The 144,179-nt window shown below is 32.9% G+C and overlaps 12 protein-coding genes and 1 long non-coding RNA gene across 17 annotated transcripts in view; 7 read left to right on the top strand and 6 right to left on the bottom strand.

The window, feature by feature from the left end:
- The window catches only part of LOC130893032 (neural/ectodermal development factor IMP-L2), a 31,306-nt gene extending 5,728 nt beyond the window's left edge, over positions 1 to 25,578 (top strand). The window contains exons 3-6 of the mRNA XM_057798797.1: positions 18,991 to 19,302; positions 21,905 to 22,124; positions 24,282 to 24,508; positions 25,404 to 25,578. Coding sequence (XP_057654780.1) covers positions 18,991 to 19,302; positions 21,905 to 22,124; positions 24,282 to 24,508; positions 25,404 to 25,415 — 771 coding nt within the window. The 3' untranslated portion in view covers positions 25,416 to 25,578. The remainder of the gene's footprint in view (positions 1 to 18,990; positions 19,303 to 21,904; positions 22,125 to 24,281; positions 24,509 to 25,403) is intronic.
- Positions 25,579 to 27,793: 2,215 nt separating this feature from the next.
- LOC130892545 (alpha-protein kinase 1-like) lies at positions 27,794 to 52,649 on the top strand. 2 transcript variants are annotated; one of them, XM_057798003.1, is made up of 12 exons: positions 27,794 to 27,841; positions 28,641 to 29,444; positions 33,510 to 33,816; positions 33,963 to 34,208; positions 36,516 to 36,650; positions 36,902 to 38,182; positions 39,481 to 39,766; positions 39,827 to 40,125; positions 41,283 to 41,459; positions 44,836 to 45,359; positions 47,180 to 47,423; positions 50,480 to 52,649. In XM_057798003.1, exons 2-12 carry the CDS (start codon positions 29,011 to 29,013, stop codon positions 51,143 to 51,145), a joined length of 4,599 nt encoding a protein of 1,532 aa, XP_057653986.1. In that variant the 5' UTR covers positions 27,794 to 27,841; positions 28,641 to 29,010; the 3' UTR covers positions 51,146 to 52,649. The 2 variants fall into 2 exon arrangements, with proteins under 2 accessions (XP_057653986.1, XP_057653985.1); XM_057798002.1 differs by lacking the exon at positions 27,794 to 27,841 and adding an exon at positions 28,397 to 28,577.
- On the bottom strand, positions 51,465 to 57,304 carry LOC130892547 (uncharacterized). Its single transcript, XR_009059057.1, has 2 exons — positions 56,863 to 57,304; positions 51,465 to 56,794 (listed from the first exon to the last, which is right to left on the bottom strand). It is a non-coding gene; the product is annotated as an uncharacterized LOC130892547 (long non-coding RNA).
- A 523-nt stretch (positions 57,305 to 57,827) lies between these two features.
- On the top strand, positions 57,828 to 59,539 carry LOC130892546 (dolichol-phosphate mannosyltransferase subunit 3). The gene is made up of 3 exons (XM_057798004.1): positions 57,828 to 58,137; positions 58,207 to 58,284; positions 59,393 to 59,539. Exons 1-3 carry the CDS (start codon positions 57,997 to 57,999, stop codon positions 59,462 to 59,464), a joined length of 291 nt encoding a protein of 96 aa, XP_057653987.1. The 5' UTR covers positions 57,828 to 57,996; the 3' UTR covers positions 59,465 to 59,539.
- A 4,666-nt stretch (positions 59,540 to 64,205) lies between these two features.
- On the bottom strand, positions 64,206 to 65,774 carry LOC130893031 (serine/threonine-protein phosphatase 6 regulatory ankyrin repeat subunit C-like). Its single transcript, XM_057798796.1, has one exon. It carries the CDS (start codon positions 65,772 to 65,774, stop codon positions 64,206 to 64,208), a length of 1,569 nt encoding a protein of 522 aa, XP_057654779.1.
- A 6,568-nt stretch (positions 65,775 to 72,342) lies between these two features.
- On the bottom strand, positions 72,343 to 76,383 carry LOC130892402 (protein wntless). Its single transcript, XM_057797819.1, has 2 exons — positions 75,827 to 76,383; positions 72,343 to 74,917 (listed from the first exon to the last, which is right to left on the bottom strand). The coding sequence occupies exons 1-2, from the start codon at positions 76,082 to 76,084 to the stop codon at positions 73,547 to 73,549; spliced, it is 1,629 nt and encodes a 542-aa protein (XP_057653802.1). The 5' UTR covers positions 76,085 to 76,383; the 3' UTR covers positions 72,343 to 73,546.
- A 469-nt stretch (positions 76,384 to 76,852) lies between these two features.
- Positions 76,853 to 77,742, top strand: LOC130892646 (fibrinogen silencer-binding protein-like). 2 transcript variants are annotated; one of them, XM_057798162.1, is made up of 3 exons: positions 76,853 to 77,040; positions 77,103 to 77,366; positions 77,417 to 77,742. In XM_057798162.1, exons 1-3 carry the CDS (start codon positions 76,885 to 76,887, stop codon positions 77,702 to 77,704), a joined length of 708 nt encoding a protein of 235 aa, XP_057654145.1. In that variant the 5' UTR covers positions 76,853 to 76,884; the 3' UTR covers positions 77,705 to 77,742. The 2 variants fall into 2 exon arrangements, with proteins under 2 accessions (XP_057654145.1, XP_057654146.1); XM_057798163.1 differs by having other exon boundaries at positions 76,853 to 76,989; positions 77,417 to 77,740.
- Positions 77,743 to 78,143: 401 nt separating this feature from the next.
- Positions 78,144 to 101,283, bottom strand: LOC130892700 (putative inorganic phosphate cotransporter). 3 transcript variants are annotated; one of them, XM_057798246.1, is made up of 8 exons: positions 101,151 to 101,283; positions 91,592 to 91,734; positions 89,089 to 89,401; positions 88,765 to 88,982; positions 87,216 to 87,365; positions 87,008 to 87,140; positions 81,980 to 82,224; positions 78,144 to 80,193 (listed from the first exon to the last, which is right to left on the bottom strand). In XM_057798246.1, the coding sequence occupies exons 2-8, from the start codon at positions 91,697 to 91,699 to the stop codon at positions 80,059 to 80,061; spliced, it is 1,302 nt and encodes a 433-aa protein (XP_057654229.1). In that variant the 5' UTR covers positions 91,700 to 91,734; positions 101,151 to 101,283; the 3' UTR covers positions 78,144 to 80,058. The 3 variants fall into 3 exon arrangements, with proteins under 3 accessions (XP_057654229.1, XP_057654228.1, XP_057654227.1); XM_057798245.1 differs by lacking the exon at positions 101,151 to 101,283 and adding an exon at positions 100,441 to 100,600; XM_057798244.1 differs by lacking the exon at positions 101,151 to 101,283 and adding an exon at positions 95,483 to 95,737.
- A 3,475-nt stretch (positions 101,284 to 104,758) lies between these two features.
- Positions 104,759 to 113,323, top strand: LOC130893030 (ankyrin-2-like). The gene is made up of 3 exons (XM_057798795.1): positions 104,759 to 105,302; positions 105,402 to 106,157; positions 111,741 to 113,323. Exons 1-3 carry the CDS (start codon positions 104,759 to 104,761, stop codon positions 113,321 to 113,323), a joined length of 2,883 nt encoding a protein of 960 aa, XP_057654778.1.
- A 3,335-nt stretch (positions 113,324 to 116,658) lies between these two features.
- Positions 116,659 to 121,633, bottom strand: LOC130892699 (uncharacterized). The gene is made up of 4 exons (XM_057798243.1): positions 121,446 to 121,633; positions 119,654 to 119,908; positions 117,953 to 118,092; positions 116,659 to 117,885 (listed from the first exon to the last, which is right to left on the bottom strand). Exons 2-4 carry the CDS (start codon positions 119,871 to 119,873, stop codon positions 116,809 to 116,811), a joined length of 1,437 nt encoding a protein of 478 aa, XP_057654226.1. The 5' UTR covers positions 119,874 to 119,908; positions 121,446 to 121,633; the 3' UTR covers positions 116,659 to 116,808.
- Positions 121,634 to 123,480: 1,847 nt separating this feature from the next.
- Positions 123,481 to 124,677, bottom strand: LOC130892698 (alpha-endosulfine). The gene is made up of 2 exons (XM_057798242.1): positions 124,504 to 124,677; positions 123,481 to 124,017 (listed from the first exon to the last, which is right to left on the bottom strand). The coding sequence occupies exon 2, from the start codon at positions 123,997 to 123,999 to the stop codon at positions 123,643 to 123,645; it is 357 nt and encodes a 118-aa protein (XP_057654225.1). The 5' UTR covers positions 124,000 to 124,017; positions 124,504 to 124,677; the 3' UTR covers positions 123,481 to 123,642.
- Positions 124,678 to 124,897: 220 nt separating this feature from the next.
- Positions 124,898 to 128,014, top strand: LOC130892697 (zinc finger protein ZFP2-like). Its single transcript, XM_057798241.1, has 2 exons — positions 124,898 to 125,173; positions 125,945 to 128,014. The coding sequence occupies exons 1-2, from the start codon at positions 124,997 to 124,999 to the stop codon at positions 127,892 to 127,894; spliced, it is 2,127 nt and encodes a 708-aa protein (XP_057654224.1). The 5' UTR covers positions 124,898 to 124,996; the 3' UTR covers positions 127,895 to 128,014.
- Positions 128,015 to 129,638: 1,624 nt separating this feature from the next.
- Positions 129,639 to 143,387, top strand: LOC130892696 (acid-sensing ion channel 5). The gene is made up of 8 exons (XM_057798240.1): positions 129,639 to 129,735; positions 130,566 to 130,697; positions 132,768 to 132,936; positions 137,098 to 137,301; positions 137,805 to 137,953; positions 139,524 to 139,663; positions 141,836 to 142,065; positions 142,947 to 143,387. Exons 1-8 carry the CDS (start codon positions 129,640 to 129,642, stop codon positions 143,258 to 143,260), a joined length of 1,434 nt encoding a protein of 477 aa, XP_057654223.1. The 5' UTR covers position 129,639; the 3' UTR covers positions 143,261 to 143,387.
- Positions 143,388 to 144,179: the final 792 nt, after the last annotated feature.

Here is a 144,179-nt window from a genome sequence, read left to right as displayed (position 1 = left end):
CGCAGGTGAACAGTCATTGTCTCGTTTTAAGCTTAAAATCTATCGAAACCTAGCAATTTTAAAGACGTTCATCGATTTTCTTGAAAATTTGGAAGTTCATCTTACCCTCCTCTTCAAACCTGACATGGTCGCAAAGTATGCTTTTTATTTTTAACGGGTGAAAACCACCCCTTACTCCAATAAATTGAAAATTAATGAATTAAAGCGCTAATGGGCTATAGTTATGTTCAAATATAATAAATGTTGATTGTTTTGTATCATGAGTTTAATATTTTGATATTTTACAGCTCACCTACCCTTAAAAACAACCCCTTATACAAAGATTATTTAAAAAATGTGATAAAAAACATGAAATTTTTTTATTTTGGATCGTAATAGAAGTTAATAATGTAACTACCAAAAACAACCCCTCAGAATGGAAAAAATTGTAAATTACTAAATGGAAGCAAAGGAAACTTAGACATTTGGTGATTTTCCAGCATTATCTCTAGAAAAATGTATTCGGTTTTTTAATAATAATTCTGCTTCCCTTTAAGCTTTTTGCATTCATCCATACATCATTTTGTAGGGAATTTCATAAGCTACACAACCATGAGAGTTGCAACCCTTCTAGGCCCTTTTCTTCAGAGAATTTTGATGTTAAAGGGTAAAAAAGACTCTCCCTTAGTATTGAAATCATTATTTTAAACGCTTATATCTCGTTTAATTTTCAAGCTAAGTGAGTTTCAAACAAGCACAATGTTCAGTAAAATAAAAACTAAATTTGAATTACAAAAATATTCTTTCGTTGATCCAATAGTTTTTGAGATATTTTGAAAAAATAAAATTTTTTTAAAAAATCGAAAAAAAAAGACGTTTTTCAAAATATACGTGTTCCAAACCATTCAAACTTTTGGAACGTGCTGTTAGGGCTTAAACAAAGATAATTTCACATGGGCTACGATTAATTTTAATTTTGCCGCACGTGGTGTTAAATTTACCGACATTTTTTTTTCGAATTCGAGTTACTTAACTTATTTTCATCATAACTCGCTTAATTTTCATGCTAGACGATTTTATAAAAACTCATTTTAAAGGTTTGAAAAAGTACTTAAAAAATGTTTATTACCATTTTTTTTGAAAAATCGATCGTTTTTCCGTTATTTGAGCTCAAACCTCTGCATAAATTTACGAAAAAGAAAAAATTGGCTTTCAGTGACTCATAAATTGCTGAATATTATGTAATTATGTATTTAAACTGACTAATTTCTTTGTTTTTCTATAAACTCCAATTTTGATAAGAATAATTTTTTCCAGAAAATGCGCAATTTTCGAGTTTTTCTTGAAAAAATGTTGGAATTCATGTTATTTTTAAACTACAATCGCGTATAACTCAGAAATTATTGATTTAAATAAAAAACTTCATTTCACATGTTCTTCATAAAATTCAATTCTCTATCGATTCCCTGTTTTTTTGAAATTTTAATTCCACCCCCGAGTAAGGGTGGGATTCACCACTGGGGTAGAAGCATACATTGGTACAATCAGGTTTGTTATTTGCATCATTTTTGAGCTTCTGTCATAGAATAATTTTTTATTTTTCCCGTAGCTTTCTGTCATTTGTTTAAAATAAGGAAAATCAGTGGACGTATTTCCTTCCTTGTCTTTCCTATTCATCATATTATATACCTATTTCCATTTTAATTGTTTTAGTTTCTCATAGAATAATTTTTTATTTTTCCCGTAGCTTTATGTCATTTGTCATTTGTTTAAAATAAGGAAAATAAGTGGACGTATTTCCTTCCTTCTCTTTCCTATTGATCATATTATATACCTATTTCCATTTTAATTGTTTTAGTTTCTCATAGAATAATTTTTTATTTTTTCCGTAGCTTTATGTCATTTGTTTAAAATAAGGAAAATCAGTGGACATATTTCCTTCCTTGTCTTTCCTATTCATCATATTATATACCTATTTCCATTTTAATTGTTTTAGTTTCTCATAGAATAATTTTTTATTTTTCCCGTAGCTTTATGTCATTTGTCATTTGTTTAAAATAAGGAAAATAAGTGGATTTTCATGAATTAATAGTATAACCCTTATTTATCTTTAATAATAAAAGCTCAAGTCTCCAAAATAGAACAAAAAACAACGATGATGCATTGGCGTACGTCTTCATTTAATTAAACAAACTAATTATAACGTCAAATGTATATCAACAAACAGAATATGTATTAATTCAATTCAAGAAATTTTTTGGCTTCCCAATGATCTATACTTCATCAATTTGACCTTCATTAGGTTGTTATACCCAACAAACTTACGGAATTAATGAAAGCCTAATATTCTCGTTGTATGCATCGAGGCAGTTAAAACTGGAATGAACTATCCCGCGTTTCCTTTCAAAATTGGTGTGAAGTAGTACTTTGATTAATTTAAGTAAGATTTTCTGAAACAATTATTTCGAAACCGCAACTGGCCGGATTTCGAATACACGAGGGGCATTCAGAAAGTAAATTTATTACATTAAGCATTGAATGAAGATTATCTTGTTAAACGATTGTAGTTTTTGCAAAGCAATTATAAATGAAACTGACGTGATTAATATATTTATGAATAACATTGTGTAAAGGCCAATTCATAAATTTGACTTTCCGTTTGTCGTTTCCGTTGACGTTGGTTGTCAAGACAATTCATAGTTGGCGACTTTTAAAATAAACGAATTTTATTATTTCCCTGCGGTCGTTCGTAGAAACTTTCGTAGCAATAGAAAAGTCGATCATATCCATTTGCATTTGTCACGTGATTTTGTCTAATACCAATAAAAAAACTCTTCGTTATTTATCGTAATATCGTCCGTAAATACCGGATTACAAACAAAAACATAAAATATCACGAAAAGAAAAAGCAGTACACACGTCTAAAACAACAACGAAATTTTTAGGTTAACGACTGTTAAGTCAAGTTTATAACTAGGGTCAATAGACATCAAACGTCAAACGTCACCCTCGAACAGCAACGACAAACGGGAAGTCAAGTTTATGAATCTTAAAGTCTTAAAGCGTTCAAACAACAGTTTCCTTCAAACGAATTATAAATCTCCATTTGCCGGTTTGGTCGAATAATAATCCGCATTGGATGGAAAAAAGGCATACATAATATCCGCAGTACCGAGTAGGCAACTAGGAATGGACGTCGGCCATATTTCAAGCACGGAATATTTTTAATGGATGATTACGTATGTCTATTTAGTGTGTTTGACGGAATAAATAATTGTATATGACTATTTAAAGGCCAGGGGCGGCTCATACCCAATGGTTAACAATCCGTAGCTTTTACAGGGACAAACTGTACAATCTAAAGCAAAAATGAATTTTTCAATCGATTTTTTTAAAAAAACTATTGATTATTGATTAACATATGGTTTAGGAGATATGGAGACCGTTCGCCATAAAGAGACATTCTGAAGAAAATGATCATAAATTGTAATTATTTATTGGAAATACGAGGTTTCTTCAAATAGTTTAAAGACATTTTTAAGTTTTCTCATTCATTTTGCATTGATTATTTCTACAGATCAAACCTTTGCTTTTTATACCACCTTCTCTTATTATGACTTCTTGAACTAAGTTGAAGAGGGTTGTGGATAATGGATCTCCCTGTCTCAGACCTTTCCATATCTTGAAATTCGTTCTCCAAAATTTCTTTGCTCTCATGTTCACCAGTCTTCTCTATTGAGTTTTCTATCGTCTCATACATTTTGACCAGCGCCCTATGAATGTTTCAACTCCAGAAGCAGTGACCAAAATCAACCAAATTGTGCGCGCAGATCATCGAATGAGCATCCGGATAATTGCCGAGGCTGTAAACGCTAATAAAGAAAAATTTTATACGAGGAATTACTTGAATCCTTGAAAGGTTAGAAAAAGATCTGCTTTGAAAGGGACCCAATTTGAGTCCACGGAAGCGTTAAAGCAAAAAACGACAGAGCTCCTAAAGACCTTCTCCAAAGAAAACTTCCAGCACTGCTTCGATCAATAGAAAAAACGTATGGAAAGCCGTGTGACATTTTATGAAAATACAAGGTAATCATATATTTTATTGTGAATTAGCTTTGTCGTTTCTTAACTCCTCCGGCAGAAAAGAAAACTATGGGGTTTCTCCAGAGTTTGAAATAATAGGAAAACTCTTGAAATCTCTAGTATCTTGTTTTTTCTCATCTTCTTTTGTTTATTTCTATTTACTATAAGGATTACTAAAATCATGGTTAAAAATACTATTTTTGTAAAATGAACTGGAGGAAAACTTTTATCATCTTCTAATTCTAATTCTTATAGGTTCAATCGATGAAGTATTGAGCCCAAGATGTAATCTTCGTTTTGCTTTCCTTCTTCGAAGTGGTTGATCGGTTCTGAACTATCTGGTTATTTCCGATATTCCCTCGAACAATATAGGTAGCTAAAAGTTCGATATACACTCGAATTAAATCGGTCAAAAGTTAGATATTTTCGGTTAATCGTTAATACGAAAAATTAACGTGCTATACATTGAATCCCGAAAATCCCACTGACTGCGCCAATGATGTTATGTCACTCCGAAAAATACTTTTTACAAAAAACGAAAAATCTCAATGGACACGTTTATTCACTAAATTACAAACAAACAATCTTAGTTTTTTAGTTTTTTTTATATAACGTAATTCTTTTTATACACATACATAACAGTCTCGTTATTTAATAACCAGACCTCGTATTGTCAATGTCCCTGCTTTAAAACCTCTTTGGTTTTCTTTTACATTCTCTTTGTATTTGTCTAATCTAATAATAATAGGAGTTCTGCCGTTTATTTTAAGTGTTTTCGCCAGAACTATGTTACATCCAACAGTGCTAAATCGGGTAGTTATTGAGATCGGTACGATAAATATCTTGTTCCAAAATTCAGGTCGCCTCCATATTTTAAAATTTTTGTTGGAAAATTGTTGTTTATTACACTCTTCATATGTTTTCGGCATTTTACTAATTTCTCTTTTATTTGTACCGTTATAGTCCGGTCAAATTAGACCAAAAACTAAGAGTGAAGCTACATAAAGTCCCATGAAATCAGTAAAATTGTTTAAAATACAGTTAAAAATAAAATTTGAATGCTCCCCATCATTTCCGTGAATGGAAAAAAATTTTATTCAAGGTCAAAGGTCAAAAAATGAGTTTTTTGCAATTTTCAGCGAAACGGTCAGTTTTATCATAAAAGTACTTCAGGCAAAAATTGTAGATCATAAAATTATCTACAAAAAATGTATTAATCCTTTTTTTCCTACGAGCCATCGTTTCTGAGATATAGCGATTCAAAAAGTTGTAAAAATTACAATGGTTCAGATTTACTGTCGTATTTAATGGCTATAATGATTGCACGAGAAATACCAAGGCATCGTCGAATTTTAGCAACATCTTTAATTTATATTTTATTTGAAGAAATTATGACAGTAAATCTGAAACATTATAACTTTTACAACTTTTTGAATCGCTATATCTCAGAAACGATGGCTCGTAGGGAAAAAGTATTAGTACGTTTTTTGTAGATAATTTTATGATCTACAGTTTTTGTCTGAAGTACTTTTATGATAAAACTGACCGTTTCGCAGAAAATTACAAAAACCTAATTTTTTTGACCTTTGACCTTGAATAAATTTTTTTCCATTCACGGAAACAATGGGGAACATTTAAATTCTCTGTTCAATTGTATTTTAAAGAATTTTACTGATTTTCAGCTTGATGGGAATTTATGTAACTTCGAATGTCTAAATTGACCGTACTATTATGGCTTGATCTTCCTTCCATTTCCGTTATCGCTTAGTTCTTCTTTACCGATATTTATTTATTCTCCTTAATACTGTGCTTTCATCTCTTTTTATTTCTTGATCATTTTCCATAAAAGTTAAAATTTAGTCGGTGCTCCCCTCATTGTGCCCGGCTCTGTACAATACGATTTCGAATTGAAAAAATCTGTATACTTATTTCGTATCAAATTAAACATAATTTGATTTATTACTTCTCTGTAATGGTATCGGTTGTAAGAGAAAAGATTCCGAGAATTTCGATTTTATATCCACCGGTTATAAATTAGCATTTCATAGAAATTATTTGGGTATTATGTAATTTTGAAATATGAGAACCCGATGTATAATAATTTTACCACATGTTTTTGTGGATTCCCCTTTCATCAATGATGTAATATTCGAAGATACGATCAAGTCACAATCTTAAATTGAAGCTTATCAATTAGTTCGACTCGGTTCCTGTTTTTTTTTTGGATATTGGGAAATTATCCAAATAATTGTCATTTTATTAAAGCTGACTTTTTGCTTTTACTTTTAATAAAATCGGAATATGGTGGCATTCGACACATACCTGGTATTTCTAACCTGAAATTTCTTCTTTTTTATAAAGTTGTGGTAGTTTTGAACAATGGGGTTATTAGACACAATTTTTTTTAAAAAAACTCAGCGAAAACGAAATATTTTCGATCATATACAAATAAAAACTAAACTATGCAGCAAATACTAGGAATTAGGTTATGTATTAGAACCAATAATCTTTTATCTTCTTTTTTTAAAACACTTGAGTCATATAGGCAACTAGCCATCAAGTAAAGAAAAAAAAAAGAATCATAAAGCCGATTCTAATAAAGTTAATGTTTTCTTTTATTAAAAAACGGCAGTAAATTTATTAAAAGTACTTTATTAATGGCGCCTTGTGCGCGTGCGTAGCTGTCAGATAAGTCTTGTGTTTGTAGTAGGAAATTTCTGTTCCTTTATAAACAGACCCTTTAAAAAATACTCTATTTTCAATGGAATTAATTGTAGTCTATGTTTATAAAGCAAAGAGTGTTAAAATAATAAAATGATCGTAATCCATAGACGTATTACTTCTTTTAATAGATAGTTGAATGTTTTTTCAAGTTATACCTACCTGTATGTATACATCGCTCAATAAATCGTGTGATTGACACATAGATGGCGCTGCCATTGTCTAATCCATATGACTTTTACGAAGTACCAGCTTCCAAAAGACTATGTGTCAAATTTCAGGACATTTCGACTAGTCAGAAAAAAGTGACAGCCATTTAAGTGGAGCTACGTTTGTTATTTTCAAAATAATTTCTTGTGTTACCTTATCACTGTTTCTTGATGAAAAAAAACTACCTTACAAGATCTGCAATGGCCTGAAAAGTGTTATCCGGACTCTAATCCATCAAAAAGAACCAACTGTTTTTGATTTTAAATTTAAAAAACTGAGATTACTGAAAAGTGGCAAAATTCTTTGGAATTCCTCAGTAGAATGATATAAAGCAAACTTTCATACCGATAGAGGTTATTAGGTTAAGTTAGGTTATGTTTATTTGACAATTAAAATCCCCAAGTACATAATTTTCAGTCACGAGTTGTCTAATCTTCATGACAACCACGATCGCGATATTGAAATCCCGAGTTGGCGCTTCGATTTAGTATCTTCAATAGAAGCTACAACGAAAGCAAACACAACAATCAATGGAGTCTTTGCAAAATTAATTATTGGTTTTTTTATTGTTTCATATTTGATGAATACTTCGTTTTATAAATTGAGAGAGTTTGATGACTTTTTACTTTTCAAATAATGTCAATATTGTTTGGAAAACTTAGTTTTTTTACCCCTACTTTGTCGTGGGAAACGCTTCTTATGAACTCGCTCCGGTATATGAGTTTTGCGGTCAGAATTCTTTGATACTTTTTACAGTCCTTAAAATAAAAATAGATCAAGTAGACAACAATCTCCAAAAAAAAATCAAGTCGTTTTTTTCAGTTCGGAGCAGGTAAAATCACCAAATTGTAATTTAACAAAGACTATTTACAAGAAAAAATAGGCCATAAATTTTTATTTCACCCTTGAATGATCAATTTTAGTCACTTCCTGTAATATGTAGACCGGGCTTTACTTATATAATACATTTCACTGTTCTTGGAATAATACGTCATCGTCAACACCTGAAATAATTTATCTTATCAGTGGCAAAAGCTCCACAGTTTATTTTATTGAAAATATTATTTGATTTACAAACGCGCGTGTTAACAGACATAAAACGTGGCGCCGATTGTACCTACGAACTGATCAAAGTTTTAGATTTTCCCAGTATTCTTTTGGAATAACGCATTTGTCTATTTATTTTAATTACAATTGAAGAATTATATAACAAAATGGCAACTATTTCTCTATCCACCGAGGTTCCAGCTCGGTTCTGCGCATTGTTAAGCATGCGCAGTATAGATAGAGCGTCTCGAACGAGAGACGCTTTTTCCCATACCAACTGTCAACTGTCAACAATAGAAGTATTGCGCATATATGTGTATGAAACACATTTGTTTATAAATCTCATCTTATATAACATTCACGTCAATATCCAATTCAATTGACTATAGTTTCAGATGTTTGGAATTTTTCTTCATTTATTGTTATTTTTTTTGTCATTATACATGCAATATAGAATTGAATTTTTGAGGTTAGGTGTCATTTATGTGGTTACATGCTATTCATTATTTTAGATCTTACACTTTGGTTTTAATTCTTAGTCTGTTCTTCTTTAAAAATGTCTCGGAAGTAACTGAAACTCCTCTTTAGGTACGAGTCCGTTCAGAAAGACGAGCGATAGAAACTCCAGAACAATCGCAGGCGACGATAAAGCAGAAATGCAGACCACGCGTCGTCGAAATTTCTTGCGTAAAGATTAATCGGTATTTAATGGTACTAGGTTTCAATATTATCCTTCAATTTAATATCGTAATCATCCTTTCATTGTTATTTGCTTAATGAATAAAAAATGTCACTATTGCGATGCTTTCAAATGGAAAGATGAAACTGTTGGAATGTACTGTTGCCAGGGCCGGATTAAGATTTATGAGGCTAAAATAACGACGGGGTCCCCTTAAGGAATTCGGAGAATTAAAAAAATAATATCAATGCGTTAGATTTGTGGTATCAACCCTCAAGAACCACCCCTTTGATAAAAAATAAAAAATTTTTGATGACTGTTGATGTTTAAAACTTTTTCATATCCAATAATTCACATAAAAAATTTCAAAATCTTATTTTTTTTGTAACTCCATCAATTTTGATGCTATTACATCCTACAGAAAACTATTTTGAAGGTAATTTTCAAGGCTACAAGCCTATGTATGTTAGAAGGGCTTGAGATCCTCCACATTTTATTAATAAAGGGTATTCCTAGCACTATAGTGACAGATTAATTTGGTTATAACTCCGTCAAATTTTATGCTACAAAAAAAATAAAAAAAGCAAAATAATCGTCATAAAAAATGCTTTACCTTGATTGTTTATTTGTTTTTGTATCTCTTATAGTTATAGAGAAAAAATGAGCAAAAAATTTTTTTTTAATAATCAAAAACAAAAAGTATTATTTAATGCTCATTTTTTTCAAAATTATGCCTTTCTTATTAGCCAAACTTTCAGATGTCGTAAATTACATCCAAATGAAGTATTTGGTGCAAGGAATAAGTTCAATTTTGATTTTCAATGAAATGGCATTAGTTTTGGTGCAATTTTTTTAGCTTCAGCTCCAGTCGGAACGACATTTATAAGTGGTCATTTGAAAGATATTTTCAAGCTCTTTAAGAAGTATTCGATGACTTTTTGTTGAATTATGTACCATTTTCCCGTTATTTAAGGTTAAATGCTCAATTACGTAAAACAAAAGCTATTCAAGTATCTATAACTTGCTTTAGGTAGAACATTAAGATCTTAAAATATAGCTTAATTTCTTTGTTTTTTTATAAGCTTCAATTTTGTTCATTACACTTTTTTTGATAAAATGCATCATTACAGAATTATACCGTAAAAAACTATTGACATATGCGTCTTCGTACTTTTCAATTGCGAATAACTCAAAAACTATTGATCTGGCGAAAAAACTTTATATGACATTTTTTACTTTAAATTTGCTGATGTTTCGATTTCTGGGGTTATTTTGGGTGAAAAATTTTCCACCTCCGAAAAGAGGTGTCTACCCCCTTGGGGGGTAAATTGTTGCTGCATTAAAGAATTCGTAGGGGAAATGCTTGAATACCTGGCCTATAAGACCTTTTCTGGGATAATCGGGGCGCTCCATATATAAAACTCACTCTGTACAAAAGGGTTTAAGAAATCTCAATTAATATTCAAAAACGTTGTGTCACAATTTTCACATAATGAAATATTCATATAAAGAAATCATACGATATTGTATATAATTAATTCGAAGAAATCAAGTTTTATAATATTCGAATTTCACATTAAAGGATTTAACGATTCAAACGAAACATTGCATCTAATAAATCTCAAACAGTTAATGGAAAATCCTCTGGAAACGACCCTGAAATAAAGGTCAAAATCGAAATGAATCACAATGAGAATTATGAATGTAAATCTAAGGAGCTTTCGGAATGATGTGATTGGTTGAAATAGGAGGTATGTCTGAAAGATTAGTATAAATACGTGGTTTAGTCAATGGGATCTCACCTAAGATAAAAACTGTTTGTGAGTGCGTAGCTAAGTATTTTACACGGGTAGTGGTACGGAATTTTAATACTATAGTATTTATTAACTGATGCAATACTGTTTTATTTAGTGTAATCGCATTAGAATTTTTTTATTTATTAAACGTAAGTATTTATTAATTTCTTATAAAAATTTTTGTAATTAATTTTTTTCTCGACCTGACGTCTCGATTATATGATTTTTTTTTCAAATTTTTATTTACACGTCATTGACACTTAAAGTGTTGACCAGCATTTATTATAAAAAGTTATCGTTGGTTGAATACGTCAACACGATTTTAGCGAAAACTTTAAGTCGTCATTGATTGCGTCAGAAAATTAAACGTGTTTCAATATCAATTAATTTTTGTTTCATACACTGATAAAATATCTTTGTAAACACAGGGTATATTATATAAAGGGTGTCTCTTATAAGTAATTTCAGTTTTTATTTTATGTGAAAATTCCTACGCCTCAATTTAATCACGTAGTTTCTTGTAACAACTAGTATATAATATTATGAAGAGTAGATACAATCATTTACTTCCTTTTGATGATATTTGTTTATTTATTGACGACGCAGTACGTTTTACATAATAAATAGTATGAAGTGTGATAAATATAAAATTCGTGTATTGTTAAGACATTATTGGAAACAAAAGTTTAAAGCAGCCGTAGCAGCGATAGTTCACGATCTTGCGTGATATATTGAGGTTAGAAATAGTAGAAAAACCGGAAACGAACGGAGATTACAGCGTTGGTTTAATCGTTGAAATACTGGAGATTTGACGCTTGAAAATCGATCACGATCTTGCGTGAGATATTGAGGTTAGAAATAGTAGAAAAACTGGAAACGAACGGAGGTTACAGCGTTGGTTTAATCGTTGTAATACTGGAGATTTGACGCTTGAAAATCGTTCACGATCTTGCGTGAGATATTGAGGTTAGAAACAGTAGAAAAACCGGAAACGAGCGGGTGCTACAGCGTTGGTTTAATCGTTGAAATACTAGAGATTTGACGCTTGAAAATCGATCACGATCTTGCGTGAGATATTGAGGTTAGAAATAGTAGAAAAACTGGAAACGAACGGAGGTTACAGCGTTGGTTTAATCGTTGTAATACTGGAGATTTGACGCTTGAAAATCGTTCACGATCTTGCGTGAGATATTGAGGTTAGAAACAGTAGAAAAACCAGAAACGAGCGGAGGTTACAGCGTTGGTTTAATCGTTGAAATACTGGAGATTTGACGCTTGAAAATCGTTCACGATCTTGCGTGAGATATTGAGGTTAGAAATAGTAGAAAAACTGGAAACGAACGGAGGTTACAGCGTTGGTTTAATCGTTGTAATACTGGAGATTTGACGCTTGAAAATCGATCACGATCTTGCGTGAGATATTGAGGTTAGAAATAGTAGAAAAACCAGAAACGAGCGGAGGTTACAGCGTTGGTTTAATCGTTGAAATACTAGAGATTTGACGCTTGAAGATCGTTCACGATCTTGCGTGAGATATTGAGGTTAGAAATAGTAGAAAAACCGAAAACGAGCGGAGGTTACAGCGTTGGTTTAATCGTTGATATACTGGAGATTTGACGCTTGAAAATCGATCACGATTTTGCGTGAGATATTGAGGTTAGAAATAGTAGAAAAACTGGAAACGAACGGAGGTTACAGCGTTGGTTTAATCGTTGTAATACTGGAGATTTGACGCTTGAAAATCGATCACGATTTTGCGTGAGATATTGAGGTTAGAAATAGTAGAAAAACTGGAAACGAACGAAGGTTACAGCGTTGGTTTAATCGTTGTAATACTGGAGATTTGACGCTTGAAAATCGATCACGATCTTGCGTGAGATATTGAGGTTAGAAATAGTAGAAAAACTGGAAACGAACGGAGGTTACAGTGTTGGTTTAATCGTTGTAATACGGGAGATTTGACGCTTGAAAATCGATCACGATCTTGCGTGAGATATTGAGGTTAGAAATAGTAGAAAAACTGGAAACGAACGGAGGTTACAGCGTTGGTTTAATCGTTGTAATACTGGAGATTTGACGCTTGAAAATCGATCACGATCTTGCGTGAGATATTGAGGTTAGAAATAGTAGACAAACTGGAAACGAACGGAGGTTACAGCGTTGGTTTAATCGTTGTAATACTGGAGATTTGACGCTTGAAAATCGTTCACGATCTTGCGTAAGATATTGAGGTTAGAAATAGTAGAAAAACCGGAAACGAGCGGAGGTTACAGCGTTGGTTTAATCGTTGAAATACTGGAGATTTGACGCTTGAAAATCATTCACGATCTTGGGTGAGATATTGAGGTTAGAAATAGTAGAAAAACCGGAAACGAGCGGAGGTTACAGCGTTGGTTTAATCGTTGTAATACTGGAGATTTGACGCTTGAAAATCGTTTACGATCTTGCGTGAGATATTGAGGTTAGAAATAGTAAAAAACCGGAAACGAGCGGGTGCTACAGCGTTGGTTTAATCGTTGAAATACTGGAGATTTGACGCTTGAAAATCGTTCACGATCTTGCGTGAGATATTGAGGTTAGAAATAGTAGAAAAACTGGAAACGAACGGAGGTTACAGCGTTGGTTTAATCGTTGTAATACTGGAGATTTGACGCTTGAAAATCGATCACGATCTTGCGTGAGATATTGAGGTTAGAAATAGTAGAAAAACCGGAAACGAGCGAAGGCTACAGCGTTGGTTTAATCGTTGTAATACTGGAGATTTGACGCTTGAAAATCGTTCACGATCTTGCGTGAGATATTGAGGTTAGAAACAGTAGAAAAACCGGAAACGAGCGGACGCTACAGCGTTGGTTTAATCGTTGAAATACTGGAGATTTGACGCTTGAAAATCGTTCACGATCTTGCGTGAGATATTGAGGTTAGAAATAGTAGAAAAACCGGAAACGAGCGGACGCTACAGCGTTGGTTTAATCGTTGTAATACTGGAGATTTGACGCTTGAAAATCGTTCACGATCTTGGGTGAGATATTGAGGTTAGAAATAGTAGAAAAACCGGAAACGAGCGGAGGTTACAGCGTTGGTTTAATCGTTGTAATACTGGAGATTTGACGCTTGAAGATCGTTCACGATCTTGCGTGAGATATTGAGGTTAGAAATAGTAGAAAAACCGAAAACGAGCGGAGGTTACAGCGTTGGTTTAATCGTTGTAATACTGGAGATTTGACGCTTGAAAATCGATCACGATCTTGCGTGAGATATTGAGGTTAGAAATAGTAGAAAAACTGGAAACGAACGGAGGTTACAGCGTTGGTTTAATCGTTGTAATACGGGAGATTTGACGCTTGAAAATCGATCACGATCTTGCGTGAGATATTGAGGTTAGAAATAGTAGAAAAACTGGAAACGAGCGGAGGTTACAGCGTTGGTTTAATTGTTTTAATACTGGAGATTTGACACTTGAAAACCGGTCATGATCTTGCGTGAGATATTGGATCGTATCTTAAAGAAAAAGTTTATGCTACAGAGGGAAATTTACCTCAAGAATTGGAAGACAGAGCTGACTTCCAACCAATTCTATTTTGTATTATTGTCCTTTTTAAAAATTGTCATCTTGTAAAAGTGTTGATGTCGCAGTGGAATTAGTTAGTAGTTTGCTTGGAGTTGGGGGAATCCACGATGAAAGTCAGCGGTGAAACAAATCGCTTGTAATCAATGATTTAAAATTTAAAAAACTGAGATTACAAAAAAGTGGCAAAATTCTTTGGAGTTCCCCAGTAGAATGATGTAAAGCAAAGTTCCATACCGATAGAGGTTGTTAGGTTATATTTATTTGACAATTAAAATCCCCAGGTACATAATTTTCAGTCATGAGTTGTCTAATCTTCATGACAACCACGATCACGAGTTGGCACATCGTAAGTTGTGTTAGGGAATCCACGATAAAATGTGGCGAGCTTCAAACAGAACATGAAAAGAACATTACTTCTGATGCTGTAAAAAGTTATGGTGAATGTCCGAACTCTCCAAAAATAATGGAAATTTAGTTAAGTAATTTGCCTTGAAGATTTTTATGGAAGAATTTCCACAGATAAAAACTTTTGAGGCCACGATACAGTCAATTTCCGGAAGTCCTGAAAGGAACAGAAGTCTTCAGTCCATCAACTCTCCACTGTAAACCAGAACAAACCGTTTCGAGTGTTTGATATAGTCTGATATTCAAATGGATTTTCAAAACTCCTCAAAAAATATAATTTTTTCATGTATTACTGAAGGTCCTTGAATATTTTACATAAAAAAAAATCAAATTACCATGATTTTGTATATGCTAATCTAGCTTTGTTTATTATAACAAGAGTCACAAAACAAGTTTTAGCTTGTCTGATGTTAAAACGTGTCAATTGCCGAAGATATGGTATATATTATCCATTATATAAATTCATTTCAGATGTTGATAAACTGTTTATTAGAAGCATGTTTTATAAATTTAAAAATAAGATACCCAAAAAGAACAAGAACTGAAAACACGTTTTTATTTTTAATTTTTTTATTATTCATTATGTTGTTTAAGAATAATGTTGTATAAGAAATGGTTTTTTCCATTTTTAATTTGTTTAGATAGAAAAAAATTAAATTTATTCTGTTTTTAAATTACCTATATACATTACGTGTTTTTCTTTCATTTTTGGTTATTAAAATTTTTGTCTATTTATAAAAACCTGAGCCAAAACTTCCCATATAATAATATTATATATTTTGATTAAATAATGCCGACAAAAATCGACTTTTGAATGCTCTTTCTGAAAATTTACGAGGGTTGTCACTTAAGTTTTCAAATTAACAAATAAAAACGATTATTAATAATTAGAAATGGCTTTATTGTTTTTCAAATAATTCTCCACTAAGATCAATAAACTTTTGCATGTGTTTGAACCAAATTTCGAGGCATTTTTTCTATTCCGATTGAGCTATCACCAAAACATGTGATTTAAACGCAGACCCTTATAAATTCTTTTTTTACGAAGATACCCTTAAAGATATGAAAATTGTTTCTATTCGGTTGCTTTAAGTAAAGTCAGACGTATTTGAATCTATGTTGAAAAATTCTTAATTTTATACAGGTTTTGTATAAAAAGTTCAAAGTTTAACTTCATAAATATCAAATTTCTTCATTTTTTCAAATAGAGCCACCCGGTTTTTTCCATTTTAATGCATTTAGAGGTAAAAAATTAGGCAAATTCATGTATACTTTCCTATAACTAACCCGTACCGTTATTCAGTTATTAAATGTTTTCTGTAAATTTTTAGAGATGAAGGTGTTTTATTTTTATAATAATTTATAACCTCAAATATCTCGGAAACGACTAAAAGTTTAGGTATAGGAAAGTATACATGAATTTGTATTATTTTTGACCTCTGAATGCATTAAAATAGAAAAAACTATTTAAAAAAATGAAGAAATTTGATATTTATAAAGTTAAACTTTGAAAACTTTTTATACACACCCTGTATAAAATTAAGAATTTTTCAACATAGATTCAAATACGTCTGACTTTACTTAAAGCAACCGAATAGAAACTATTTTCATATCTTTAAGGGTATCTTCGTAAAAAAATAATTTATAAGGGTCTACAACAGTCAAATTTTTTACAAAAAAATTAATTACACTAAGAGTATGCATTTTTCGAAAAAAGTTTTTAAACAAAAGTATACTAAAATTTTACGTAGTTTTCAAATATGTATTAATATATAGGGTGTTCTATTCAAAATAACAAAGTTACAGTCGATTCCATGATTTTACTATAAGAATTTTCCCATATACAGATAGTTTTAACTCGTCGTGGGACAGTCTGTATATCATTACGCAATCCATAAAGATACTTCCAATATGTTTTTTTTTTGATAGTTAAACATTTATTTCAAAATTTCTTTTACATTGTTAAGAGAAAAACATAAAATTTTTAAACTTGGCTACTTCTCATAATGATACGAAAAAAAAAATTGGTACGTGATTGGGGTCGCGTTCATTTCTGTCCCTTAAGCAAAAAGATCAGGTATCAGTTTATGCCTCTCAACTTCTCAGAAAGAAATACGTGAGTTTACAAACGTTCGCTATGTCACATGATTAAAATTCTTTACAAATTATCAAGGTTTTAAATTGTTGTATTTTAGATCAACCCATTCACTACGGATATTATTAATAAGTTTCTTTCTAAAAAGATTGTGACGTTTAAAAAATACTTAGAATATTAAAATTCAATTACAATTTTCTCTTTAGTTTGCTTCGTTATTTTTTGCTTGGGTGGGAATCTACAACAACAAAAAACAATGTTGATTCGAATTCTGAGGTACTCCTCAAATATTTTTTGTTTCTTATATTCAATATTTATATAACAAACGTGATAAATAACGTTTTAATTTAATTCAACTCCTAAAAACTACTAAAAATGAATTGTTGCTTCTAATATAATGAAATGTTTCTACAATTTTTTACCCCCTATAAATATTAAACCTTTTAAACTTCATACTTTATAGATAATTAAAAATATTTATTTTACAACATTAAATTAAGTATAAAATTAACATGATTTTTAAAGTATACATCAATAATTTAACTTTCTAATTCGTCTATTCGGTTTTTTAATAATAACTCGGCTTCTCTTTAAGCTTTTTGTATTCATCCATATATCATTTTGTAGGGAATTTCATAAGCTACAAAACCATATGAGTTACAACCCTTCTAGGCCCTTTTCTTCAGAGAATTTTCATGTTAAAGGGTAAAAAAGACTCTACTTTGGCATTGAAATCAATACTTTAAACGCTTATATCTCGTTTAATTTTCAAGCTACGTGAGTTTAAAAAAAAGCAAAATGTTCAGTAAAATAAAAGCTAAATTTTAGTTACAAAAAATTCTTTCGTTGATCCAATAGTTTTTGAGATATTTTGAAAAAATAACGTTTTTTTTTAAAAAGTCGAAAAAAAAATTTCACATTAAACAACTTTTTCAAAATATACCTGTTCGAAACCATTCAAACTTTTGGAACGTGTTGTTAGGGCTTAAAAAAGATAATTTTACATGGGCTACGATTAATTTTAATTTTGCCGCATATGGTGTTAAATTTACCGACATTTTTTTTTCAAATTCGAGTTACTCAACTTATTTTCATCATAACTCGCTTAATTTTCATGCTAGACGATTTTATAAAAGCTGATTTGAAAGGTCTGAAAAAGTACTTTAAAAAAGTATATCACAATTTTTTATGAAAAATCGATCGTTTTCCCGTTATTTGAGCTCAAACCTCTGCATAAATTTACAAAAAAGAAAAAATTGGCTTTCAGTAACTCATAAATTGCTGAATATTATGTAAAAAATTCAATTTAAACTGACTAATTTCTTTGTTTTTCTATAAACTACAATTTTAATAAGAATAATTTTTTCCAGAAAATGCGTAATTTTCGAGTTTTTCGTGAAAAAATGTTGAAAAACGTGTTTTTTAAAATTTTTAATCGCGAATAACTCAGAAATTATTGAGTTCAATAAAAAACTTCATTCGACATTTTCTTCATAAAATTCAATTCTCTATCAATTCCTGGTATTATTTCGAAATTTTAAATTTCCACCCCCGAGTAAGGGTGGTTTTCACCCCTGGGTAGAAGCATACATTGGCACCAAATCAGGTTTGTTATTTGCATCATTTTCGAGGTGATTTGCTTGGTTCACTGTACTAAGTTTTGAATACATAAATTCGTAATTTTATTCAGCTAGTATAACCCCAGCTCTGAAGAGGTGCTATTCCTATATCAGAACCTACTCCAACAAAGCCACCTTCTTACAAAAATCCTCCTTATCATACCAAACTTTAACCTCTCTCTCAGCAAATATACTTAAAATGAAGATTGGTCCTGATAAATACCCCGCCCATCTTGCCAAGCTGGGTATTATACAATCAATCAATTTCCGAATTCACCGCTACCAAATCGTTCAACAATGTGAAATAAGTATCAGAAATTCTTAAAAACGGGCTCTGTTGCCGACGCGTCGCGGTCTGGACAACGAATATATGGAAAGAGTGGCGCTGGCGTCCACGTTTTCCTCCACGCACTTCCCGAGGATGATTTCGATCCTCACTTCTCATTGGAGAAGAATTAAAACTTCCTGGGCTGCGTTTTTGGCTAGATATCCATGCGGGAGGTCTCGTGGTTCCGTACTTTTTTGAGGGCAACGTGACAGGCCAAACTGGAAAGATTTACGTGGGCAAATGAACACTCGCTAATATCCGTCATTTCATGCAGGATGGAGTTTCGCGGTACTTAATGTTCATTTTGGAGAATGGATTCGTTGAGTGAACTGACACCATGAGATTTCTTCCTGTGGGACCTTCTCGAGGAGCGCGTTTTTGTAAAAAAATTAGAAACTCTTCGCGGACAATTTTCGTAATTTCTTTTGATGAATTAATTTTGATTGTTTTGTTGCAGATGTTACTATCAGTATTATTTATTGCTTTCACTTTCAACCACTTCGAATGTAGAAGGATAGTCGACGATATTAGTAACGATGTAGGTAGTAGCGCAGAGGAAAACCTCAGTTTTTCAACGGGGGAATGGGTGAAGATCAATAATCCTCCGGTTGTTGTTATGAATAAAAAAGTCGGATCTCATATGGAACTTCATTGCGAAGCAATGGGCTCGCCGCCTCCCACCATCGAATGGTACAAATCGAATAGAAAAATCACCGAAAATGAGGCATTCGAAACAAATATAGTAGCTAGGAATCCAGCTTTGGCACAGGTAAGGAACCTTTATATATTATACGAGAGAATCATTGTTTTAAATGAAATTCAAAGTACTACAATTTATTTCAATGTTAAATCGATCACCGGGAATATCCAAACGTTATTTGTTGCGATATTTAAAAGACAAGAAGACTTGTTAATAAATAATGACTGCTGGTCCAATTTTCAAGTCTTTTTCTTCGCAGCCCTTTATGCAATATTCCAATATACCCCTATAGTTTGTAACTTCAGAAATTTCATGTCCTCATGCTGAAAACAACGACAATAACCTTGAATTTACAGAACTAATAATCATATGGACATGGGTCTATTTTTATCGTGTATGTCTATTCAATACTCAAAGTCGTTCCCCACCTGGCATATATTGAATGATGGATTCGTTGTTGTTGGAACGGAACAGGGAAAGCACAAAGACTTGTAGGAAGACCAGAAGGCAGAGTCAGGTTTTTTTTTAGCAAATTAGGGCGTGAAGAAATGGTCTAAAATGCGGAAAAAGACAGAAATGTAGTGAATATACCCTTATGCAATTAGCACGGATACCGAGTTGCTCTTGTCAACTAACGCGGATACATTTTACGAATGAGAGTCACTATGGACTAAGTCAAAGACCGTTTCATCTGCAGGCAAGGTGATGGCGGCGTTTTTAGGGATACGCGTGGCATAATTTCATTGAAAAGAAAAAAACTATCAACGTCGAGTATTATGCGAACTTATTGCAACGTTTGAGCGAATAAATCAAGCAAAAACTACCGAATTGAGCTAAGAACAAAATTTTGTTTCATCAAGACAATGCACCAGGTCACACATCCGTTATTGCAATGGCCAAAATTAGTGAATCAAAGTTGGAATTGCACCCCATGCACCCTATTCACCAGATTTAGACACCTCGGATTATTTTCTGTTCCCAGACTTGAAAAAATGACTTGGTGATCAAAGATTTACATTTTTCATATCCTATACATCTTCTATATTCTTCTATCAATATCCATTTTCAAGAAAATCTTCATAACGAATCATACGATTATCAAAACAGAATCTAACCGTCCAAAATGGCTACAAATTTTAATGAAAATCCCTCAAACTCATGCGTAAATGTATTCCCACTTATATTTGGTAAGTGACATCTTCATATTGATGTCAGAAACTTTGTCGACAAACCTCGACCAAAATTAAAGAATCAAATTTGTATTGCCGTCTCATGCACCCTATTCGCCAGATTTAGACACCTCGGATTATTTTCTATTCCCAGATTTGAAAAAATGGGTCGGTGGCTTATTATAAAAAGGGTATCGAACTTATTGAACATCGCTGGGATGGGAAGTATGGAGCTAAAATGAGATTATGATTCAAAAATTTTTGGGATTTCTTTGTTGGGCCGTCTACTTCTGGCACCATTCTCGTATTGAACAATGACAACTCAATATTGGTTAAAACAGAATAGCACACCTTTTTGTACCGAAACAATTTGCCTCAGGTCGATCAAGTCAAAATTTTTGGACACTTCTAAACAGTGCAGGAAATATTTTTTTGTCAGTTCCTCCAAGACGAACGTCGCTTTTTTTTCGCAGATCCAACAGACTCAAATTTTGTTCCTTGTAACACAGATTTGACTTTATGAAAGATTCAATCGCAATAAAAGTGTCAATACCGATATTTTGCAACCTTCTTCTTGTTCAAATGTGAGAATTATAGGCACACATTTTTCGCATGTTAAAATTTCTATTACCCGAACGTGAATCATCTTCAACATCTTCTTGGCAATCTTGGACACGTTTAAACCACTCAAAAACACGTGAACGCAACAAATATTCTGTATGAAATTTAAGAACAATCTGTTTAGGTTAGGTTAGGTTAGGTTAGGTTTATTTTCGCTTCGATCATTTTTACTACAAAACAAATAAAAAGGAAGGCTACGGCTACACTGCTTTGTGTACAGACACAAATTTTACTAAAAATCACTCAACGCATGCGTAAATATATAACCACTTATATTTGGTAAGTGCTGAAATCTTCATGTTGACGTCAGAAATTTTGTAAACAAACGTCGTCTAACAAACATCGCCCAAAATTAATGAATTAAAGTTCGAATTGTTACCTCATGCACCCTATTCGGTAGATTTAGCCCCCTCGGATTATTTTCTGTTCCCAGACTTGAAAAAATGGGTCGGTAATCAAAGATCAAAGAATTTGTTTAGGTTAGGCTAGGTTTATTTTTACGTCGATCATTTTTACTACAAAACAGCCACTATACAAACTTTCTATACGGCTACACTGCTTTGTCTACAGACACAGTCGATATCGCGTACGATTGAATAGGTATCAAACTAAAGAACTGACAGTCGTTAACCTTTGGCGCATGCGTACTTTTTCTGTAGCAGCGCTTAATACCCACACCGTATACTAGAAGTCTTAGATATAATGAGAGACGACTAGTTGTGGATCAGGGGCCCCTCTAATTAGTTTAATTTATTAACTTTGTGAGTTATTAAATATACGGTTGAATATTTTGTGACAAAACTATTGGGGCACGTGTTAGAATTGAATGATAGTCCGATTTTATGTTTGATTATGTTCTTTCACGATATTTTCCATTTCAGGTAACGTCTCGATTAGTCATAAATTACTTACTACCTCGTCATCAGGATATTTATCGATGTGTAGCAGAGTCTGGTTCGAAGGTAGACACGGCGGCGACTAAACTGATAGTTACAGATGGTAGAGAAATGAATTTTACGCAATTATTAAATGCAAAAATTCTCGGAGCGCATCATTTACCTCGCGTAACTTTTTGGGCCAGTACATATATGGACGTTATCGGTAAGTTTTCGGAATTTTAATTTCGAATAATTATCTATATTAGGTATTCCAAAAAATCTCCAGAAAGGATACCAACAGTGAAATACGGAGGCCAAACGTGGATTCTTAACAAAGCAGACGAAGAGAATTGAAAGAAAAATACTCAGGAGATAAAAAAGAGGGAGATTTATGGCTGAGAACTTATTACGTGGTACTGGAAAGAAGAAGTACCATTATTAACTATTTCCCATAAGGGATGTTATATCTCTTATCGAAAACATTGATTTACGATCAAAAATTTTTTATTACTTTGGATCATTTTAGCAGTATTATTTGTTCTTCTCAGCTCTGCGAGTCAGTAGAATTGTTGTACTCTCAAATGTTTGTATTGGAATCCAAATTAATGGCAGGAAATCCATTCCTGTGGAAATAGTTTTTAAAGAAGTTTGAACATTGTTGCACAGTCTTATAATTGTGTTCTAAATGTATTTAAGCATAAATACCCCTTTTTGTTAATTCTTTCAACATTTTGGCGATTATTTGGTCAATACCTAGTGATTTTGTCGATTTTTTTCATTATGTACCTCTTTGGGAGTCATTGCTTTCTTGGAAAGTCTTACACTGATTGGATTTGATACGTTTGGTTTCACTTTTTTATCTAAATCGTGACTTATCGGTTAGATAACTGTATTAGTGATCTACAGATAAATTTACTTTCTCTTCAACGCTTCTAGCTCATGGTTCAAGTCGATTATAGTTGGTAGCAACGCAGAATGGTCAATTCTGATTGGTATACCAGCATGTTTTTGTTAGACGTGCTAAAAAAATTAAGGAAACCAATCGCAGAAGACGAATCATTCTCCATCACGACAATGCCAACTCACACACATCAGTTCAAACAAAAACGTTTTTAAACGGTCCAAAAATCGAATTGATGGGTCATTCGGCGTACAGTCTTTCATGGAAAGTCTTACACTGATTGGATTTGATACGTTTGGTTTCACTTTTTTATCTAAATCGTGACTTATCGGTTAGAAAACTGTATTAGTGATCTACAGATAAATTTACTTTCTCTTCAACGCTTCTAGCCCATGGTTCGAGTCGATTATAGTTGGTAGCAACGCAGAATGGTCAATTCTGATTGGTATACCAGCATGTTTTTGTTAGACGTGCTAAAAAAATTAAGGAAACCAATCGCAGAAGACGAATCATTCTCCATCACGACAATGCCAACTCACACACATCAGTTCAAACAAAAACGTTTTTAAACGGTCCAAAAATCGAATTGATGGGTCATTCGGCGTACAGTCTTTGATTGGCATCTTTAATCTCACGTTTTGAAGGTACCTCAATCGAAATGGAATTGGATCTTAATGGAGACTATCCAGTTATGAACATTTGTTTTTATGTGTCCTCAAAATTTAACTAGCAACCCTCGGAGCAGATTCAGCTGCTAGCTGAAGTTGTTAGTTAAATAGTTCTGTTGTGCTTTCGATTTCTTCTAGTTTCTTAAGCCGTATCTTCAAGTGTACTGCTTAGTTAATTTCGTTAAAGTATATTTCCCAGTCTTTTTTAAAGTTTTTCAATCTTCTTGGTGGAATTTTAATTATGACTGAAGTTCCAACAGAAAGTAAACTATGAGTTAGTGTTGGGAGAGTTAAAAGAAAAAGGTTTTTGAACAGTTTTTGTTGAAACTCTTTTACTTTGTTATAAACTAATACTGAATCTTGAGAGAGAGAGATAAACTTTATTGTTTTATAGAGGTCTTTCAAGCAGTTAACTGTTACAGTTAACTGCATTTGTCATTTTTAATTCTGAATGTAGATGATTCAATAATTTTTTGGCATTTAAAGGCAAAACAAGCAGAGGATAATTTGTTTCAATATGTAGAACAAGAAATTTGATCGAATTTGAGGATCGTATTAAGTCATTGATGAGTTTTAGAGGTTGTAAAGCTCCTTTATAAAATAAAACTGTTTTCTCAGTGTTTAAACAGAGACCATTTGTGGTACAGGTACATATTTCGTTAAAAACAGAAACCTTGGCGTCATTAATGCATTCATTAGATGGGAAACCTTTAAAAATTTTATGTTTTTCTTTTTTTTTGTCGATATTCAACATCTATCTTTAGGTACAGGGTGAATTTGATTGGCTCGCAATATTTTATTTTATTTGCAGGTAATGATGTCATTTTGCCTTGTAAATACGTCGGAAATCCAAAACCCAGCGTTATTTGGGTAAATCCTAACAGCAAAATGATCGAAAACAACGAGAAATACTCAGTTTCTCGAGAAGGAGAACTTCGAATAAGATCTATAGAATGGTCTGATATGGGCGCTTACGTGTGTGCGTTAGAAAATTCAGTTGGTGAAGACTCGATAGAAACATTTTTATATCCAATGCAGGTAAATTTACTACTAAAAGTTATAAAAAAATTAATGAAAATTCCTCTGTATAGAATCATAAATAATAAAAAATTTTTGTAAACATTGACATTATAAATAAAAAAAACTAAGTGCGATCATTATTATTACAGAATTATCTAATATTGCAGTCATTGGGGCGTTATTACACTGAATTTTTTTACTGTGAACCGTTTTACACGAAATTTTAAGCTCATCTTCAACCTCTAACTCTAACTAAATTTTTTTTTCAAAATAATATATATATAGATAGAAGGCTAAATTTTGAGAAAAAAATGTTCTATAAAGTTTTTCAAAAAACCCAATACTTTTCAAGTTATTTGCAAATTGAAAATTCGGAATTTTTTTTCATCGGTTTTTTTGCGAACATTTCCAAAAATATGCATTTTATCGAAAATTCTCTGATAAACAAATTGTAGCTGGTAAAAAACTGTACACATCGGTTTTTTATACAGTCTTCTAAGTGCAATATTAAGCGAGATATTAAAGATAAAGCCGCTTTTTATTTTGTCTGAAATTTAATCAATGTATTCATTGACATCTAGCGGCGAGCTGATGAAATAAGCTTTAAAATGAGCACTGTTAAAAAGACTTCGGCACGTAAAATAAATGAGCTGTAATGTAAATAAAACGAACATCTAATGGTTTTTTCTTTTAAATCAATGGGTTTCTTAAGTGCCATTTCCACCAAAATTAATATTCCGTCTAGAATTAACATTAATATAAAGAATTTGATGGATTCTAGCAGTTTTAGGACAAATATTTTTCATAAAAATCACGATTTTAAGAAATAAAAATCCATTTAAAGTATAAAGTATGATATTAATTCGTGTAATTAGTATTGTTTCTGGTTATTTAAAGATTTTTTTTGTTACAGGGTTCCAAATAATCCACAAACGAGATCGACAATTCTAGTCAAATTTTCTTAAGGACTTCAAAATCGTATTGACTATATTTTTTTAAATTAATTTAAGTATTGATAGATTAATAACTTATATACTTATTTATATAGATGTAAAAAATTCCAATAAAGAGATTTTAAGAAATAGAAATCTTATTTTTTTTTTATTTTTTTCGATACTCCGAAGTTCAAGCTTTGTTTTTCGCATTCTCAAGAATGCACAGAATATATAAAGTGTTCCGAACGAAAGAGAAAATGAATATTGTCGGCACCGTAACGTGGGTACGTTTTTTCCCATACCAACTGTCCATATAGGAGTATTACAAATATGTTAAATTTAATATGGAGTGTTAATAAGTTTGGATAGACTAACATGAACGTTACTAACATAATAAGTAATATACTCGATTATAAAGAAGAATAAAATAATTTTCTTAAATTTACGGTATTCGTTTTTGAAAATGACAGTAATGACAGTCGCAGAGCTCGCATTGCTGCGAGTCAAAGATATACAACGGAACGCTCATTGTGGGGTGGGTGGAGTTAAATATTCCTTATGAAACCTGACATAAGTGAAACTCACTTTTTCTTACGTCAGCTCATTGACTAAATACATATGCTATTTTCCGTAAAGATTTAATACCTGCGATTCAAATGCTTGCTTAATGTGTAAAACGCGAGTTCAAGCTTTTAAAATCAGAAACGCGGCCGCAGTAAAAACAAGCGTCAACGACGGCGCGACTTGAGAGTCATATTTAATACATCTAACCAAGCAGTGTCCATTATATAATAAGTTTTTAATGTGATTTGAACACTTAAATATATATTTCCAAGCATATTTCTTACGTAAGAACGGAATCGATACTATTGGACCAATGAACGTTGTATGTCAATATCGCAATTTTAAAAATGACACTTATGGATTGTGATTGACGCCATTGGTACCGCCACCAAAGCCATTAAATTCATTGGTTTCCGGAAATGGGCCAAATTCTAAACATTTTTTGACTCATATTCAGCAGTATTGTTTTCAAATGACGTCATTTGAATAACAAAAAATACAATCGCAACTTACACCTCAACTAGAAGTCCTAGTTCCATCTACAGGAGAATCAACTAAAATACCAGAGATGTTAACAGTAATTTTGAATATCCCACTATGATTTTCAGATGCTAGATGGCGCCATCGTACTAAAATTTATGAAAATTATTTATAAATTATATTGAAAATACTGAAATCCCTGTTGTGATTGGTATATTTTTCATTTTGATTTTCAAAAATACTCTTAATTATATTTAATTTTGTTTCCCGATTTATTGTACTTTCATAATTATGAACAAGTACGCAAATAATAAAATGATAAACAAAAACATTAAAAATCAGTATGAGCGAAATTTAAATATTAAATAATAACCTAAACCTTTATCTCCCCGCTATTTTATCTAAAGAGATATTTATATTTCATAATTTTTTGTAGACACCTTGTATTATGACATTTGTAGTTTTCTGTGAATGTAGACAATAAAAAACAAATCAATATCGATTACCTTCCATATATATTGCAGCGCCATTAATATTTATACCACCTCAAATGTCACTTTGTATATAGGGTTTGGCATATTATGTAATCAATATTGATATGAATAAAAACGATCTGTAATTTCGGCTAATTTAATTTTACCAATGATAACTTTTTATATATCTTTAACAAATATTGTGAAACGTCGAATTTCAAACATACATTGCAAAAGATAACGACTCCTGACCCAGTTCTACTCACAATCTACTACTGCACATTTAATGCGCTAGCGCTGTTTTTCTCTTTCCTTGTCGTTTATCAAATAGTTGTCAGGCGATTCCCCTACATTTTCCCCCACCATCAAATTTATATGCGCTACCAGGTGATGGCGATCCTTTTAGACTATATCAAATACGCCCACTTTTCAATTCAGATAATATAAATTTTTCAAACCTTAATTTTACCAAAAATCACTATATATAGAATACAAAAATATAATTTCCAATGAATTACTTAGCGATTTACTATTCTTGCTTCCTTTATAGAATACAAATAAAGAGTTATAACACATGTTTTTATGTAAACAGATATTTAATATGATAATATGTGAATCGAAAAACGAAGAAACTACTTTTATTAAATATACGTAATGTCAATTTTTAAAGATTGTTTACGACAAATCAAGTTAATACCTCACAGAAGGAATAAAATCAGTATAACCCTAGTTTAAAATACAACAAGGTTCAAAATGGTTAATCGGCTAATCTAACCTCAAAGTAAATGTTATTTTTTTATGTATCAAATGACGCTTCCTGTCGACCAATAGAATTGTCCGCTGCCCTGCTCCTACTAAAATGAACCCCGTTTTTACCCATCAAGTGAAATTGTTAAAAGGTATGTAGAAATTTTATTCATTTTAAGTTGAAAACCGTGTGGGTTGGATACTTGATGTTTATTGTTAGAAACCAGCTGAAAATGACATATTATTTAAATAATCCTTTTAGTTTTTTTTATAAATAACACTCATATTTGGAATAACTCAAATTTTTACTTTGTTTCTTTGTAACCTTACTTTATTATTGATTTCTAAAAAATCTTTATTGTCTGGCATTTAAATATAATAAATGAAATTTTAAAATAATTACCTTATAACGTGAAAACAATATTTATCTCTTATTATTAATAGGTAGTGTCTATTTTTTAATGTCCTTTATCATTATTACCTTTTATGAAACTTTACTTGATATTTGTAATCATCACATCTATTGTCGTATAAGTTTAATTAATTAATTGCATTTCGATACATCTAACGAATTAGGAAAGATAACAATACCATGCAATTATAATACAAATGAATGAAAATAAAAGTAAATTTTATTAAAAAATATAAGATCTGGAGCCTCGGACTGGTCCATTTTAGATGATCGAGAGGGATGTATTGGGAAAGAAAAGAAGCAGAAAAGGTGCATCAATAAAGATGGCGGGTACATTGATAATTTATTTGTGATCGCAAAATTGGCAAATCAATTAATTTATTAATTAAATTGTTCTACTATGGACATAAAATATTATATATTTAACGATAATGAAGTGGTGCTTAAATTTATAATTGAAAGAAACCAGCTTGCGGGTAAAGTTTGACTTTTTCGAAGAGGTTATGTTTGCATTATAAATTTTATTTCGTTTGTTTTAGATTTAGAATGAAAAAACATCGAAATCTACTAAAGAAAACAAAGTGATTTTTAAGGATGCCGTACACCGCGTAATAATTTATAGTGCAGCAGTTGAAAATTTTTAATTTGAATGTTTAAAAACCACACAATGTCTTTCAGACTCAAAGTGAAATAATGCTGTGGTTAATGCTATATTTTTTCTATGTGTACAACGATAAAATGGCATTATTTGAGTTCGGATAAGTCCTAGTTATTCGGAAAATTGAACGAACAATGAAAAAGTTTGATTTAGTATTAGGACAACATTCCAAAGTGGACTTAATAATATGAAACAAAAATGTACTTAAATACTAGTGCGCTTTAATCCGGTACATTAAGTGTCGTGAAAAAATGTCTCAGACTCCTCACAAACCTCTACAAAAAATGTGTAAATCTCCAAAAATTTCCACCTATCAAACCATCAAGCAAGAAAAGATTGAGTACGAAAATTTAAGTACCAATTGCACCGTTGTGGGATCTAATAATTTGAATCTCGTAAAGAAACCTCAAATAGTTACAAGTGTATCTCCTGCTTATTCTAATCCTAGTCCTGTTTATCCACCATCTCCCTATTCCTCTCCAGCTAGTCTTAAATCTCCGTCTCCTTCATTAAAACCACCAACACCACAACCGAATTTTCCAGTCATGCAAATTATACAAAACAACATACTAGCAAGACCTATACAAACATCACAACCTCAGAATATCATCAAATTGAAGCCACATCTGAATATTTTGCCCAAACCATCAGCTAGTCCGCAGCCGTCTCCCAAACCAAGCCTGAGGTATGTATATTTTTCTAATAACATTTTATTATTATTCCAATACTATTTACACTATATATTAGTTTAGATTTACGACTGCCTCACTATTATAAATAGTTTATTTAAATTGATGGACTTATTTACTAATAATTTTGCTAATATTAAAACTTATTTACTAAAATCTATGCAGTAATATAGATTACTTCTAATTGCCTACAAAAAATACTAAATACTGCACACCAGTGTGAAATGTACAACTTCTGCTGATCTATGTGCTATTAAGTGCCATACACATAAAAACTGGTATTTCATACTTGCGTTTGACAAAATGATAAACCTCTCACATTCTATTATTGTTTAGTTTACTCCTTAAACGTTTTCCTAGTTTCTCTGTATTCTACTTTGCTGTATGTGGGAATATTCTATTTGTTTGTGGAACTTGTGGCATTTTCTGTTGACTTCAAGGGGCTTCCTTTGGTTTCACATGTTTTTTTAGATACCTTGTGTATGTGTATTTATGTATATTGGAATACTAAGTACACCTCAACCCAAAAAATATATTGTACCCTCCTCTCTTGCTGCGATACTGGGTAATCTACTCCTCTTAGGAAGTACAGAATGTGGGATGGCTGTAGCTGTCAGAGATCTTCATCTTTTATTTCAAGTGCTCCCAGGTGTATTTCTCTAGAGTTCTATAGTGTCTTTAATGTCGAGAGATTGTGGATAGAGGTTTCATCCTCTGTACAACTGCACGCTCCATTTTTTTGCTAGCTAGCATCTTCAGATATACATTTAGGCTACAGCCCCCTGACAGCAGATATACTCTGGTTATAATTTCCCAGAAGAGACTTTGCCTGTCTCAGCCCTTTAAGGTTATCCCAATAATTGGTTTTGCTCCTATCTACCTTCTTTTCCATTGCTTTTTCTATTGTTCGGTAGCTGATTATTTGTCTGCTCCTACTTTAGTGAATCTGTAAGCTATTCACTATGGTGTATTCAATAATCCATTGTAGGACAACTTTATTTTTCTTTCCTAGATCATTTAACTTGTCCAGGTATTCCCAAACTAGTTTCTATTTAACGATATTGGATATATCCCATTTTTCAATTGCCTGGAAAAATCCTTGGTATGTTGCCCAGGCTTTAAGAGTGTTTGGTTCTAGGCCTATACACTCCTATCAATTGCCTGAGTCTGAGCCATCCTTGTATCATTTGATAACATTTCTGTTCATTTCTTGTATGGTGTTTTCGTCCCACTTGCTTCCACAGCTTAGTATTAAGGTGAATTTTGTCTCAAAGCTGAACTTTCTAAGTGATGTTTCCCCCCCACACTTTCCATGAAGAGGTAGGAGATTTAGAGTCACTTCTGGTGCAGCTGTTGGCATGACCTCATGGCCCTAGTTGTACATACGCAAGCCAATCATTGCACCTTTGAGAGATTTTTCCTCGTGGTGTTCAGGTTGGTCTCACAATTGCCATGTACATCCACAGTTGGATCTCTGGGTTCCAACCCCAAATCTTCAGTGCGAAGTTTCTGTACACCATCAGGGCTTTAGTGGTTATCTTTTTTCCATTTTAGTTCCAAAAAAGTTTACTATCTATTGTGAGTCCCAGATGATTCCTATCTGTTTTCCACTCAATGATTTGCCCGTCTAGCTTGATGGGCTGATATTGAGATTATTCTTCCTAGTAAAGGTAAAAAGGTAGGTCTTATTCGGTTAATATTTAGTCCCACTACCATCTTGTGCAGTCGATTCCTCTTTGCACTATGTCACAGAGTGTATTCTAAAAGGGTAGATGACTATGTCGTCTGCATGTCCTTGACAAGATATCTGTTGGCATTGGGTTTCCATAAATCTAGTGAGTTTATATATCTCAGATTATAATTTTTTTTTCTGTAAACATTGTGTACAAAAGTTATTTCTAAAAAGAAATTAGTTCGATTAAGTTTTTCTATAAATACTACCATCAAAATATTGCAAAATTTTTAATCATTGCTCTCTTAAAACAAGTATTTTTGATATGTCTCCTACACATGCATTACCAATTTTGTTATTTAGAAATTTTTTCTCTCTCTCATCTTGCTACACTTGTATGAAATATCTTGTTTGTCATATGAATTACATGCTATAATATCTCATTCAAATAAAGGCACTTGCATAAAACACAGTACACATGTTAGAATGCCACGGTTGTCTTCAAGATGATGCTTGTCTATTACTTGGAACATTTTCTGTATTGTATATTTAGGTATGTTAGTTTTAAGTTTACCGTCAAATCAAGTTCTTCTTCAACTAATGGCGGTCAAAAAGCCTATTATGTATGACAATAGTTCCTCTTGTTCTGTCTGTAGTTTAGTTTCTTTTTTCAGTGCATTCTCCTCACGTTTATCTTGTGTTGAGTTTATGATTTTTACAATGGTTGATTAATTAGTTTTGCAGTATCTTATGACGGGTTTCTCATTTCATATCCATACATGTCATTTAGGGAATTCCTATGTATAGGTAAGTATGAATATTACAACAATGATGATCTAAAACAAATAACCATAAAAAATTATTTATTCCAATGACAAAATTAATAATAAATTCCTCAGTAGTAATTTATACCAATCATTAAGCTGACTTCACTTTTGAACAAAATTCACCAATAACTCGTGATCCAGAACAAAACAAAAAAAGTACAAAATTTTAATTTTCATAATTTAATTTTTTTCAGTATCCTGATTCATATTTAAGAAGGAATAACGTATATAATGAGACACCCTTTATAATCAGTAACAGAGATAGGCCCGTAAGATTTAAACTCGTTAGGTGTATTGCCTGGTAACATAATAATTTAGGATAACAAGTACATTTTGTTGAGTAATGCACATTTTATGAATGTATAGTGAAGTAAGTGGTCCATTAATACCAAAAGATTGTTTAATTTTTACTTGTTAATTTCAACAAAGTTACTATATTTGTTAAATAAATTATTAAAAACAAACTGTTCTGTATTGAATAAGGGTAGTTTATTGGATATTATGATCTTATTTAGTATCTTTTTGCTGGATACATATGATTTTCCTAATTTTATTGGGTCTATCTGAGTCTTTACAATATGTTGGTTATATCGGAATTTCTATACTGCGACCCAAAGAATTTATCGTGTCCTCCTTTCTTGCTGCAATACTGGAGAACCCAGTGTTTACAGCTGATCCATCAATTCCACTCCTCTTAAAAAGAATTATTTGCTGCCTTGCAGGAGTTATTTACCATTTATTGCTTTTTTTCCATTAGCACTATACTATTTTTTCATGTCCATTTTTAACACTTTTTGGGCTGCTATTTAGAATAATTCTCTAGCAAACCATTACCGGATATTTTTTGAAGCCAAGAATTTCCTTTCAGTCATGGTTTTCTATAACTATAAATTTTGCCGGAAAATAGTAGCTGCAGCAAGCAGTATCGATTCTAATTTTTTGTTATTTGACCCAAATATTCCAATTCTATTTTTTTTATGTTATTATTGATTTTACATTTTATTGCTCATTCTTTTAGTATTTCAGATTTGGTGAACCTGTTCACCCTTCTATAACACCATATTTTGGTTACTTCATTTATGATTAAGTTGAAATCCATGATTTGACTCCATAACCGAAAACACATAATAGCTCAGTAAAAGTATTTTTAAATCCTTACAGGGATATTTTAGATAACGACAATATTTTTTTATGATTTTTTGTTTCAGTCATTCTTAGATGTCCCATCCATGACAATTTATCTCCAATAGTATCTGGTTTCTATTAATTACTTATCTGCTCTCCATAAATCAGTATTCTATTTTGTTGATTGCCAAACTTTCATAACTGACTATAGGTATAATTATTCTCCAAGTCTGCACTTTGGCGTTACGGGAAATTACTCTATAAGTTAATAAACTGTTTAACGGGTATTGTACATAGATCACATGCCATAAACACGGATGATTAATTTTCTTGTGAAGACCGCGCTCTAATATGTAAGTCTCTGCACCTCTCTAATTTCCTAAAAGTATCGGGGATTTAGTATAATTATGATAAAAATGTTCTTTATTTTTTTTTAGTCCCCAAATAGTCCTACCTACGAATCATCAGCAAACTGCTACAATTGTACCAACTGCCCAACCATTGCTACTTAATCAAATGCCTATGCTAACCACCCCGTCAGTTCAGTTTATTCTTAGACCACAAACGGCTACAAAACTACAACCCCAGATGCAGACAGCTACTGCAACTCCACAAGGACTCATCTTACAACCAGGTGGACAGCAGCTATTACAGATACAACCACCTAGATCGCAGCCAATGGTTAGAGTACTGACTAACGGAATGCAGTTAACCCCATCCTCTACTACTACTTATGTCACACAAGTAAGTAGATTTTTTTTTTATTTTCTTTTATATTTTTTCCATTTATCTTTTTGTTTAGTGGTACATTTCCAATCTCATTAATATGATATGAATTGAATTAAGTGAAAGTGTGAAAAATTATTTAATTAAAATATATTATTTTAAAGGTTGGTACCCAGCAACCTAATACTGCTAGTCACCTCACACAACAGACCCTAGTAAATAACACACAAGCGCAACATGTGGTTCAACACCAACAATTGAAGAAAAAACCCAAGAACAAAGTTAAAAAAAAGCTTGATCTGGCAAATATAATGAAATTGTCTGGTATCGGTGATGAAGACGATATACAATTTGAAAGTGACACATCGCAAAGCGAAAGTGAACATAATTCTGTCCCTACAACTCCCCAGGTATGCTTTTTATATAAAATTTAAACTTATTACAATAAAAGTTATTAGAAATCTTATAATTTAGTTTACAAATTTTCAAGTTTATCTATTTAAAATGCTCAGTGTTTACAGCTGATTTATTAATCGCACTCCTTTGAGAATATTTATGATGTGGGATGGTTCTAGCAGTGAAATATCTTCATCTTCTATTTCATACGTTACATTCTTTGCTAACTTTAGTGACTTCAGGTTACTACTCAGGGGTAAAGGCTTCAATAAGACTCCTATTAGTATTTGTAGATTGTTCGTACATAGATTTTGGTTATAGTTTCCCAGCTACTTTCCTTTTCTCTATTTATCCGTAGCTGATTCCAAAAATGGTTCAGGTCCTATGAAGGGTTTATTCGCCCCTATTTTAGCACTTTGTGTCTGTATGTACGTATATATTACAGCACTTCAGCCCTTGAAAACTAAAAAAATTACAAAATATGTCTTTCAAACTCTCCATCCGTTTCTGTCCTCTTTTCTTTCTCTCCGCTCAGTTATTTGCGCTTTCTCAAATCTGATGTTACCCCTCCTATCCATTTCTTTTTCGGCTTGCCTCTAATTCCTTCTCCTTCCATTTGTGCTCTCTTGGTAGTTTTGTTTGGATTAATTCTGTACACATTACTACTTGTGTTATATTAGAATCGTTATGTATTTCTTTCAGCTTGGCATTTGTTCTTCTCCATCACTCATTGTTCATTTTCATACCCCCAAGTACTTTTCGTACCCACACTTCTGTTTTTTCAGTACCTTTCTGGGTTAGTACCCAGGACTTACCTATACATTACAGTCGGCTTAATCATTGTTTTAAACAATCTTATCTTTGTTATTTTTGCTTTTGCTATATTATTTGAGGACCCCATTATTGTACTACCCTTTGCTATCTGATTTTCTGGCTCTTTTGTATTATCATCCCTATTCTTAGATAGTCGACTCAACTTTTTCAAAATGATATTTCTCGTCTTCAGTCCTGAAAGATCTGTTTTCCCCCTGATTCTTCTTTTACCGTTGAATTTTCATGAGTTTAGTTTTTCGCTATTCACCCTGAGACTATTCCTTTTCCAATCTACTAGAGACTTTTTCCAATTTCCCCTGGGATCTGGCTAGTAACACAATATCATCTGCATATACCAAAATTGCATGCTTCTGTTGATAGATTAAACCTTGTATCTGTATTTGCGCTTTCCTTATGATTACATTAAATGTGAGGTTAAAAAATAAAGTGGATAAGGGGCCCCTCTGCTTTAACTGTCCTTTTCCTTGAAAACTCTAAAGCCTCATACAACTTTGTCCTTTCTATTGGATCGTAAGCTTGTTTATAATCTATGAACAGTAGATGTAGTTCCAGATTTTAATCTTGATAACTTCTTGGTTATGAATTGTTCCCAGTTTGTTTCTTATAACTCTGTAGGTCACATCCAGTAGTGCTCATAACAATTCTTGTCACTTTCTTATAGATATGCCATAATACAGCGCTGTTCCAATTATCTGGTAACCACTCTTCTTGCCCAATTTGTCTTGTCAGTTTACAGATCCTTTTATACAGCTCTCGTCCGTCTATTTTTAATATCTCCGCTGTGATACCATTTTCTCTTCCACTTTTATTATTTTTGTCTGTATCTGAAGGTTGTTCTTCTTTCCTTTCCATCTTGCTCTGCTGCTTGTTCTATGATATCAAAGTTTTCTCTGTTGTCTTTCAGTAGATTATCAGCCCACCTTTTTAATCGCAAGTATTGGGCACCCCATTATCTCTACAGTGCTTTACCGCTCTCTGGTAAAGATTTTTTTATTCACATACTTTTCTTCTATTGCTTCCAGTTTCTCCTCCGTGTATTTTCTTTTTTTGACATTCTCCTTTTGCCTGTTTTCTTGCTTCATCTTCTTCATCAAACAGATCCTTTCCTATGCTTCTTTTCGCCTGTCCTAGACATTCTTACGTGTTTTCTATCAGTGACGATGCTATTTGTTTCCATTCCTGATTAATTTCTGGTTTTTGGACACTTCCTGATTCAATTTAGTTATAGCCAGAACATGATCCGAGTCTGTCTATATTATATTTCATTTACCTCTAATCCAGTCTGTCCACTAACCCATTAGAGCTCAGAGCTCTGTCTGCTTGGCTATCAGATAAGATGTTAATCTCCCGTTTAATAAAATATCTTTACAAATAAAACTGGATACATTTTTCTATTGGATAAATATCTGCTTGACAAATACTTGGTGGAATTCAAGTTTTTTTAACGCTGTATTGTGATTAATATAGATATTCTTCTTGTTTTATAGCCCCAACATACAGTTCACAGTACAGTTCAGGCTCAAACGAATTTTGTTCATACCGATACTAAAAAGAATATACAGAACATACAAATTTCTGCCATGGCACAACCTACAATTAATGCAACAACACCAGTTGTTCAGGTAAGTTACCATTTTTCAAAATTACTCTATATCATACAATTTTACGTCTAGTATTTTTTTATTGTTTCACAATTCATGTGAATGTCACTTATGATTGTAAATTATCCTCGAAAAAAAATTTTTTATTAAAAAAAAAGTATGAATATTGGATTTATAGTTGATTCCATTATTACAAAAGATTGTTCATTTTGATAATTTTGTAATAAACAAGACAAATATTTAATAATTTATTGAAATATTTTTTTTTGTAGGTCTTAAATCAAAATTTTCAGAGTGGCATGATCTCTAATAGTAGTTCACAGGCAGCTACAGCGCAAGCAAGTATTCCATTTAACTCATTCATAACTCCAAATTTTACTATAAACAACGGCCTAATGCTTCAAAGAAGTGGTGGTTTCAAATTAACAATGGGAGATGATGGAAGATTGATACTTCAACATGATCCTACTATCAATACTGACCTACAGTCTCAAATTATCTTACAAAGTTTGTTGGGTGGATTAGTGTTACAACCATCGATGGATCAACAAACTGTACAGCAAACTGTCCAAACAATTCAACAACAATCAGTACAAACTATACAACAACAAACTGTGCAAAGTCAAACAATACAAACTGTTCAACAGCAAACTGTCCAACCGCAAACTGTACAGCACACAATACAATCGTTGCAACCTCAAATACAACAACAGACTGTCCAACAGACAATTCAACATCAAACAGTGAATGCTTTGCAACAGCCTATGCAAATAGTACAACCACAACCTATACAAAGCATCCATTCTCAAGCTCAACCTCTTCATTCAATATCCCAATCACAAGTACACAGCTTACAGTCACAAATACAAGGCCAATTACAGAGTTTGTTGCAACAACAGAATCACACAGTACAACATTCAAATGTACCAACACAAAATGTACATTCTCAAACCGTTCAGAGCGTACAAAATGTTCAGAGTATGCAACAAAATTTACAAAATCTTCAACAGAACGTTCAAAGTGTGCAACAAAATATTCAAAGCGTACAACAAAACGTACGCAGCGTTCAACAAAACGTTCAGAGCTTACAGCAGAATATTCAAAGCATACCTCAACAAACTCTCCAACAGCCAGCACAAAATTTCCATACGAATCACTCGCATCCCCAGAATCAACCAGTGTTGAAGGTACAACCTTTCCAAAAGTCCCAACCGCCAGTACAAACAGTTCAACCGATACAACATCACATCAGCAATCAACAACAAAGTCAACAGCAGCAACAACAACACCAACAACAAAATTTGAGAGAAAATCAACAGAATCAAAATAATAATGCGCCACAACCAGCTTCATATGTTGTAAATTTAACTCCTGATCAATTGGAGCAATTGAAGAGGAATGGTCAGCTAACTGTTAACGGACAAACTATTTTTATGCAACGTCCTAATAAAGATCAACTTGATAAAAAAATATCACCAAAATCGAAAACTACCAAGAAGGTGAACAAAATTCAAAGCATCAAAAATATTTTGCATGAAACTGAAAACGAACCGGTAAGTCCACATATATATCTTATGGTGTCTTGTAACAAATACTATCAATAGTTATGAAGACTAATCATTTCAACAACACAAGTTTTTTATTCTATTCTTTGCTAATCTAAAATATGATCTTTGCTTTGTTTCACTTGTTTCTTTCCAGACATTTCTCCAGCTATCGTCTTGTTCTTTATTTTCTTATAAATCCTTACCACTCTTTCACATTATTTGTCATTATCCTAGGTTCATTCTACTTGGTTTCCTTTCCACTCAATGTTTCAATGTGGCTTGCCTCTTGTTTTGCTTTGGTCTTCCCTTTCCTTCATCAGTATTTGTTTTCTCAACAAAGACAAATAATCTTATAAATCTCTTTTTCCTCATTAGTTATTCCTCCATCTTTTGTTGTTATCTTTGCTATTTTCCTTTTCACACAATTTTCCTCTTGTCGTCTTGCCCTATGCTTTGCTATTTTCTTCTATTTCCTTTATAATTAATTATTATTCCAAACAGATTCATAATAATCCAATTTATTCCTGTTTTTCCTCTTTTTCATTATTTTTATCTGTGCTACTTTCCACTCTTTTTCTTTTCACTTATCTTTTCTACTCTCATCTTACCCCATGTTTATCTTTGGACATCCATTTCCTTTAACACTCTCCTATTCTTTGTTTTCGTCTTTGCTACTTTGATCTTTTCTCTACTCTTTGTTTCTTTTAATTTTGTTTTCTTTCCAATTAATAATCCTTCTATCGTCCTGTTTCTTGTTCCATAGTTTGGTTTAAGCTTCTTTTTTGTTTATTCTGTATAATTTTTTCCTTTATTGTTTTCCTTTGTTTTGGATTTCCTTTAAAAATTGTCCCAAACATCCTATATTCTATTTTGGAAGTATTTCCAAAATATATATATATCCAAATACTTTTCTCAGATTCTTCTACGTTTTTTCCCTTTATTTAAGATTGTTCTATATATTGTTGCAAATGACTTTCATCTTGGTCTTGGGGGTTATTTTTTTTGTTATTAAAGGCATTCACCATCAACCAGCTTGAAGAAACATCCACTACTTGACATAGGCCTCCATCAAATATTTCTAACCTTCATTCATGTTAATAATCCATGCACTTATTCACAATTATATTTTATTTAGATTAACTGTGAAAGTCTTTCTCACAAAATTTCGAAATATTTGAAGTAAGTTATTAACGTAACTCTTTGAATTTTGTATTATAGTCCTTAGCCGTAAACCGTAACTGTAATAATTTATATCGACTCATTTATAATTTAGAGTTATCGATTCTTTTTTGTGTTGATATTAGGTAAAAGCAAGCAATAATTCGGATCCAATCAAGGAAAATGTGAATAAATCTGTAGATAGTGCCTTAAACGCACCACCACCTAAACAAACTCTACCTCAAAACCACGTTCAGCCTCAACCGCTGCAACAAACTAAGCCAGTTCAACCCCACGCTTTGGTCCAACCTTCCATACAGGTACAACCTAAGACAATTCCTGATAGATCGAAATCTCTTGCTACGCCCGCTGTATCACAGATTCCTAAACAACAGAAAGTGGCACCTACCATTATATCACAAGATTCGAATGGTAAGTTTGTTGAATTTCTAAAAAAATTTTTAAAAATTTTGTATATACGACTTTTTTAAGGCGTCGATGCAAATCCTGACGTAGATAAAATTCTAGTCCAAATTCTTGAAGAATCCAATATGAGTAACGTTCCCAATAGCACAAGTGCTACAGCTCCGACGTCTCAGCCTCATCAGAGGATAACAACAATTCAACTAACACCGCAGAAACAACAGCAACTGAAAAATATCCAACATCAGATACAATCGTTGTCTGCAAGGTTAACACCAGGAGATGTGGAACTACAGAATACCTTGAAAATGTTATTCACTGAACAACAGAAAATTTTGGCATCTGGAAAATTGTTACCTATGGATAAGGTCAGTTTGAAAATGGTTATTCCACTATTAAATATAAAAACATCTACCCATTGGGATTTTTTTTACTAAGACATAAGCAACAGTGTTTAATCTACTCTAACTGTATACATTTCAGTTTAAGTTTGTCTGAGATACAAGAATTTCTCGGTTTATAGGCTTCATAAACTCATTATTTGGTTCCTTTTGTCACAGTAAGAAAGAATATAAACAAAGATAGAGACTCCTTGATTTATTTTGATGATGAAAATTTTCATGTGCGATATGTTTCCATTCAATTTTCCTCTTATTATTTTGCCTTTTGTTTTGCTTTGGTCTTCCCTATCCTTTAACAATCGAAACTAATATCAATCTTATCGATCCCTATTTCCTCACGATTTATTTCCAGTCTTCTATTTGTTGTTATCTTTGCTACTTTCCTCTTTTTTTCTATTCTTCGTTTCTTTTAATTTTATTTCCTTTCCAATCAATCATCCTACTCTCGTTTTACCCAATGTTTGGCCTTGGTCATCCATTTTCCTCAACAGTATTTATTATTCCAATAAAGACTAATAATAATCTTATTGTTTTCTATTTCTTCACGAGTTATTTGTACTCTCCCATTCTTTACTGTTATCTTTGCTAAATTCCCCTTTTTTCTATTCTATTTAATTCCACTTTATTTCCTTTCCAATCAATAAGCCTATCGTCTTGCCTCTTGTTTTGCTTTGATCATCCATTTCCTTCATAAGTATTTATTATGGTTATTTTCATCATAGTAAGAAAAAATATAACAGAGATAGAGACTCATTGATTTATTTGGTGATGAAGAAGTAGTAGAAGCAATTAAAACATTAGTGAAAAAGGAAAAAGTAAACGTAACAGAATTATTAATTAATCTTCATCTATTACCCTAATTTTCGATGCGATATAGTGTATATCATCACAGTTTCCGATACTCTATTCTCTCTTTCTTGTTTGAGGGATTGATGTTTTGTGACATCAAATGAACCATAATTTTCGAATGATGACCAGGCGGATACCTTCCGGAAAGTTCTACTGGCTCTTTAAGAATATTTATGACTAATGTTTCATTCAGACTAATTTATGAAAAACAATTTTTAAGCACAACGTTATTGGTATTCTTGATTAGAGATAGTGATTTTTTATGTTTTATTTAGGTACATTATCACAATAATCAATTGACCATCATGAACCCGTCCGCATTGAATCCATCGCCACCTACTCCAGTCAAAAGTGAATCAATTGAAGCTCTCAATTTTGGACCTGCTTTAAATAATAGTCAAAATACATCGAGGAATACAACCGTCGAAACACCAACAACTACACGATATCAAGTAAGTTCAGTTGATACTAGATTTCCAAAAATATTAACTTTTATGTATGTCTATATAGGTGCTTCACGCAGGCCTTTTGGCCCATAGTTTGGAAATGATTCCCTTCCACTCTTTTCTAACTAAATTAGAAGCTTTGACACAACTTTTTCCTTTGATAAATCTGATAAGTTTCCTTCTTTCCCTTTAAGTGTTTTTATCTTGCTTTTATTGGTATTCATAGTTGTGTAATAAGAAATTATCAATAGCGCAGTTTAAATTAATTTTATTTTGTTTAAGATGGATGATATAATACATGACATAGTGCTAGCTACACGTACTATTTATCTATTTTAAAAAAGTATTTGATAGTATAAACAGAAGAAATCTAATAAAATGGATGTAAGACTGAAAGACACGGAATTGTCAACAAAACGTATTAAACATAACAATGGAAATATCAAAATGGAAAATACTGGTCATAGAAGTTTTGGCAGAGAAGATAGAATTGGAAACGGGGGAGAGGCAGGAAGATGTACCATATAGCTCTCTAAAGAACAATAAAAGAGGCTGCAATCAAAAGGACCCTTGCACAAACACCTGTGCTGTTAGTACTGAACACACATTTGGTTATCAAAACGCATCAGACAGTGTAATTGTGAGTGTTGGTGTAGTGGTAGTGTAAACAGTGTATTCAGTATGAATATCACCAACGGTTTCAGAAATTCCAAATTAGTTGTGTTGTTAGTGACATGAACAGATGACATAGCATTAATGGCAAGAAATGAAAAGTTCTAGAAGAAACGATAGGATGAGAAGAGAACCGAAAAAAGATTGAAAATAAGCGAACAAAAGACCAAATACATTAAAGGCACAAAAAGTAAAATAAAAATAGAAGAGTGCAGTTTAAAAAAATAGAGAGCTTCATGTAGCTATGCACCATAGTAAATGAAATGACAGATCAAAAGAGATGAATCAGAGTGTACTGAAAATATAATAGATTTATTACATACGCCGCAGAAACTATACGTCCCATGAAGAAAGAAATTCACCAAACTGGTGATTAGTCACGACTGACTGGTTAAAAAACAAAATCACAAAAAACAATTTTTTAATCATGGAGAAAGCAGCCATGGGTGAATTTTTAGTGATTTCTGGTTCATAAAATGAAAATTTTCGAAATTTTTAAAACTTATTTGTATATTAAGATCATAATAATACATAATTTAAATTTTATTATGAAATTTCTTTTCTGAGGAATTTCATAAAAATTAATCTTACTTTTCCCTATGGATTTGTTGCCAACTTTTTTTCAATTAATTATTTATTTAAATTAATGGAATAATGGAAACGTCCATTGAACCCCAATAAAAAGGTTGAAAATTTATTCTATTGATATCCCTATTTTCTTATCGATAGCCGCCACCTGTCACTTTTGCAAAAATTGAAAAGGGGGCATGATGAAATAAGTCAAAAATCCATAAACTTCAGAACCTCTCACGTTCGTCTTTCCCGGGCTGTAAACCGATCCCAGCATTTTAATTGAAGTAAATAAGTGTGCATAACCCAGTAACTGGTTCTAAGGATGCCCAAATGGTCTAGATTTGGTTTTGAAATTGATCGAAAATAAAAAATTGTCAACACCTAACCAATTTTTTTAGGTTCTTAATCTCTCACTTTCATTTTTGACCGGATGAAGATCACCAGCAACCAAGCTGCTCCACCTTGGTTCTAGAATTTGTTACAAAATCTCTATTTTCAGCAGGGGAGCTCTCACTATCTGCTGTTCGCCGACTCAAAACGATAACCGGGATACAAACGCTGTTCATAGCAGATGTAATTCAATATATAGCTCAACAGGATGCAATCGCTCTACTGCTTTCCTTAATTTATTTTTTGTTCTTGGTTGCTGCATGGCAGTTCTCTATTTCTATTCTTTGTAAATATTCTCTTCATGCTTTTATCAATTTTTTTCGTGGACGCCCTCTTTTCCTTTTCGTTCCTTCTCCCCTTAATAAAGATCTTTTCGCCTAACTATTCCGTCCATTCTGGCGAACGGAGTATTTTTGCTCTGATCACCTTTCCCATCTCATCTGGATCATAAACTGGTTTGATCTCAGCGCTCATTCTTTACCTCCACTAGTTTTGCTCCTATAGTCGTCCGAAAATCCATCCTAGTACCATTCGCTCCCATATGTTTATTTTGTTTTCTTCTTTTTTGTTCATGGTCAAACATTTGCTGCCAGACAGCACCGTTGATTGTATAACTGTCTTGTAAATATGCAACTTGGCAGCTTTTGAGATTTGTTTTGATTTTAATAGTCCTCCTAGGGCTCCAAACTTTTCGTCCTCTGTCCCCAATCTTTTGTCAACTTCTCTGGTTCCATCTTCTTCGTTTGTCACTGTTACTTCCAGGTGTTTTGCTTTGTATTTTAATTGGTTAAAGTTATTCAATTCCCTTCCCACATCCATATATTTGGTCTTTCGTTCATTTATGTGTAGTCCATATTCTTTTGCTTTATTTTCAAAGAGAAGAAACATTTTCTCTAGCTTCTTACTTATAAGCTGTTGTAAATCATCCCCTAAGTTCGGATACCACTACTTCTCAGGATAATCTCTAATAAAACGTTGAAGATCACTGTTGTTAGTGGGCCTCCTTGCTTTGAACCTCCTTTTTTTCCAATATATTTCCTTTTCAGATTATATTTATCGCTTACCTAAACTAAGCCCAACAAAACCATGTTTTTGGGAGGAAATTTCGTTCTTCATCAACTAGCAACTTTTCAAGAAGCCATTTTGGTCTAATAAGATCTAAAATGTAACAAATAACTTGACAAACCAAACAGAAACTTACGGCACAAGTATTTGTTTTCTCCACTTCGCCCATTTTTAAATGGGTATCAGTCATTTTGAAAATTTGTTAGATTGCTCAATTAGATCAAAAAAATTTAATCTAAAGAAAGGCAAAATGTAGTGGTACGAAAATAATCTAATCACCTATAGAATAAAAATAAATAACCTGACCTTACCTAACCCAATTTACTCTTTGGAGGGATTTGGTTTTTTTTATAGGAAAAATCAAATCTTGATTTGTGTTTAACATTATCTAAAATTACTTTAATAATGTCGATGACCTAAACTGTTGTTTATCAGATCAAATGATGTGATAACATTGTTCTTATCAATTTTTGATATTATATTTATAAACATTTTATTAAATTGAATAATGACAGTTTTTTTTATTAAATAAATACTAATTAGATAATAAAATGAATTTTTACAAATGGAATCATTATTACGAAGAAATTTTCAATTACCTCAATTTTTTTGTGAGTAACTTATATCAATGCTTCCTTAAACATATACTTACTTAGATTTAAAACGATATTTTATTTTTCAGCCAATTACTACACCAGCACATTCGGCAGCAAGAATATCCGTTTCAGTTCCATGTAGTGAAACGACAGCTACTCAAACGATTCATCATCTACCGTCTCCGTTACCTCAAAATATCCATCAAACAACATCTCATTTTACTCATATATCTCATTCAGTATCCTCACATCAAATCCCTGCCATATCGTTATCTTCTCTACATTCGATTTCGTCACATCCCCCTATTTCGAGTCATCCTAATATAACAACCCATCAACAGCAACATCAACCGCAGCATGGAACTATTAGCAATTCAAATGATACGGTTACTCAGAATCATCTACCTACGTCTCATTGTTCATCTGGGATACATCAAAGTACCACCCATAATGTCGTTTCAAGTCATCAAGTATCCGGTAATGCGCCAAATCATCTACATTACAATCATATTGTCAACCAGAGGTTCAATTGTCCACAACCAATACAACAAATTTCTATGCAGCAACAGCAGATTCAAAGGCAACAGTTGATGCATAAAAAAGCCAATATGTAAGTACTATTTAATAAATAATGTTTCTTCTTCGTTAGAACTAGGTCCTGTCTTTACTTAGGAATAGTTTTCGTACCATTTTATAGTTTTAATTTGAGAGAAAATTTTCCCCAAAACAAGCTATAGAAGGGTTCAAAACACTACATTAGAAATGAAAAACGCCATCGAATGGTACCCAATGGTACAGAAGAAAGACTGTAAATAGAAATCTAATTACCCCACAACTAAACACTGTAAAAACTTAGGGAATGAATTATCACAGGCAGTCTAAAATCCAAGTGACCATTAGAGCTCTAAGTCCCAATGTCATAAGATCCAAGGTGGTTTGGGAATACCTGGACATATTAAAAGAGTTAGCGGAAAGAAACAACCCTCCAATGGGTTCCGGGATACACTGGAGTGAAAAAAAATGAAATACCAGATAGACTTGTATGAAGTAGGAGGGAATAAATCCTTTCTAGGACCTGATCTCTTTTCTGGAATCGGTTGCAGGACAATAGAGAGTACAGTAAAAAGTAGATAGATAGAAAATAAACTAGGTACTACAGCAAGTGCAGTACTAGCTCTTCACACTTATTACCGAAGTCTACAAGGTATTTTAAGTTTCAATTTTTTTCTCTAAATCTCTACAAATATATATAATCATGAACTCGGTTCTCTCCTGGTTCATAATCAGATCCATTCCCTTTCCTTTCACCTCACTATAGCTCAACGCGAGCATAAGAGATTTAGTGAAATTAGTCTTTCTTTGGTTGATGGTTTTGATCAATTTATGATAAACTACTCTAATAAGATTATCTGTTCCTGTCCAATAACCAAGCAGTTATTGGAGCTCTAAGCTCCAATATCATAGAATCCAAATTAGTTTGGGAATGATTGGACAAGTTAGACAAGATAAATAGTTACCCTACGAAATAGCTGACAGACTCGCTAAAGAGCAGTCAAACCCTTCATAGGACATGGACCCTTCAGAGGCATCAACCATAGAACAATAGAAAAAGAACTTAGATAGGATACTGGGACTGGTACAGTTAAAAACTCTTCTGTTTAAACTATAACCAGAGAAGATCTGCTGAATGTATCAGCCTGAGTAAGAACAACCTATGAATACTAACAGTAGTCCTGTCGGGACACTGTAGTCTCAATTGATATCTCAAGACGCTAGATTTAACAGATAATGAAGATTTTCCAAATGTGAGACACTACTTCCAGAGTACTACACCTTGGAGCGTATGACATAGGAAACGAAGACCTCTGGCTACAGCTATCCCACATTCTTAAATTTATAAGTGGAGTGGGATTAATAGATCAGCTGTTACAACTGGGATCCCTAGTATCACAGCAGAGAAGAGGACACAATATATAGTCGTTGTTCTGACAGAAGTCACTAAGTCCACTTTTGCAGTAGAGTGGCTGTAGATGTAGTGCTGTAGATGTAAATATAACTACATGTGAGTTTTGTCAGTCTGTAGATCGGCTAATTTTAAATCGAGAATGTATGAATGTATGAAATTACTGAAAATTAGACTCATTGACTTTTGCCAGAACAACGACATTATCCTTTAGGTCGCAGTGTACACTGTACCCTAATATCTGTTTGGATTTTTTCACCACCATCATGCTAGTATGGCTATATTTTCCATGTCATTTCTAAATTAGCTATGTCAATAGCTTGTTCAAAGTCAAAAGTTGGTTGTTGTTCCCTGAAAAATTACATTGTTTCTATTTTTTATGATTTATTTCAATTTATCAATGATGATGATATCCTTTGTGCTTCGATATATTTATCTTGAAAACATTAATTCTATTTTGATTCTAGTATTGAAACTCAGTTGACTATGGACCAAAACGGAGCTACCAAACCAGACATTCACACACCATTCAAAGATAAAAAAGACGCTTGTATAAGATTGATACGATACCACTGCTTGGATCAACCAGTCTTATCGGAAAAGGACCTTGATAAGGCAGATGAAATTTTTGAATTAACTGCCCAACATTTAATTAGTAAATTTTCTAGAATGGAAGACAAGTACAAATATTTATTAATGAAAGAAAGTATGGTAGGTATTTCGCGAATCTTGGTATTTCATTTAAATTTTTAATGCTTGGATCAGTTTGTGTATTTTACCAATCAAAAACGGTTGTTAATTTGAACTTTAAAAACAGAAAAAAATTAATAGGAGCTTATCGAGGGAATATGAAGATTGTTTCTTTTCAGCTTGTGATAACATTTTGAGATACATTTTTAAATCCACTGAAGTGATCACTTTGAAGGCTTAATCTGGAAACTATTTGGAAATAACTAATAAAGAAGCTACACGACTTTGATGGCCTTCTTTCAGGACACCAAGTAGTGTAGATTCTTTGGGGAGGAGTATCACATAGTTCTAGTGAATACTGATCACACGATTCATTACTACCACTATATAATTCCACTGTCTGATGCGCGTTTCATCTTCAGAGAACTAAGATAAACTAGTTGTTAATGTAGTGGTAGTACTGAATATTATGTTTATTATAAATATAACCAACGGTCCTGCAATTCCAATTTAATTTTAGGAAGCCAAAACAAGAAACGAGGATATAACTTCTTTTGTGTCGGCACATATGTTAGAGTTCATTAATTATATAGGGTATTTCTAAGGGTGGTGATTGTTCGTATAAAATTAATATATATAACTAAATTTCCTTACCGCACCCTTTCAAAAATATTACCCTTAAAAGGTTTTTATTTTTTTTTCCTTAAATTTCAGTAAAGCTAGAAACTTGAAATTCTGTTATTTTCGTGCCCATCGCACTTAATATCATTAATTCATGCAGGAGGGTGCTCCAGTACACTTCAGTCGGACTGCTTGGAAACATTTAGATGCAACATATCCAAGTCATTGGATTTGGGCCAATTTTGGGGCCATCCTCTATCTCCAGAGTTAAATCCTTGTGATTTTTGATTATGGGGTTACCTTAAATTCTTAGTTTACACGTCAATCATAGTTGATATCAACAATTTGAAGAATTGTGTTCAAATAGAGTGTGACACCATAAGAAATACACCTCAAATCTTTGTACGTGTATGGAAATGTATGGAAACACACAGTATATCTTTCTCGCCGTCTTCGTTCAAACTATTCATTCATTTGGTTTTAGTAATGAGATTTAATACTTTAGTAGTTATTGTAAAATTTTAAATATTTCAGTAAAATTTTTAAAAAAATATTTCCTAAGACACTATTTAGGGAAAAAGATCTCGTATGTGTCTTTACCCAAATTAGCCCTCACAAACATCTAAGAATGCAATTATAAAATAATACCCTACCAGATGAGGACAATTTATGGGCAATAATTTTAAATGGGACGTTAAAAAATATTGTAAAATATCAAGACTTTATATATCTTATATATTTGTTTTATTTTGATATTCCAATATAAACATATCTCATTTTTCTTTCTAGGTTGGCCCAACTGAAAGTTATTATTCAGTGTCAAATTATTAGTACACACGAAGACAGTTTTGTATTTTTAAGCACTGCTGCACCAAAGTCCATGTTTTTAGCATAAAACATCACCATCATTAAAGAATGAAAATGGCATGATGTTATCGTTGTTGTAACAAATTATTTAGAAAAATAGTTAATTGGTGATACTTTTAACATTATTTCAACGAATACATTGAAGATTGTTTGGGAAGTCGTTTTACCTTTCAATCTGCTTTGCACCTTTACTTTGAAAGACATTGTGTCCGTTAACTCTGGATCTAAAATACTTCTCCCAAAGGAGACCATTTTTCTGGAGGTTCTTTGTTCCACTTCCATTGCTCTTTCGAGGTATCTAAACCTACTTAAATGGAAAAAACATTCGGAGTGGATCTTTTGCTGTTAGAATCTGCAGTGACTTGTCAAAAGACCGACTACCAGATGTTTTTTTTTGGTGGTTCGAGAAATTCATTGAGACTGTTAAAATGATATGATTGTGAATCTTAATCTGTAAGACTTTAGCCATCTATTTAGTTCGTTGTTGATGTGGAATCTCTTAAGACTATAGTAAGGCTCTGGTCCCCGAATATGGGATCGTTGCCCCTCTTTTAACAACGCTATCTGCTTCCTCATTCCCTGTTAACCACCTTAAGGTTACATCGTTTCTGTTATCTAGAGCTTTTAGAGCTTGTTTACACTCTCATGCTAGATTAGACCTGCTTTCAACGGCTTTCGGGGCTCTCAAAGCCGTTTGGCTATAGGAGAGAATGTAAATGTTTCTGTTCTCACACCCCTAAGCAAATATGCTTATTGCTAAAAATTCTGCCTGAAAATAGTAAATGCTTTACCTAATGTCAATCATACTATGCATTTGGTTCGTTGGTTTGTTATGGCTTTCTATATTTACTGATTCTAGAATCCTCAGGTGACTTGCCAAATTCCATGACTTTGATTTTTCTCTAGATTAGCCTGATAAATCCCTCTTTTTACTATAAAGTTAAGAGAAGGCTCCTTTAGCAGTGTCTCTAAGGTTGTAATTGGGCATGTCAATATAGCACCTGTGATATCCGAACAGGTTCAGTTTTTTCTGAGATACTAAGGGGCTTGATGACTATTTGGTATACCCATATTATGCTTAAATTCCCTTGTCTTCTCGCAGTTGATTAAGAGTTGCTCTTTATTTTATTATGCTTCATACCCGCCCCTTACTACTACTAGCAGATCATAATTTTGTCCACTACCAAGAACCACACTTAAGGTTATAGTACTTAGGGACTCCTTGTAGTAATAGTGGAGATGTCTTCTTTTACTTCTGTCGTTAGTGTAACATTTGAAAATAGAAATTTTTGTCAAGAGCGCTCTATGTCAATGAAGGCTACTAGAGCAATATATTTGCTGTCATTAATCTTTTCTATGTCTTCAACTAAGTGATGTAGTTGATTTGCCTTTTTGATAAGCAAACTGTTTTGTTTAAAGTGGCGTTCACACCAAAAGAGCTTTTTCCACGATTGATGACATTCAGATTGGTATCAAATTAATTACAAATAAATAGATTATTGAAATATTTGGTTTTTAATTGGAGAAACGTAAAATTTGATTCATTTCCAAACTGTTTCGAATATGTTTTAATGATTGTTATTTTACAGCGCCAAGTTCAAACATCTGAGATGATGATGTTGGATCGTATGTTTTTAACCGACGAGCAACAATCCCTAATGAAGCTACGACAGGATTACGAGAATGAACTACTCAACATTCCTTCTAATTCTGAACAAGAAATGCCTCAATCATTACCGCCGCCACCACCTCAACCGCCGCCTCCTCCTTCTCAATCAACAACACACACATCACTATCTACTTCAACGCAAAATGCTGCAGTTTCGTCATCGGAACCGTCGTCTGAAGACTACGATGAATGGGCGTGCATTCAACGCGAATTGGGGTGTTTACCGCAACATATTGAGACTAAATTATCCCAGCACAACCATCCGAAACGTTCTGCTAGCACCGATTCCAGGTTGGAAACGTTGAAGCGATTTCGCGTCGATAAGCATCATAAAAAAAGTACAGACGTTAATTTGTGCGGTGTAAATAGTATCGGTAATAGTGCGCCAAGTACGATATATCACCAGCAATCGAAAGCATCCAGTGGTTCGTCTACATACGATAGTGCTCAGAATTGTAGTTTCTCATCGCATGAAGACAACGAACCAGAAAATAATAGTATCGACGAACAAGTACAATCCGCCATCGATTCTATATTAAACTTGCAGCAAACTCCTTCACTAGATTTGGATAGTATTTTATCATGACGTCAGTTTTAAGTATGAATGGAGTATTGTGTACGATTTTTTTCTTCTTTTGTTGGGAGTTTTGGTATTATAGTTCATTATAAGCCGGACTTAGTGAACGTGCTCTTATGTGCGTCGATGAGCCTATTTTTTTGTGATATTTTGGGAAGCAATATTTATTTATGTTGCGACTTTGATCAAGTACGATTAATTATACGTAAAGCTGATAGTGTGAATATTAAATACCAAATGAATTTTAATGATTTTTCTTTTATTCACGTTTTAGTAGACCATTGAATTTGTCCAAAAAGGTATGGATATTAAAGAAAACAGTTGCAACTTAGAATTTGTTAACCAAAAAAGTCTTTTTAAGGTTTTGTTTATTTATTTCTCTTAATATACTATACAATAAATAATTGGTTTTAAAAAATATTTCCAATGTACAATTAACGCAACCCAAAAAAATCAATCCTGATGTTCGATGTTACGTGTGTGTCATTCCGTATCAATTTAACATGGGGTTTGTATCTTGTCATCACATATTATCTTGAAATTTGGCAAAGGTGTTCTCTTGGTACAGCCTTGGTCAAATTTTTAAAATTTTCAAAATTTATTTAATGAACAGCTGCTAGTGTTATAAATATTAAATTGGGAGGATAATGATCTCAAAAAAAATCTAAGTCATATAGTCATTTAATGAATACAACTGTAATTGCCATATTTTTGTAAAAATTCCAAAGAAAAAGTTACTACCTAGTAAGATAGGTATAGGTTCAGTATTTAATGCTTGAAAAAACTTCATTCATTTGGCATACATCACTTTTGAGTAGCATATGAGCTCTATGAGTAGGAGTTTGGAAATTTGATCGGGTTCAACCCCTAAACCAAAAAAAATACAGCCCCCAAAAAACCACCTTCTGGAATCATGATGAGTAGAAACTCGCCCTTATTTTCAATGTCATCTATTTTCTTTCTCTTCTCTTCGGTAACCTCCAGTTAATAAATATTTGTCATCTGGATCATTAAATAAAAACTTTTTTATATCCTTTCTTAAGAACATATTAGATTTTTTTAAGGTTTGTACCCGACTGATTTTCGTTTCAGAAATGTCATTAATTTGGCATCTTTACATAAATCTACATTATCATATATAATTTAAGTTGCTTTTAGTTTAAAATAGTTTAGAGGACTGAATCTTTTAGACTTTTCTTCAAAATAATATTATTCTGGTTCCTCTATTTCATAAAAGTGTTATATTCCTTTAGATAGATTTCTTTGGATTTGTCTGGAAAAAAATTTAATGCTGCAACATTTGCGTTTTCTATAATTTCTTCAGTATTTCAAACTCGGAATCTTCACTTTCCATCTTTACATTAATAATAATAATTCAAGGTGTTCCGGGACTTGATACAAAAAAATCGGGAGTGAGTAGATGACGTGTGTGAGCTGTGACTTAAAAAAAATTCTCATACGAGTCTTCGTCAGATTGTTTTAGTCCTAGCCATTGTTCAGGTCAGGGAGAAAATCGTTAACCAACAAATCTTGAGTCTGCTAAGTGACCATAAACATAAATCAACCGGAGATTTCCTAGCGTGTGTCACCAAAGCTATAGAGAAATATGAAGAATCGCACTTGACATATCGAACGCTTTTGAAGGGGTTTGACATGCTAACCTTCTAAACAAATCATTTATCGACTGGCTTAGTAGTGTTCTCGTGGATCGAACCATGTAAGTTTCTATTGATTTAAACACCTCAGAAAGATTTGAGCTGGTGCTCCCCAAGGAATGCATCTTGTCATCTACTCTCTTTCTCAACGATCTACTTGGCAAAACTGCAAACCAGATAAATAGCTTCACCGCCGATAGTACAATAGTGTCGTCGACGTCGTCGTCACCCAACTCTGCAGGCAGGAACAGATCGCCACCATCAATACCGATCTTGGAAACATTCTGGGGTAGAATGGGAGCAATCTGACTGAGCTGAAAGCAGAAAAGACCCAGGTGGTTGTTTTTACTAAGAAGACTGGTACTTTGGCTCAGATTTGGTCCTGTTTGAACATAAAATAGTACCATCATTACAAATTCGCTTGCTGGGTGTTGAGGTTGGGAGTAATATGTCCTGGCATAGTTACATAGCTGAATTAGCTAAAGCAGCTTTACAAAAACTTGAAGCTCAAAAAGCTATATACTCCGCAACAGCTTCTAATCCTTTACAAGCCCCAAATTCATTTATATTTGGAGACCATGAGGATGTCGATTCAATACAGAAGAGAGCAATTCGATTTATAGGCGATCCAGAGTTTTCCGGAAACTTGATAGCTTAGAGCATAGAAGAAAGGTCGATGACCTTACCCTGTTTTACTGATATTACTGTCCAACATAATCCCAACTAGAATAGTATCTGCAATTTATCTGGATTTCTTTCTTTGGAGAAGTGCAAGTCTTCGGAATTGGCTACCAAGGCACCTTTTTATATAAAAAAAAAATTCACAGGATTCCCCTTCATCGAAACATCCATTACTGTGAAACTGCAGACTTGTGCGTTTAGGCTCCGGTGTCTAATGATGGAAACATGTTTCATCTATGTCTAATATGTTTCTTTGATATCTTTATGGCTTCAGCTATTTCAATCAACTTTTCTTTGCATCCTTCTACTTCGATGCTAATTTCGCCTTGTTTTAAATTCAAATATTGATTTTCCTAGAACAAAGTCCAAATAATGTTATAAAGTCAAGTATTGTTATTCAATAGTAGTTTTTGCCAAAATTTAATGCTTAATTAATTTTTTCAAACTAACAAAAATTGCTTCACTTAAAATGCTATAACCATAGACATAGTAATTCTAGACTGCTGTAATATATAATTGCTATATTGAAGAGTTGTGCCAATTTTAAAAAGAAACAGCCACTGGTCAAAGGTAGAGCTATCTTTGTTCCACTGTGCGGTGATTGGTGATATATAACAGTGGAAAGAGTACTGTACAAGAAAATAAAAGGAACACTTGACAGAGGTAGCTTTATAGTTTCGTCTTCTAATATGTGAACACAAATTTTATTGAAAGCGCAGTCTAGTTTTACTTTGTCTATGGCTATAACTCACAAACTAATAGTACAACTGTCCCTATAACATTATCTAGTCCAAAGTACTAATTTTCTATTTTAACTCCCTGGTGTAATATTTCATCCAGGAAATAGTTTGTTTGGTTTATTTGTCAGGTATTGATATCATAATTTGTCAAACGCTTTAGCTATATCATAAGTTTATTGTCTTTCAATTGATCTATTTCAATTATTGAATGAATGTTATTTGTGGTGGAATGTTCTAGCTGAATTATGTTTTTTTGTACACTTATATTGTTTATTCTTCATATTTGCAAATCCTTCGTTCCCTTAACTATCTTTTTCTTAGTGTAGATATTATTATCTCTGAATTCTCGTACATGATTGGAATATATCTTAATATCAAGCTTCATTATAGCTAATGTCTTTTATATCCCACAACTAATAAGTCAGAGCCCGAAAATTAGGTTCTAAATAGTCTGCAAAATCTGTACATTATTTGTTTGAGCTTCCTCTCTCTTGTTTTTTTTTTCCTGTATAGTCCAGTAACTTTATATATAACAGCATGTGTTAAATCCGGTGGTTCTGATTTATTGCGGACTTGATTATGATGTTTGCTTAATGGATCATCTTTAAACTACATAAAAAATCGAAAAAATTTCAAGTTTTGGTCATTAAAACCCTAGCTTATGAAATCCGGAAGTTGTTATTTTTTTTAATTAGGAAAACTGTTCTCTAAATCTTTTTTTTTTCAATTCCAATCACTTTGTTGTTTTTGCAAGATTTTTCGACAACTATTTTTGAAGTTTTTATCAAATTTCGCTACAACCCTCTACTTTTAAACCTCAAATAAGAGGATTTCGATCATTTATATGACAATAATTTTATGACTCAAGGCCTAAAGTATTGGGATTAAATTTGTGTTGCGTTAATTGTATCTACTTCCCCCCTATGCACTCCCTTGAGTGTTGGAGGAATACACTAGATATAATTTATGAAGAACGATGTAATTAATATTTGTGAATAGTATACTACAAAAGTGTAAATAGTTTTAACAATGCGATAAAACTTTGTAATATAAAGCTGATTAGCTTATTATAGTAGAATGAACCGAAAAAACAATTTGTGTATATATCTGTATGTATATTTATATTAAATTGACATCTAAGAAGAAAGTAAACCTAAAACAAATTTATTTCAATATCATAAATCTATTTTTTCCTTTTGCGATCTTCATAGAATTTTCTATAGTAACAGGCAGTGCTTAAATCCACCTCTATAATTCAAAATTAACAAAATTTCCATCTCTACACTTATAACAACAATAAACGTGATTCGGGTTAGTTTCCAAATAATCAGATCATGATCGGGTTAATCCAATCACAGTTTTGGAAAATGAACAAGTTTTTCCATCTTTACCGTTACAGATTGAACAGATTTTTGATCTACACTTTCAAATGAACAGATTTCTCCATCTCTAAATTTAAAGAATGAACAAGTTTTTTAATCCTCATACTTATCAATGAACAGGTTTCTTTACAACTGTACAATTAAAAAATGAACAGGTTTTTCTATTTCTTCATATATTAATGAACAGGTTTTTCACTTTACTGTTACAGACTGGAAAGTTTTTTTGTTCTTTTCAAATTTCTAAACGAGCAGGTTTTTCCATCTCTACACTTGAAGAGTGAACAATATTTTCTACTTAGAAATGAACAAGTTTGTTCATCTCTACACTTATAAACGAATAGGTTTCTTTCAAATTCTACTATTGAAGAACAGATTTGCCCATCTCTATTTTATAAAATAAACAAGTTTCCCATCTCTACATGTATGAACAGGTTCCTTCCCGACTCTACAATTAAAAATGAATAAGTTTTCCCATCCCTACATTTACAAAATGAACAAGTTTTCCATCTGTTTTCAATACAATGAACTGGTTGAGATTTTTCAATCTCTACCATTATCAATTGAAAAAAGGAGGGGATTTTCCCATCTCTACACTTAGTATGAACTGGGGCTAAAATCAACCCAGGTCCGACTTAAGGAAATCAAAATCAATTTTTTGAATGTAATATTTTCGAACAATTTTTGGTACGTACGCGTTTAATGCTATTAAGTAATGTTCAATGAACGGTGGATTTAAAGCAATTAAGTGATAATCTACAGTTGCTTTATTTAGAAAAAAAAAAATAATTTCATTTCTTTTCTGCAGTTTAGCAACTGTCCATATATGACCCATTGGTTCTCAGCTTTTCGAAAAAATTTTGTAAATATAATGAAATTTATACCATACTAGTTGTGGCTGTTAGGTAAGAGACTAGCTCTGCTAGAGAAAAAGTACGCATGCGCCAAACGTCAACGACTGTCAGTTGATTAGTCTGAAACCTACACTTTCGAATGCGGTGTCTACAGTGGTTGCCATAAAATGATCGACGAAATAGAGTAACGAATTGTGATGCAGTTTCACTGTAACGTTTTTTAAGTGGTTTAAGCGTTTTCAAGAAAATTTTGAGGACGATTCACGTTCGGGTCGCACTTTCACGGAAGAAAAAGTCGGTAATCTTGTTCGAACTGACCGTCAGCTATGTATACGTGCGATTGCTGAATCTATAAGAATTTGCAAAGAATGTGTCAAGCAAATTTTAACATTCGAAAAATGTGTGCTAAACTAGTACCTAATTCCGCACTGTCAACAAAGGTTTCTAACCAAGTACAATATCCCAGGTTAGACCACCCTCATTACTCGCCCGGATTGTGCACCATGCCACTTCTACCTCTTTCCTAAGGTCAAATCTCCATTAAAACGAACAAGACTTGATTCTATTGAAGCTATAAAAGAAAAAGCGGCGCTAAGGAAATTACATAAAAGGATTTTCTACACTTATTAATTAAATATACAAAATATCAAAATTAACATATTTTATATAACCAGGCTGGTAATCAATAGCCACATCTCCTATTTCTAACTTGTGATCCACAGTCTTGTGCACATAGCTCACCTCCAGGATCATGTCTAATTCACAATGTATGTACCCTATCCCTTAAAACTAGTCACCCCCTCTAATCACTACACCACTAAACCCCTCAAGAGCTAACTCGTTAAAAATTTTTTTAGCGGTTGTCATAATTATTAGGATTCAATTAGTTTAATCTATGCTCTTTATTTATCTATGTTGACATGTTGAGTAGTTTGTTTTTTAAGATTTTTACAGTTAGCAACCCTGTTGCATGTAACCCATCCATTGACTTATTGAACCCTCCATAAGTGGATCTAAACTCACTTATCATATTAATATAAATAGCTAGACGAATGGGTCGGCCTCTCTTCGTTTTACGTTTCGTGTAGTAGCCCCTATCAGTCAGTTCATATTTAAAATGCTTCCAGCTGTCTTCAATGGTTTGGGTTTCAGTACCTGCCTGCGGGTTCACAAATCATTCTGTTCCTCAGGTGTTGTGATTCACAAACTTTTGCACATAGATCATGTCCAATCCATGTACCCCCATCCCTCAAAACTAATCTAATCACTACACCACTGAACCCCGTCATGATTATGAGGATTCAATAAATTAGTGTAATCTATGCCCTTTGTTTATCTATGTTGACACACAATGAGTAGTTTGTATTTTTAAATTTTTACAGTTAGCAGCCCTGTTGTATCTATCTATCCATTGACTTATTAAACCCTCAATAAGTCGATTTAACCTCACTTATATTAATTTGAATAGATATTTTCGGATTTTTTTCTTAATACTTACTTATAATAGATATTGATTTTAATTTTCATTTGTAAGATTAAGAATAAAAGACAATGACTAAACTTATGGAATGGCTTTGTGGATTATTTATGTTCATCGGTGTTTGGTTTTATTTACTTACATCTAAAAATCAAACATCTCAAGAATATCAATTAATATTATTTTCACCAGTTATATTGGCAGGTATTTTTGGGGTAAGAATCGTTTTGCTTGTTAAGCTATGAAAATATTGAAATATTTTTATGATTTTAATATGTTTATAGGTTTACACAGCTTTTGTGATTTTATATAGAGTTTATACCTTCAATAATTGCGAGGAAGCAGCACATGAATTGCAAAAAGTAAGTTACTATTTTTAAATTTTAATTTATTTGTCTTTAGTTGACCTCTGAAATTCGATATCTTACTTCAAAATTAGAGACAATGTATAGACTTAAATGTTTAGTATACTGCACATGGTTTTATATTTCAATTTTTATTAAATTACCTTAATTTCTGTAAACAATTCAAAACTCGTCTTCTCCATGTGAACAATAATTATTTTTTATAATTTTGTAGAGCTTCACAAATAGTTTCCGATAATACTAATACGCTTTATAAAGCATTTGAACCAATGTTTTAAAAAACTTTTTCCATTTCAATTGATGTAGCTCCAAAATATGAATTTTGAACGTAAAAAAGACTTGTTCTGGTTAAGAAAATCATCGTCTAGTTTATTCTTGAAATGCGGGATCAAAAAAAAGTCAATGGGTGCCAAATCAGGGCTGTATAATGGATAGACATCAACTTCACCTTCAGGATCGATGACAATTAAATTTGTGAGCAGCATTGTCATGTTTAGAATGGTACACCAATTAAAGAGGGTCTTCTTTAGACTAATAGTTAAGTTATGTGGGATCCAACGCTAGTTTATATCAGGTATACCAACACCCAAAGATGTCTTAACCAAGCACAGCATCTTTATTTTCACCCCCAGCAGTGAATACGACATGTTCGGCTTTGAAAATAGTTGACCAAACAGTTTATTCTTGAAGTACGGGAAGAAAAATAAACCAATGGGTGCCAAATCAGGGCTGTATAATGGATGACTTCACCTATAGGCTCGATAAAAACTCATTTTGATGTTTTATTTTCAGCAAAAAACATGGGGCAATGAACATCGGCCTCGTTTGAATTCATTTCAACAGTTTTTAACAGAACCGTTTGGTTTTTTACATCGCTATATATATAATGTATTAACAGGATAATTTCATTGTTAACGAGAAATTGCACTTTTCAATTAACTGCAAACAGTAATCGTAGTAAAATGAGTAATTATTGTTGTTGAGGTTATGTTCGACATTGTATAGTTTATATCACAGTGTTATAGAGGTCAAAAATATGAATTGCAACCCTTCTATTGATAAAAGGAATATTTTCTTGGTGAATGTATTTGGTGATTCATTACAGGAAATACAGGAGGCCAACATTGAATTAAGTAAACTTGGATTCAAGTCTCAAGAAAATCTTGATAAAAAATAATTATTTATGTAAATCTTTATACATAATTTGTTTTTATATAAATGCATGTTATAATAAATTTAAAATTTTATTGCAGTTCCATTATTCCTTCTAATTCATCACTAACTATATATTATCACTAACAAGTGTTTTTTTCGCGAATTTGAATATTGCCTCACAATCACATTCGTATTTACACACGAATTGCAAACAATATTTTTTTTACTAACCAAAATAAATAATTTTAATGGTAATTTTTCTTATAAAATTCATGTTTATTGATATTTTAAACATTTCAATAAAGATTAAAACAAAATAACAGACGAATTTGTGTGATCAAATTGGCCTTCGGCATGTATAAATGCAACCTAAAAATAATTGTTGCTATATAAGTAGGAAAATAAAAATTGGCATTAGCGCGACTTAAACCTGGGACCTCCCGCAAGTGAGTTTCGTACTCTAGCCATTACACCACGGAGACCTTAATAATACGTTTTTTTAACAGTACAACTGTTTCTTTACGCACCCAAAAGTTCGTACTTTACGCACGGTAGTGGAAATTAATATTTCCTCATTTCGTATCAATTCTATTCGTTTATATTTGAAAAACATAACATTTCATGAAATTGTTAGAAGAGAATTTTCGTAATTGTTTTGTAGTTTCAAAATATTTCAGTTAATAATTATAATTGGAAAAGTTTTCATAAAATCTGCAAATGTTTCAACTACTCATTATTAGGTATTGAATGATTGAGGTAAACAGTACCAGGTGGGCAACTAAGAATGGCCGTCGACCTTATCTCAATTATTTTTCTGATTGAGCATCTCAGAGTCTTAGCTTTATAATGAGTGGTCCATGTTATTTTTTTGGTGAAGAAAAAATATCAAACGGAAAGGAATCTCAAACAATTAACAGTAAAGAAAATACAAGTTTAAATTACTCAAAATTATAATTTATTTAAAATTAAACTATCAATATTCAGTGTTCCCTCCTCTGGCCCCATTCTTTAGTGATGGCCGTTTTGTTATCCAATTTCGTGGCTAGTGCAGGATTTCTAGCCCGAACTTTTCCCTCAAGTTCATTCCAAACATGTTTGATTGGATTAAAGACCTGGCCAATCCTTAGCGAGAATTTCGACATCCTCTAAATACCTTGTATCTGTTTGCCGTTAATCTCCCGCTTCCCTGCCATTTTCAACCAACTTGGTTTTGGCTTCCATTGAAATGCCCACCCAAACTATCTAGGAACCTCCAATAGCAAAGTTTTCTTTTATGAGGTTTTTGCTTCTATTGAAATGCCCACCCAAACTATCTAGGAACCTCCAAAAGCCACGTTTTCTTTTATGAAGTTTTTGCTTCTATTGAAATGTCCACCCAAACTATCTAGGAACCTCCAAAAGTCACGTTTTCTTTTATGTAGTTTTTGCTTCCATTGAAATGCCCACCCAAACTATCTAGGAACCTCCAGAAGCCACGTTTTCTTTTATGAGGTTTTTGCTTCTATTGAAATGCCCACCCAAACTATCTAGGAACCTCCAAAAGCTACGTTTTCTTTTATAAAGTTTTTGCTTCTATTGAAATGTCCACCCAAACTATCTAGGAACCTCCAGAAGCCACGTTTTCTTTTATGAGGTTTTTGCTTCTATTGAAATGCCCACCCAAACTATCTAGGAACCTCCAGAAGCCACGTTTTCTTTTATGAGGTTTTTGCTTCTATTGAAATGCCCACCCAAACTATCTAGGAACCTCCAAAAGCCACGTTTTCTTTTATAAAGTTTTTGCTTCTATTGAAATGTCCACCCAAACTATCTAGGAACCTCCAAAAGCTACGTTTTCTTTTATAAAGTTTTTGCTTCTATTGAAATGTCCACCCAAACTATCTAGGAACCTCCAGAAGCCACGTTTTCTTTTATGAGGTTTTTGCTTCTATTGAAATGCCCACCCAAACTATCTAGGAACCTCCAGAAGCCACGTTTTCTTTTATGAGGTTTTTGCTTCTATTGAAATGCCCACCCAAACTATCTAGGAACCTCCAAAAGCCACGTTTTCTTTTATGAGGTTTTTGCTTCTATTGAAATGCCCACCCAAACTATCTAGGAACCTCCAGAAGCCACGTTTTCTTTTATGAGGTTTTTGCTTCTATTGAAATGCCCACCCAAACTATCTAGGAACCTCCAAAAGCCACGTTTTCTTTTATAAAGTTTTTGCTTCTATTGAAATGTCCACCCAAACTATCTAGGAACCTCCAAAAGCCACGTTTTCTTTTATGAAGTTTTTGCTTCTATTGAAATGTCCACCCAAACTATCTAGGAACCTCCAATTGCCAAGTTTTCTTTTATGAGGTTTTTGCTTCTATTGAAATGTCCACCCAAACTATCTAGGAACCTCCAAAAGCCACGTTTTCTTTTATGCAATACTACGTGAATCTTTCTCCAGGTCTTCTATTGCCAATTCAATTGACTTCTTCTCTGGCAAAGATTTCTTTTCTTTTTTTAGTCAGTCAGTCAAAAACTAATAGCATCAGAAGTGAAATTTTGATTATTTAATAAATAAAGTGACCATCAAAAATCTACATTATTTATTAGTATATAAAGTAAACAAAACAAAAATGTAAAAACATACGTTCAATCAGTCATCTAATTTTTTTATATACATAAGTCGTGTGACTAACTAGCCAAATAAACACATTTTTTGCCAAAAATCGATTTTATTTTCCTTCAAAACCAATACAATCATTTCAACGCTTCTCTAACTTCTCGTTACCGTGCTTGTAGAAATATTTCTGCTTCATTTGAGCTGAATTTCTTACCGGCGAGCATTTTTTTGAGATCAGTTAGTCACTAGCGGCCAGATCTGGATTATACGGTGGATGAGAAGGTAATTCGTTCAATTTAACCATCGTTGCCATCGACTTGTGAATCGGTGTATTGTCTTGTTGAAATAGTGGTTTCTTCTTCTACATATAAGGCAGTTTTTCCTTGATTTTTGCATTGAAACGATCCAATAACTCTATGTAGTATTGGCAATTGATTTGGAGGTAGTCGATGAAGAATATTCCATGCACAACCTAAACTACTGAAGCCATAACCTTTCCAGGTGATTGTTGTGTATTTGGACGCTTTGGACGTGGTTCACCGGCTGTAGTCCACTCAGATGATGATCGTAGTTGATAATCTAGTGACCTTTAGGGGTTGTTATTAATATCTACCAAAAGCGGAGTCAAAAAGGGGTGTAGGTGAAACTATTAAAGTTCGTTTTCAAGTATTTTTCGAATTACATATGTTTACAAGGTTTGTTAAATAATTCGAATGCCTGTGGTAGACTAGTATTAAGATTGAATACATACAAATTGCTTCTCAGATGCCCGATCCATATTCTCCACGAGGGAACGCGAATGCGAGAGTGTGGACCTCCGTGTCAGTTTTTCGGGCATAAAGTGATGTTTTATCCATTGTCACATATCGACGCAAAAAATCAACAACACATTGTTGGTTTTGATCGACTGTGAGTAAACGCAGCATCTACTTTGTTAAAAGCTTTCTCATGGTCAATAATTGTAAACACACTGCCTTCTGAGATATATTTATTGTATCAGCTATCTGCCGCAATTTCAATATACGATTAGATATAACCAATTTGAGGAGTTTTTTGGAGTAACCAACTCAATTGGACGACCAGGACGTTCACCATCATCGTTTATATTCAGTAAACTAATAACATAACTAGCTTTTACACGCGGTTTCGCTCGCATCGAATCCATTAAATAAGTATCAGAAATCATTATAATAGAAAAGAACGAACTCTGTAGCTATATTAGAACCTAAGATATAGATCTTTGAATGTAGAAAAATTACCAAAAACCTACAAAAATCTATAACTCCACAATGAATGTACGCTCCTAGCTTCCCTCTAACTCAATCGATTTAAGTGTTCAAAAACTCAAAAGAAAGAGGATGTATCAGCGAGTGTTCTTAAACCAAAACGAACTCTGTAGCTATATTAGAACCTGAGATATAGATCTTTGAATGTAGAAAAATTGTCAAAAACCTACAAAAATCTATAACTCCACATTGAAAGTCCGCGCCTAGCTCCTCTCTAACTCAACCGATTCAAGTGTTCAAAAACTCAAAAGAAAGAGGATGTTTCAACGAGTGTTCATAAACCAAAACGAAGTCTCTATCTTGAATAGAACCTGAGATATTGAGGATAGAACGTGTGTATGTGAAAAACTCCCATAAGTAATGTACAGGGGGTAATCGCATTTGAGTATAATTTGAGAATGGTGAAAATTAGATGAAATCCGATGGTTGATGGCTGATCTGTGCATCAATACCTTTCATTGAAAAAAAAAATTAAGCAAATCAGTTGGGTAGAACGCCTGAACGGACTCGGAATGGAAATCATCAATTTTTTTAATATATAAGATAGTTCTTTTCGATGGAGAAGACTCCGGATAACATTTTTGAAGCTATTGTACAGTATTTTTTCATCAAGTAGCAATGATAAAACTAACACACGTATTTGTTTTGAAAATAACAAAAGTAGCGTCACTTAAATGGCTGTCCTTTTTTTCTGACAAATCAAAATGTCATGACATTTGACACAAAGTTATTTCAAAGTTGGTACTTCGTGAACGTTTTATGGACTTGACAATGACAGCGATATCTATGTATCAGTCATACGACTTATTGAGCGATGTATACAAACATACTAAAATATCTAAATTTAATACTTTAACGTCAAATTTTGTGTTATTGAAAAACTATTTTTGAACGAGACACCTAGTATTCGAATTCACAAAAGAAATTAAGTCTTTTATACTAAGATAATCACAGATTTTCATTATAATTTCTGGAGGTAAAACTATAAGTGTTTTATCGGCTGACATAGAAGAGACTCGATCTAATAATTTTTGTCTGAGCTTACCCCTAGATACTCCATTTTTGATCAACCTCTTAATATTCTCACAATTTGAAGGTATTTCAATATAAGCTTCAATATCTCGACATAAATTTGATATTTCTCTATTACATAAATATTTAGCGAGTTTTGTATCATCGAATAAAGCATTCAAAAGTTTATATTGGGAAATCGATGTAGCGCCCAAATAATTTTTATCCATTTCTTCCAAATCTCGTTTGCATCGATACCCAAACTGAATCAGTTCCTTCGAAAAAGGAAATTTTTTCGGAACGGAAAGCGGTACATAACGATTCCGTAAAGTATGAAATCTAATAACAATCTCCGCAGCCGCTTTACACTTTTTCATATTGGAAGTAGAAGCGTAGTAAGAAAAATCTTTTGCTAATAAATCCAAAAGACGACAATCCCCATTGGATTTCACATCAAATTTCGCCAGATTTTGTATTAGAATATTTATAGTACAAGGATTAGCAGAGCGCGCGGCAAAATCCAAAACGCTATAATTCTTATTTGTAGTAGTAGCATTCACGTCAGCTCCATGATCGATCAAATAGAGCGCTAATTTAGGATGATTATTTCGAACTGCAGCATGCAGAAGACTATACCCATGTTCAGTTTGGAAATTAACATCCGCCCCTTTGCTTATAAAATAATCTAGTATTTCAATATTTCCTGAATCAGCCGCTAGATGTAATGGGCTGTAATGTCTGCATTTTCCAGTTAATTTACATTCAGCGCCAGCTTCATATAGAAGTTTTAACATTTCTAAGACGCCCAAACGAGCGGCTAAATGAAGAGGCGTCCAACCAGAAAAATTTCTTCTGTTTAATCGAGCACCATTAGAAATTAACAGTTTCGTGATTGTTTTAAAACCGAAACCAACCGAAAAATATAGATGGGTATTACCGTATCTATCTATTTTATTAACATCAGCATTGTGTTTAATAAGGAATTCAACGGCGTTTATTTGTCTATTGATAATGGCGCAAAAAAGAGGAGTGGATTCGCATCTATCTTTAAGATTAACATCTACTTTATGTTTTTCTAGAAATTCCAAGAATTCAATCCGACCATATCGAGCTGCTAAATGGATAGAATGACTTCCGAAAACTGTTTTTTGGTTTATATCAACACCATAACTCACGAATAGCTTGAAAATGTCTAATGCTCCGATACACACGGCGTGATGGATGGGAAAAAACTCTTTATCCGGATTTTCAGGACTGGCTCCTTGGTCTAAAAGTAATTTAACCATTTTTATATTGTTCATTATAACTGCCCAAGATAATAGAGAATAGTCCTTGCAGTTTTTTCGGTTGACGTTGAAGGATTTGAGTAAATTTAAAACTAGTTTTTCGTCATCCTTCTCTATTGCTTTATAAAGTAGAAAACATTTACACGCCTTCATTTCTTCTAATAAGGATTCCTGAAAATAAAAAAAATATATAGTGTATAATGGAGGTTATTATACACGAGTTGAAGTTTGCTGTCACGAGTGAATGAATGATCGAATCAATAACTCATTATGCGCGAGTAGAATACTATACTTTATCCACGACTATTCGATATTTTTGTTCAAGTTTTTGTGTTGGAAATTTTTTTAGCATTATTAGAAACACTATTATTTTATTCTAACAAATATTCTATACAATATATTATTGTTCATTTAGAAATAGTACATAGTTATTGAATCGGACGCCCCCAAATATCTAGACAAAGTCTAGAGCTGTAAAATATCTGAGAGTAGCTCTGAATACAAAGCTGCTCTGGCACGAACATGTGGACAGTAAAATAAAAAAGGCCACATGCGCTCTCTGGGCATGCATAAGTGCCTTTGGCTGTACAAGTCTTTCACCTACGACCCTCCACTGGATTTATATCTCTTTTCACATATGGGGCAATCGTTTGGTGGTCCTGCATGGAGAAAGCGAGCACCAAATCGCGACTGGACAGAGTCCAACGCCTTGCATGCATCAGTATCACAGAATCCATGCGTACGGCCCCAACTAGGGCTCTTGAGGTCATCATTTCGATGGGCAGCGACCATTGATAATAAGGGCTTGGAGGCACACATCACTGACCGTGAGCAGTGGAATGGTGACTCCAAGCCCGATGTATTGAACCTGGTACACAGACGGTTCTAGGAGGAATGGCTTGACCGGTACAGGTTTCTGCGGGGGACACCCAAAAATAATTTCGCTTGGGAAACACGCAACCGTCTTCCAAGCCGATGTATTCGCTGTGATTGGTGAAATCTGGTGAATGAGATATTCTTTAATGTTCCAAGAAATGTTTGTTATTTTTTGTCATAATTAAATATTCATGTAGGATCCTTATAACACTTGTTTTAGAAATGCCTCTAGGTTCCGCAATCTCTTTTGTTTTAAGGCTCTGTTCATTTAGAACTATTTCTTTCACTAATTTAATATTTTCTGGAGTAGTCACCGCCACATAACCGCCCCCACGTGGCTAATCTTCTAATGATCCTCGTCCTCAGAAAAACAACTTCGGCCAAGTTTTTTTTTAAATGATCGACACAAGTCATCGTTAACTGCCACAATTGAGACATTTATTTTTCAAAGCAACTTGACTGGTCCATCTACTATAATAAAATGAATCGAGGCAAGACTTGTCACTGGCATTCACAGAATTGCATTCAATTTCTTTCAAGATCAAAATATTGCTTGACGCTTGACATTGTATTTTGTTTGGTCAGTGGTCAGTACATCACTGAGATTAATTATATCTGCTGCTGCCTTGCTTTTGAAGTCTGATGGTCAGAAAAGGACACCCAGGCATTAGTTGGCCAGATCCTAACTAGATAAAACAATGGGAAACATGAGTTTAGCTATAGAATTAGACAAGGAAACATAAAACATGAGATAACTGAGATTTCCTTGGCGAGAGACATAATATCAGCAGATCAGAAGCTAATTTATCCCTAGAATAGAAACTTGCGCGCAATAAAAATTGCACCATAACGATAATGTTGCAAGTGCGAGATTTCGCATGAAACTATCAGCTAGACTTCATCTGAGCACGCTTTTGATGAAACATACCCAATGTATGGGTTTGTTCTGTGCTCTTTACTAAAGGGAAAACCCCAAAATTGCATTTTCGGTGAAATTGATCAAAAAGTGGTATTCACAGATCTTACGATACGGCTACGTAATCTTTATCTTTAATGTACAGGTTATTTGTTGTGTCAAAAACTCTTTCTATTGTTCTGGTTATAAAAGACCAATAAAAGTCCGAAAACTCCGTATTCGCTCAGATAGATTTATTAAAATTTTGAAAAAATTTCTGAGGAATACTTAAATTGTCAAAACTTTAATTATCAAATAACTAAGACAATAACAGAAGCTTTTGGAATAAAACCAGACTAGCGCCAGAAAGAGATAGAAAGAATTAAGAGATTAAAGAAACAATATAAAAGTAAACACGGATGATATATTAGAGGCAGCCGTAGAAAGAAAAACAAAGGAAATACGAAGAATAAGATGTAAAAGAACAAGATAACAAGATAGCAGACATATTTGACACATGAAAGAAGATATTTTTCGAAGAAAAACTCAACAAGATACAGAAAGGAAAAGGACAAGAGAGGAAATCGCGAAGAGGAAATGGATGAAGCGATAGGACCAATAAAAAAATTAAAAACGTGTGAAGGATACAACATAGAAGATAAAATATTTAGGACAAACATGAAAGGGATGGATATTAAAGATATTCAATACAAAACGGAATACAAATAAAACCAGAGACTAAAAAAGAAATCAATTAATAGCACTACATAGAGATGATCTAATATGCGAAAACTACAAAGCAACATGTTCATCGTCAGTTGGTTTAAAACGTACGAGAACCATCGAGACAAAGATAAGGAAATGGAAGAGGAGCAAGAAAAAGAAAACGAAGCTTGACATAAAGAAAAATAGAACAGGGGGAAGAATTAAATATGACATTTATTGATTTGAAAGCTGCATTAGACCCAAAAGATACACAAATGGTATGCGAAAGTTCAAATAGACGGATATATTTAGTCTTCTTCTATTTAGGTATACTTGTCATGGATAGGATAATAAAAACAATAAAAAAAAGATTGTACTAAATTAAAAAAAAAGAGGACATGGGGAAGATTTAATAATGAAAGAACAACGAATAGATTGAGTGACTACTTTTGAATATCTGGGATTCACAGAAAACGGGAAGATAGATATAGACATAGTAAACAGAGGAAGAGAAGAAAAATAACACAATTTTCGGGAGAAAAAAAGAAATAGGAGAAAACGTAAAAATAAAAGTATACAACTCAATAATTGTAGATTAATGAATGATGAAAAGTGAAACTTGGGTAATGGACAAAAAGATACAAAGTAGAATATTAGTAACGAAGATGCAGCAACTATTGAAAATTGCAGAGAAAACGAGGGTGGATAGAATACGATTAAGGTATTTGTATAAAAGCTCAAATAGGAACCAATAGGAAACGAAATAGTTAAAAGAGAGGAACACCACAAAGTCTAATAAGAAAGAATAAGAAGGAAATGATGACCCACGAAAACGTGGCTGCAACAAACAAGGGAAAGGAATACAGTAGATGAAGGAAGTAGCAAACGATCTGGATAAGTGGAAAAAACGGATGAAAGGATAATGAAAACTTGAATTCCAATAATTTGACGCTCGAAAGGGCAAAAAAATATGGAGAAGAAATAATTAGTATTTTTTCAAGCTGGATTAATGCTTAAAAAATAAAAATCGTACTATTACACATTTTCAAATAAACCATTCCTCATGTTATGATTATTGGTGTTTAATTAATTGTAAAATATTAGTGGAAATATATTAAGAAAAAACTTACCTCTCGAAAAATTCAACACAAAACTAAATCTCACCAACTATAGTCACTTCAAACACTGTTTTCAGTTAAATAGTTACTTGACGAATTTAATCACGAAATGTGAGCATGAAACTCGATCAACTTTCAAATTTTGAATACTATAATTCCTCATTTCCAAACAAGTTTTATACATTTTTCTGCTACCTGACAATAGTAAATAGATTTTAAGTTAAGATGAATTGATACCCAATTTCTAGGTATTACAAACTATTTGCAATAATGTTGTTTATCGATTTATAGCAAAGAAAAGTAAACAATAATATTTAATTGAATAGTTTCTGATAAGTATTTGAAAGTATCATTTGTTTACTAATTATTTACCTTACTAATTTCAAAATACTATATATTAATCTAGTGAGTTATATTATTAAGATTAATTAATTTATAAACAAAAAACTAATCGTGAATTCAATAAATGTTCAAGTTTCAATTTTATTTTCCACTAAGAAAATATTTTAACTATAAGGATACATGGAAATCCTATGGTGCGATATCTGGAGAGTATTGTGGGTGAAGCAGAACCTCTCAGTTGCCGACCTTCCACAAATGTAACAATTGACAACATGTAGCATCCGACGTCATCGCATACCACATGTATTTCCATCGATTAATGCTATCTTGCCACAAAACATTTCCGGTTACAACCTATTGCTGCCGGTCCACAACAAAGCGGAAAAAGAGTAACTAATCATATGATTTCAAACGTATATTATTGACCCTTAACGTAGTCAGGGAATGGTCAATCGCCAGTTGCGATTTTGCAAGAATAACAGGAAAAAGTGAAGCCACAAACAATAAAGAACTTTCTCACACATCTAGATCATAAACCACTCACAAAAGCAACTTGTCGAAGTGGACAGTCCCCAAAGAACAAGATGGTGTTATTTAGACTGTTTATCTTTTTTATTAGGTGCCCATCTACCGCGAGTGGAAACATCTACTGATATCTAACTGATTCGTACCATAACTAAGCTGCCAAAGAAACCCCTTTCTTTCCCTGGGTCAACAATATACGGCCCCTCGGCTCAAAACCCAAGAGGAAACTCCGTTATCCGCCCCTTCGACTGCAAGCAACATTTCGCTGCTAAAGAAACCCTTCTTATCCCCTGAGTCAACAATATACGGCCCCTCGGCTCAAAACCTAAGAGGAAACTCCGTTATCCGCCCCTTCGGCTGCAAGCAACAGCGTACGATGACCTCCGTGAAATCTACTTTAACTTCCTTGATAATTCTCCCATATCGGATAAAACTCTACCTCCCACACCCCACCCTTCACACTTTTGTGATATTGTCGACGATAGGGAATAACGCAGCTGTACCCGACCGCCCCTTTTAACAAATACGCAACCACCAAAATTTCAACCCTGCAGAGGAGCAACTCCTATATCATGACCTACTCCAACAAACAAATGGTATAAGGCCGACTAACGGCCTCACAGTCGCTGGATTTCGATTAAAGAATGGTTAACTCGATCCAATTGTTCAAAATAGAGATCTAAATCAACAGTTTATCTAGATTTTGGGTCCACCAAACTTACAGAAATGTCTTTTTGGGACATAAACCCGGATTTATCTGGATTTTCATATAGGACCCATTTTTCGTCTTCAGTGATTGAACGATCAAAAAACGGTTCCGTAAGGTGCCGTCGAAGTAATATATTGGTTGGTCGGAAAAAATTTGGGGGACTCGATCACCAGCACTACTCAATTTCCCAAACTGCTGTAAATAATATTCGTTGGCCCACCAAGATTGGTTAAGAGTCACTAAGAGTTTCTCAATCGTTTGGCTTTGATTTTCTTCCACTTCTGCCTTTACCGTGTCGTTGTCCTGGAGTCAGAAAGATCAAAATTACTGCACCTGATCATAGAGAACCATCTTTCGTATGAATATTAGTGCTTACGTATGGATGGAAGGTTTCCGCCGTTTTTACTTTAGTTTAATGGTATCAAAAAAGTGCTTTTCCATTTGGAAACTGTGCTTGAGCACACTTCAGCTATCGCCATGTCTAAAAATCAATAGCTACTCTTTGAATCATAGAACCATACTTTGGTACTGTCTAAATCTTGTTCACAATAATTTTCTTTTTTTTTTTCCTGCCATAAAACTTCGATCTTGGGAGGATTAAAAAAGTCATAGCATCGCTAATACATCACATGGCTCCAAAAATGTCTTCTCTTTCGAAAAGAACCAATGGTTTACTGAATTTAAACGTGATTGTACAGATGGTAAACGTCCTGGTCGTCCAATTGAGTTGGTTACTCCAAGAAACTCCTCAAATTGGTTATATCCAATCGTAAATTGAAATTACGTGAAATAGCTGAGACCGTAAAGAAATCAGAAGGCAGTGTGTTTACAATTATTGACCATAAGAAAGCTTTTTACAAAGTGGGGCTCGCGTTTACTCACGGTCGATCAAAAACAACAACGTGTTGATGATTCAAAGCAGAGTTTGGCCACGTTTACACTCGATAAATCAGATTTTTTGCGTTGATATGTGACAATGGATACATCACTTCACTTAGGGATCAAAACGATCATCATCTGAGTGGACTGCAGTCGGTGAAACACGTCTGAAGTGTCAGAGGGCAGAACAGTCAGCTGGGAAGGTTATGGATTCAGTAGTTTGGGATGTGCATGGATTTTGTTCATCGACTATCTTTAAAAGGCAATTAACAGAGAATAGGTCTCATATGTCGAAGAAAAAAACCACTGTTTCACCAAGACAATACACCTATTCACAAGTCGATGGCAAAGATGGTTAAATTGAACGAATTACATTTTGAATCGCCTTCTCATCCACCGTATAGTCCAGATCTGGCCACCAGTGACTACTGACTATTCGCTGATCTCAAAAATTCAGCTCAAATGAAGAAGGAATTTATGAAACTGAAATCTATTTTGAGGCGAAAGACAAAAAGAAGTTAGAGAAGCGTTGGAATTATTGTATTGCTCTTGAAGGAGAATAAAATCTATTTTTGGCAAAAAATGTATCGACGTCGTTGAAAAGTAGAAGTAATTTAAATAAAATTATTCGTTTTTTAGCATATTTTGAAGTTTAAAGGAAAAATAGAAAAATTACACATTATGACATTACATTTAATTAAATAATTGCGGTTAGAAAAGTTAAATTACACATAAATAATAAAAAAATATAATATACTTGAGTAAACTATTTTCATTCGCTGCGATATGTGTTAAGAGGGAGACTCCTGTGCAGTTTTATAAAGTTCGAGTCTCATCAACATATTTATCCTAAATGGATCTCGGCGAACAAAGTTAAGTACCAAATAATATAAATACTGGCAAGGTTTTAATATTAATTTAATATAAATAGTTGTCCAATTCACTTCAAATAAAAGCTACATAATTTAAATAATAATGAATGCCTCGTCAATCTGAGTGTGCGTAGTCAGTTCACTTTCAATATTAACCAAAATCATTTTTATTGCAAAAAAAAATTTTAAAATATTTAAAAATTGAAGAAGTATGTAGAACCATCCACCAACCCGGAATTTAAAATCAAAGAAGAAATCTATTGGACAAATATCTAGGATGAACGTTGGGTCAAAGTTTCACTTTGGATATCTGATAGACAACAATGCAACCTGCTCAATATCCATCAAGAAGCGAATAAAAGTTGGTGCCAACTAATACTAAAGAACAAACTTCTTCTTCGTCCAATGACCCTTGGTGGTGAAATATGGACGCTGATAGAGTAGGACAAACAAAGATTAAGAAGATTCGAAAGAAAAGTCATCAGGAAAATATTTGGAGGCGGGAAAGTGCGAGATGAATAGAGAAATAGATACGACTCTGAGGATAAGTAACATCCTACAAAACATTTAACTGGGACTCTGTGAAGACTCTAAACAAGAATAGTGATGCATTCTGGTGCTTTCAAATAACAGTAACAGACTTGGAAACCTGATAGACAACAATGCAACCACTTAAACAGCTCAACTGGTCTTATAGGCCTATATTTTTTTCTCCACTTAGTAAGGATCCTTTCACCCAACTATCCGCGTCCATTCAGGCTATTTGGAGTCTCAAATATTATGTAGGAGAGAGGTCCACAGATCCATTGAGTTATAAGAGATCCTCGGTTTGGAAGTCAACAAAAAAGCTGCTTGGAAGAATTTTTTGGTAAAAAATAAAAAAAGTGAAAATGATAAAGATGTTATGGACAATTTAATAAAAAACTTTCATCGCGTGGAAGTGAATATGTGAAGATTCATTTCCTATACTCACATAACAAATATAATTGAAGTAATTAGATGAATTACTCGATATTAGATTTTGTTGCGAAACTGGTTAGCGCTGATATTTCGTTAGAACTACATTCGACTGGTAAACGATTAAATTCGATTTCTTCACCATCGATAGACATCGGATCTGCAGGCCATTGTTTATGGCTTGGTGCATATAAAATCAACATGGCGCATATGTATATGTTCCACATACCGTATACCCCGGTATGTAATACCGAAGATAATTCCAAATCTATAGTTTCGTCCCATTTGCTTTGCCCTTCGTCGACTTGGGATAATATGAAGGATATAATGGTGATAGCGGCGCAAATTAAAGTCGCCAACATTAAGAAATTGAACCGGTAGATGATGCCTTCGTAATGTAACCGTCTCGCCTGTGACATACTCGGAAGAACGGTCTTTTTTATACTTATATTTTTGAAAACCTTCCACACCATGTAGCAAAGGAAGAAAAAGTAAAGCCCCGCGGATATTCCGGCTAAAATGATGAAACCCAAAGCCAGATTCGTACCGATAGGCGTCACCCATATGGAATAAAACGGATTAATCAATTGGGTACCCCTTTCGCATAAATCAAATATCAACAAACAAGTACAACCGACGATAATCGTACTCAAATGTTTCCAATATCTTTTTATCGAATTCTTTTCCAAGTTTTCCTGAATCAGCATGTGTTCTCCAGCAAAAATCAACCAAAAAGATAATAGAGCGGCATAAAAAACACCCTGACGTATATCGCTCAATAACAACATATACGGCATGTCAAAATATAAACTGAAAAATTCGATTGGGAGATTTAGAAACGCCAATGTACCACCTAAAGTAATGAGCATGTACTCTAACAAAACAGGGGTGCGATTCAATTTATGTACCCTCTGCCAGAACCACATCATGATTGCCAAGAGAATGGGGAAGAAGAATGTCTTCAAACTTACCCAAATTTTAGTAAAACCGCCGTTCATGTAAATAGTGTGAAGGTATATGTCTTCAACTTTACCCAAACCGACATTCTTTTTAGTCGTATAATTATAAGGTAATCGTAAATTAAGTAAATAATAATCGTGATATAAAGATCCTAATTCGAATAGAGGTACCATTGTACAATTATAAGGATAACCGTGTTTTTCTCTGATGGAATCGTCGTCGAAAGTACAATTCATGTATCTCTTTTCTTCGGCGTGCGAATAATATTTCCATGGAGTTTGTCCGCCATTGGGTGTTTTGTCACTATATGCCAAACGGGAATCCAAAGTTAATTCTATTAGAGGGTTCAAAATTCTTCGTTCATTTTGATAAACCACGTCGATTTGTAATATCCCGACTAAGTTCTGTTGCCAACGGGAATAATCCAATTTCTGTAAAGGCATCTCCATAACAAACACCTACAAAAAGAAATATATATATATATATATATATATATATATATATATATATATATATATATATATATATATATATATATATATATATACAGAGTGAGTTTTATGTATGGAACGCCTCATTGTTGTCAGATCTTTCTTTTTTTTCAGAAATATAATAAACTTTGTCATTTCAAATGGATCACCCTATATATTTTGTGTTTTCAAAAACACTGATTAGTTTTTATTTACCTAATTACTATAATTTCGGAGTTATAACTACATTTACAGTATTTCCACCAAAGTTATAATAAACATTATACATTTAGATAGCTACGATTGAATAAACTTGTTTAATTTGAATATTCTTTAATAAAAATGGCCGAAAATTTGAATGGAATGGAAAAATGAAAGTTTACCGGGGCGAGAACTACGAGAAAGGAACCTAAGCAACTCGTAAGTCTCGCCAAATCCTTCCTAACAGCGTTCCTAGCGTCTGCAGCTACTTGTGAACTTTATTTTATGGACAACCTTCGTATTTAATTTAATTGGGTATTTATTAGTTTTGTAATATAAAACTGTATACTCAAATATTTAACTTTCCTTGTCTTCATATTTACGAAAATTTCTATTAAAACTGATAGTGATTTGGCATTTAAAATTAAACAAATAGCTCAAATCAAAAGTTTAGTTGAGAAATGTGAGAAATTCTTTAAAATTTTCACAATTAGAAACTGTGTTACTAATTATGGGTAATCTGCCAAAAGATTCTTCACAACTTCAAAAAATTATAACTAACGAAATAGTCATCCACCCACTACTGATCAGTTATTATATATGAATGTGTATGTTATTAAGCATCTGATGAATTATTGTTATAATAAAATGGATTTCTGTATATTAACTTGATAATTTTATGAAGTAGGTACTTACCAATCCATTTGCGTCTAGATTAGATGTTGCTTTTTTATCAGACAATTCAACTTTTAAACAAGGTATTGTAATCCACCGGTCTATATCAGTTGATCCAGGATTCGGATCGGCACACACTGTTGAAAGGATTGTTTGAGTTTTAGCTGGACTTGGAGCTATTAATCCCAATAAGAAGCATGCCAATTGGCATATCAGGAAAACTGTGATCAAAACACTCAATTTTCTACCACTTAAATTCTCTATAATCGTGCCCGGCATTTCGTCTAGGTTTTTCTTCTTTGACTTGCCTTCTACAATGTCGATGTCTATTGTCGGTATATTGTAAACAAACAAGTTACATTCCTATGTTCAACTTGTGTTCGCGACTACACCGAACAGAAATAGTGTACAAAGTATGGTTTTTTTATAGTGGATTTACACCAAATTATACCATATTACCACATTATGTTATATTTTTTACATTTATGACGTATCTTGTGATTGAGCTCACATTAATGGTATATTGTAGATAATGATAAAATGTATTCATTAATACAAAGACAGCAGCCGATATCAAAGTGAGTAAGCCTTAGGCTGATGTCCCATGCAACAATTTTTTGGTGGTTCGATGATCCAACGACGATTCTATTGGTTGAAAATTTTAGCGCGAATTTTCATCCGAATATTTTAAACAATCTATCAGATGACTTTTTACAATATTGTATAGTTTTGGATCCAATTTTTAACATATCTTTGATATTTTTGTTTAGTTTGGGATTTATCAGAGTAGGGAATCTAGCGGTTAAAATTGACATGTTAAAATAAATATGGATTATCGACAGCTGCAGTTGCGTTAAAACTGTATACGTTATGGAAATAATGGATTATTTTCGTATATCTTGTTATCTTTACAAAAATATTAACAGAAAAGAGCTAGAGTGAAAAGGCTACGAATGAAAAATACAAGGGAAATGTAAAATATTTTCAGATGCAGGGGATACCACAGCCTTATATTTTGACGTATGTCAATGTCAATTGTCATTTCTATGTCACAGTTTATAAACAATATAAATATAAACATGGAAATGGAGACTTCATTGAAAAATGAATCAAATGATACAATTTTAGTTACTGAAGAAGACGGAATTCAGTATTCAGATTTTGAAAATGTAGAATACGAAGAAGTAGGTGATGTTTATACTAAAGAGAACTATGAACATTCATCATTCACCTTGGTTAGAATATCTAAACCCATAACCATTCAATATAATATAAAAGTATCTATTGTTCATTTCAGATGAAAAACTATCATCGCAAGAGGACAAGGAATTTTTCACAAAATGAATGTAATTTAATATGTGCCATTTTGGAAGAGTACTATGAAATAATTGAAAATAAACGAAATGATCATAAAACAAATTTTTTAAAAAACAAAGCTTGGACTGAAATTACCCAAAAGTTTAATGACAATACAAAAGACGAGTATAGAACTGCTCTACAGTTGAGAACATTTTATGAAAACTTGAAGAAAAAGAGAAAAAAAATGTATAAAGAAGCAGAGGTTAGTAAATTGTTATTGCTTTGATTATGTATCTACACTTGACTTTTCAGAGTGGTGAAAATATAGACGTTTCAGGAAATCAAACTGAAAAAATAATACAATCTGATATATTGACTAATCAAGCAAAGATACTGTTAAGAGACAACCAACATGTTTTTCAAGAAAGTTACAAAAAAACTAGTTTCATAGAAGAATATCACAAGAAAAGGATTCAATTAGTAGAAACAGAAATTCAAAAAGTCAAAGACGCATCTGAACAGCAACGTAGACTGTTCCTCTTACAAGAGGAAAAATTAATGTTAGAAATTCAAGAAATTAAACAAAGGTTACAAAAATGACCGGTATAACTTGTATAAAATAAATAATATAAAAGATATTCTGAATTTTTAACTATTAGCTTCGAGAGAGGGGGTTAATGTTTCAGGCTAGGTTCATATACCATTCCTACTCATTGTAGGATCTGGTGTTAAGGATCTCTACCTAGGGTATGAGGAGAGTTAAGCTTAGGATTAAAGACTATACCCTAAAATATATTTGAAATCTGTTGGTAATTAATAGAATGCCAAATAGTTTTTAATATATAAAAAGTTCTCTTAATTAAGGTACGAAATCTACTGATTGATTCTGATTTAATAGTTTCCAGCTCGTTTGACAATTAAAAGTAAAGTCTCTGCCAAACGCGAATATAAAAAAACTGATTTATAACGTATTGTTGGTTGTATATCTCATGGATAAATAAGCAAATTTTATAGTTTTAAATATAAATTTAACACTCAGTAACAATAATCAAACATTTATTACATAATTGTGTGAAAGTATATAAACACATAAAAACTATAAAGTTATAAATTAACTGAACAAAATTGAAGTAATAAAAATAATAGATTTTTATAGTTTTAAATTTGAATTTTCGAGTGAAATGGAAATAAAAAACTTGTTCTGGGTTAGAATCCGCAATCAGTTGTAGGTATATTTCTTTCAAAATCAATTACAGAAGACAGTTATGCGAGGAACGATAAATATTTCATAAATATGCACATATACCAAATTAACAAATGAAAAATAATGTTTACTCCCCATATAAAATTCGGTAAACATGTAACGAACCGTCAGTCCACGTGGACTCCACTGTTTACCAATGAAAACGTGGAAACGTAAACGCATTTATATTGGCGGGAGCTGTCGGAAGGCGTATGTACACTATTTCTTTGAAATATACCTGCTAGATAGTCTGCGATAAGCAGTGGCGTCCCATAATCTGCAATTGATATTGAAAGAACTATAATCTACTTGATCCCGGATTATAGTTTTCGTCCAAATATGAAGTGAAAATCATTTTTTTGACTGCGTAAGGTAACCCAAATATGCAAACTGCATACATCACATATTTTGCCGTTTCAAGACAAAAACAATTTTGTAGCAATTAATTTTATTGCAGTTTCTAAGAAACTTACCTCAAACGGTCCGAAGAAAATGTCTGATATTAAGTCATTTTTGCCTGAAGTGAGTTCGGCGTCAGTATAGATTAAGCAATACAAAGAACTACGTATACAGGGTGTTTCAAAAAAGTCTCCAACTTAAATAGAAAACTGAAAAATATTTCGGGTTTACTTAGTAAAAATTTTTCGTATCGTCATCTGTATTCCAGATAAGGGGCGTCGAAGCAAAAATATCAAATAACCAGCATCAGTTTTTACTTTATAATTTTCCAATCAAAATATTCCGAAAACGGTAAACAGTATCGAGTTGTCTTAAGAGTATGTTTTTGCTGTAAAATTAAATGTTACTAGAAATTTTACTTAATAAATCTAATATTGAAAAAGTTATGTTGGTACGAACCGTGTAAATAGCGCCCTCTATGAGAGTGAGACAAAAACAATACAATGTTGCCAGTAGTTGCGGCAAAATTTTTTTTTAAATACCCTGTGAATATAGGAAAAGTGTACAGTTCTGCGTACGTTAAAATGGTAAATATAATTTATTTATATTTAATACAAAGGGTGGGTTGGTGCGAGATGTTATTTTTTTGAGAATTACAAAAATAAATAAACAATGTACAGGGTGTTTCAGCTTCGATTCGATTCAATTTTAAACTAGAAGATATCGACCGATTTCGAATCGTTTGGACATTCTGGGTGTTTTCGTTTAAATTTTGAAATTATTTCATAGGAATTTATATATTTTTGAATCGTTAAATCTCAGAAACGGTGGCTCGTAGAAAAAAAAGTATTAATATGTTTTTTGTAGACAATTTAATAATCTACAATTTTTGTTTGAGGTATTTTTATGTTAAAACTCACCGTTTTGCTGAAAATTGCGAAAAACTCATTTTTTTTAACATTTGACATTGAATAAAATTTCTTCCATACAAGGGAAAAATATGGAACTTTCAAATTTTAGTTTTAATCATATTTTAAACAAACAATTATGAAGCAGCTTTTCAAAATGTCACAAGCAAACCGGAAGGTATAATTTTTCAAAAATGTAATTGGACAAAATTGTGGATTTCAATTTTTTAGTCAACTAACATTTTAGAGGGAGGTCATTTTTGTGCATATTTCAAGGTTTCCATTTGCATATTTGGGTTTCTTTTCTTATGAGCAAAAGGGTATGGTCCTAGGTATGTACAAAAAAATACAAAAATGAACTTCTCGACCATTCCTGACCGATTTCTTTGAATTTTTTTTACCACTCAGTCTGTTCTGCTTGACGCAAGTTCATTCCAATCCTGTATATCTCCAGACGCGAATATTATGAAGAATAAATCGGTGAATAAATTCACGCAAGCGGAAATTAAGAAGATTGTTCTCCATTGCGTTTGGTTAGTCTGGAAAAATCGGATTAGTTTCCAAAAATGATAATATTTAATAACAATTATTCATTTAAGGCATAAATGTAAAACGTAATACTTTATTAAACGTACAGGTGTTTTAAGACACGAGCGAGGAAAAACATTATTAAAAACAATACAAATTCGTCCACTGATATAGACCGTGAAGCCTGTTCTAATATGTTATCGTTATAGTTAAAGGGCCTGCTCACATTTTTGACACTATTTCTTTATGGAGACAATTTCTAGCATGAAGGAAGAGATTTCTACTATAAAAAATTATATTTCTGCTAATATACTTGAGAATATTTCGATCTCGAAGGAAGATATTTTTTCTTTGAAAGTTGACATTGATGCTAACTTTGAAAATAAAATATAATATCTAAAATGGACGAGAAAATTGGGGAATTGAGAAAAAATGACAGGTCTAAGAATACAAGATACTCCAGCAGAAGAAAAAGAGATCGAACATATCACAAATACAACACTGAAGACAATGGCAGTTTAGCTTGACCAAGTTTCTAACTCTTGACTGTAAGGTGTCGTGGAACAGTTTGTAATTGGTCCGTTAAGGAGAAAACAGTGCACTGAACTATTACAATACGAGAAAATGCTTTAGAAGTACTTTAGACTATACTTCTTGAAGAACCTGATGACTAAAAGTAGCTATACGAGAGAGTATCCAAAAATAACCGGAATTATTTTTTGAATGCTATATATTTACAAAACAACCTTATTCCCTTCAAAATACTTTCCATTACAAGTAATACATTTGTCCAAGCGGTGCTTCCACTGTTCGAACTCATCTTTAGAGATGGCTGCAAGCTTCAGTCTCGTTCTTTTCTTGATGTCTTCAATTTTTTCAAATCGCCGTCCTTTCATGCCCCTTTTCATGCGTGGAAACAAGAAAAAGTCGCACGGAGCCAGGTCAGGCGAGTAAGGTGCGTGGGGCATTGGAACCATGTTATTTTTAACCAAAAACTGGCTAACAGTTACGGTTGACTGTGCAGGTGCGTTGTCATGGTGGAAGAACCAGTCACCTGTTTGCTGAACCGAGCTCCAAGATATTCCACTGATTTGAGACAGTTGATCAATTGTCTGTCGACGGTCTGTGCGCACAAGCTCTCGAATTCTTTCAACCTTTTCATCGATTTGGGCAGTTGATGGATGTCCAGAGCGAGGTTTGTCATCAATCGACATGTCGCCAGTTTTAAATCGAGAAAACCACTCATACACGTCAGTTTTCCTCATAGCATCATCTTTATAAGCAGTTTTCAACATTAAAACAGTTTCAGCAGCGTTTTTACCGAGTAGTAAATAAAATTTCACATCGGCACGTTGTTCACTTAAATTTACCATTATAAAAAAAAACGAAGCAGCATTGAAACAGCACTAGCAAAAACGGTCACTAGTGACGAACAGAACGTGGCAGGTCAACAATCCGCTCGGCACTGAACTGGCGACGAGTTGCCCTAGCGGCAGAAATCATTACTACAAAAGCTCTACTCATGGCATTGTTATTCCGGTTACTTTTGGGTACCCCCTCGTATGATCACGAACATCTAAAACACTTTTACCAATCTCGGATGAAGAACCGACGCAGAGATATGATCAAATCCTTTAAGAGTATGAAGTAGACATTGCCTGGCTTGTCCAATTTGTTCAATAAAAAATACAAGTTTAACATTTCTCCGATATCTTCCTCGAAAAGAAAGAAAAAAGCAAAAGAATAATCTAAGTATACCATCTTAAGATGTAACATTAAGGGTATGAAACAACTTACTTGTTCAGTAACGATGAATTGTACAATAAGTGGAGACATTATTGCAAATACACTCGTCCAGCTATTGGTAATCCCCATTAAAATGCCCGAATGATTTGGAGACAGATCCACGTGATTAACTTGAAATCCACAAAATCCTCCGGCAGTAACACCACCATTAAAAATTAATATAGCCAGCGACCATTTTGCGTGCCCTTTCGGAATGAAACCCAGTAAACTTAAACAAATAGCCGGTAATAGAGTACCTGAAAAATGATCGTGTTCTATGCTTATCATATTTTTAAATAATAGCTTCAGAATATTTCATTATTAGTTTTTTAATATAAGTGTTCTCTAACAAAGGTCATATTATAAAGGTAGTTACTTTATTTAAATATAAATTTTTTTGGATAAATAAATTAATGAGATGTTCTCTTGAAATATTTTATTTCTGGTTCTGAATGTATAAGACTGATTACAAAAATAAAATAAAATACATAAAATTATCATAAATGAATCTCGCTTCACACATAAATTTAGGAATAAATAATAATATTTAGTAGGTTACTAAGACATGACAAATTGGTAAATCCTCCTTGCTCGCTTTGCGCATGCTCTGGAACGTAACGTCGTCTGTGTCAAATGTCAAATTTCTTTCTCAGCCATCAAACAATTAATGCGTTAATAGGTATTTACGTGTAAATATATTTTGTATTGTGAATCCTTAAAGTAAGTAAAATGTGTAATATTTACATATACGTATCATATTATTTAACTAAAATTTCATTTTCATAACCTCAAAGTAGATTATGGAGAGTAATAATAGAGAAGAACTGAAATCTGAATTATTTATTATGGAAAGTAAGAATGAAGAGGAATTGAAGACTGGATTATTTAATTGTCCTGAGTTAAATTTTATACGTACTATGTATTACTGATTCCTATGTACATACAATTACAAATTTAATATATAATTAATAAATACACATTTTCCAAATCTATTTTTTTTGGTTAATGTTGAGTTATGTGCATATATTAAGTATTCGAATATTTTTTTATGTAAATTTTCATTTAATGGCTATACTACTTGTATATGATAGTCTGTAATAATAGTTACGTTAAGGAAAAGTTTTTTTGTTGTAACAATTTATACAATCTGAAATAAAAAAAAGTAATATACTCAAATCTCTTTATTTAATACTTTACATTATTATCCCAAAACTAACAAATGAATATAAATCCAATTTATTGTAAGGGAATGTTGTCAATGTGTTAGTAATATCAAAAGAGAACAATTTGAATTAATTTTAGAAAAAAATATTGAATAGAACAAAAGTCCATCCAAATTTTCTGAACAAATGTCAATTTTTGGTATCAATATTTTATGAAATTTCTTGTAATCGAAGGATGTTATTGTTAATTAATATCAAAATCAAACTAAATAATATGCAAAAAAAAGGTTAGAACAAAGCGCAATTTGAACTTTTTTCGAGTACATTTCAATGTCATAAAAATGTTTTACAGTCTGAATGAAATTAATCCATAAATAATAATAATATTGTACCAATCAACAAATACTATTTCAAAAGTACCCGCCAAGACGCAGCGAATGCGCAAAGCGAACAAGGAGGAACATACCCGTTTGACATTTATCCACTCGTAAACATCCTGCCCGGCCCGAAGGATGTGAATTATATTGCAAACACGATATCTTGTAATTAAATCTTTGTTTTTATTGCATAAAACACGAGGATTTAGGCGGTCTTCATTAAATCGAGAAAGATTTCGCATCCCAAATCATTTTTAAATAATAATCGTTTTTCAATTAATTCATTTTTATACAATATTTTATGTAAAATTCTTCGGGAAGTTCGATTAAATCAACAGAAACCATCAGAATAAAAGAAAATCAAATTTATAGGAATTTTAGATGATCGAGGTGGTTTGATATTAAGTTTATTAGTTCAGATTTTATTTTACTACTCTTGTTATATTAAATTCCGATGAGAAAACTGGAGGCTACACAAAATCGATTACTTAAAATTGATATTTTTTATTTACTACTTCAAACAACGTTGATGATTGAAGAATATATCGATGCAATCGATTGAATCATTGAAAACTGGAGGATTGATTATATAGAATTTAATACTGGACGCTTTGATACCTTAAAAATTGATGACTGAAAAAATATAGATCTTTTAATCGATTCTAATTAAAGTCTGATTTAAGTTATCAAAAACCCGAAATTCTAAAAAATCTATACTTTTTGATTTACTACCTCAAATGTAGTGGTTGAAATATATATCGATTCAAATCGAAAACTGAGAATATCGATAAGAAACGAAACTATTTCAATTCACTCCACTAGTTTTTATTTTCATTATTAAAATCCAACAAATGGAGTTTATTTTAGGTTATGCCAATAAATCAACGTCAAATTATTTCTATTAAAAACTGGAAAAATACGTACGGCTTTTATAGAATAATAAAAAATCGATAACCTTGACATATTCGGAGGAAAAATCTAGTAGTATGGATTTTCGTTCCCCAAAAATCGATTTATTATAAAAAATATCGATGAACACAATGTATATTTGACAACCCATTTTCGTATCGTCCCTTTTGAAAAATTTGAAGGATACGTTAATGATAAAGTGAGAACTGATCTGGCAAGTTGGTATATACGGGAAAATATTAAATAAACTCTTTACGTTCACGGCATCGTCATCGAGCACAGAAACACGTTTTCTAATCAAGTAGGTAGAGGTAATTATCGATAATAATCGAAAAGATGATCGATAATAATGGAAAAGATGATCGATAATAATCGAAAAGATGATCGATAATAATCGAAAAGATGATCGATAAAAACTCCGTTCTGAGGATCCCCTTGGTTGGTACATAAATATATAAAATTGAAAAAAATTGGATATTTTTTCAAAAAGTATCTCACTAGGAATAAAATGAGAACACTTTTTTTCATTATTATTTTAAGGTTTTAACAATCTCCTTCCAAGTCTCTTCAAAATACACGGTAACGTTTTCGTCTGATGAAAAATCCCTCTCCTGTAACTAAATGTTTAAGGCTAAGAAACTAGAAATAGAAATTTTCCGATCCATCCAACCATCTTTGCCTTTTGCGAAGCAAATTCTTCCTATTCAATAGACTGTCTTTCTCGTTTCAGTAGTGTTTTGGTGGATGGCTCTATCTACAGTTATGTATCTCACTTATTTTGCTTAAACTGCGTCAATAAGGTTTGTTAAAGGTTCCTTCGAATCTAACACATTGACCAAACACGGCATCCAGTTTGCAGATAGCTTACGCATAATCCTTCAGTTCGCATTTACCAAATGCGCTCTTTTGATAGCCTCTTCCATCTCTCTAACCTTAATCTGACCATCGTATAAAACCATTTGGTGAAATTTTTTGAAGATATCACTAGTTGGCGCAGATTTTGGCTGTTTCCAACGCTCATCTTGTTAACCTTTAGCGAATGTAATAGTCTATTCATATTTTCTTGTCGTAAAGAAAATGTAGACTGTTACTCGGTTAGAATCACAAAAATCTATATTCGATTTCTTCATTCTATCCTTCCTATTTGGTTATCTTTTAAAAAAATATAAATTCAATTTTTTTATATGTCGAATCTCTTTTTTCTTCAAATCTATTCTACCTACTCGTTCCTTTTCTAGTAATTTCCATCTGTTCCCGTCGCAGAGATGATAAAGAACATGGGAGAAAAATCGACCTAGTCGCTGTTAGGAATTTTCAATAGAGTATGGATAGAGGAAAATATTGGAAATTGGTGTACACAAACGAAAACAGGAAGGACTGTAGATATGTGAAAAGTTTTCGATAAAGTCCTACGAACGATAAAGAACCTGCAAACAAGAAATGAGAAATAAGATAATGAGCAGAAACATGAAATCAGAGAAAGAGTGCTAGAAGGGATATTAGATATCGACAAGCAAAATGTAGAAAATAAAAACCAAATATTGACAGAAAAAGGAATGGAAATGAACAACGAGAAAACCAAAGCTATGGTCGTGGTAAATATACACAAATGTACAAGACAGAATTGGAATCAGGGCTGAGGGTGACTTATAGAACAAGTTAGAAGCTTTCAATACCTAATGATCATGCTAGAAGAAGGATTTAGAGTTGAAAAAAGAAACCAAAATGAAATTGTTCATTGTACATAGCAATTTAGAGGTTATTACAGCAGCAGAGATAAAATACTTTAGTAAAGCGAAATGATTAATAAGGAATGATAGACTTAGAAAGTTGCATATAAGAGAAGATCTAAAGGTTGATCCCATACAAGAAGTCATAGAAAGTAAACCACTAGGATGGTTGTGCCATCTGCAAAGATGGATAGCACAGTGCCCGTTAAGAAAATTTGGTAAAGTGAAATGCCATGTGAAAGGAAAAAGGATGACGAGGAATAATTAAGTAACGTTATGGACTGAAGTGGAAAATTTGTCGCAGTATAGAAAAGACTGGACAATTTTTATAAGGAATCAGTTAAATAGTAAAACTAATACCCACATAAGGTGAAAAGGGACTAGATTATATATATTTCAATGATATTAATAAACATTTCTTTGAATACAATTCCAAAAGTGCAGAAATTGATAGCTCACCCTTTAGTATTTGGATGAATCATCCTGTATTAGATCTTGCAAGGGTTGCAATGATTTATTATATGAACAACAATGATTTTCTCTCCTTTCTTGGTAGATTGATTTGATTTGACGTTTTGGAAAATGATCTTGTTCTAAGCTGGAATTTCTGGATTCCCGCCAAGGAGTTTTTTCCCGCTGGAATTTAATTTTTCCGGGAGAAGGTTTATTGGTGGGAAAATTTATGACAAAACAGGTAAGTCAAGATATTAGATTTCAGTTTACCTTCAGTCCCTAAAGACGATAACTTTGTTATCGAAACGCGCGTTACACAGTGTAATTATGAGTGTGGGTGTAGTGGTAGTGTAAACAGTGTGTTCAGTACGCCTTTTTGTAACAAAACAATGAAATTCAACTACATACCTATACTATTGAATATTTTCCTGGCGTGTCCTCTTCTAACAATATTCTTGTTAATCAGCCAGTCGCAAGTTGGACTAAAAATGACTGAACACAGACCCATTGCAACGTAAGGTGCAGCTGATAATAAACTGTTCTAAAACAGAAGATGAAAATATCCATTTTCATCATCATCCTTTGATTTTTTTTTAAATTATGGGTCAATACTAACCGATTTTATATCAAATTCCAAAATTTTATACAAATACGTCGGAGTTTCAGTTGATATTACAGAACTATTCCAGTTCGCTCCAACAAACGCTAAAGTTACAGCCCAAAAAGGCGGAGAAGTTAATATTTTCTTCCATGGAGTTTTGTAAACCTACAAATTGGAAATAAATACAATAAGTATCTTGTTAACCTTTAGCTAATGTAATAATCTATTCATATCTTCTTGTCGTGAAGAAAATGTAGTCTCTTACTCGGTTAGAATCACAAAAATCTATATTCGATTATTTCATTCTATCCTTCTCGTTTGGTTATCTTTTAAAAAAATATAAATTCAGTTTTTTTTATATGTCGGATCTCTTTTTTATTCAAATCTATTCTATCTACTCGTTCCTTTTCTAGTAATTTCCGTTCCCTTTATTATTTTATTTTTCTTTTCCGCAGCTCCACAGCTGCCAGGTTGTAGATCAACCATACAAAGGACTCAACCGGTACATCAAAAACAAACTCAATTCCAACAATTGGGAATTTAGTTGAGGGCTGCAACCATCCCGGATTTCTATAGATAAGTCCCAGTCTTATATTTAATATATAGAAATTTGAGTTGTTCTGTCTGTAATTGACATATTGTAGGGCATACTTAGAAAATATGTCGGAAATTTGTACTAAACGAAGAACCCATCTGTCATTTTATGACCATTTCAGAGCAACAAAGAAGAGACAGTGATGTCAGTCGTTTCCCACGCTTTGAAGACCTGTTTTGGTTAAGCTGCAACGACCGATATTTTTTAACGTTGTGTATACCTTGAATAAAAGCAAGGAAAAACCGCACTCAAAAAGCTTTACTAAGTCTGGCTATTGACTAGTTACGAAAAAAGGGTTTTATTATAAAAATTATTCTACATTCGAATGCTCCTCTTAAATATACTCCCCTCCCCTCGCCACACACCTTTCCATACGTTTTTTCCATTGATCCAAGCAGTTCTGGAAGTCTTCTTTGGTGAACGCCTTTAGGAGTTCTGCCGTTTTTTGCTTTACCGCTTCCATCGACTCAAATCGAGTCCCTTTCAAAGCAGATCTTTTTCTAACCTTTCAAGGAAATCTCAGCAGACCTGTTGACGCAAGAGCTTTTGGTCAGAAGTCAGTTTTTTTGGCACCAACTTTTGTTATGTGTAATTGCTGGTGTAAAATTTTTCAAACCGTTTCTTTATCGGCGTTTACAGCCTCGGCAATAATCCGGATGCTCATTCGACGATCTGTACGTACAATTTGGTCGCTGTTTCCGGAGTTGAAACAGTCGCAGGGCGACCTGGGCTCTAGTCATCTTCAGAGCTCTTTCGGCTACTCAAAAACACGCGCACGAGATAGAGAATTGTCCCCGTAGGTTTCTTACTCTACCCTCCACGTTTATTGATCGATTTTTCTTTTGGGAAAGTGTTTTATTATTCACTACTCTTAAATCAGGGTGAAACTCGATAAAACTCGTATAAAAATTTTAATAACTGACTAATTTTTGAATAATTTGAAGAAGCTATTAAATGTAATAAACAAACCATATGTTCATCGTATCCTAAGCTGTGCTGAATATAGTCTTTTTCTGCCGTAGTGATTGTCTTGTGTTCACTGGGTTTATTAGCACCAAATAATAACCACAGTACTACCCATTTTAACCCCAAAGCTCCGAAGAGATAAAAAGCTGCAGGCCATCCTATCCAACTCGAGCATATTAAACCAGTTAATGGCAACGATAAGATAAAACCAAATATTGAACCTAAAAAAAATACAATTGGATACTTGAAGGTTGTTATATTATACAGACTGAAAAATTTTTTCATCTTCACTAGGTAGATCTTTTGTTATTAAAATGGCGAATTTACCTGCATAGGTGATGGTGCCTAAAACAGATCTCTCTGATGGTGGTGCCCAACATCCCAATAGAGTGTGAGTTAGAGGTGCTATTCCTCCTTGAGCTAAACCTTGAAGAACTCTGCACGCCATTACACCTCCCGAACCAAAAATATTTGCCATTGTTGGTATCGCCATACAAGAACCGGAATCTACTAAAACGCACACCACCAATATCCATTTTACACCAAACTTTTTTGCCGACTGCGCAATGGGGATTTGGAGTACCACGTAACCCCAATAGAAAGCTGATAAGATGACGCTTTGGTTAGTCCAGTTATATGTCTAAAAAATGTTGAAAGAAAGTTCTTACAACTCATTTTAATAATTGCAAAATTTCTTGGATTGGTTCAGGCTAGAGTTCAACTAGAGTGGTTGTGATTCACTCAAACGCTTGAGTCCCTTTGTGTTGCCTTGTATATTATAAAATTTATAAATTTAGTGTACTACATAATCACTCTTCCATTTTTTCCCTTTATTAACATTTTCCATCCTATTCGAATTCTACTATTTCTTCAAGACAATCTACTGTGTCGTTTCCCATTATTTGACCCCATCAGCACAGCAGTTGCTCCACCATCTCTTCTTCTCCGTTACACTCTTAGTAATTCTAATAGTTGTCAGCTATCAGTCACCATTTCTAGACCTTTGTTCCAACATATCCAAATTATTCTGGAAATCGTCCAATCATTTCTGTTTGACTGCATACCCTGATTCTTATCTTAATACCAACTTTTAATAATTCCATTTACACCTCTCTCTCTCTCTTCGGAATCCTATCTCCTTGTCCTACTTTTTGCAAGCTTCTTTGCTTTCGAGTTCCCTTTCACTTTATTGAGTGCAAGTATCCAAGAGACGCCTATTAAGTGTCATTAATTCAGGACATTGTCTCGAGACTGTTCATTATCACTTTTGAATCATTTTTTATACGATTGCTTTGTCCACAAAATAAGGTTTTCAGTGAGACTGGGGTGTAGCTCGTCCCACTTTCTTCTGGCTCTCCCTGTCTACAAAGTTTATTCTCGTCTTGGTAGCCGTGAAAGATGGAGCTCCTCCGATGGACATTCATTTCCAAGTGTGTGAGGTGTATGGGGAAAAGTGTATGAGTGCAACATGGTGTGGTTAATTCAAAGACGGACGTACAGATTTGGATGAAATACTATCTTACAGCCCAGACTTAGCCTTCAGTGATTACCATCTGAATTAAAGAAACACTTGGAAGGGACGCATTTCATCGACGAAGAGCTGAAAGGAGATGGTAAACTGCATGCAGAAATGCATTGATCTAAACGGGGATCAAGTCGAAAAATAAAGGGGAAGTCTGAGCTTTCCAAACATGTATTATTCACTGTTGTTCACGATGAAAAATCGTTAGGAACGGTACTATATGCACTAGCCTCGTATTTATTTAGATTGTGAGGTTTCTATTTTATTTTTCACAGTCTGGCAGTCGTATCTATTGCGCAAATTTTGGCTAGAAGGATATTACATCCAGTTTTTTATCTGTACGACTTTTGGATGTTCAGTTCTTTGGAATACACACCAGCAACTATTACATTTTCCGTTACTGATCCATCTATGAGGATCCTATTCTTAAAATCCGTTCCTATGATCATATCTTCTGAGCTAATAGATCCTCTATTATATTTTACCCATTTTCTGCAGGATAGTTGTATCATCCTTAATTCTTTTGCCTTCAAGGGCTGCACTCTCTCAACCAGAGAGCATCTAATGAGGCTATACTTCTTATGAATAATTCTATAGGCTTCTCATGCCTCCCGTGATTCCCAGTGCTGCTATCGTCTGCATTTTCGTGGTATTATTGTTGTTTGTTTATTTCTTTAAACATTTCCTTCATTCTAATTAACGGAATATCATAATAGGCCTTATGAGTGTTTTGGTTGTAGTACCAAGTAAAGTTCTTGTCTATTCTTTATCGTACGATAGGACTTAGTTCTGTGTTTACATCAATGGTTGCCTAGCTGCAGCTGGAATGACGAAGACCAGCTTTCATACCATCTTTTAGGTGGTCGGGATGTATTCGGTTGTTCTTCCTAGTGAGTGAGTGAAGTTCGTGTCTATTCTTCTTCTTCTTCTTCTTTTTGTTCATCGTACGTTAGGTCCTATTCCTGTGTTTGCATCATTGGTTGCCTAGCTGCAGCTGGAATGACGAAGACCAGCTTTCATACCATCTTTTAGGTGGTCGGGATGTATTCGGTTGTTCTTCCTAGTGAGTGAGTGAAGTTTGTGTCTATTCTTCTTCTTCTTCTTTTTGTTCATCGTACGTTAGGTCCTATTCCTGTGTTTGCATCATTGGTTGCCTAGCTGCAGCTGGAATGACGAAGACCAGCTTTCATACCATCTTTTAGGTGGTCGGGATGTATTCGGTTTTTCTTCCTAGTAAGTTAGCGAAGTTCTTGTCTATTGTGTCTATCTTATATTTGAACTTAAAGTGAAAAGAGATGCGGTACTTACTTCTACGTTGGGGTTAATAGTAACTGATCTATCGTTCATAGCAACAATTGCTAAGGACAAAACTGTTCTCATGCAATAAGTGTACGTCATGAGTAGGAAGTAGAACATCACCTGAACATGTCGAATTCCAAGAAAAGGTTGTGCTAAAAAAGAATAAATTTATTATAAATCAAATTTAAATACATGCCGGATAATGAATTTTCGCGCTTTGAAATTATCATTAAAAACACATAGAATTCAAATCAATGTTCATATAAGTTGTTTAAACTTATTATCGAACAGGTTTAAATTGAATCAGCCCCAAGAACAAGCTAGGTTTATATACCAGATCATCAAAATGCTCATAAAGAGTAACGTAGAATGTAATAATCCCCTCATTGTAGATTATGAAAAGACATTTGATACAATAAACTTATACAAAATTCTTACAGCTTTGGCCGACTGTAGAATAGATAAAAGCGTGTATGAGACTTCACGAAAACACAACCTACTTTAATATAGAACGAGGAGTACGGAAAAATTTCAGTGAAGTTGTTTATTACTATGTTGGAATATACACTACCGGTCAAAAGTTTTTGCCCACAATATAGTTTGAGTGATACACAACAAATAAAAAAAATACGATCGATTTTGATACTTCAGTATGTAATTGTTTAAATTTTTAATTTATCGATGTAAACCTCCTTTTGGTTTTATTGACATCTCTTATTTGGTTCCAATCGTTTTTCAGGATATTCCAAATATGTAAAGTAAAAAAAGACGTTATCTTCTGACTTCTCTGTCCAATTGTTCCACAATAACTCAATCAGGTTAAGGTCGGGTGACTAATAGGGCCAAATAATTACTTCCAGTACATTCTTTCAAATAATCTTGGCGCATTTTCGAAGAATGCTTGGGATCGTTATGCTGATTACTCGTACTAGATTTTCCTTCAATATTTTTTCATAACCTTTTCTTTTCTTTCTTCAAAACACCCCCAAACCTTCACCAATCCTCCGTCGTTTTTTACTCATGGATCTAAAGTCCGTTCTTTCTTTGACCTGCGCACGACCACTCTTGTCTTAGACACAAAAATCTCAAAATTTGACTCAACACTTCATAAAACTCTTTGTATATTCTTTAGCTCACTACAACCTCTTAATTTTATTCTGACGACTTTAAAGGGGTTCCTTTCCGCCATCCTTCCAAGACGACCAGCTTCTCTAAATCTCTTTTTCACTGTAGAAATAGTCGAAGGCAGACTCATTGATCTGAGCTGCTATCTCTGGGCCAGTGAGTCCTCGGCCACGTTTACTTATCAATATAATACGTTTAGTTTATGTGGTGATAGTTTTTAAAGGCCACCGTGATTATTTTTATAGCTCTTAGTGGATTTTTTGAAGATGTAGTCCACTTTTGCTTAGACGATGAAGACTTGCGATTCGTGGACGTGCTCCAACCGATAGTTCCTTAGTTTTATCAATTTTGAAACTATATTTTTGATTTGTTAGAGAATGTTTGGCAGCATATTAAATTTTATAACAAATTGATATAGTCGGCGAAAAAATTAAGCATCTCAGATTCGTCGACAACAATCAGTCAGAATTATAATTGATGATTGAATACATAACAAAATTGGTGTCAAGTGGAACACTAAGTATAGAAAGTGATAATTAAGCAAGTAAGCTCTTCTGGGACTCAAAATCCTCATTGACAGAAATAACTAGACCCATGAAATAAGCAAAACGATAGGTTTAACTTGGGCCGCCTTTGGTAAGCTTAATCAGGTCACCAGATTCGAAGCTTACGATGCTGAAACTGTAACATTAACAAAATCTTTCATAAACAAAATCCTGAAGAATGGAACTGAGTGACCCAAGTGGATACCGAGAGAAGATGCTTTTAGATGTAGAGGATGATCACTGAGATGGTGATCTGACGATATTAAGAAGATGGCGGTTGCTAGGATCCATGTATAGTGGCAAATATTAAGGGAGGCCTATGTTCAGCAGCGAACGTGCGTGGTTGTTTAAGGGATAATAAAAATAAATCAAAATCATTAGTAGATGCATTAAATACAATATTGTGAACCCTGTCAACGGTCGGTACTACATTTTTTATTTAAAGTAAATAATGGGACGAATTCGTTGGAAAAATCTGAACGCTTCTAAAGCCGGGTTTACATCTCTTATAAATTTTTGTATAGCGTAGCATTCGGCAAAAGTTATCGGTTTTTCAACGATTTTCAAAGGATTTGCGGCACCTAGTGGATGTACTAACTGCCATCACGAAAATTCGTGAAGGAAATTCACTTTTGTATCAGATGAGATTTCCAAGTTTGGTATTACACGCTCTGTGTTGTATTTCTTTTTGTATCGACAGTACACCTAATGGCTAAATTAGAATTAAATAAAAATCGACGGTTTTCATCATTATGAATCACCTCATTACTAAAAAGAAGGCTAAACAAAGGAGACGTTGTTGGATGACGAATCTGTATGTAAATAGAACTCGGAGCCTTCAAAAAAATCATAATTATGTCTAACAGCATCAATGCACAAAGCATGATGCGATAATTTACGTTGTTTCATTATTCGTTTACTACTTTTGTTGAAAGAATTGGCATTACTAGCGCTTCTTTAAAACTCGTCCCGTTATATCACTTTTGTGGGCGGAATTTTTTGAGACTTCTTTCAAATAAGAATAGATGAAATACTAGGATAATATGAGAAGTACCTTGCCTGATATAGAGATGGCGGTAGTTGCTTGAAGACGCCACGTTGTTTAGTATTTGTTTGGCGGCTATTAATAGTGAACGTTTTCAGTGTAAACATGGAAAAAATTGATCATCGCTATCTGATTCAATACATTTATTTGGAGGGCTTTGACCTAAGTAATATAAAAGTTGAATTAGATTCTACTCTGAGTGAGATTAATCATTCTTTATCAACAGTAAAATTTTGGGTAGATGAGTTTAAACGAGGTTGAACGAACTGCGAAGACCAGCATCGACCTAATGAGGTTACGACTCCAGAAATGTTGAAGTCCAATCCACTGGATGATCGTCGACTTAAAGTGTGTGAGCTAGCAGATACGGTTGGCATTTCAAAAAGTGCAATACATCGCGTATTAACTGAAAATTTGGAAATGAAAAAGCTGTGCTCAAGATGGGTGCTGCGTTTACTCAGAATGGAACAAAACCAGCGTCGTGAAGATGTTTCACAGAAATAAAACCAAATTTTTGCGTCCATCACTTCACATCAGACACAAAAGAACCATCGAAACAATGGACTGAAAAGGGATAACCGGCTCCAAAGAAGGCAAAGAACGTTTCATCTGCAGGCAAGGTCATGACGTGGGTTACGCGTGGGATAATTTTCATTGACTATCTTGAAAAAGGAAAAACTATAAACGGCGAGTATTATGCAAACTTATTGTAGCGTTTGAGCGAAGAAAAAACTGTCACACCGGGTCAAACAACTCTTACGCAATGACCAAAATTAATGAATTATAGTTTGAATTGATACCTCAAGCCCCCTATTCACCAGATTCAGCTCCCTCGGATTATTTTTTTGAAAAAATGGCTCGGTTGTCAAAGATTTTCTAACAATGAAGAGGTGATATCAGTTATTTTGAGGAACTTAACGATTCTTATTATAAAAAGTGTATCGAACTAAAAATAATCATTTTTGGTGTTTTCTTTATGGTATTTCCGGGAGCACCCTCGTATGCTTTGTCATTGTTGGTGCTAAGCCCGCTTTAAATACGTTTTTGAAATGTTAATACCAAATATTTGATTATTATAATCTAAAATTTGAAATTTGTATATTTTCAATGTATTCAAAATTGGAATAAGTATGAAAAAATATTGTTTTTGGAAAAAAATCCGGTGAAATTATTAAAAAAACTTACGATATGTGCTAACGTTACTTTTGTCAACATTGGAACTTGTAGGATGAATTAAATAATCTAGATCTTCATCCATAGGTACGGAAATCACTGTTAGATAATAATTTAATAAATAAAATTTATTAAATTACCCACTTAATGATAACAATAATTTTGTTTAATAGAGTATATTGTTTATCTGTCTTATAGAAAATGTTGATTTGGTTTAATGTGAATAATTTATCAACAAATTTCTCGAACATTTGGAACTAACGTAACAATAAACTTTTCTTTTATTTTCAAAACTGTTATAATGAGTTTGGTTAAAAATAGAAGGAATAGATAAGATTGAAAATTATGTAAACAAATTGTACGAAAAATCGATTTTGAAATACTTTTAGTATTACTAACCATAATTAAATCAATTGCAATGAGACTTTATATGAATAACTACGAAATAATAAATGATTATATATCGTATGTAGTAAGTTAACGAATTTTGTCTATATACAGAGTGAACTAAAAAGTGTATTCATGTTTTCCACAATTTTTTTTTCTATCTTTATGAATGCGAGAGTAATAAAATAATAAAATAATTACAATTACAATTATATAAATATATAACTAATAAATATATCAGGTATATATTTATTTTTTCACTTAATTAATCTGTATAGAACTTCTAAACAGCACACATAGCTTGAAATGTCTATTATCGTAAATAAAAGAAGAAAAATTTTTAAAAGAGTTAATACTTTCTCATCAATGCGATTTTAGTCATGGTTTCCTAACCTAACCTAACTTGATCTAACCTAACCTAACCTAACTTAACGTAACCATTCTCAAATTAAAAGGCTTTTTTGTGGAAAATTCAAAATACATAATTTTTTAATTATTTTGAACTTAATACTAAAAATGCGTTCATTATTAGGAAAAATTAATTTTTGTTCAATATTTTATATACGTAATATTGAACATTTGCACATTTTGTTCAATCTTAGATGTTTTTGATGGTTTTTCGTTTTGTCTTAATAATAATAATTATTCAAAAGTTCGAATGTTTGCCTATCTCTAGGACTCATTTACGCAGATCAAATTTTCTTGTGCGCTCGTCGAACGATCTTTCGGATTCGACGCAGGCAGTATGCGCTAAATGCGCTAAATGTACCTGTGCGCTCGATGCACGTGCGCTCCTGGTTCAAGCTTTGAGTTTTAAATAAGTTCGTAAATAATAGTTTTAATCAGTGGCGTTGCGTGAATTTTTGCTTTAGGCATGTACTACGAGGTAATAATAATATGTAAAAACGCGAGCGCACAGGAGGCGATTTTTTTCCGCATTGGGTTCAATTTTCGCATAAAAATCGTTAAAAAATCGAACAGCCCTCTATAAAGATATGATTAAACTGTGCAGTTTATATACATCAGGCATCATTATATCATACTTGTCTTCTCCTAGTTCCTCCAAATGCTCGGAAATCTCATTAGATTTGATGATTTTAATTTAATACATCAATAAATTTGATTCTGACTTAAAGCGGATAAAATCAAAATGCTTCGGATAAAGTAATTTCAGACCGTTTAGCAGATTGTCATGAAAGAACTTAGCGAATTCTACAAATCCTTAAAAAAACAGTCTCAGAAGAAAAATAAACTCAACAAATATCCTACAGATTCGAGTATTGTTATTTGATCCCAATTGTTTGCATCATCATCCAAAATATCTTCAAATAAACTTATTACATCTTCGTATTGTTCAAATACGGTTTCCACTAAACGAGCAGAGTAAATCCAACGAGTTGGAGCAGCTTTAGGCAGTCGTTTTTAATCACAGTATCCAACAAACTGGTTCTTTTAGTTGACGTACTAAAAATTGCTACAAGTTCATTTAGTGTAGAAAAAAATATATTTGCCACAGCTGCATGAGCTGGAACTTTCATCGTGGCCCCCAAAATCCAATCTCTTGCTTTCCAAACAAATAGAATAAGTTTGATAAGGATTGAATGTTTGGATAATGCCCGAATTCTTAAAACCCAATAGTATAAATAAAGCTACTTCCTACATATTTTCACTTCTTCTAAAATTAATATCCGTAGAATTTAACCAAACTCCAGCTGCAGTGTCCTGAGGTAGATTGAGTAGTTTCAAGGGACCTATAGTCGATCTCTATCCCGGAGAAAGAAGGAGAGTTGGTGGACAGGGCTAGCAACCTATCCACACTAAAAGAGATGCTCAAAGTATTACTAATAGAGCCTAGGAAACTAGATGGAGAAATTGTAAAAAATACGAATTGGAAGTTGGAATATTAGAGGTTATAATGAATAACAGATATAATATCGAAATTGAGAAAGAAGAGCAAAGGGAATACAAGTTACCAAAACTGTGGAAGCAATCTAATGGAGTTTAATAGAGCAAAGACCCAGGCTACCGTTTTTACAAAGAAAACTAGCTCAGCAGCTAAGGATTTGGTCCTGTTTGGACATAAAATATCACCATCACCGCAAATTCGCTTGTTAGGTGTTGACGTAGGAAGCAATATGTCCTGGCATAGTCACGTGACAGAATTAGCTACAAAACTTGGAGCCATATACTCCCCAACAACCTCTAGTCCCCTACAAGGTCCAGATTCGTTCATTTTGAATATAGAATAGCATAGAATAGAGCAATTCAGTTTGTAGACGATCTAGAATTGTACAGAAACTTGGACAGCTTGGTTCCTAGGAGAAAAGTCGCCAATCTGACTATATTTGACCGATACTACCACACCAAATGCTCTTCCGAGCTGTCCAACTTAATCCCACCTAGAGCAGTTTTTGTAAGATCTATTCGACAGTCAGACTTGGCTCATGAGCATCGAGTTCACATGCAGGTGCTTAGAACGTCAATTTATCCTCTTTTCTTTGAGGGAGTGCAAGCCTTTGGAATCAGTTATCAAGGCACTATAACCTACAGAAGTTCAAGATAAATATTCATACGCTCGAATTACTCGAATGTAAAAAGGTTTACAATCTTATGCTTGCTTTTTACATAAAAATAGATATTTACGATATAAGTGTCGTAAAGATTCATATTGCGAAATGAGATGGGAAATTTGTCCATTGAATATTGTAAAATGAATTTACGATACGAATATAGTACATTATTTTACCTACTACCAATATTGCAAATTATTTACTTAAAATTAGTCAATATTCCTGAAATTAATGATTCTGGATTCTGATATAGAACTTGCTGCAAATAATGCAATACAAACCCTGGTACCCGCTAAATCCCGTAATAGATACGAAATAGAATATAAGCGATTCGAAGACTGGTGCAGTTCAAAAAAAGTCCATGATATATCGGAGAAAATTTTATTAGCTTATTTTGCTGGGAAAGCTAAAAAAGAAAACGCATCACCATTATGGACACATCACAATATGCTGAGAACAATTATATCTGTGAAGAAAAATGTGGACATAAGTAAATATTCACAGCTATTGGATTTTTTGAAGCGAAAAAGTGAAGGTCACAAGCCGAAAAAATCCAGTATATTTTTGAAAGAAGCCAATGATGATCAATTCTTGATGATGAAGGTAAGATTATACATAAATATGGTGATATTTCCATATAGCATATTATTTTTATAGGTTTCCTTAATCGTGGGTGTGTTTGGCGCCTGCCGAAGAGAAGAATTGATGAAGTTAAAAATTGGTGATGTAGTTGACGAAGTAACATTCATAACGACCAAAATACTGAATACTAAAACTAAATTTCAAAGAGAATTTGCTATTACTAGAGGAAACACCGCTGGTTTTGACTGCTTGAATAACGACTTCGACCTCAAAATATAATCCATGACCGGTTTTTTATTTTATATAAACATGGAAAATGCTTTTCCCAACCAATTGATATCAATGCTTTTGGGCGCATTCCAAAAGAAATAGCAACGTTTCTGGAGCTACCAAATCCATCACAATATACAGGTCACTGTTTTAGAAGATCATCAGCATCCCTACTTGCTAATGCTGGTATTGATATGCACATTTTGAAGAGACATGGTGGATGGAAATTCAGTAGTGTCGCTGAAGGGTATGTAGAAACATCCTTAGAAAACAAAAAAAAATATAGCTACTAAAATAATGGGAGGAGAAATCGTTTCTACAAAAAATTCAACTAAAATTGAAAACTACAATTCTTCAATTGTATTCATATTAGTATCGTAATGTTTGATATTACATATTGGTAGTAGGTAGAATATATTTCGTCTCTTAGGCAAGAAAACCTGTATATACAAAATGATAGTGGGAATAGGAAAAAAGAAGGCAAAAACGTCCTGTTTTCCCAAGCGATTACCAAATAAGAATATATCTGAAAATGAACAGAACAATTGATGAAGTTGCCCAAGCGATAATTCTATTGCGACAAGTCCAGAGTCAGCAAGAAGTGGCGAGTGCCCTGAACATGAGTCAGTCTGCTGTTTCTATAGTTTACCATTGTTACCAAGGGACTGGTAACTTTAATCGAAGACGCGATTCCGGAAGAAAAAGGTGCACATCCGAGAGAGATGAGCGATTCATTGTCAGCGCATCGCTGAGACATCGGGACCTCACTGGTCCGACAAGAGCTCAGAGAAAAGCGAGGAATGGTTGTGAATAGCTGGACAGTCAGAAGACTTGTATGTAAAAAATGATCATCTTGTATGAATAACATTCGAATTCAATCCAAATTATCTCTGTATACACGGAAAATACTGATCAATGTTACGCAACGAAACATTAAAACATGAAAAAAATGTAGAAGGATTAACTAGTATAGGTAAATTAGAAAATTACTGTAATTTTGTTTCGTTAAAAAAAATATCATTGTCAAGTTTTTAGAAAATTGATAATAGTCGCTTTCTCATGCGTGAAAGATGATTTGCTATTACGATAAATTTCCAGGAAACCAAAAAATATTCACATTCAATATGTACATACAATATGAAAAACTAAAAAGCTACTCACCATTTTTTAGAATTGGAATTTCCTTTACAGCAATCGAAACTGACCTAATCACCATTTTATATAATATTTTTTTTTTCGTAACACAAAAAATTGTTGAAACTCGTAACTTACTATCGATATGACATTCAGGTGATGATTGTTTTATTCGTTTTTAAAGAATGAAAGCTTTGCTCTAAACGTGACTGTTATTATCCAACTATTTGATTAAATAGTTTAACCATTATTCAGAAAATTTTATTAACAATATGCATGATATTATTTAATTGCTTTCACTGTTTTTTTTTTAAGTAACTAACAGGATGAGTTATTAATTACTTATACAGGGTGTTTCTATATTCGACAGACAACGCTCTACCACAGAGAGATCTCAATAAATGATTGATTTTGATATAGAAATATAGTTGCTGAAATATAGGGTGTTCAAAATTTTAAATAAAAAATTTGCCATAAATCAAGAACGCCTTTAAATTTTTTTTTCAAATTTGATAACCAATATGGTCAGTAATAAAATAATATTTTGATATAAACAAACTTTGGAAAAATTCAACCAGTGGCGCGCTGTCAGGGTTAGTTGTCATTGCCAATTTTGTTATTATTGTAATACATTTTTGTTTGAAATTGAGATTATTAATAGTTTTTGTTTTGAACTACTTACGCCTAATCATTATTCGAAATTAAATGAATAATTAATTAATTAGTGAATTACTTACTTGCAGAGTTTTGCTTAGACGCAAATTTCTACAACACCGTTCATTTTAGCTCCATAAAAGTTTATTAGTTTTTTTAACTAAGAATATTCAAGCAATTTTAATCAAAATTAAAAAAAGAATTTGCTCCAGTGGCGTAAGAAATAGGGGGATAAAAGTGACAACTTACCCTGACAGCGCGCCGCTGGTTAAATTTTTTCAAAGTTTGCTCATGTCAAAATACTACTTTATTAAGGAGCATATATGTCACGACATTTGAAAAAAAAATTTAAAGGCGTTTTTGATTTATGGCAAATTTATGATTTAAAATTTTGAACACCCTATATCTCGTTCGTATTCTTATATCAAAATGAATCATTTATTGAGATCTCCAAGTGTTAGAGCTTAGTCGGTCATATATAGAAACACCATGTACAATAATTTGTAAAATTTGTGTCTTGACGAACCGATAGCGGTGGATTAATCAAGAGGAGAAAAGTCATGAAAATTGGATTTTTACGAAAACCATTGCTCAAAAGCTGAATGTCCATAAGAAAATACATGATACTGTGTTGTTTTTTGGATACTTCCTTATTAGGTTTGATTAGATGGCAGTTTTATCAAATATCAAATTTGAATTTAATTGATTATAAATTTTTAGTCTCACCCTTAAGGAGAGGCAACCAATCATACACTATAGGCTAGAACTGGTTATCGAATTACATGGAGAAGACTATTTATAGTTTCCGGTATCGCTCGGTAGACGGCGGTAAAATCGTAAAATCATCGAATAATTAAAATAAAGTCGTGATATCATAGAATAAGTAAAAGTATTGAGGTTTCATTTTGAAAAATACAATTTTTATTTTATCTATGCAAGTCGTATAACGGGTTGCGGATATGACAGGCGCTACGAAAACACTTTCAGGGGAAATCAATCAACAAAATTGGATTTTCTTGTTTAAAAGTCGAAGTTTAAACCCTTATACCTACATAATCACACAATGTTTCTTCATATCTTGTGAAAAATGAAACATTTAAAAAAAAATAACACCTACTTCAGCTGTTTCATTTATTTTCAAGATCATTAGAATTTTTTTGCAATAAAAGACGTTAACATTTTAGAGAGATAGAGAAAGACATCTTTAGTTTGTTATCAGCAAGATGGAAAACCTCCTTATCACTCATAAACATAATGTTTGGAAATAATTGACGATAAACTTTGGATGCAAGCAAATCGTTATTCTGTTACTTACAAGAAATAAAAAATACAAACGTAAACGACTAATGTTTATGTCAAACTTTGAACAATAATTTCCCCAATTAAGGTATATAATAAACAAAATTATTTTGTTTACCATCAATTTCTTCTTTTAATGTAATTGATTCGTCTTAACTTAAAATTTATTTATTTACTATTTATTATTATCAGGTAGCATAAAACAGGTTTCGAAATAAGACATATAATATTCAAAATTAAAAATTTGAAGATTCTTCCTCATATTTCTCTAACTCCTAGTGACGATTAACGAGTTTTTGTGTTCCTAAGTTTTTTTTCTCCTTATACATTCTTGAAAATTCTGATATTTTCTTGGTAATTATTTAGAATAGGGCCTCCACCCCAAACATACTCCAACAATTTTTTCGCGCATATAGGGTCGTTTTTTATTGCTCCGAAAGTACTTTAAGGATGGGGGAGACACATACTTTCCATCATAACAATCATTATCTTATGCATATTGAATGTCAATAATTATCCAATCATATCGGAATACGCGGTCATCTAGAGCAATACCACATGAGGTTAGGTTAGGTAAGGTTACATTAGGTTAGGTTATGTTAGGTTAGGTTAGATATGCTTAGGTTAAATTAGGTTAGGTCAATCGTTGGAAGCTCATCGTGAAATATTTGTGTATTTCTTCCATTTAATATTATAGGTATCAAGGACGTGACTGTTAATCATACTTATAATTTCGTGGATCATATTAAATGTAATTGTTAATTATTTTGTTATTGTTGATAATTCATATAATAAATAAAATAACTTTTTATTGATGTATAAACAAATCATGAAACAGTAAATTGAAATTATGTTGAAAATGTTAAAAAAATATTACCCCCACCTTAACATAACTTATTTTATGTCCTAAAAGGATCTGAAGTGCAGCAAAAAATTTTTGGAGTAAGTTTGGGGTGGAGCCATTTTCTTTTATACCTATTTATACCTATTGTGATTTACATAAGGCTTAAGCTAATATCAATGATTTTTGACTAAACTTTATTGAAAAAAAAAACATATTTATATACAGGGTGCTTTAAAAAAATTACCCCGTCTTTATGACAGATAGAAAACTGAAAAATATCCGTATTCAAGATAAAGGGCGTTGTTACTTCATACTATCAAATCAAAATATTCCGAAAACACAGTACACAGTATCGAGTTTTATCAATTGTACCTTTTTGGTGTAAAATTAAATGATGTTTGAGTGAAATTTCGCTTAATAAATCTAGTATTGAAAAAGTTATGTTTTAATACAACTTGGTACGAACCGTGTAACTAGCGCCCTCTCTGAGAATCGGACTTGAAAAGTTTTTTACTGAGGAAACCTCAAATATTTTTCAATTTTGTATCTATCTTAGAGACGGGATCACCTTATCATCACTGTATACATACAAGGATGAGAATTGTAGCCGTTGAAATTGAGCTCTTTCGATCCTGTATTTTTGTAGGTGATTATCACACATTTTACCCTATTTAATTACAGCTTATCACATATTTTTAAAGCATCGACTATTGTTCTCCATTTTATTCTGTCCTGCATCTGTTTGTTGCAGATTTTGCATATCTTTCCATCTATTTTTTGACCTATCAGGCAAATCTTTTCTCGTTTTTTTTTTCATTTTTGTTTACTTCGGTTTTCCATATCACTCCAACTGTTTTGTCCTCCTCCATTCTCACTATTTGTCCAAACCATCTCAACTGTTATTCTCTTCACCTCCGCTATTTGTTTCATTCATTTCACATGTTGTTAGTTTTTAATTTGTTATTTTTCATCCAGGTTTCGCAAAATCAACATTGGTAGTAATACCGATTCATAAATTATCGTTTTTGTAAGTTTTGTTATCTTATTTTTATTGAAGATCACTTTATATAGAGTTATATATGTAGATATTGTTTTATTTACCCTTTTTTTGACTACCTCTTCGTCAATTCTTCCATTTGGTCTTACGATTATCCCTAGATACTTCGATCTTCTTTTCCAGTTCTCGTATTTGCACAGTTATATCTTCTGGTTCCTTTTATCATCATTATTTCTGTCTTTTTCATGTTTATCTGACCGTATTGAGTAATTTTATTATTCCACTTCTTTTGTGTTAGTTCTGTTCAATCCTATGTGTTTTCTTTCCTTCTTTGTCCGCTTCTTCAGCATTCTTGTCGCATTTCTCTGTAAGTTACAAAACTTCTTGTTGTATTACCACTAACTCGTACCATAATCTCTTGATTTCTTATGTATATTCTTAATGTTTATCACTTGTTTACTGACTTTTCTATCTTTTTATTTATCATTTTTTTGATGTTAACAAAATTTAACGCGTCTTTTTATTTCCAGGTACATGTAAAAATCGAAATTATGGCTTGCCATTGTTGTCTGCTATACGGTGCAATTCGCGAAGATAATCAGAACTTAGTCTTGAGTTTACTGAAATCTGTGGATATTAATCAGCTGCGTTGCCCCGATTATTCTTCAGATTATTCTCTACTATCTGCGGCGATACTGTCTAATAATTTGAAGATGGTTGAAATACTGTTAGATCATGGATCCAGAGCTGATAAACTGGAAAACGATTTATATCCTATACATCTTGCTGTAATTGTAGACTCATTAGATACATTCAAACTACTGTTGAAATATAAAGCTGATTTACACCAAAAGACAGAAACTGGAAGTCATTCTATTCATTTGGCTGCCGATTACGGCCGGTTGGAATTTTTAGAGTATTTACTTGAACTCGAAGTAGATATAAATCTGAGAGATATTGAGCATTGTACTCCATTATATAGAGCCGTTGCTAAAAAGCAAATAGAAGCTGTTGAATTTCTAATCAAGCGCGGTGGTGATATCGAAGCAACGGATATAATTGTTAATAGCAGACTAAATCTTTCTGTAGAATTAGGTTATCAAAAAATATCAGACTTACTTATTAATAATAAAGATAAAATGAAGGAAACATCATTTTCTAGATGGACTCATTTTGAATTAGCATCTTCATTAGGATTTTGTGAGATTTGGAAAAATCTGTTAGACACAGATGCGTTTACTGGAAAAATTAAAAGTAACAGTGCTTTTTATTTGGCGGCAGGTTCAGGAAGTATACCTTTCGTTGAATATTTTTTGAACAAAGGAGCTGATGTCCAATTCAAAACAGAAGATGGGTACACATTACTAGACGCTGCTGTTCGTAATAACCGCCCTAACTTGGTAGTTTTTTTAATCAATAAAGGAGCCGATATAAATTCTACTACAGAGAGAAATTACAGCGCTTTGGATTTTGCTGTCCAAGACATTTTGATTCAAAATCTTGCCAAATTTGAAGTAAAAAAATGCCGATTACTACAAGTTATATTGAAACGTTTGACTTCTTGTTGTTCTACATATGATTTGGAAAATGAAATAACATCTGCGAAAATCATTATAATATTTTTGACGTTACGTAATCGGCTTGTACCGCCCTTCTGTCCGGTAAACTTTCCTTTATCGGAAGAATTGAATGAGTTTTGGTATGAGTGTAAACGCGATCTAGAAGAAATGGACAATTATTTTATCAATAATACGACAATTTCACAATATAAACTTCTACAAGCACTATTTGATGACAAGCAATTAGCTAAATATTTATATAATGAAGAAATATCGAATTTATGTCGAGATTTTCAAAGTTATATTAGATTACCTCAAAAATTTGGAGATATTAGTACCCTAATAAAAAATGGCGTGGAAAGGGTTAGGTCGAGGAAAAGTTTATCAGATCGTATCGTTTGTACAATAACCGAAAGAAGCTCGAGTCGATTACCACCAGAAATTATTCTAAAAATCATCAACTATTTTAGTCTAAAGGACTTGTATAATTTTGTAAAATAAAAAAATAATGTCAATTAACAATTGTGTTATTAAAAATATATAGTACTTAACTAGCGTTTCAATAAATCCATAATACAATATAAATTATATTAAGCCTTTAATGCGCCAGAATCAATTCGCGAATTGCCTATTTTCATCTTGGAATCGAATGGAATAAATTATATTAACTCATCAATGCCCATGGGGTCGTTAATAAACCCCAGATTAATAATCAGTTTATTACTCAGTATCATTTACAAATGGTACTAAAAATACCATCTTTTCACTCTCGCGCTATTCGCGAATAGCCCATTTTCATCTTGTCCTATTTTGACCTGTTTATAAGTCCATCATTAATTGAAGAGCTTGTAAGAATTTAGATACGATACTCAAAAAATAATTTTTGGATTTGAGGTTTCAAGCTGAGTCTGTAATTGTTCATTATTAAATTTTTTATTCATTTTGCTTATTGCTTTGATATTTGGCATTTCTGTAACTATTTAGACAAATAATCGTCGTCTATTTGGTTCCATTCGTTTTTCAAGATATTCCAACAACTCAATCAGATCGACGTCGGGGGATTGCGATGGACAAATTATTATTTTCAGTAAATTCAAATTCAGTAAATCAAAATACCCTTCCTCAAAAGCATCCCTAAAACATTACCGAGTCGCCATCGTGTTTTATAGTCGGGATTGCACATAGTTCTAATATGCGTTCTTCCTTGACCTGTTTGTAAATCCATCATTTACTGAAGAGCTTGTGAGCAGTTAGTTACGATACTCAAAAAAAGAATTTTTGGATTTGAAGTCTCAAGTCTGTAATTGATCAATTGTTTGATTTATCGATTTCTACTCTTATTATTTCAGTACAAAATTTTGGCATTTCTGTAAAGATTTCTACAAATAATCGTCGTCTATTTGGTTCCGTTACGTTATTAACGATAGTCCAAAGATGTGAAGTGGAAGTAGAACTCTTCCCACTCCAATTTGTTCCACAACAACTCAATCAGGTCGAGGTCAGGTGATTATGATGGAAAAATCATTATTTCGAGCACATTCTTTCATATAATCTTTGCACAGATAAATTCTTCAAACTACCAGGTTTCTAGTCGCACTTCTTCTAAAGCATCCCCGAAGCATTACTGAATCGCCGCCGTGTTTTAAGATCGGAATTACACATAGATCTAACACCCGTTCTTCCTTGAACCTTTGCACAAGCACCTTGGATCCAAAATACTCAAACTTTGACTCATGATTCCATAAACTCCAATTTTCATGTTCTTAAACCCATTACAACTTCTTAATTTTATTTTGACGACTTCAAAGAGGTTTCTTCCTCCAAAAAACAGCTTCTCTCAATCTCTTATTCACTGTAGAAATACTCCAAGATAGATCTCTACATCCATTGATCTGAGCTACTATCTCTGGGCCAGTAAGTCGTCGATCACGTTAACTAATCAATACAATAAGTTTATTTTCCCTGGTTATAGTTTTTCGAAGCCACCCTCAACATTTTCTAGAAATTAAAGCACGACTTTCAACCAATAGTTCCTGGTTTAAAACATGAAACACGTTCTTGCGTCTCACAGGGCTAACTGGGACTAAACTTCATAAACAACGAAGAAATACTTCACAATTAAATGATTATAAACAAATCACCGACAAAATGTAAATATGGGCTCGTATAAGGTGGTTTATAAGGCTCCGTTTCATTTGAAATTCATTTTATTTTATATATCTTCCATTTTACAGCGACAGTTCTCAAATTTTTATCTTCAAATATCTCGAAAGCTAAATAATGCATCAAAAACGTCATTTCTTTCTCCTAGCGGAAGCTTTAAATATTCAATATTAAAATTTTAATTAGCGTCAAATCGATCTAGGAACATGATAAGAGATGTTATAAGTTTGAATCACATGATTTTCAAAAATATATACAGAGTGAGTCATAAGGAACTTTACATACTTCTACCGTAAGTAGAGGGAGGTTACTAATAAGTATCAACTTCTCTTCTTTACTAATTTACAGGGTAATTCGTGGAATTCACCTTGAAATTTTAATCAGTGTTTACATAGATCATTCGATTTTTATAATTTTTTTCATGATGCTATTGACACATCACTCAATAAGTTGTGGGACTAACTAAAAAATTTTTTTGCCAGAAATCGATGTAATCTCCTTCAGTTTCAGCAATTGCTTCTTCATTTGTGCTGAATTTCTAACCGACGAACATTATTTTGAGATCAGCGAATAGCCAGTAGTCACTGGCTATAAACGGTGGTTTTTTCTTCGATCTATTGAATATTATAATTATGCAAATTGTCAATTTCAAGTTAAAATGTGATAAAAACCGAGTCAAGGTTAACTTTTACCTGTTATTTTAAGTTGATATCGTATGAAAAGAGATCTAAAATCAAAACGGTCTAACAAGAAAACTAAATGACAAGTTCTAAGAAGTAGAAATTTCGAGAAATATAATGTTATCATAGATCGAAACTCAGGTACTTACCGTTCATTTCTCTTTTATTCACTTCATTTTATTGCAGTTGTAAACATTATACAAGAATTATAAATAAAGTTATACATTTTTATCATCAGTTTTTTAAAATAATTATTTCAAGTGAATTTACCGTTCTACTGAAATTTACAAAATTAATCGTACCCTATAACTTTAATGATTTATTATATTGATCATCAAAAACAATAAACTTAAGTTTCTCATTCATTGTAAATGTATAGATAACTATAAAATGACAAATAACTAAACATTGAATGGTTATTTAATACCTGAACCCTTGTATTTGTGATACCTGAAACTAAAGGTATTTACCCAATGACAATTTAATGAAGCCAGGTAGTAGAAAAATGCATAAAAGGAGTTTAAATATGAAGAAATTGTAGTAATTCAAATTTGAATATTGTTGAAGCTTCATCTTTACATTTCTCTAGGTGTATTGAATTCTTTGAGCGATTTCAAATTTATTTCATGATAAATAGTGTTTGAAGACGTTGTGAACGATTAAGTTTAGTGAAAATTATAGTGTTTTTTGGCGATAAAACCTAGATTACGATTGCAGTATTGGAATATAGTTACAGTAAGTTTTTTTTTTCATTACGCGTCTTTCCAATTATTCTCATGTATGATTGATATTCGAAACCCGCGATAAATTACTCGTAGATATGCATAATTTCCTTTTGCATTAGTTACTAGAGTTTTATTTTCATGATTTTTCGCATTTTTAGAAAACTATTACTATATCAGTACAACAGGGTTCGCTCTTGTACCCTGAGGTGCAACGTTAGCGAGATGGAATGGTTATATACCCTCAGACCATTCAGCCCTCGGCTTGCCCTCACCTTGGAATTGGTTCAACTATTTTTAATCAATCAAACATAATCCGTATTCATAGCAAACGGAACAATTTTTTTTTCTTAAATTTGTTGCATATTCTCGTCAATGAGAGCCCAATACTCGATGGGGTTGCGTTGTTTAATTACTTAGTTCCTATGGCCATCTTATAGGTCCATTATCAGACCCTGGTTACCATAAAGTTTCAAACTTATCAAAGTATTAGTTAAGACGAATTTAACGAGCCTTACACTCGATGGGGTTGCGTTGTTTCATTACGAAGTACCTATGGCCACCTTCTAGGTCCATCTTCAGACCCTGGTTACCATAAAGTATCAAAGTATTAGTCAAGACGAATTTAACGAGCCCAAAACTCGATGGGGTTGCGTTGTTTAATTACGAGGTTCCTATGGCCATCTTCTAGGCAGGTTAGCCCGGAGGATTTCTGGGGCCCGGGGCAAAAGCTGTCTCGTTGGGCCCTGTTTACATTTGGGTCTGATGGTGCTGGGGAGGGGGTGGGGATCATTCTGCGAAAAAAAAATTTTTGCCAATTGATTTTTTATTTTTTTAGTCGCATAATTATCGGAATTTCATTACTCCAATGAATCATAATCAAAATCGAACATATTTCAAATAATGTTTTAACTTAAAGGTTGCTATTAATAAGCACCTATTTTTTTGTACCTTATTAGTTACTAAGTTTTTATTGAAATTTACATTTTTGTCTCTATATTAACTTCAAATTTGCATCATCAGCTTTTATACAATAGAGAATTTAAATTTATATTATAAACATCCAATAAATTGATTAAAAAAAAATAATAATAATTTTTCCTTTGATTCGGGGGCCCCTCAGCATGGGAGGCCCGGGGCAAAGTGCCCCATCTGCCCCCCCCCCCCCCCCCTGTGGGCGGCCCTGCTTCTAGGTCAATTTTCAGACCCTGGTTACCATAAAATATCAAAATATTAGTCAAGACAAATTTAACGAGCCCTACACTCGATGGGGTTGCGTTGTTTAATTGATTAGTTCCTATAGCCACCTTCTAGGTCCATCTTCAGACCCTGGTTACCATATAGTACCAAAGAAATAGTCAAGTCGAATCGAACCACTTTCGTTTTTTTAATGTTATATTAATCTTGTTTTGAAAGACCAATTTCAACTTTTATGCTCAAATTTTTCCAAGAGAAATCAAAATTTTCTAAAATATAAAGAACAACGCCCGCTAGCAGTCAAGTTGCTAATAAAATTTATATATTTTGTATTGCTTGACATAAGTTCTTTCAAACAATATCTTCAAGATCACTGAGTTTTTAATTATACTTTACATAACATATTAACTTCACTAACGTTTTGACCTGTATAACAATATACGGTCAAGATCAATACGTATAAATCTATTAGTTACAACTATATCAAATATCTACTATATTCTTTACACCTTCTTTGTTCAATTTTTATTACTCTTTATTGTTTACGTACATTTCTGAATGTACAATAACTAATTCTTGATTGTTTAAAACTATTAGAACATAATTTTGGTTTGTACCAATCTTGTCCTCGCGCCAGTTCAACTCAGTTCATATTAGTCTTTATGATCTTTGAGGTTAAAAACCACCACAGCAGGTATTTTTTCATAAGAAGGCTTCTACTCTCCCCCACGATTTAATTGGTGCGATAAACTAGTGAAATAAAGAATTTGTTGAATAATTTGATTATCGTTCATAAATTTATCAACTTGTCTTCTTTATTAATTAACAGGGTAATTAGTGGAATCCACCATGAAATTTTAATCAGTGTTTACATAGATTTTTTAATTTTTCGATGTAATCTCTATCAGATTCAGCAATTGCTTCTTCATTTGTACTAAATTTCTTACCGACGAGCATTTTTTTGAGATCAGCGAATAGTCAGTAGTCACTGGGGGCTAGATCTGGACTATACGTTCAATTTAATACATCCAATTGCCATTAGTGCATTATCTTGGTGAAACGGTGGTTTTTTCTTCTATTATCTTCGTACATAAATTTTGCTTTTTCAATTTTCAAATGCGCCTACGAGTGGTGGAGCCAAAACCACTTTAAAATAATCATTATCAACATATTATTAAATGTAATAATTCTAATAATATTTTTAATTTGTAGGAAAAAACAAAGGAATGGTGTGCGACTGTTGTCTACTTTATACAGCAATAGAAGACGATAATGAAAAATTAGTTTTACATTTGTTAAAGTCCGTTAATATCAACCAGAAAAAATGCAAGGATTATTCTCTGTTATCCTGGGCGATTATGATGGAAAATATAAAAATGGTTAGATTACTTTTAGACCAAGGAGCCATTCCTGAAAATCCAGATAAAGAATTTTATCCCATCCATCACTCCGTGTGTATCGGAGCATTAGATATTTTCAAGCTATTGCTTGAATATGGTGTTGATATAAACCAAAGAACAGTTTTCGGAAGTCATTCTATTCATTTAGCAGCTCGATATGGTCGGATTGAATTCTTGGAATATCTATTTGAAGAAGGGGTAGATACTAACCTCAATGATAGATGCGAGACAACCCCTCTGTTTAGTTCCATTATCAACGGGCAAATACGTGCTTTTAGATTCCTTATTAACCATGGAGCTAATGTTAACAAAATCGACAGATACGGTAATAGCCCTTTACATTTTTCCGTTGGATTTGGTTTTAAAACAATAACAGATTCACTAATACGAAAAGGTGCTGTAATAAATAGAAGAAATTTCTCCGGATTGACTCCTCTTCATTTAGCAGCACGTTATGGTCCGGTAGAAATGTTGAAACTTCTATATGAAGCTGGCGCTGAATGTAAATTAACTGGAAAATGCAGACATTACAGCCCATTACATCTAGCAGCTGATTCAGGAAATATTGAAATACTAGATTATTTTATAAGCAAAGGGGCGGATGTTAATTTCCAAACTGAACATGGGTATAGTCTTCTGCATGCTGCAGTTCGAAATAATCATCCTAAATTAGCGCTCTATTTGATCGATCATGGAGCTGACGTGAATGCTACTACTACAAATAAGAATTATAGCGTTTTGGATTTTGCCGCGCGCTCTGCTAATCCTTGTACTATAAATATTCTAATACAAAATCTGGCGAAATTTGATGTGAAATCTAATGGAAATTGTCGACTTTTGGAGTTATTACCTACAGCTTTATATCAGTACGATTCTGTTTCCGATATCAAAAAGTATAAAACAGCCGCTGAAATTATTATTAAATTCATAACGTTACGTAATCGTAATTTACCGGTTTCCTTTCCGAAAAATTCTCATTTTATCGAGGAACTAAGTGAATTTTGGCGTCAATGCAAACAAGATTTAGAAGAAATGGACAATTATTACTTAGGTGATACATCGATTTCTCAATATAAACTTTTAAATGCTCTATTTGACGATACCAGATTATCTAAATATTTATATAATGAAGAAATATCGGCTTTATGTCGAGATATTGAGGCTTATATTAAAGTATTTCCAAAATATGGGAATATCAAGAGACTTATAAAAATGGGTATGTACAAAGGTAAAATCCGACATATTTTATCGAACAGTGTCTATTGTGTGGTAAAAGAAAAAAGTTTTTTAAGTGTTTTACCTCTAGAAATTATTATGAAAATTTGTGATTATCTTGATATTAAAGACTTGATTACTTTTGTGAGTTCGGCTACAATGCGTGTGGTACAAAAATAATTTTGTGATACAATTTAGTCCAAATATACATTTGAATTATTTATTATATCTTGACAAACTCACCCTCACGTGAAGCATTCTCTAAACAGAACCAAAACTATGGTTGAAGCGTTTATTGATAATTGAAACACTCCTCAAAAGCATAAAATAAATAATAGCCGACACAAATTGGTTTACACTCTATGCAGAAGACTGCCCAACATAACTCAGGGTTAGAGGTTTAAAACGACTTAATTTTTATGTCCATAGTCTAAAGAACGCCATATTTTTATTTATTTAAAGAAATTTATGAATTAAATTAATCTCACCAAGCCACGCCACTGTTTATCGGTCACTATTTGACAAGAATATTTCGAAAAAATTGTCTACATACGCTTCCCGACAGCTTCGGCCAATATAAATGCATTTCTGTTTACGATTAATGTTTTCATTGGTGAACAGTGGAGATGACGAGTCCACGTGGACTGACGGTTCGTTGGATATTTACCGAATTTTATACAGGGTTTAAATATTATTTTTTATTTGTTAATTTGGCATGGGTGCCGTGCGTATTTATGAAATATTGTTTATTCCTCGTATAACTGTTTTCTGCAATTGATATTGGAAGAACTATACCAGAAGTTTCAAAAAAATACTGATAAATTAGTGTAATAGTATTTTTAATGTCAGACATTTTTGTCGAACCGTTTGAGATTAGTTTCTCAAATATCTAAATCTTCTCTCTCATCACAATCTGCAATTTCATTGTCTTCATTCCCCCAAGAAATTTGTGAATTGAATGAATCTCACCAAGCTACGCCACTGTTTGACAAGAATATTTCGAAAAAATTGTCTACATACGCTTTCCGACAGCTTCCGCCAATATAAATGCATTTCTGTTTATGATTCGATGTTTTCATTGGTGAACAGTGGAGATGACGAGTCCACGTAGACTGACGGTTTAATGTCAGAAATTTTTGACGAACCGTTTGAGATTAATTTCTTAAATATTGAATATCTAAATATTTACTCTCATCACAATCTGCAATTTCATTGTCTTCATTCGCCCATGGTCTAAAGAACGCCATATTTCAATTTATTTAAAGAAATTTATGAATTAAATTAATCTCACCCAGCCACGCCACTGCTCATCGCAGAATGTATGACAGGTATATTTCAAAGAAATTGTGTACATACGCCTTCTGCCAGCTTCGGCTAATAGAAATGCATTTATGCTCACGATTAAATGTTTTCATTGGGAAATAGTGAATAGATTAGTCCACGTGGATTGACGGTTTGTTAGATGTTTACCGAATTTTATACAGGGAGTATTTTACATTAATTAATTTGGTATGTGTGCCGTACGTATTTATGAAATATTGATTGTACTATAACAGATGTTTCAAAAAATACTGATAAATTAATGTAATAATATTTATTTTTGTTTGTTTTTGATATTTTGTTTACTACTAATTTATTTTGTTTTTCTAAATAATTCCTTCTAGTTTTCTCAATTTGTATCTTGGGTTTTTAGTGTTTTTAAATCAGATTTTTATTTGCTTCATATTTTTCCAAGTCTATTGTTGCATTTTTTGTATTTTTATTATTGAAAAGCGGAAAATTTTGATAAAATATGTGTATTTATATCCTAAAAAAACAAAATATACTCAACATAAGCACAAAAATAGAAAAAAAAACATTTTACATACTTTTTATTTACAAGAATACAATTTGTTCACATTTATTTACAAAGTTTCAGTTACTTATAGTATATTTTAATTTATGAGAGAGTATTAGAATAATAAATCATTTTCAATTCATAAGTGTTTTACTTCTTTTAGTAGACAGTTAAATTATATCTCGAGTATTATATTTTCATCAAGATTAACCTGCTTATTACTTCCAAAGAACTTCAGGTAAAAAATATTTTTATTTATTTTTTTATAAGGTATAGTAATAACATTATTTTATACAAGTTATGTAGGTGTGAGGGTGAAATTTTGATTTTTAAATAACCTATGTTCAATAAAAATAATTAGTAGCAGTATAATTAGAGCTACTTCTTACATATCCAAACCAGAAGATGAATTATCCAATTTCCACATTTTCTCGTCTTCCTTAATCGTATAAATAACTGCCATTTTCCAGTTTTTAGTCTGCTCATTATTTACAATTTCCAAACATAACTGTTTAAGATTTTTTTTTTCTTGTAACTTGAATCTAGAATCCAGAGTGATCGCACTGGTCATATCGTAGGGTTTGGCATGCCTATCTTCAAAATGAGTTCAGGTTTGTAGTCTTTATTCATCGACTGGATTAGTAGCTACCGATCCATACAGGTCGCTATCTCTAGAACACCAGATCAACGTTGGTGTTCCATCTTGACACCTACTCTCTTTCTCCTGTACATCAACGATCTACTCAATAAAACTACAAGCTCGATCCATAGTTTCAACCAACTATATCACACTGGTGTCGTCGTTCAAACCAGCCGCTCCTAAATCCACATGGTAGCGACAGATCACCACTATAAATACTGATTTTGAAAACATTCTTGAGCTGGGTGGAAGCGATCTAAATTAGTTTTTACAGTGGAACTCAGGAGTTTGTCCTCTCTGTACATCACAACAAACGTAAATTTGCTTGTTAATTGTTGAAGACGTAGCCGAATTAGCTAAGGCAGTTTCACAAAAACTTGGAGCTCACTTCAAGACCAAAAAGCTATACACTCCACAACTACTAACAAGATTCGTTCATCTTTGGAGAATTTCTCGGTTCCCAAGCACACCCTACTCAATACAGAAGAAAGTAATTCGACTTTTGGGCGATCCAGAATTGACCAGAAACTTGAATAGCTTAGAGCATAGAAGAAAGCCGATACTACCACGACAAATGCTCTTCTGAGCTGTCCAACACCAACAATTCCAACTGAAACAGTATCTGCGAAACCTCCTTGACAGGCAGACGTGGTTCATGAACACCGAGTTCGTCTGCAGACTTCCAGAATTTCTCCGATCTATAGATAAGTGCAATTCTGTGGAATTAGCTAGCAAGAAGTGTTTTTCCCGAAGACTACAACCTACAGAAATTCAAGATCAATATCCTTTTGTGCTTGCCGAGCAATTTTTGCAACACCTCCTCGATAGGTAGACGCGGTTCATGAACACCGAGTTCGCCTGCAGACTTCCAGAATGTCTCCTTTCTATGGAGAAGTGCCATCCTGTGGGATCAGCTAACAAGGCGTGTTTTTCTCGAACACTACAACCTACAGAAGTTCAAGATCAATGTCTACACTCATCTCCGCCCCTTTTGTTTGCTATTTACATAAAAAAAGACAAATAAAAGTTCTTTATAGCTGTATGTATATCGTATTTTATTCAACGTTTTTTCAAATAATAATAATAATCGAATGAAATAATAATATTTTTCGAAAATCTTTTTTGGTGACTGAAGATGATCGATCTGTCGACAAAAACAATTGGGTTCAATATAAGGTTCAAACCAGATTAATCCGGAATAATCGGGGGACAGAGATTGATTAGAGCACTTGCGACTAAAACGATTTCATCCAATAAAATTTTATCTTCATCTCCTTCAGAACAAATTACGGGTAACTTTCCATCTAAGATGCGGAATTTTCGTTGAACTGCGCCAATTATTCTTTCTACGTGATCACGAACTTGTCCGATTCCTTCAGTTTCCTCCAAATCTATTGCATCCAACTGATTTTCACCTCTGGCGAATGCAGGAATTTTCACTGTAGCATTGAACATTTCGACAAATTCTTTCGTTAATAAGCCCCTATCGGCCATAACAATATCACCAGGATACAAATTATTCAAGAATGATGGGTTTTGTGTTAATAGTTTAATTGATGGTCTGCCTGCCCAGCCTTCGGTGATAAAACAGATGGAACCTCGTGGTGTTATTCCGATTAAATACTTCACTGTTTCCGAATGCTTGTAATTCGACCACGCTCCAACTGGTGTCCTCAAGTGAAATGGTCTTTCGCATTTCATTTCCAAACAATCTATAATCACGGTGGTTTTATTATGAAAAGACTGTTTGAAGCAATGAGGCGTTGTTTTCTGTAGCACCGACCTCTTTGGCCACACAATTAAATTCTTGAATCTTCTCGCCATTATGTGAATAACGTTTTCGAAACAAGAAGAAGCAGTTGTTGAATGCACAAAAAATCTATAACCGATATCTTCGAAATCCAGATTTAATCTAATTTTAACGAGGGTAAGTAAGATTTGATCCTCCGCTGGTAAACTTACATTCCCTTGTATGTATGATTTTGTAAGTTCCAAGATAATTTGGAAAAGTTTATAATTGGGTAATCCTGTATAATATTTAATTTTATCGTCGTCGTTTTCTAAATTTTCAACACACATCGCCCTTTCCCTCAACGTTTTAATTGTATCTTCATATGTACTGAGTTTAACAAATAACAAACTTAATTCTTCAGCATCAATGTCAGTTTGACAGATCTGATTTTTGAATAAATTGTTCTCTTCGATTTGATTTTTCTGTTCATCGGTTTCCATTTGTTGATCCGCTAAACTTGGTACCACTTCAGCCTGGAAAAAAATTATCTCGTTCTATTAATTTTTCAAGATATTGTTCAAAGTTATAATGCGAACTTACTTTATTTTGTATTTTAACTTTCTTTTTATTTTTCCTCTTTCCAGAATCTACATTTGTAGATAAATCTCCTAATAAATAACCCATATTAACTGAAGGTACCCAATCTAGATTCAAGTTATCCTCTAAACTCGCAGGTTTACCTATAATAAATTTTTAAACTCCGTAATTTTTGTTCTTCAAGCTTTGATTAATTCCCTAACAACAATTTTTAAATCGTTCTATCCAAAAAATAAATACGAGGACCGTTTTTTTGCAAACTCTGATGGATAAGTTCAAAAGATTGGTACACATACATTTACTTTTCGACATAATCGCCAAAGAGATTGAGTCATTTATCATAACTGTGGACAAGCTTTTCAATACCTTCTTCAAAGAGTACAAAACATACCAAGAAACTTCTGGAAATGCCGCAGACAAAGCATTCTGTCAACTCGTTGAACCAGGTCATCTGAAACGACAGATTTGCGTCCTTGGCCCCCTTCATTAATCTTTAAACTTTCGACATCATCACTCATGAAGTTTTTCCCCATACATACGACTTATTCTTCGATGGATTTCTGCAGCACTTTAGCCTTGAGCCTGTAGAAAACGAATCACGCTTGGCGGGGACATCAATAATGGCGAACATGTTTACGTGGCAATAGCACAACGCCGACTGACGCCTGAATGTCAACAATGGCGCAGTGTGTAGTGCGAGAGCTTCGTCTTCACGGAGCGATCGGAAGTTGAAAAAAAAACGGCCCTCTTATAACTATGTTTTATTAGAATAGGAATACTATATGAAAGGAGAGTGTTCCATAGTGAAACAATCTAATTTAATTGATCAAACGACGTATATCTTCCGACATCTCATGATAGCTCAGTTAGATATCTAATTCCCCACCTAAAAATACTTTACAATAGACGACGGCGTCTGTTTAGTGTAGCGTTTCAGTTCTGCAAAGGCATCCAAAGTAACAATAAGTCGTGTGACTAACTAAGTAAAACAAAAAATCGATTTTATTCATCAATATAATCTCCTTCAAGAGCAATACAATCAATCCAACGCTTCTCTAACTTCTCGATGCCTTGCTTGTAGAAGGATTTGTTTTTTGCCTCCAAATAGTCTTCAGTTTCAGCAATTGCTTCTCATTTGATCCGAATTTCTTAACGGCGAGCATTTTTTTGAGATCAGTAATCACTGGAGGGCCAGATCTGAAGTATACGGTGGATGAGGAAGCAATTTCGATGTATAATTCCTCAATTTATCGTTATCATCGACTTGTGATTCGGTGCATTGTCTTGGTGGTTTTTTCTTCGACATAAGAAGCATTTTTTCCTTGATTTTTGGAATAAATTGATTGTTTTACCATTTTGGAAATAGTCGATGAACGATATTCCATACTGAAGCTATAACCTTCCCAACTGTTGTGCCTTTGGACGTTTCAGCCGTGGTTCCCCTGCTGAAATCCACTCAGATGATGATCGTTTTGATTCCGGATTGAAGTGATTGACCCATTTTCCATTGTCACATTACTCGGTCAGATTTGGGCTTGGCATTCTCGAAAACTCGATACTACGTATAAAAAAAACGCTCTAAAACTTAGGGGAGTATGAAGCAACTACAAGACTCCCCCTCGCTGAACTTTGAGGGTAGCATTTGGATTCGGTCAACAAAAAGCGTTTCACAGTGGAACACTTTACCCTTTAATGAAATTTTACCTGTTATGAAATGTTTCGAACAAATTCGAGCATTTTTCAATCTGTCTTCTGTAAAATCTTCTCGATTTATTGCGTCAAGCCATCTTTTCTTCCTTACAGCAGATAATTCATTCAGGTCCGTCCTGTGTTTGAAGCTAAGAATTTTTGGAATGCGAAAAAACTTCACTCTGTCTCTTTTTGAATTAGAACTACAGTTTATTACACAGCAAAAAGCAGGCATCTTTTGACGCCTGAAAATGTTTCTCACCAAAATATCTAAAAAATATATATTTTTCAAATACAAAAGAGACAAAGAAGTTTAGTGGTGATTTTCTTCTCAACCAAACATCAAAAATTTATTTATGTTTTACATTAAAACTTATACTGGGTGGGTTAAAATCATTTTAACATTTTGAGCTGAAACGTTCCAAATTTTTATTCAAAAAGAGTACTAGTATGGTCCAGATCATAGAACATATCCAAAAAGAAGGTCGACTTGCTTTTAAATTTCAGCAACACAAATTTAGTTCTGCCACTTACCAATCGAGACGCTAGTGTAATAAAATTACACACACACACACACACACACACATTAATGTCAATTGTCAAGATAAATAATAGGTTTGTTCTTGGTAGCTGCACTGAACTATTTCAGGAAGTGTAAACTAAAGCGTTTTTTGTAGCAGAACCAGTGCTAATGTCACTGTTCTTAGTAGCAGTGCACGAGTACTAGTTTACCCAGTTCACTGTACTGCACCGAGTCTAGAGTCAGTTCAGCCAAGACAGTGCAATAAGTGTAATCTGAAAACGATGGCACTACATCTTCGTCAACGGACGAATGTAAAATATCAAAAAGTACTAAATCGATTTCCATTATTATTAATACTACAAGGCCTGGATCACACCAAATAACCTCAAGTACAACAATCAACAAATGCTACATTGATCTTTGCACTATATCGTTCTTTGTATACGATCGAACTAATTCTATACACTAATGAACTGGCTTGCACTGGTCCAGTTCAGTACAGTTCCAGTGCAGCTGCCAAGAACAAACCAAATAGTCGCATTTAGCGGACGAAACCGTTATGCAGCTATTGTATTACCCAAGCGGAATCGTACGCTACAAACTCAACAATACATAGAAGAATGTTTTATTTAAACGTAACTAATAAATAAAAACTGTATTATAACAGCACTCGCTACGTTACCGGCGACGTTAACCTCGTGATCATCAAGTAGACAACTGGTTAATGTTTTTATGAAACCTATGACGTCACAACTAATGAGAATCGTTTTCTTATGTAGTTAAAAATTTGAAATTTTTGCTTTTCTTAATTAAATATTTAGATATTATTTTTTCAATTTTAATTGAATATTTTACTTTCTGACAATTGAAAAATTCAAATACCCTATTCAGCCCTCTGTACCTCATTAACGACAATACTTATCACACATAGTATAGGAAATTTTCGCCTTTTAATGAAGCGCACACTACAATATTTTATATTACTTAAGAAAAACCCTGTATATGTAAGGCTAAATTTGAATAGGAAATAAGATAGCTAATAAAAGAAAACAATAAATCATTAAAATAAAACTCGGTTAGATCAGTGGAATACCTACGTATGTTTAGTGATAATATAAACGAATAAGAATTCACTGGAATTCTGGATTTTTAAAGTTAAACGTGTTTTATACGACATGTATTTGATTCAAATGAAATAGTGTAATGCAGAGTATTAATTTCAAAGGGTACTTGTACCAGCTATATTTAAAATAATGTGTTACAACTCTCTTTTCAGACACTTACCTGCACTAAGCACAACACTGCACAATCGAAAAAGAAACTAACAAATTCACGTTTCCGAGAGGAAACTTCGTACTCCTTTAAGTTGCAATTCTTCGAGAAGGCTTTTCGTAATAAAGCTGATAATAATGTAAATGTATCTGCACACAGAAGCTTGTTTACCTCACGGCGGCCATATTTTAATAGGTATCAGCTGATTTTGACAATTCGTTAGATTACTCAATATTTGTTTATGGACAATTCGAGCACCCCATCAAACGCTGCGTTTTACTTTGCCCCTCAAACACCATATAGGTGTAGTGTAGATAGATAGAGAAAGAATTCGAATCAATTTTGAGGTTTTATTGAATTTGTCAAATGGAGTGAGAGGTCGATAACAAATTAATTTCTTCAAAAACTAGAATGTTAGAATAAATAAATCCAAAGTGACTACTGTGCCACATCCGTGAAAATAGGAATATTCAAAATGTTTGAAAAAAAAAAAAAATGTAGCATGCCGAATGGCATGTTACAAAAACATGTGAACGCATGTTCCATTTTGTCGAGTTTAAGATATGTGCTTCAAACACAGCTGCGTTTTCTTTTTGCCCCTCAAACACCAGATAAATGTTCGAGCTTCAAAATTCTGCTTTAAACACAAACTGTAGGTTAAGTAAGAATTTATTTGGATTATTTAAAAAAAATCACACCTGTCTACTCAAAACAAAATTACTAAATGAAGAAGGCATTTTAACGCATGTTCCATTTTGTCGTGCTTGAGATCTGTGCGTCAAACACAGCTGCGTTTTATTGTTGCCCCTCATACACCAGATCAATTTATGGGCTTCATGAGCTTTGAAATTGTGCTTCAAATGCAAACTGTAGAATCGAGATTGAATAGGTTTTTATTTATATTTTCATTTTTGTTTTTAAAACGGAATCACACCGGGCTTCTCAGACCTATTAAGTATACTCACAGAATTCTGGATGAGTTTTGCTGCAAATACTGTGACACGAGAATTTTATACAGGGTGTTTCGTATAAGAACAAACACAGAGCTAAGACGTATAGAGGAGTCCTAAATACAACGATTGGGGGTCATCATACAATTTACTTGAAGAGGTAGTGAACATGCAACTTATTTATGAAGGTTAACATACAACTTATGGATGGGGTCAACATAGAGAGGTAACCCTCCAATGAAAATTAGTTGTGAAAAAACCAACTAATAAACTTCCGTAAACACATAGAGATGGACAAGAGGTGGTCAGTGTTAGAGGTTTTACTGAATATGCCATTCAAAATGTATCGATTTCAATCTTGGAAGGAATTATTATAACTAAGAGAATAATCTGTCCGAAAGCCGATTAGAGATCTAAGTTCCAATATCATAAAATCCAAACTGGTTTAGGAATGCCTAGAAGTTGAATGAGTGAGGTAAGGAGAATAAATTCCAGAACACTGTGCGAAGAAGGAAAACGGAATAGCTGACAGATTCACTAAAGTATGGGAGAACAAACCAATCATAGGACCTGAATCTCTTTGTGATTATCAGCTACAGAGAAGATAGAGAAATCTCATGAAAAGAAGGTGGATAGTGGACAATCTACAGGGGTTATGACAGAAAAAAATACTACTGTGAAACTATGACTAGAGAATTTACAAAACTACAAATACTAACAGAAGTCTTGTTGAGACATTGTAGCCTCAATGGAAACCAGAAAATGCTAGATTTAGGAGATAATATGGCATGCAGATTCTGTTGTGTACAGAACAAAACCTCAAAAAAGGGGACACAATAGATCCCTAATATATAGATCCATATGTTCAAGAAAACATGTTTAATTCTAATTGTTAAAAAAATAAAAATAAAAGACAGTTGTAATTTTATGCAAATTTTTGTAGGCTGTTTGTAAATGGATCTACAAAATGCACCGATAACAACTGTATTTAATCATTTTTATTTCTGTGAAGCTTTTGGACCTCCAATGATATTAATTTTTTCATTTTCCTGACTTAGAGAGATTAAGGAGAGAAAAATGAGAATAACAAATACAACTTTCTAGATTTTTAATTTTTTTAATTTAACTTTTAATTAGTAAATGATTCACCAATGTTATTAATTCCAAACACCATACACTAATTAAAATTTTGATAAAAACTTAATTATATATTCAACATAAATAGTACTTATTATAAAGAATCCAGAAGAATAGTGTTCCTAACTAATATTTGAAAATTTTGATGGTTGTACTAAAGAAGTTTTTCTCACTGGGACACTTTCTGGAGTAGGAATAGCTTCACCTGTACCTACAAATGGAATTGGTCCGGGTAGTTGAAGGCCTGCTTTATTAGCAACATTTCCGAATTTTTGTTTAGCCATTTGATAGTCGCCAGAATCGAAATATTTCTGACCTTTCGATAAACGTTTTTGTAGGAATGCTGAATGTCCACTAGCTTTTAATCCTAGTCCTTGGTTTGGACCAATATTATATTTGGCTTTCAGTTTAGCTTCTTCTTGTTTCTCCAACTCTTGTGGAGATAAAGATTCAGCTACAGGTTGTTCTTGTTCACTCATTTTGATTAGAAAATATCACTACAATATAACAAAAACTATATTTAATTTATTTACAAATGTACAAATTTATAAATAAACTAAATAACTTGTATTTAGAAAGTTTTATCTACCAATAAGAAACAACTATTATTAACATATTTTTAAAGAAAATATGTAGAATAACAGAAAATTTAAAATTATGTGTTAAATTGATTAGTAAGTTATAAACTATTTAAGTACGCTATTGAGGTTACATGAGGTACATTCACAAAACTTTTTAATGAAATTCTTTTACTCATCAATTATATAAATCAGAGTCTGGTCGATAAAAGCTTTGTAGAGTTAAATATTATCCAACTAATTCCTAAATTTCATGATAACTTCATCTGGAATATTTGAAAATGAACATTAAAGAAGAAAACATTCACAAATTCTTGTATACATCATTTGAAATTATCCTGTTAACTTTTCATTTTGATATGTATTAAAAATTTTTCAACTGTATTTTAAATTAAGAATACATACCCGCCGAATGTTCTTGCGTGTTTCAAGAAACTTTGAGGTTGATACGAGAAGTAAAAAATGTATTTATATTTACTCAAAAAACAAAGTAATTCATCATTGTTTATAGACAATAGTTAAAATCGGAACCAGTAGATTAAAGTATACGAAAATGTCAAAAATTCGATACAGAATGACACTTGACAGTAACAAACAAATTGTAATTAAAATATTATAAAATGTAGATCAATTATTAGGAAAAAATATGAAATTTCTAATAATATCTTGTAATTATAATATATATTATATAGATACTATTATTTCTTTTTTTTTATAGTTTTGAGCTAATGATTTTCCCTGCTCTGATTCCGTGTAGCAAAAAAACAAACCTCATATTGCTTATGATCTGATAATTGATAGTGATAAATGATAATTCTAGAATGTCATTTGTTAAATTTCACTAAAGTTTACAATGTTGGAGTTGTTATAAAACAAAGTGAAATATTTAAAAAAAAAAATGTTTGAGAAAATTGAAATATTTGATATCGATAATAAATGTATAGATGTTATTACAGAAGGATTGAATAAAAAATGCCGTACATGCATTAAAAATGATGGAGTTATCAATGTGTTTACGGCTAAACACAAGGAAATTTCATTAAATGAAATGTTTGATATGTTTTCATTGGCGGCAGTAAGTATTTAATAATGTCTTATCTTTAAATTTTAATAAACCAGTTGTATTCATTTCATTACTACGCAATAATAATAGTAATACACCATAATACAATAAATGTATAGGTAAGTATTTGGATTTTCTGTAAGTGCAAGTTATAATTTTAAATATTTTATGCCGATTGCTAAATATGACTAACTAAAATTTTTATATTTCTGAAACCTAAAAGAGAGAGATTTAAATATAAAGTGTTTTACTAAAATTGTATAAATTTTTGGCGAAAAAATTGTGTGGAGACTTTTATTGTGGTCACTTATAGGCATTCAATATTATTGTGCAAGTAGAGTAGTATAATTCGATTTGATAAAAAAAATGTTTGAAATATTTAAAGAAACATAAGGAAAATTCTTCAACTTGTTCTGGTAGCATCCAATTACAATATTTCAATTTTAGAAAAACCACTGTCAAAATAAAATGAAATTTTGCAAAGGAATGGTAATACATTACTAGGTCAGAAAGCTTGAAATTTCTACATAGAATACAGTTCAGAGCTCTCAAACTTCTACCTGTGTGGTTTATACTAATTTTCTTTGTAGTAGGTCGTAAGCAAGTATGCATCTTTGGCACTTATTGCCGAAAGTGCATTTGTAAAGCTGTACATTTACACTCTGGCGCTCGTTGAACTATATTGCTTTTTTTATAAATAGTTACGTAAATAACTATTTATATTTTTTGTCTCATTTGACTAATTTCTTCAGTCTAGGTAACAAAATTTTGTTTATTTTTTAGGTAAATGTTTTTGATGGACTACCTCAAAAAATATGTGTAAAATGCGCGAAGACGCTCGTCGAATTTTACTCCTTCAAATTGCAAACAGAAGAGGTGCAATTAATGCTGCAAATAGCTATCGGGCAACTTTCTTTACCAAGTTTTCCAAAACTATTGGATACATCGACAGAAGAAAATAACTCTCAACATAATAAAAGTGATGAAAATAATTTTGCAACAGATAATTGCCATGAAGTAGAAGAAATGGAAAATAGAGAAGAAAAAATGGAAATAATTTCTTATGATGATATCGTTGATATAGATACTAAAGATGACATTTTTACAAAAGTGGACCCACCAGATTCTAATAGAAAAAATAGTAGCGAAAATAATAAATATTCAAATCAAGTTTATACTTGTTCAGATTGTCAACTGTCATTTAAAGAATATGAGGAGTACGTAAGTCATCGAATAAAAGTGATCGAAAAACAAAATAAAGAAAGAAACTTGAAAAATGAAGTCGTCGAGGAAAATGTCGAAGCAGTGGATAGTAAACTTGATATTCCTCCGACTGAGTTAACAGTGAATAAAATAGAAGATTCTTTTCTAGAACATGATTATTCCAAACTTTCCATACCCCGAGACGATCTCCAATCGAATAAATCGAAGTTGAGATCCAAATGTGTCGTTTGCAATCTCGAATTCGAAACAATCGCCGATTACCTCAAACATAAACGCGAAAACTTCAGAAGACACTCGACACCGTGTTCGTTATGCAACAAAAGAATATCGACAAATAAAATTGAACAACACCAACAACTCCACGCCAAAACAAAATGTAGAATGTCGACGATGTCGATCGATCCCGAAACCGGCGAATGCACTTGCAGCGTTTGCAAAGTGAAATTCGATTCCAGATTGAGATATTTGTTACACAAAAGATGTAAAACCAAGCGAGACAATTCAACAATAATCAAACCGAAAAAGAAACATCCCTGTCCGATATGCGGGGTGCAGTATGGCTCCTCTATACTCAACGATCACATCAACACCCACACGCAAGAACAACCTTACATGTGCGAAATTTGCGGTAAAAAATTTAGATTCAAATCGAATTTCCATTCCCACAAACACGTCCAATGTCTGTGCGATTTATGCGGCGCAATAATAAATTCACCGAACGGATTGAGAAAACACATCAAGATGAAACATTCGATCGCTTCGTACGCTTGCGATACGTGCGATAAGATGTTTAACAACAAGAGCCAATTGGAGGTTCACAGAAGGGCTCATACCGGGGAAAGACCCTATTTGTGTACGATTTGCGGTAAGATGTTTACCCAAATAACGCATTTGAAGACCCACACGAAAGGAGTACACAGTCGAGACAAACCCTTCTATTGCTCGAAATGTAAAAGATACGTAGACGGCGAGGAGCACAAGTGCAACGGGAAATTCGATTTGTACAAAAAATGTGCAACTTGCAACGGTTTCGTTGTAGATATGGAAAAACACGTGGAGCTGCATCGCGACGGCTACGAATACATATGCGGTTTTTGTAATCAGACTTTTAGCGAAAAAGCGAAATTGAAATCCCACAAAACCGCTCGAGTATGTAGACGTAAATACGAATTTAGTTGCGATGTGTGCTGTAAACGATTTCATTCGAAATCTCTACTCAAAATCCACACTCGATCTCACACCGGCGAGAGACCGTACAAATGCGATACGTGCGGTAAACGGTTCCTCCAATTCGCTCATCTGCATTATCATTTGAAATTACATACGGGGGAGAAACATTACGAATGTCCTTATTGCGGTAAAAGATTCGTTTTGAACGGAAATCTCACTCAGCACATTAGATTGCATACGGGGGAAAAACCGCACGTTTGCGATTATTGCCTTAAAGGATTCCCCACATCTTCGTCTATGAAAAAACATCGATTGATTCATTCGAAATATAAAACTTGATGATACGAAAATAACTAAAAATAGACGATGTTTTTTATAAAAAAATTTTAATCGATCGTTTGTTGAAAGTTTATAAATATATTGTTATATGTTTTCTTATAAAAATATTTTCACAACATTTGTTTCTATTTAATTCCATTCACCTTATCGCCCTCTGCCGTTTTTTGCTTTATCGCTTTCATCGTCTTAAATCGGGTGGGTCCCATTCAAAGCAGATCTAACCTTTCAAGGAAATCTGAACAGACCCGAAACGTAAGAACTTTTGGTCAGGAGTCAGATTTTTTCGCACAGACTTTTGTCATGTGTAATTCCTTTTCTTACCGTTTCTTTATCGGTGTTACAGCCTCGGCAATCATCCGGATGCTCAATCGACGATCTGCACGCACGATTTGGTTGTCATCTCAGTGCTTTATCGGCACTCACTAAAGCGCTTACACCACTCAAAAAGACGCGCACGAGATAGAGAATTATCCCCATAAGCCTCTTGCAACAATTTATAGCACTCAATCGGATTTTTTTTTCAATTTAACGAGAAATTTGAGATTGATACGTTGCTCCTATAATAGTGACGGAAACGTGTTTTGGCATGTGAATAGACAAAATATTTATATATCTAACGAACTACTCGTTTTTTACCCCACCCGTGTAGGGCGCCCTCTAGGCGCGCAGTCTCATTTTTTTTTATAGCCAGACCTGGTACTTCCGGTAACAGAACATACCTTAAATGCAAGCTTAGATGTTATTTTTGGGAAAACAATATGGCGGATTTTCGATGACAGTGTCCTCGATGGTATTTGGCGGAACTAATTTATTTTTCACGATAAAAAACATTTTAGAACTAGAACGCGTTTATTTACAAAATAATTACATATATTCTGAACTAATACTAACTAATAATATCAATATCATTTTAAAAATGGAAACTTACAAAATACAGATTTTTCTAACAATGTAAAAAATGTAATATGTAAATAATACTTACCAGAAATAAAACAGTAAAATTTTCGCCAGACACATCGACGTATTTCCTTTAGAGCCAAAGAACATTTGTCTGTCACTAATTCCGATACTTCCTCCACTCTTGCCCAACATCGTGTCAATACCGGGCACACAATCGATTTCAATACAACCCGCAAATAAGAACCCCCTTTTAGTAGACAATTGAAATATTTAGAAAAACTTTACGCACTAGTGCGTGAAAAACGTATTATTAAGGTCCCCTTAATGTAGTAGCTTGAGTACGAAGCTTATAAGCGGGAGGTCCCAGGTTCAAGTCGCTCTAATGCCAATTTTTATTTTTCTACTTATGTAGTAATAATTATTTTTAGTAGCATTCATACATGGAGAAGAGAAGATGTGATAAATCTAATAACAACTAGCATTCGTCTGTTATTTTGTTAATATATTGAAAAAAATTAATAACAAAACATGATTATATTATTTCTTCTATGATATCATCTGCTTTTAGTTATATATCATTTATTTTGTCCCATAAACCAAAAAGCTTCAATCGCTTTTATTAGTTTTTTTATCTAACAATTGCTTGACTTATTCTCTGAGCGTGTGATTTATGAGTGTTATGAGGTATACCATAAAATAATGATTATTGTAATCATAATGTTAATAAGCTGATATCCCATATCCTAAGTGTCAAATATAAGTTAAATTAGAATCGTTTTTGAATTATAACACATCAAATTCTTATAATTATTTTGTGTTTTGTGTCGATCCGGTAATCACGAAACATGAAAATTCTTCCTACAAGTAATTGTTTCAAAGATCCAAGTCAACTTATCAAGTTTGTTATACTATTCATTTGCGCCATTTTCACTTTTAGTCAGGTATGTTTTTGTAAAATGTAAAACATTAGAAATAACCGAAAATTTTGGAATGTTTGGCAATGTTTCATTTTAGTCTTTAAAACAGTTGTTCACGAGGAGGCAAAGAATCGTCTTTTTTTGTAAATTCTACAGTTAGTTGGCATAAAAATTTTCGATGAGTAATTTTCTTTATCGTTACTTCTTTATGAATTATCTAACTTACAACAGCCAGATCAAAAATCTTGTACAATATGCAAATTTTTGTCTTATATTAATGTGAATGCGAAGAATAATAAATTTAGCTACTTAAATTGTATTCATTAAGATTTATGGTACACGATCCTGATAGGAACCCACATCATAGATGATTGGACTTCTTAGATACTTGATAAATCCGGTTGTGTCATTACCAGTTGAAATTTCTTTAAATAGCAAATAGATTTGATGATTTGAAACAAGCGTTGATTTCATCGGAAGCAGTCGATTTTGAAAGATTTGGTTAGGTCATTGCGAAGATTTTTTAAGGTTTGATCAAGAGCTTCCGATATAAATTCGTTCCAAATATATTTTTTTTAATTCTACTATAAAAATTACCATTGATTTGTTTTCCAATGTTACATGTCGTTGCTCGGTAGCGTGAAGATTTAATGCTAATTTTAACGCTGAATATTGGCTGCTATTTCAGAAGAAGCAATTTTTACCGAAAATTAGGATTCACACGAATAGTGATCAAAATCAATAACATGAGGAAGGTGTTTATCTTATCCTCGTAACCGTATGTTGTGGTTTACTGTACTGGTTTAATCACACGATGTTGAATATGAGGATTACTACCCATTTTTTTTCTTTAGGTTACACAATGTGTTAAAAAATTCATTCATCCTCCTACAGCGACGTATTCTAAATTTATTTTGAATGACAGTATTAGATATCCATGTGTAACTGTATGTCGACGTCCATCATTCAAAACCGAAGTTTTCAAAGTAAGTAATGTATTTTTAATTGTATTTATAACGAGAGTTTAAAAAAATTAGATCACGACTAGAAGATTCGATCCTCTACGACTTATAAACTCGAAGCTTTCGGAATTGTGATTTTTGAATCCCGGTATTCACGGGATTGCGAATAAATATATATCCATAGCAAAATACATGATACCGTGTTGTTTTTTGGAAACTTTCTTATTACTGGTTTGATTAGATAACAGTTTTGAAAATTGATTATAAAGTTTTAGTCTCACCCTTAAGGAGAGGCAACCAATCATACACTATATGTTAGAACTGGTTATCGAGTTACATGGGGAAGACTATTTATAGTTTCCGACAACGCTCGGTAGACAGCCGTCGTGATATCATAGAATAATTAAAAGTATTGAGGTTTCATTTTAAAAAATAGATATTTTATTTTCTCTATGCGAGTCGTATAACGGGTTGCGGATATGACAGGTGCTACGAAAACACTTTCAGGAGGAATCAAATAACAAAACTGAATTTTCTAGGGAGCCGTACTTCATATTAGAAAACTGATATGCATCCATATATTCCATAGTTTTCTTTTCGATTGTTCGGATGGTACGAAATCCAAATAAAACATACAAATTTCACAATTAGAGAAATATAACGTGGTAGTCCTAATAAAATAATTCCAGGTGCATCCTCTATGCCAGAATGTCCGAACTACATTTTAAATTCCACTCAGTTCTCAGAGAGTTTGTGTCTTGTCGAACAGATAGCAATGGGTGAATCAGGAGGAAAAAATTGGATTTCCACCAAAACCGTTGCTCAAACTCAAAAACTGATGCAAAGCGATAAGTTTGCTTTGCTTATGATATACATTCGATTTACTATATTGTAATGATTTCCTAAATTATTTGTACGATTTCTATTCTTGGGATTAATTAATGAACACTGTATCTTACGTTTTTAATTTATTTTAATATTATACACCACACTTAACTAACTTGTAATGATTCACTTTTCACTATCATTCATCCAACTTAAATAATTTATTCAAATTCTTCGATTACTTCGATTTTTAACTCTATTCACTACGACTATTTATTATAAAACTGAACTAAACTGTGCTTCGGAAACTCCTTATTTATATTTATAAAGAATTCTAAAAGTTCTAGAATAATAAGGAAATAAAACAAATGAATAAATTGACCTACCTAGGAATTATTGGTATTGCTTGCTATAAAAACTAAGATCAAACGAATTCCGAGTATTTTATCAAAGGCAGCACCTTCGCCGAATTTTAGAATTCTATTATATCCAAGCAGGACCGTCTCCAGGGCGGAGATGAGTTCGTAACAAATTTTAAAAAATTATCTGTTACTGCTATAAATAATTATATTTATGATTCAGATAATTAAGGAGATATGGAATCAGGTTTAGTGATCGAAATAGACAATTTTTTAGTTTTAACAGATGCCCAAAAGAGACAAATGAGAAAGTTAGTTCTTATTTTCAAACGGGTATCTTTAAAACATTTAACCGTTCTTTAAAAGAATGTAAAATACAACATTTTGTTGGTTGATTGCAAGACTAGACTTAATAGTTTCTCTATGATGTTACTCTCTTAAAAATTTGTGCTTTCAGACTTGGAAAATCCCGTAGATTTTAAAGAATTTCATTTTGAATTTTGAATAAATAAATCAGAAATGATTACTCTATCACAATACGTGAACAAAGGAATATTCAAAATAGGTGTAGGGCTTGTTATATTATCCCTTTTTTTGTCATAAATTGTTCTATTCTTTTTTTTTAGAAATTTTTTTACCTCTATATTTTACTTTTTTGTTTCTATGTAAGTGTGCATGTCTTTGATCCACATGTCAATGTGTATAACTTTTTGTTTTTATTTGTGTTGGTATTTCCTTTTTTACTTGCATTGAATAAACTCCAGTTCTCTCATTGTTTAATTCAAAAATTGCCTCATCAATTTGCAAATATCTGGAACATGCTGAAGACCTAGTAGTTGCTTACATCAACATGTAAAAATCTTTCATACATAACGAACGCTTGATTCAAAAAAATATTATTTATTTTTAGACTTTTGGTATTTACAGTCAATCATTGACATCAAGTTTTGCATTCAAATATTTCAATTTTTCAAAACATTCGTTAACAGAATTCATTGAAAATGCTACTTATAAATACGATGAGATGTTCTACCAATATGCTTATGCTTCAAAAGGTGGTTCAGATACATCTAATGAACGTAAGTACAATCTTTAAATATGTAGAAATTCCATTTGAACATATTTAAAATCCAAATAATAATAAAAAAGTATTACATACTTTTTTTTAATAGAAAATGCGCACGTCTTGTTTGCTTTGACAGGCCCCAGTTCTATGTAAGATGTTTCTTTTATTGTTTTTATTAACAAGCAATAAAGTCTTTTTAATTACGAGTGATTTTTTTAATTAACCATGTACTTTAACAGCTGTGTGTAATAACTTAATAGGTGATTCTAGCTGCTCTGAATCTGGTTACAACAAGATTGTGCACTCACACGATGTGCAATTATTTTCCTAAAAGATAGATTGGTTGGCTAAGACTTTAAAATCTCTAGATCTAGTACCTCTAGATTTTTTCCTGTGGATTTAATGGTGCATTTGTATAGGGGACATCTCTGCGTTTCGTTCGATACCATGGAATTCATTATTTTGTTTCGATTTATATTAGGGGTGGAATAAATAGATATAATTACGAAAAATTGTGGCCTTTTTGACTATTTCCTATTTTTTGATGTTGATAATTTGAAAAAAAGTGTAAAGGAATTTTATAATATGTCAAATTTATATTTCAATGAATATATATAGTTTTATATTTTCGTTTATAATCAAATAACCCACTTCAAGCAATACTGAGAATGATATCTACAAATGATAGACATATGAACCCAAAATAGAAAAGTAAAAACCAAAGAAAAATTAAGTGTGACTTGGTCTTTCCATAATTTCGATTCGTATTCGATATACCACAGTTACGAATGAAAAATAATCGATTCTATTCGATTGATCGATCGATATAAAGGAATTTCGAGCTTCATGAGACAATTTTTTAACATATAAGATCCAATGTTCAAACTTGAAGTGATGTCTGTTAATTTTGTAGTGGTAATCGATTATGTAAAGACCGATAGATAAATAAAAATAAAATAAAAGCACTAACCTAAATAACAAATGCAGTTTTCTTGAAAGGCGCATAGCTGTTATCATCCTTCCTGTACAACAATCATCATCTTACTTGAGCCGTTATTTTTATCAACTATTTACCGATATATAAATTTATAAAATATCATTCCACTACTACGATATTATTGAAAACGGACGAAGGGAGTTATGAGCATGAAAATTTTTTTGTAACGATTTTAACGATACTAAACACGTTCTTGATGTGTCCCAACAAGTAAAATGCTTATAAATTTGTTCTGGATGTATACCAACAAAACAAATACTAAAAACAACGTTCTGGATGTGTGCCGATATGTAACTTGTTTAAAAAAGGCGTTATGGATGTGTGTCAACAAGTAAAATGCTTAAAAATTTGTTCTGGATGTATATCAACACAACGTAAAACGATTCAATTTAACTTTATAATCTGTTGATCATAAAGCGCAAATGTTTTCATAAAATTTTTGGTCCACTAGAGAAATTATGTCATTCCAAATACCATTCCATTTTGGCAAAATATTTGGGTGAGGGAGGATCTTTGTTTCAACTGTTATATGCGGCTGCGCATTGTCATGATTAAGGATAATTCCAAGGGTCATTAATTCTACATTTTTTTATATTCATCGCAGCTTACAATGTATTGGTTTAAAACCTGTCGAATTACGGCTCGGTTAGTGTGTGAAAGCATCAAATTTTAATTCTCTTTGATTTCGTATCTATCATATCTGTGAACTCTGTATAAAAACTCTACTTCATCATGATTTTGAGTTTAATATGGTGACAGTTTGCCGAGATTCATGATTGAAACAGCTTTGGATCCCATCTTGAATCTCCATTATGAGTCTTTGACTTTGACAATATTTTTTTCATTTCAGTTTAACTTGCCTAGACAGCGCTAGTCATTGGCACACAAAAACAATCATAAGTTAAATAAAGGACTGTTACAAAATCTATTACAATACGTAAATTAATTATATTTTCTCATACAGCTTGGTAGTTTTAAGAAACTCCACCAAGACAATTTTGACAGACAGGGCGACTTTTTGATAAGTTTTTGTATAGTTAATTTGGAGTCTTCTCATTGTCACAGCTTCTCTCCTTTTCAAAAGAACAGGTGATAAGTAGATGGGTGCCGTACTACTCATTTTCGTGAACAAGGTTTTTGAAGTTAGTCTTCAGATCATTGGCAAGCTGAACTGGGATTTCACAAGGATTCTTTGCGGCTTCTTTGGCACGTGACTCGAAATTTTTCTACTGTCAGAAATTCTTTCCAAAGAAGAAAGCATGTACTTTCATTTGAAATTTTTCTTCCAAATAATTTTCTATTTGAAATTTTGATATTCCTGGAGCTTTACGTGCTGTTAGAAACTTGCCACCTTCGTGGGAGAAGGTTCATTGGTAGAAAAATTCAGTATAAAATAGGTAAGTCAAGTTATTAGGTTTTAACTTATTTTGAGTCTCTAAAGACGATAACTTGGTTATCGAAACTCACGTCAGACAGTGCAGTTGTAAGTGTTGGTGTAGTGGTAGTGCAAACAGTGCGTTCAGTATAAATATCACTAACGGTTCCAGAAATTCCGGCTTAACATTTCTTTTTTATTTAATAAATCTGTAAATAATAAATTTTCCTACTCCAAGTGTACTACCAACTAATTCTACTGTATCATTAACACCTTTACGTGCATGTTTGTCTGTAAATTATTTAAAACAATTGAATATTATTGTTTTCCATTGACTGTTGTAGGACCCAGTTTTGCAACTGTTATAGAATATATGGTTGGCAACTAAGTACTTTCGCTTTTTTACTGATACAGAGCCTCGCTTTAGTTTTTGAATAACTTATGTTAGTGCTAATATGTCAAGTTTATGATGCTGGAGATGGACAACGTTCTGGTCGGCCTACTGAAGTTGATGATGACCAAATCGAAGTCATAATTGAAGAGGATCGTCATATAACTGCTCGAGAGGTTGCGGAGAGGCTTTATGTATCTAACACAACAATTGAAAAACGCTTAAAATGTCTTGGGCTAGTTCAGAAGCTTGATATCTGACTACCTCACGATTTGACCCTTTTTCAAAAAGAATCATCACTGGTGATGAAAATTGGATCATTGAGCTAACAAGATGAACCAGCAGATGTGTTTTTTGAGCTGCTTCCAAGGAATCAAACGATCAATTATGATGTTTACTGTCAATAATTGATGGAACTGGATGAAGCAATCAAAGTGTGTTCCACCATGTTAATGCCTCATACATTTTTAGAAACTCATGGAAAACTATTGGAGCTTGACTGGGAAGATATGTACCGAATAAACAAAAACAAATTTGGCACTAAATTTTCGTTTGCATCAGATGTTAGTAGCAACAACGACCATCGTCAACGCTTCTCAGTGATGAAGACGTTGTTCTGAAACTGGACAGCAATACATAAACTCTTTTCCATAAATCGGGAAAAACTGCAAATCGAAGCCGTTTCAAGTTTAAGGCATAAATTTGTGAAAATTGATAGAAGCAATACAAAAAATGTTATTGGACATGATATGACGAATCAAATCCTTCATAAGAGGCCACAAGAATACAAATACAACGAAAATAGTTCCTGTTTCAATTAGCAGAACAGCTTTTCGCCAATTACAGTGCTGCAAGACAGTAAAAGTCATCAGAAAATGAGGAACTACAAACATCACATACAGCATATTCTAACAAATAAAATTTTTGTCAAGTACGACTTTGCAACAAAAACAAAACAAATAATATATGTGAAACATGTCAAAAGTATGTTTGAGAAAGATGTAGACAGAAAAAGATTTCAACTTATATTTGATTTAAACGTCCAAATAATGATTAAATTATATTCTGACCCAATTGAAGTGATTTTTTTATTGTTAATACTCACTAATAATAGTATAAGTAATATTAAAAATTAATTTTAAACAAATTTCTATACATATGAGTTATTCTTTCACAATACACTCACTTTGTCTGCTTTGGGGCTGGTATACACTAAGTCCCTTTCTAACTGGCTTTTGACCAGTCCAAACCTTTTTTATATTGTTCTGTACACATTACAATGTAAATAGTAGTTTGGAGTATTTGCACTAAAGATATAAACATTTTATTCGTAAAAATGTCACTACAAGCAATAGAAACAAAAGTTTCAGTATAAACGAAATTGCTTATTTTATATTTTTCTTATTTTCAGTAATAAAATTAACAAGTCTCTATCATATCGATAGAGGAAGATGCTTCACATTTCAACCACTTAAAATGTCCAATATATTTTCTGTTAGCGGAGGGTTTATGTTTTACCTTAAACATAATGTCACATCGCAGTCTATAAATCAAGATGGAATTTCTACACATGGTTATCAATTTTATTTACACAATCCTAATGAGCATCTTACTTGTAAGTATTACATCACAGCACAGCTATTTATTAACATAAAATATAAATAATTAAAGTGGTTTTAATAATTTGACTACTTTTATCATTGGATGTCAAAACTGTATAGAACACTATATGTGTGTTTATGCTCTCTTAAATACTAATCCTATTGTATACAAAATTAATTATTTTTAAGGACTTAAGATCAATACACTCACCACGACCCATAAATTCGATGTTCATGCATTATTGAATGTATGAAAATGGAATTAATGCCTCAATTTCACTTGACTGCAATATCAGATTTAACATATTCACATCAGTGTTGCCATATCTCAAAACTTAAGCAGTAACGCTTGCACCTAGTAGCTTCATTTAGGTTAAGTAACCAAATTTATCGGTTTGGAAGAAGATGTATTGGAATGAGTCTCTTCAGTTTCTTGCTCAATGATGTTCGATTAAATAGATAATTTTAACACCAGAATTGAATCAGTTATCAACCTGTTTGTAATTTGATATTTTAGATGCCGATGAAGAACGAAATAACTTTTTGGAATACATTGATTTAGAAGCATCTGAAGACATGAGAATAAAGTTTGATATAAAACAATTTGGTAGAACATCTACTAATGAAAATCATTGCATAGAGGACGGCAAATACAGTAGGTCCAAGGTAAGTTTGCGCCGTCGAGGATATTCTTGTCGTATCCTCGTAGAACCTCTACCAGCTCTGTTTTTGGAATCCTTGAAACAGCGGTGACTTCATTCAACTCTAAGAGGATATGTCTGTGGTGCAGATCTCTAACGCCACTCATTATGAACTAAACAAGTTCGCCGAGGTTTCACAGGTTCATGGAGCACAGGAAGTTGGTTAGGAAGCACCTCCTGGAGTTCTCATGCTTGCTATTCCATAGGTCATGAATCAAGTTGAAATCTAAGCATATGAGAAAGGAAAGCTTCATTTTTTCGTTGTATCTTGATATTAAAATTACACCTGAAGGCGTAGATACAGTTTCCATGCGGAAATATACAGAATGGATTATAAAGTCTTCTTCCGAACCTCTCTCCCTATAGACATCTGATACATTCCTGGTACAGAGACCTGGACATGTTAGGCATGAGACGTTATTGGTAATAGTGATGTAGCTTGCCTCTGGTTAGACCCAGTCTATTCATCGCGACCTTAAAAATAAGATCTACGCAGTTGAAACCCTTCCGTGCTATAAATTTTCCAATAATTCATTTAATGGCTTGATAATAGATGAAAAAAACTTCTAAAAAATTGAGATTACTCGCGGGAGAGGGCTGAAAACATGAAATTTCTCTTCGCTGGGGGCAACATCCATGTCAGCTGTTCACGTCTTCTCTTCTTCATTGTCAGAGGCGGCTTGGCTGACAATATCTATAAGATACCACAAGGTCTGTGATATTTGATACGAAACATCTTAGTAGTCGATTCAAAATGTTTTAGTGAAAGCACCTTTTTCCAAAATCAAGATAATAGATAAGAAAATTTGTTTTGGTACCTTAAAATCTTGTTTATATAAAAGTATTAGTAAATAGCTTTAATAGTTTAGGTTTCACGGAGACAAAATCAGTGTTATATGGTGGGTGTTCAATCTCTGTTAAATCACATTCGTTTATAGTAGCTTTGGAAACCTAGTTGTGTGGATTGGAGCATTATCATGAAGCAATCGCATGTATCGCGCATTTTTTCGACAATTTTTGAACGCAACTAACTTAGTAAGCTAGAGCTTGTTACCCTCGTAGTTCCAAAATATTTCAGCCATTGCCAGTCGACTGTATTTTTGTAGTTCATTGAAAACACTTTTTTCTATATTTGAATATCTATTTAGGATCATTTTTTGAAAATGCCGGTCTTTATGTGTTTTATTTCATTTTTAAAACAGTTTATTTCACTAATTTAGTGTTTTTTTTGGAATTTCTCATCGATATCGTTTTGGCCATGAATTTTTTCAAGGGGAAGAGGTTGATTCGTTGGAGAATTTAGTATATCTACATCTAGTTTATCTTCAGTTTCTGAAGACGTCATTTTGGTTATCGAAACGCTCATCAGACAGTGTAGTTTTGAGGGTTGGTTAATTAGTAGTGTAAACAGTATCAATATAAGTGTCACCAACGGTTCCAAAAGTTCCAGCTCAATTTCAAATGGTTTTCGACAATGAATAAATTATTTGAGGTCAAGTTATTTCTTTTATTTTAATTTTACGAACCTATTTCAGTGTGAAGAACTTTGTATAAATAGGGAAATAGCCCAAATCACGAATTGTACAGTTCCGTGGATGGTACTGCCGGAAAATGAAACTTTTGAAGAATGCAATACTTATTCTTCCGTGAAAACATCTATAAGGTTGTATACAAAGTAAGTAAGTAAATGTTTAGTTAGAACAAAATTTTGACCTACGATTTTTATGAAAATCTGTAATTAAAGTAATACGAATTCGTCTAAAGATGGCGATTTCGTTAATGATGAAATCGCAAGCGCCACCACTTTTTAAATGTATTTAAAAAACTTATTTAATGATACTGAACGTGTTTATGTTTATGGAATATCTTGCAACATGTTTTAATGAGGACAAAAAACGCGATTTATTAAAATTGTATATTCAAGCTTCCGCTTCTGAATAATTTTAAGTCTGTCGTGTCAAACAAAGCGTATTAATGGGAAAATGATAGAACTGTTGTTGAAGGATACAGAAAAAGATGAAGAAAGAAAAAAGAAAATGGAAGAGAGAGAAGAATAGAAAATCTAGAATTATTAAAACAGCAAAATGATTATCGATTTAAATTTATATTTTTGGAAATTTAGCCTTGCTCATCAAAAGACTAGTTTCTCACTTAAGTTGAAGTTTGAAAAAATTGAAGGAAACACCGAGAAGAAACTGAGAGAAATTTAGGTAAACTACAACAACAGATAACTCTAGAAAATAAGCATCGAAGCTATTAAAAATGCGGTGGAAATTTGCTCTAGAATGATGATAAAAAGAATGAAGAAAAAAATCAGATGGTGCAAAGAAGAAATAAGAAAAATGATTAAAAAGAAAAAGGCAACATCGAAGAAATATATATAACAAACAAAATCATGAAATGGATTAAAAAAGTAAAAAAAAAGCAACAAAGAAACAATTTGGAGAAGAGTTAGCAAATAACTATAGAGGCTTCTGGAACAAAATCAGAGCGATGGAAGGACATAAAAGAAACAATATAAAAATAAACATATTGGAGACATGGAAGGGATTTTTCGTTAAAGAATCCACCCACAGAGACATGACAAGAGATTAATATGAAGTATATGACGATAGAAGAATAAAAGAGGAAGTGAAAGAAATGATAAGGAGAATCAAAATATGAAATACGAGTGGAAATGACAAATAGAAGCATAAATGGTAAAATTTATATAAGGTAAACATGAAGGAGGTTAATAATAGAAAAGGGATGAAAATGTGAAACTACAGAGCAAGTTGTTTATCTTCAGATGGCTTGAAAGCATATACGAGAATCATAGAGAAAAAGATGAGGAAATGAAGGAGGAGCAAAGGAAAACAAACGATTGATAACATATACTATATACCCGTAGAAAGAAAAATAGAACACGAGGATATGAGATAGTATGGGGGACATAAGAATCCATAAAAACATAACAGAGATAACAAAAGAAATATATGAAAACGTAAGAGGGAAAGTTAAAATAAACGCAAGAAGGATCGACGGACCAAAAAAGAACTGGAGACAATAATTGGCTACAGGAACCTGTAAAAATGGACGGATTATTATATGTAGTCGATTTAAGTATAATACCACTCAATAAGTTATGTGACTAACTAAGAAAAACATACTTTTTGATGAAAATTCATCAATGTAAGCTCCTCGATGTCGTGATTGTAGAGGGATTTGTCTTTTGTCTCAAAATAGGCTTCAATTTCAGCAATTACATCTTCATTTGAGCTGAATTTTTGAGCCAGTAGTCACTGGGGGCCAGATCTGGACTATACGGTAGATGATGAAGCAATTCGTTCGATTTAACCATCGTTGTCATCGACTTGTGAATCGGTGTATTGTCTTGGTGAAATAGAGGTTTTTTCTTCGACATTTCAGGCCGTTTTTCTTTGATTTACGCATTCAAACAATCCAACAACTCTATGTAATATTTCAAAATACAAAAGCCATAACCTACTAGGACACTATGTTGGAAAAAGAATATGATTATAAAAAAAATGGTTGGTTTGTTTGTTAGGACAACCCTCGTCAGTAACACTATTCAGGAACTGTGAAATTATCAACAAAGTCCATTTTGGATGGAGTCCCCCAAAAATTTCGAATTTTATACAAACATGAACATAGTGAAGCTGGCAATAATTAAAAGTTATCAACGCTACATTCAATATACTCATTAAAGAAGAAAATTGATACCAAAATCTCTAAGACTCATGTTTGAATAAACATGTTTTGACTAACTTCTCTCATTTTTCTGCTGTTCAAATACAGATAATTTAGTAATTGTTAATTACCAAAAGTATATTTTTTTGCATTTTAGTGACGTCGTCAGAAATCATTTTCTCGAAAATTGCAACTGTCCATTGTCTTGTAATTTCACAATCTACAAAACTTCTATAATCAGTCGGCGATCCATCGAATCCGCGTTGAAACCTGATTGTATGATTCGCTTGTATTGCACTAACTTGATACTCACAATGTCCGAAATATTAGGTTATGATTCCAATCAGCTTTTATCTGACATTGGTGGATCTTTAGGTTTCCTATTAGGTAAGAAAAGTTTACGAATTAATCATTTGGTAATGAAATTAATTAAGTGAATTCATAATGTCTACAGAAAAAACTACGAGTTGATAAATATTCTGAGGCAAAACTTCAATTATTAATTACTGATTAAGGCTTTATAATTTGATTTTGCGTATATATTAAGATCGGAATTATTATATATGCAAACTGTTTTTATCGCCGCTTGCGAAATTTTGAATAGTATATTCTATTAACGCGTCGTGGTATGCGAGATGATAAACGGTATGTTTTGTTCACAAATCACGGTATGCGAGATGTTGAACGGTATGTTTTGTTCACGAATCACGGTATGCGAGATGATGAACATTATGTTTCATAATTGAGTCGCGGTAATGAGATGTTGAACGGTATGTTTTGTTCACAAATCACGGTATGCGAGATGATAAACATTATGTTTTATAATCGGATCGCGATAATGAGATGTTGAACGGTATGTTTTGTTCACGAATCGCGGTGTGCGAGATGATGAACGTTATGTTTTGTTCACGAATCACGGTATGCGAGATGCTGAAAGTTATGTTTCATAAAAGAGTCGCGGTAATGAGATGTTGAACGGTATGATTTGTTTTCGAATCACGGTATACGAGATGATGAGTTTACCAAATTTGATATTTTTAAGTCAGAAGATTGCAAATTTTGGGCTCTAATTTTATTCCTTATAACTCCTCGGGGATGTAACTTGGTATAGAGATCGATTGCGTTAATCTCCATATTTTGAACTCCCCTAAAAGCCATTGAGTTCGTTTTTATGCGGTGAGATATGTCTAATTGCTTGAAATTTTATCCTTTAAGATAAAAGCCAAGATTTGTGTTGACTTGTGTTATGCAATTAAGTTTGTTTGCAGGATTGTCCGTTATTAGTTTAATATGCTTGTTAGAAGAAATATCTAGATTAATATTTAGATTGTTTTTCAAGCAAAAGGCTAAACATGAACGAAACAAAAATGAAGAGATTAATCAGGATAACCAAACCAATAACCAACAGTCCAATGAAATTAATAAAACTATCGAAGCTGAATTCGAGCATGGTAACAATCTGGAAGGGAATACGAACTTGGTACACGATTATACTAATATCAAAGAAATTATAACGAATTATCAGAATGTTTATTCAAAAAATTATACAGATAATAAAACTAATACAAATACTGAAAAATGATATAGTGACCCTAAAAATTATTAATCAAATTAAAATGTATTCTTCCAAAGAAACTACAATAATATATTTTGTAGTTTTTCTTAGAAGATATCACATATTTTTAAATAAATGTTAGTTTTCTTCTTTAATAACGTGTTTTTTTTTAATAGAGAAGATTCAATTTACAAATTTAATTCGGTATGGCAGGCGATACCCCTGCAATTGCAAGACATTGACAAAAACAATAAACATGAAGATCTAGTATGTTTCTACCACCACCATCAGTTAGCCATTAAAGCAAAACACAACAAATAAGAAGTCTACTTGAAAATGCATGCAACAAGTGATAAAGCTGCTCAAGCGGTCACTTCCATCGAAGACGCGGTTTCGAAAGGAAAAGGTACACATCCGAGGGATCCCAGGGATCCAATTCATTGTCGGCACATCGCTGAAACATCGTGCAATCATTGGTCCAACAAGAGCTTAGAGAAACGCGAGAAGTGGCTGTGAGTGGCTGGAAAAGAACTTATTGAAAAGTTTGAGCGAAAAAATCAAGCAAAAACGGCCGTTTTTAGTTAAAAAGAAAATGTTTCATCAAGACAATGCACCGATTCACAAATCCGCTATTACAATGGCCAAAATAAATGAAATAAATTTTGAATTGCTACTTCATGCACCCTATTCACCAAATTTAACCTCTTTGGAGATTTTCCAGCAATGAAGAGTTCGAATTACTACTTCATGCACCTTATTTACCAAGTTTAGCCTCTTCGGAGATTTTCCAGCAATGAAGAGATGATGTGGACACCCAGTAGCTATTTGGAGGAGCTTGTCGATTCTTATTATAAAAAGAGTATTGGACCTATTGAATATCGCTGGGATGGGAGTATCTGGAGTTAGAAGGAGATAACAGTTTTGGGCCAGGTACTTCTGGAACCAT

The sequence above is a fragment of the Diorhabda carinulata genome, chromosome 4, assembly GCF_026250575.1.
Source record: "Diorhabda carinulata isolate Delta chromosome 4, icDioCari1.1, whole genome shotgun sequence".
NCBI classification, from domain to species: domain Eukaryota; kingdom Metazoa; phylum Arthropoda; class Insecta; order Coleoptera; family Chrysomelidae; genus Diorhabda; species Diorhabda carinulata.
Note: the sequence above shows the minus strand (reverse complement) of the source record. Positions and strands in the feature narration are given on the sequence as shown.

What these genes read in the sequence shown, in the direction of transcription:
- LOC130892696 (XM_057798240.1), top strand. Translation starts at nt 129,640, where the DNA reads ATGAAAATTCTTCCTACAAGTAATTGTTTCAAAGATCCAAGTCAACTT. An exon ending in GCAAATACAGTAGGTCCAAG is followed by an intron (nt 137,954 to 139,523) that starts GTAAGTTTGCGC and finishes AACCTATTTCAG; the next exon opens with TGTGAAGAACTTTGTATAAA. An exon ending in TCTATAAGGTTGTATACAAA is followed by an intron (nt 139,664 to 141,835) that starts GTAAGTAAGTAA and finishes TTTGCATTTTAG; the next exon opens with TGACGTCGTCAGAAATCATT.
- LOC130892698 (XM_057798242.1), bottom strand. Translation starts at nt 123,999, where the DNA reads ATGAGTGAACAAGAACAACCTGTAGCTGAATCTTTATCTCCACAAGAG.
- LOC130892697 (XM_057798241.1), top strand. Translation starts at nt 124,997, where the DNA reads ATGTTTGAGAAAATTGAAATATTTGATATCGATAATAAATGTATAGAT. An exon ending in ATATGTTTTCATTGGCGGCA is followed by an intron (nt 125,174 to 125,944) that starts GTAAGTATTTAA and finishes TTTATTTTTTAG; the next exon opens with GTAAATGTTTTTGATGGACT.
- LOC130892545 (XM_057798003.1), top strand. Translation starts at nt 29,011, where the DNA reads ATGTCTCAGACTCCTCACAAACCTCTACAAAAAATGTGTAAATCTCCA. An exon ending in CTGTCCCTACAACTCCCCAG is followed by an intron (nt 34,209 to 36,515) that starts GTATGCTTTTTA and finishes CTTGTTTTATAG; the next exon opens with CCCCAACATACAGTTCACAG. An exon ending in TATATCACAAGATTCGAATG is followed by an intron (nt 39,767 to 39,826) that starts GTAAGTTTGTTG and finishes GACTTTTTTAAG; the next exon opens with GCGTCGATGCAAATCCTGAC.
- LOC130892402 (XM_057797819.1), bottom strand. Translation starts at nt 76,084, where the DNA reads ATGCCGGGCACGATTATAGAGAATTTAAGTGGTAGAAAATTGAGTGTT. An exon ending in ATCTAGACGCAAATGGATTG is followed by an intron (nt 74,918 to 75,826) that starts GTAAGTACCTAC and finishes TTCTTTTTGTAG; the next exon opens with GTGTTTGTTATGGAGATGCC.
- LOC130892646 (XM_057798162.1), top strand. Translation starts at nt 76,885, where the DNA reads ATGGAAATGGAGACTTCATTGAAAAATGAATCAAATGATACAATTTTA. An exon ending in AACATTCATCATTCACCTTG is followed by an intron (nt 77,041 to 77,102) that starts GTTAGAATATCT and finishes TGTTCATTTCAG; the next exon opens with ATGAAAAACTATCATCGCAA. An exon ending in AAATGTATAAAGAAGCAGAG is followed by an intron (nt 77,367 to 77,416) that starts GTTAGTAAATTG and finishes TTGACTTTTCAG; the next exon opens with AGTGGTGAAAATATAGACGT.
- LOC130892699 (XM_057798243.1), bottom strand. Translation starts at nt 119,873, where the DNA reads ATGCCTGCTTTTTGCTGTGTAATAAACTGTAGTTCTAATTCAAAAAGA. An exon ending in TTCGAAACATTTCATAACAG is followed by an intron (nt 118,093 to 119,653) that starts GTAAAATTTCAT and finishes AATTTATTATAG; the next exon opens with GTAAACCTGCGAGTTTAGAG. An exon ending in AAGTTAAAATACAAAATAAA is followed by an intron (nt 117,886 to 117,952) that starts GTAAGTTCGCAT and finishes ATTTTTTTCCAG; the next exon opens with GCTGAAGTGGTACCAAGTTT.
- LOC130892546 (XM_057798004.1), top strand. Translation starts at nt 57,997, where the DNA reads ATGACTAAACTTATGGAATGGCTTTGTGGATTATTTATGTTCATCGGT. An exon ending in TATTGGCAGGTATTTTTGGG is followed by an intron (nt 58,138 to 58,206) that starts GTAAGAATCGTT and finishes ATATGTTTATAG; the next exon opens with GTTTACACAGCTTTTGTGAT. An exon ending in CAGCACATGAATTGCAAAAA is followed by an intron (nt 58,285 to 59,392) that starts GTAAGTTACTAT and finishes GATTCATTACAG; the next exon opens with GAAATACAGGAGGCCAACAT.
- LOC130892700 (XM_057798244.1), bottom strand. Translation starts at nt 95,555, where the DNA reads ATGGATGAAGATCTAGATTATTTAATTCATCCTACAAGTTCCAATGTT. An exon ending in CTATTAACCCCAACGTAGAA is followed by an intron (nt 89,402 to 91,591) that starts GTAAGTACCGCA and finishes AACATTTTTTAG; the next exon opens with ACATATAACTGGACTAACCA. An exon ending in GAAAATATTCAATAGTATAG is followed by an intron (nt 82,225 to 87,007) that starts GTATGTAGTTGA and finishes ATCATTTTTCAG; the next exon opens with GTACTCTATTACCGGCTATT.
- LOC130893031 (XM_057798796.1), bottom strand. Translation starts at nt 65,774, where the DNA reads ATGAAGGCGTGTAAATGTTTTCTACTTTATAAAGCAATAGAGAAGGAT.
- LOC130893030 (XM_057798795.1), top strand. Translation starts at nt 104,759, where the DNA reads ATGGCTTGCCATTGTTGTCTGCTATACGGTGCAATTCGCGAAGATAAT. An exon ending in AAATCTTTCTGTAGAATTAG is followed by an intron (nt 105,303 to 105,401) that starts GTTATCAAAAAA and finishes CATCTTCATTAG; the next exon opens with GATTTTGTGAGATTTGGAAA. An exon ending in GAGGAAAAGTTTATCAGATC is followed by an intron (nt 106,158 to 111,740) that starts GTATCGTTTGTA and finishes TTTAATTTGTAG; the next exon opens with GAAAAAACAAAGGAATGGTG.